The sequence below is a fragment of the Jaculus jaculus genome, chromosome 7, assembly GCF_020740685.1.
Source record: "Jaculus jaculus isolate mJacJac1 chromosome 7, mJacJac1.mat.Y.cur, whole genome shotgun sequence".
Lineage (NCBI taxonomy): Eukaryota > Metazoa > Chordata > Mammalia > Rodentia > Dipodidae > Jaculus > Jaculus jaculus.
Genome location: NC_059108.1, coordinates 4,549,167 through 4,668,154, shown reverse-complemented (window position 1 = coordinate 4,668,154; position 118,988 = coordinate 4,549,167). Strand labels below are relative to the sequence as shown.

The 118,988-nt window shown below is 49.0% G+C and overlaps 4 protein-coding genes and 1 long non-coding RNA gene across 9 annotated transcripts; 4 read left to right on the top strand and 1 right to left on the bottom strand.

The window, feature by feature from the left end:
* The first annotated feature begins 46,029 nt into the window (after positions 1-46,029).
* On the top strand, positions 46,030-51,427 carry Pdcd5 (programmed cell death 5). The gene is made up of 6 exons (XM_045153938.1): positions 46,030-46,133; positions 47,200-47,237; positions 49,066-49,127; positions 50,186-50,277; positions 50,860-50,931; positions 51,258-51,427. Exons 1-6 carry the CDS (start codon positions 46,068-46,070, stop codon positions 51,303-51,305), a joined length of 378 nt encoding a protein of 125 aa, XP_045009873.1. The 5' UTR covers positions 46,030-46,067; the 3' UTR covers positions 51,306-51,427.
* Positions 51,428-53,817: 2,390 nt separating this feature from the next.
* On the bottom strand, positions 53,818-108,828 carry Ankrd27 (ankyrin repeat domain 27). 5 transcript variants are annotated; one of them, XM_045153933.1, is made up of 29 exons: positions 108,725-108,828; positions 98,516-98,647; positions 90,420-90,530; positions 85,551-85,707; positions 84,630-84,784; positions 83,721-83,780; positions 83,582-83,635; positions 83,435-83,500; positions 83,266-83,342; positions 81,938-82,059; positions 79,766-79,844; positions 78,997-79,129; positions 74,244-74,336; positions 72,653-72,786; positions 72,209-72,291; positions 71,800-71,915; positions 70,331-70,423; positions 68,471-68,668; positions 66,000-66,059; positions 65,768-65,887; positions 63,818-63,862; positions 62,508-62,627; positions 61,409-61,606; positions 59,881-60,000; positions 58,234-58,395; positions 56,969-57,077; positions 56,435-56,513; positions 56,189-56,261; positions 53,818-55,001 (listed from the first exon to the last, which is right to left on the bottom strand). In XM_045153933.1, the coding sequence occupies exons 2-29, from the start codon at positions 98,615-98,617 to the stop codon at positions 54,783-54,785; spliced, it is 3,138 nt and encodes a 1,045-aa protein (XP_045009868.1). In that variant the 5' UTR covers positions 98,618-98,647; positions 108,725-108,828; the 3' UTR covers positions 53,818-54,782. The 5 variants fall into 5 exon arrangements, with proteins under 5 accessions (XP_045009868.1, XP_045009870.1, XP_045009869.1 ...); XM_045153935.1 differs by having other exon boundaries at positions 84,630-84,781; XM_045153934.1 differs by having other exon boundaries at positions 108,759-108,817.
* On the top strand, positions 106,456-108,876 carry LOC105944108 (translation initiation factor IF-2-like). The gene is made up of 2 exons (XM_012949063.2): positions 106,456-106,525; positions 108,311-108,876. The coding sequence occupies exons 1-2, from the start codon at positions 106,456-106,458 to the stop codon at positions 108,874-108,876; spliced, it is 636 nt and encodes a 211-aa protein (XP_012804517.2).
* A 1,152-nt stretch (positions 108,877-110,028) lies between these two features.
* On the top strand, positions 110,029-112,901 carry LOC101597793 (regulator of G protein signaling 9 binding protein). The gene has a single exon (XM_004659963.2). The coding sequence runs from the start codon at positions 110,029-110,031 to the stop codon at positions 110,746-110,748; it is 720 nt and encodes a 239-aa protein (XP_004660020.1). The 3' UTR covers positions 110,749-112,901.
* Positions 112,902-115,126: 2,225 nt separating this feature from the next.
* Positions 115,127-116,150, top strand: LOC123462223. The gene is made up of 2 exons (XR_006638164.1): positions 115,127-115,180; positions 115,723-116,150. It is a non-coding gene; the product is annotated as an uncharacterized LOC123462223 (long non-coding RNA).
* Positions 116,151-118,988: the final 2,838 nt, after the last annotated feature.

Genomic DNA, 118,988 nt, shown 5'->3' with positions numbered 1-118,988 from the left:
TTGCTTGCAAAGCCTGATGGGCCTGGGTTCAATTCTCCAGTGCCCATAGAAAGGTGCACAAAGTAGTGCATGCAATTTGGAGTTAGCAAAGCCCTGACATACTCATTCTCTCTCTCAAATAAATAAATTTTTTAAAAAGTCTGGGCTGGAGAGATGGCTTAGAGGTAAAGGCGTTTGCCTGCAAAGCCAAAGGACCCAGGTTTGATTTCCTGGGACCCATGTAAGCCAGATACACAAAGTGGCACATGCATCTGGAGTTTGTTTGCAGTGACTGAAGGACCTGGTGCACCCATTCTCTCTCTTTCTCTTTCTTTCTTTCTTTCTTTCTTTCTTTCTTTCTCTCTCTCTCTCTCTCTCTCTCTCTCTCTCTCTCTCTCTCTCTCTCTCAAATAAAAATACATAAAAATATTTTTTAAAAATCCAAGGGAGAATTTATTTTGGCTCATGGTTTCAGAGGTTTCATTCCACAGTAGAGAAGGTGTTTCAGGGCATAACAGTTCTCTCCCTGGAAGTGGGCAGGGATGGAGAGAGAGAGAGAGGCAGGCTTATGCTTGCAGGCATCTTCCATTTCCTTTTATTCCACCCAGGCTCCCAGCCTATTCTTCTGAGCAGGTCCATCCCCCTTAGGTCGCCCCCTCTGGAAGCTTTCTCACAGACACACTCAGAGGTGGGCTGCTCTAATCACCTAGCTGCATCAGTCCAGTTCAGCCAAGCATCAAGATGAACCATCACAGAAACAAGGGTTAAAGGAGTCTGGTGACAGTGCCCCATTAAGTGAAAAGAACCAGTGGAGGGCTGGAGGGAGGGCTTAGTGGTTAAGGCGCCTGCCTGCCAAGCCAACGGACCCAGGTTCGACTCCCTAGAACCCACATAAGCCAGATGCACAAGGTGGCGCATACGTCTGGAGTTTGTTTGCAGCGGCTAGAGGCCCTGGCACACCCATCTCTCTCTCTCTTTCTCAAATAAATAAATAAATAATAAATATTTTTTAAAACCCAGTGACTAGATGGGCATTCGTGCTGCACCCACAAAGATGGCTTTGACCACAAGCAAAAACACCAGGCACACATCACAGAGAACTAGAAGCACATGACATGCACAGTCACTGTGGGAAACAGTGTGGCCATTTCTCCAAAACAACTCAAAATATAACCACCATATGATCCAGCCATTTCATTTCAGGGTATATGCCCTGCAAATTATATTTATATATGCGCACGTTCATGCCAGCGTCCTTCACAGTGGCTGAAACGTGAAGTCGGCTCCCACGTCTGTGAGTGCACGAGCGGAGGGGCAAGTGTGGGACGGCCACGCTGCGGGGGAGCCATCGTTGCCAACTGGACTCGTCTTGGCATCACCCAGGAGACACACCTGTGGGCATGTCTGGGAGGGCATGCTAGAGGGTTCACTGAGAAGGGAAGACACATCCCACGGGCTGCGACCCTGGACTGAGTAAGATGAGAAAAAGGAGAGAGCCGAGGAGCAACATTCATCCGTCCCTGCTTCCCCGCTGCGGATGCGGTGTGAGCAGCTGCGGCCCTACGCTCCGGCTGCCGTGCCTCCGCCACCGCGGGGCCTGCGTGTCAGTGAAGGAACCCTCCCTTCCTTGAGCTGCTTTTCGTCACAGCAAGAAGAAAGGAATGTGACGCTCCAAGGGAATAGTATTCAACCTTCAAAAGGGAGGAGGCTGCTCTGCACCATGGCAAAGATTGTCTTGAAAGACACAAGGCAAGTGAACCAGGCTGGCCAGAGACACACAAATCCTGCCTGACTCCACCTCTATGAAGTACCTAGAATGGCCCAAATTGTGGAGATACGAAGTCCAATTCTGGCTTCCAGGGGCTGGAGAAGGGTGGAAGAAAGAGGGAGTTGGACGGTATATGGTTTCAGCTCTCTAAAGGATGATATGGAGATGGGTGGTCTGCATCACAATGTGAAAGTACCTAAATCACCATAGCTAAGAAGGGAGATTTGGGCGCTGCAGAGATGGCTTAGCAGTGAAAAGCCAAAGGACCCAGGTTCAATTCCCCAGGACCCATGTAAGCTAGATGCACAAGGAGGCACATGCATCTGGAGTTTGCAGTGGCTGGAGGCCCCAACATGCCTATTCTTTCTCTGTATCTGCCTCTTTCTCTCCCACTCTCAAATAAATAAAATTTTTAAAAATGCCAGGCATGGTGGTACACACTTATAATCCCAGCACTGGGGATATGGAGACAGGTTGACCCCTGGGGCTCACTGACCAGCTAGTCTAGCCTACTTGGTGAGCTCTGGGCCAATAAGAGCCTGTCTAGAAAAGAAAAAACTGAGCCGGGCGTGGTGGCGCACGCCTTTAATCCCAGAACTCGGGAGGCAGGGGTAGGAGGGTCACCGTGAGTTTGAGACCAGCCTGAGAGTCCATAGTGAATTTCAGGTCAGCCTGGGCTAGAGTGAGATGCTGCCTTGGAAAAAAAGAAGAAAAAGAAAAAGGAAAAGGAAGTCTCTACCAATGAATGACACCTGAAGTTTTCCTTTGGCTTCTGTACACGTGAGCACCCAAATGCGTGTACACCCAACACACACACACTGAAAATCTGGAACAGGGCTGGAGAGATGGCTTAGAGGTTAAGGCACTTGCCTAGAAAACCAAAGGACCCAGGTTCACTTCCCCAGGACCCATGTAAGCCAGATGCACAAGGTAGTGCATGCGTCTGGAGTTTATTTGCAGAGGCTGGATGCTATGGTGTGCCCATTATCTCTTCCCTGCCCCCACCCTCTCGCTTGCTCAAATAAATAAATAAAAATAAAATATTTTAAAAAGTCAATACATGTGTAGGGGTTGACATCCTGTAGAGTTTTCATTTGACAACAGTGGAATTCCACTGGAAATCAGTAACGGAAGGAGAGTTAGAAAATCCACAGGTGTCTGGAAATGAAGCTGCACGTTTTCAAGTGATCCACGGGCCAATGAAAACCAAGAGAAAAAGTATGAGTTACTTTTCTTGTTGCCATGGAAAATGCAACAGAGGACGGAAGGGCTTATTATGGTTTACAGTCTGAGGGGATCTAGCCCATATGATGGCTAAGCCACTGTGGCAGAAGTGTGAGGTGCCTGGTCACTTGGCTTCCACAATCAGGAAGCTGAGAAAAGTGAACACTGATCCTAAACCCACTTTCTCAGTTTTATTCAGTCTCAGATCCCAGCCCATGGGATGATGCCACCAAAAATTCCCTCTCAGACAAGCCCATGGAATTTGTCTCAGAGGTGATTCTAGATCCAATCAAGCTGGCAATGGGAAATTAACCATCACAGAAAACTGGAAACTATTTTGAGTTAAATAAAAACACTCAACATATGAAAATATGTGGGATATGGTTCAAAGCAATTCATAGTAGAATTTTTAAAGAGCTTTTTATTATTATTTATTTACTTGAGAGAGTGGGTGTGCCAGGGCCTCCAACCACTGCAAATGAACTCCAGATGTATGTGCCACCTTCTGTATATGGCTTTATGTGGGTCCTGGGGAATCAAGCCTGGGTCCTTAGGTGCAGGCAAGCACCTTAACCACTAAGCCATCTCTTCAGCCCAGAACTTTTAAATTATTTATTTATTTACTTGAGAGAGACAGATAGAAAGAGAGAGAAGAGAATGGGTATGCCAGGGCCTCCAGCCACTACAAACTCCAGATGCATGTGCTACCTTGTGCATCTGGTTTATGTGGGTCCTGGGGAATCAAACCTGGGTCCTTGGGCTTCCCAGGTAAGCGCTATAAACACTAAGCCATCATTCTAACCCCATAGTAGAAATTTGATACCTATTTTTTCTTATAGTTTTAGTTAGAAAACTAGTGAGCTTCATTATGACATTTTCACACACACGTCATTGCCTTTGACCACACCTGCTCGCTCTTCCCTCTTCCACCTCCCACATAGCTATGTGCTAATCTAAGAAACAGGAAAAGTTAATAACAACCTGAGCTTCTACACTAAGAAACGAAATAGAAATAACAGAAAGGTAATAGAAAATAAGCAAAGTGGAGCCAGCCAGGCATGGTGGCACACGCCTTTAATCCCAGCACTTGGGAGGCAGAGGTAGGAGGATCACTGTGAGTTCAAGGCCACCCTGAGACTACAGAGTGAATTTCAGGTCAGCCTGGGCTAGAATGAGACCCTACCTACCTTGAAAAAACAACAACAAAAGAGCAAAATGAACGAAGTCAATAATCTTGATAAAATTCTTATTGGGCTGACCACTAAACCAGAGATGACCCATGGCCCACAGCTGGGACAGAAGCCCATCTCACTACTGGTCCTGTGTTCACTAGGATAAAAATGAGAATGTCATGAACACTTGCTGTGCATGGTGGCACACACCTTTAATCCCAGCACTCTGGAGGCAGAGATAAGAGGATCTCTGTCAAGTTAAGGCCAGCCTGAGACTATATAGTGAGTTCCAGGTCAGCCTGATCTAGAGCAAGACCCTACCTTGAAAAACACAAGTGATACAAACTGACTTTAATAATATAAAAATCTGGGCTGGAGACATGGCTTAGCTAGGGTTGCAAGCAGGTGTCTCTGGCCCTGTGAACCTTGCAGCAGCAGTTCACACCGTATACAGCGTCTGAGACTTGGGAAGACATAGACTGCCAAGCCGTGCCCCTTGCAGAGCTTGATCCCACTAAGAAGTTTCTGATCAGGTTCCCCATTCAACTCGCTGCTGCTGATCTGCTTGTCACTCTTTTTTTCTTCATTTTATTTCTAGGCTAACTTACTTTTTATTTAATGCAAAGTACCATCCCAGTTAACTATTTCCAAACCAAGTCACATAGTACAAATGTAGTTACAAGGAAATGGGGAAAGGGGAAAAAAACACTGAACATACTTTTCACAAAAAAGTTTATGTTTAAAATGAAAAAATTTAGTCACAGAGGCACTCAAGTAGTAATTATGTTATACAGATATAGACTGCTGCACCCACAATGTGAATTCTTGACATTCCATCAAGATATTAACATATCCAGGCTGGAGAGATGGCTTAGCAATTAAGGCGCTTGCCTGCAAAGCCGAAGGACCCAGGTTTGATCCCCCAAGACCCACATAAACCAGATGCACAAGGTGGTGCATGCAATTGGAGTTTATTTACAGTGGCTAGAGGCCCTGGCGTGCCCATTCTCTCTCTCTCTCTCTCCTTCTCTTTCTATCTCTCTCAAGTTATAAATAAAAGATATCACCATATCCATCATGTTGCTCAGTTACTATTTTGTTGGTGAGGGGTGGGTTAGAACACTGGGATTCTGTCATCACCTTTGCCAAATTGAGGCACATAACAGCATAACTCAGTCACCATGTGCTACCTTGGAAATCAGTAACAGAACCATGACTTGGCCTCTGGAGTATATTCAGCCTACAGTTGTTTTCACCCTTTGATCAACAAAAGATCACTGGAAAATCAACTATGTAAATAAGTGTACCACACAAACGTGTTTTTGTTTGTAGCCCCTTACTGTGGTCTGACAACCACAGAAAGCAATGATTATACATATGTATATTTTATTTTTGATATTGTTGCAAATGGAGTTGTTTCTTAATTTAATTTTTAGAATGTTCCCTGCTAATGCACAGAAGTGCTAATGATTTTTATATTGATCTTGTCTCCTACAACCTTGATGGAATCTTACTCATTCTAATAGCTTTTTAAGGAGAATTCTGAGGATTTCATACATGGAAGATTATTCCGATTGCAAATGGAGATCATCTTACTTCTTCCTGTCCAGTTTGAGTGCCTTGTAATATTTTCTTTCCCAAATGTTCCTGTCTAGAACTACTAGTCAAACGTTAAGCAGAAGTGGGAGGGCAGCCATCTTTGTCTTTTCCCTGGTATTTAGTGGGCGTTGTTAGTCAGCCATCCACCATGATAGACACTTAGTGATATAATCAACCTATAAAAAATTACTTGGGCTCACAGTTGTAAAGGTTTTGGTCCATGATCATTAACCCCATTGCTTGTGGACCTCTGGTGAGGCATCACATCATGAGATGTGGGAATGCATGAGGAACTGCTCACTTTTGGGCCAAGATGCAATAGGAGGAGGAGGGGGAGTGGGAAAGGGGAAGAGAAGGACCACAACTAAAGTCCTGCCATTCCCTTCAAGGGCTCACCTCCTGTGCCCCGAACGCCTCCCACTAGATCCTCACAACTAGGAGGGTTAGCCACCTCCCAACAGTGGTAGAGCGCCTGCCTAGACTTCACCAGCGAGGGGCTGGGGTGTGGCTCTGGTAGAGCACTTGTCTAGAGTCCACAGTGAGGGGCTGGGAGCGTGGCTCAGAGGTAGAGCACTTGTCTAGAATCCACAGTGAGGGGCTGGGGGCGTGGCTCAGAGGTAGAGCACTTGTCTAGAGTCCACAGTGAGGGGCTGGGGGCGTGGCTCAGAGGTAGAGCACTTGTCTAGAGTCCACAGTGAGGGCCTGGGGGCGTGGCTCAGAGGTAGAGCACTTGTCTAGAACCCACAGTGAGGGGCTGGGGGCGTGGCTCAGTGGTAGAGCACTTGTCTAGATCCACAGTGAGGGGCTGGGGGCGTGGCTCAGAGGTAGAGCACTTGTCTAGAACCCACAGTGAGGGGCTGGGGGCGTGGCTCAGTGGTAGAGCACTTGTCTAGATCCACAGTGAGGGGCTGGGGGCGTGGCTCAGAGGTAGAGCACTTGTCTAGAACCCACAGTGAGGGGCTGGGGGCGTGGCTCAGAGGTAGGGCACTTGTCTAGAACCCACAGTGAGGGGCTGGGGGCATGGCTCAGAGGTAGAGCACTTGTCTAGAACCCACAGTGAGGGGCTGGGGGCGTGGCTCAGAGGTAGAGCACTTGTCTAGGATCCACAGTGAGGGGCTGGGGGCGTGGCTCAGAGGTAGAGCACTTGTCTAGAACCCACAGTGAGGGGCTGGGGGCGTGGCTCAGAGGTAGAGCACTTGTCTAGAATCCACAGTGAGGGGCTGGGGGCGTCGCTCAGAGGTAGAGCACTTGTCTAGAATCCACAGTGAGGGGCTGGGGGCGTGGCTCAGAGGTAGAGCACTTGTCTAGAATCCACAGTGAGGGGCTGGGGCCATGGCTCAGAGGTAGAGCACTTGTCTAGAAGCCACAGTGAGGGCCTAGGGGCGTGGCTCAGAGGTAGAGGACTTGTCTAGGGTCCACAGTGAGGGGCTGGGGGTGTGGCCCAGCACTTGCCTGTAGTGAACTGGGTTCCTTCCCCAGTCCTGGAAATTTACAAAAGAGCAGGGAAAACATCCCAACATTGAAGTCATGGCTAGCAAGGATGTGGAGCAATGGACAGCTTCATTCCTTGCTGGTGGAGGCACACAGGACAGAGTCTTACAAATCTAGATGCACTTTTAGCCTATAATTCACCAACCTGTTCCTTGGTATTCATTCAAATGATTTGAAAACTAATATGTGCACAGATCTTTATAGAACATTTACCCAGAAGTGTCCAACTTGGAAGCAACCAAGAAATCTTTCCATAAGAACAAATAAATATGCACCTAGACAATTAACTATTAGCACTAAAAATCTATCTCCCCAGCCATGAAAAGACATAGAAGAGAGGCTGAAGAGATGGTTTAGTGGTTAAGGCACTTGCCTGTGAAGCCTAAGGACCTAGGTTCAATGCCCCAGTACCCACATAAGCCAGATGCATCTGCTGGAAGACTTGGTGCACCCATTCTCTCCCTCTGACATTCTCTCTCCCTCTCTCAAATAGATAAATGAATATTTAATAAGCAGAAAAATTTTAAGCCTATTACTAAATGGAAGAAGGCCATGTGAATGTGTAACTGCTATGATTTGAACAGGGTTGGAATGTCTCCTAGGCTGCCAGTGTTAAAAATAATCCACACAGTACAGTATTAAGAAAGTGCAAACTTAATCCAATTGTGGTGTTTAGAGGTAGGCTTTTGAAGGGTGCACAGGATTAGATAGGGCCATGAGGATGGAGCCTTGTGACTGAACACTGGTGGGTTTGTAGAAAGGACTAGGGCACACACACACACACACACACACACACACACACACACGGTTCTTGCCTCTTGCCACTTGATGGTCTGTGCCACCTGGGTCTTCTGCCAACTATAAGACCATACCCTCTTTACATTCCTCAACCTTGGACTAGAACTGTGAGTCCAACTGTGTCTTCATTTTAGTATTTAGCCAGTCTGGGCAATGACACCTTCACATGGTCTTTCCCTCTACCACACTTTGGAAAGGCGAAGGGCAGGGCCAGTAAGACCAGTGGCTAACAAGGTGACAGGGGAGGGAAGGCTGAGGAGCTGCTTCATGGAGGGTTTTTTAGGGCTGTGGAAATATGTGAAGCTGACCTTGGTGGCATGCTCAGGTGAGCTGTGGCCCTGAGCAGTAAGAGGGCTCCGCGCAGGCTCATCAGCGGGAGACAACGCCCCCGGGTGTGAAGGATGTTGCTAACGGGGTAAGCAGCGCAAATGGGGAAGAAGGAAAGTGTCGGAACCTTCCTCTCAATTTTGCTGTGAATCTAAAGCTGTTAAGGGAAAAAGAAAGCAGCCCAAACCTACTACTCAGGAGGCTGAAGCCAGCCTATCATGATATTGAGGCCAGCCTGGGCTACATATTGTGAGTTCCAGACCACCCTGGCTTACATAGCAAGATATTGTCTCAAAAACATTTTTTAAATATTTAATTAACTTATTTATTTGTGAGAGAGAATGAGCACACCAGGACCTCCAGCCACTACAAGCAAACTCCAGATGCATGCTCCACCTTGTGCATCTGGTCTTATGTGGGTACTGAGGAATCGAACCTGGGTCCTTAGGTTTCACAGGCAAGCACCTTAACCACTAAGCCATCTCTCCAGCCCCCTCAAAACCTTTTTTGTTTTGTTTTTTGGATTTTCGACGTAGAGTCTTTGCTCTAGCCCAGGTTGACCTGGAATTCACTATGGAGTCTCAGGGTGGCCTCGAACTCACACGATCCTCCTACCTCTGCCTCCCGAGTGCTGTACCACCATGCCTGGCTCAAAAACATTTTTTAAGTAAATAAATGAAAATCAGCCAGTAATAGACTGACCTCAGAACTAACAAAGAAAATTAAATGTAGAGGATTCAACTAGTGCATAATAGCAACACTGTAAAAGCACAAAGAATTACTACTATCTATGACAAGGTTTAGGTTTCTCCACATAGAAAATCTTATAAGATGCTGCATGTTAGCAAGAGATTTCAATATCTTTTCATTTTTTCTATGATATTTAAGGGTAATATGTAAACTCAATGTATGCTAGCTTAAGAATTCTAAGCAGAAACCACTGGTACATCCCTTGTAAATCTGAGTTGCTTTTTATGATAGTCAAAACTCTGCTGGGCCTTCTCACATCAAGATAGTTGAAATAGACTTTCCTCTGACTGTATCGTACACTCTAGTAAGCCCAAATTATATAATGCCCGTCGTACACTAATATTTTCAAATATCCTCCCAGGCAGTGAGGCCTGGGATGTATTATCTGCACCTCGGTTTCCTGAACATAAAATAGACTAATTCAACAGTCTCACCCCAAGCAATTTTTGAAAGGATTAAATTAGTTAAATATTTGAAGCTCTTAGAACAGAACCAGGCACAGAGAAAGTACTTGGTGAATATTTATTGTGATTATCAACACAAGTTTGACACTTCCTCAAAGGAAGTTTGACTTATGCAATTATCCTTTTTGCCCTCTGGTGTATAAAACGTTTATTTCTGATGTTGCAAAAACATATATTAATATTTTTTCTACTCTATGCCTGTTTTAAAACACTTTGTTCCATCAGCCAAAAACCAAAACAAGCATAGGTGCTCCTGTAACGTTCCAGGTGTGGTTCCCAGCAGAGGGCATTTGCATGCGACTGTCTTCGCTCTCATTTTCACATAACTTTCAACTCCTCCCATTCAACTCTCCACTCTGTATTAGAAGATTCCAGGGGCTGGAGAGATGGCTCAGCGGTTAAGGCACTTGCCTGCAAAGCCTAACGACCTTGGTTGAACTCACCCACCCCCCCGAGCACCGTGCCCATATACAACCAGACACATGTATCTGGAGTTGCTTTGCAGTGGCTAGAGGCCCTGATGTGCCCATTCTGTCTGTCTCTCCTCTCTCTACCTCTCTGTACTTGCAAATAAATAAATAGAGGTGTTTTTAAAAAATGAACATCCTGGGCTGGAGAGATGGCTTAGCAGTTAATTGCTTGCCTGTGAAGCCTAAGGACCCCGGTTCGAGGCTCAATTCCCCAGGACCCACGTTAGCCAGATGCACAAGGGGGCGCACACGTCTGGAGTTCATTTGCAGTGGCTGGAGGCCCTGGCGCGCCCATTCTCTCTCCCTCTCCCTCTCTCTCTCTCTCTCTCTCTCTCCCTGCCTTTCTTGCTCTGTCGCTCTCCAATTTAAAAAAAAAAAAAATGAACATCCTGTACAAAGAGGTCAGATGGTGGCAGTGAGCATGTGCTTTAAAAAAAAAAAGTCAGGGGCTGGAGAGATGGCTTAGCGGTTAAGCGCTTGCCTGTGAAGCCTAAGGACCCCGGTTCGAGGCTCGGTTCCCCAGGTCCCACGTTAGCCAGATGCACAAGGGGGCGCACGCGTCTGGAGTTCGTTTGCAGAGGCTGGAGGCCCTGGCGCGCCCATTCTCTCTCTCCCTCTATCTGTCTTTCTCTCTATGTCTGTCGCTCTCAAATAAATAAATAAAAAATTTAAAAAAAAAAAGTCAGAAAAGGGGCTGGAGAGATGGCTTAACGGTTAAGGCACTTGCCTATGAAGCCTAAGGATCCAGGTTCGATTCTCAGATCCCACGTAAGCCAGATGTGCTTGATGGCACATGCATTTGGAGTTTGTTTGCAGTGACCAGAGGCCCTGGTGTGCCCGTTCTCTCCCTCTCTCTCTCTCTAATAAGTAAATAAAAATAAAATAAAATAAAAAGACAGAAAAGGAAGGTGGGGAATAAAGGAGAAGGGTCATAATGGGAGTGAGATGGGGATATGAGAGGGTAATTGGGAAGAATAAGATCAAAATACATTATGTACATGTATGAAAATGTCAAAAGTAAAAAAAATTAATCTAATCCCCAAATTCCAAATCACAGAAATTTTCTTCCATGTTTTCTTCTAGAAGTTTGTCCAACCCTATCTGTGGAAAAGACGGTCCTTTCTCAACTGAATTAGCCCTGGCAGCATGGTCAGGTAGGTGCTCAGGGTAGATGACAGTGTTCAGTGGTGATGCACTGGTGTACATGTGCCACCCCGCCAGCCCTGAAAAAGAGACGTACCTTACAGGCCAGGGAGATGGCTCAGTGGTTAAGGCTCGCTTGCAAGACCTACTGGCCTGGGTTCAATTCTCTAGCACTCCCATAAAGCCAGATGAAAAAAGAGACACAGGTATCTGGAGTTCGTTCACAGGAGCAAGAGACTCTGGCACGCCCATAAACACACACGCATGCATTCACACAAAAAGTAAATGAACCCAGGCATGGTGGTGCACACTTTTAATCCCAGCACTCAGGAGGCAAAGAGAGGAGGGTTGCTGTGAGTTTGAGGGCAACCCGAGATAACATAGTAAAATTCCAGGTCAGCCTGGGCTACTGGGAACCTCTACCTCAAAAAATCAAAACAAATAAATGAAAAGTTTAAAAATGCATTGGCTAAATTTGAGGGCTCAATTCCATGCTTCCTATACTGTTGAAGTGATATACATGTCAGTATGCTGTTGGTTATTCTTGGGCTTTGATATCTCAAAAAAAAAAAAGGTTAAGGATCAACTTTTAGACATCTACAAAACAGTTATTGGAATGTCTATTGGAATTGCATTCAATTAAGTTAGAAAAAATTAACATCTTTAAAATATCAGAGTCTTCCATTCCATGGACTTGGAATATCATCATTTATTTTGTCTTTGACTTCTTTTCACAATATTCAAGAGTTTTAAATTTCTGTTGCACTTTTCATACAGCCTTCCTACACATTGTGTTAGATTTACATCTAAATATTCCTTTTACCTTGATAATTATTATAAATGTTTTACATTTCAATTTTTCATCAGTTCTATTTAGGAAAACAACTTTAATATAGTAATGTTAAATATTACAACCTTGCAATACTTGCTTAATAGCTCCAGGAGTTTTTTTGTGTGTTGTTTTAGTGGTGTGTGTTTAGTGGTGTGTGTGTGTGTGTGTGTGTGTGTGCCTTGTTTCATTTTGTTTTTTTAAACTTACAGTTTTTTTTTTTAATTAGTTTTTGTCAGGGTTTTGTGGTTGTTATTGTTTCTTTGGTTTTTTGTTGTTGTTGTTTTGTTTTGTTTTTTTGTGTGTGTTTTTTCAAAGTAGGGTCTCACTCCAGCTCAGGCTGACCTGGAATCTCAGGATGGCCTCGAACTCAGCAATCCTCCAATCTCTGCCTCCTAAGGGCTGGGATTAAAGGTGTGCACCACCACACCTGGCTTATGTTTCTCTGTTTTTATTCTTTGGTGTTTTCTTTTTTATTTGTTTTTGGGTTTTGTTGTTGTTGTTTTTATCTATAGGCAAGGTCTAACTCAGGCGCAGGCTGACCCAGAATTCACTATGTGGTCACTATGTGGCCTTGAATCCCCTCCCAAATGCTGGGACTAAAGACGTGCACCACCACGCCTGACTTCTTGGTATTTTCTACATCCACAATCATACCACCTGCAAACAGGGATAGTCCCCATTGCGCCTTTCCTATGTGTGTATATTTTCCCCCTTACTGCGCTGGGTAGAACTTTCAGTGTGATGTTGAGCAGGAATTGTTCCTTGTTCCCATCCTTGGAGAAAAAGCTCCAGTCTCTCCCCATGGAGGGTTGTATTTGCCGCAGGTGCTGTGCAGATGTCTTTCATCAACATAAGGGAATTCCTTGCTATTTCTAGTTTGCTGAGAGTTCTTACAACCTGCTGCTAAGTTTATCAGAAGCTCTTTAATATGTCAATTGAGATGATCATGTGTTTTTCCTCTTCAGCTATTGATATGGGAGAGAACATTGGTTGACTTCCAAATGGTAAGTCAATCTGTTATGACTGGAATCAATCCCATGTGGCTGAGGTAATTAGTTCTTTTTAGTTGTGACTGGATTTGATTTGATAATAGTTTGTTGAGCATGAGAATGTTATTTATATTACTGATTTCACATTAATGTTTCTTATATGACTGTGATAGCACATTAATGTTTCTTACTTGGCTGTGATTTCACATTAATGTTACTTATGATATTACATTAATTATGAATTGCTTCCTCTTGTTGTATTTTTATTTTTGGATGAGATTGTGAAGAATGGCTTATTATTTCCCTAAATGTTTGATGGAATTTACCAGTAAATCTTTAGACCATTTGAGCCTAGAGCCAAATGATCTTTGTTAAGGTTACTAACAGTTGATTGAATTGCTTTACTTGTTTACAGGTGTGAGTTTTCGTAGTTTGTGTCTTTCAAGGAAGTGGTTTGCTCTGAGCCAGCAGACCTGAGGCGTGGCGTTCTCACATACTCTTTACTCTCCTTGCGTTGTCTGTGAGATCAGGATTGATGGCTAAAAGGTGTAAATCTCACTTTTGTTTGTTTTTTCAAGGTACTGTCTCACACTAGCCCAGGCTGCCCTGGAATTCACAATGTAGTGTCAGGGTGGCCTTGAACTCACGGGGATCCACCCACTTCTGCCTCCTGAGTGCTGGGATTAAAGGCGTGCGCCACCACGCCCAGCTAAATCTCACTTCTATACTGACAATTGGAGTCCTCTTCTTCTTCTTCTTTTCTAGTATAGCCTAGCTAGAAATCTTATCAATTTTATTGATCTTTCCAAATAATTTGCTTTGGGTTTCATTGATTTTCCCCTATTCCTTCCTATTTATTTTCTCTTTGGCAGTTTCTGCTCTGATTCTCACTTCTTTTCTTCTGTTTGCTTGGGGCTTACGGTGCTCCTCTGCCTTGTTTTGTAAGGTTGAAGCTTAGATTCTAGATTTTAGATACACGTTTTAGATACACGTCAAAGATAGGTAGAATAAATTTCTCTCTAAACAGTGTATCACAAATTTTGTGAAATTCTTGGTGTGAAAGACGACCAGCATTGTCCTTGGCTCTGTTGCACCTGCCATGACACCCAGCCATAAACATACACTGGTGCCCACTGCCCCTGGTGCTCACTGGGGCTGTCTGGACCTGAGGTATCTCCTGGCACCAATGTTCATACAAGCCCCAACACTGTGTGTATCTGCAGGGGGCCAGCTCATCTTCACGAGGTCACGGGTTACCTTACACGGTCCTGACCAGTAGGTGACCTTGGCCATCCTGTTAGGAAAGCAGCTAGAGTGGGTCCCACCACCACTGTGGTAGTTTGAGTGTGACGGTGTAAATGCTGGGCTCCAGAGACTCAAGTGTTTCATTAAAATTAAACTTGTAAGTTGGGTCTCCAGGCATCCAGTTGTCGCTGGGGGCAGATGCTGGAGTCCAGCCCTGCGGTGTAGAGAGAGCAGTGACAGCTCTGTGGCGCTGGCTGCTGGGTGGTGACCCTCTGCTTGGATCAATGAAAGGGAGCCACCTTCTTCCAGCACTGATGGAGCTGGATGTGTAAGCTGACATACGCCCATTGTGCGCAGCTCAGCAGCGTGGAGCTGACTACAACTCCATACAGCAGAGGGCACAGTGGGGACCACTCGCACCTCTGCTCCCCCTTGGATGAAGTGTTGCTCGGGCTTCAAAGCTTTCCATAGGTTCCAAAGCACAGCATTTGGCTTTCTGTCAACTTTTCCCTAGGATCTCCAGCTCACGTGCCACATTTGCTTTTCAGGGGACATGGAGGCCTTTACTTCTCCTCACCCCCTCTTTATTGCTTGGAGCCTTTTGTAAACCTGGTTTACATGCCACTCAAAGTCACCCAGATCTGCCTTGTAAAGGTCACAGCCCGCCACAGGGCTCCGCAAAGCCCTGAGAGCCATGCACGGGTCCCACTCCCTGCTGAAGGAGCATCGGTCTCAACTCTCCTGTGAACACAGTCACATTGCAAACCAAACAGACTGGCTGTGTGTGTGAGAGAGAGAGAGTGGGGGGGCTCAGCAGTTAAGGCATTTGCCTGTGAAAACTAAGGACCTATGTTTGACCCTTCAGATCCCACGTGAGCCAGACACACAAGGGTGCACATGTGCACAAGGGGTGCACGTGTCTGGAGTTCACGTGCAGTGACTAGAGGCCCTGGTGTGCCGATTCTCCCTCTCTCATAAATGAGTCCAGTCTGTTGGGCTTGCCTCAAGAAAATAACATAAAATAAAATCTTTCCAAGTCAAACAATTCAGAGATAGGGTGTTGCAGTCCAGTTCACATTGCTGGTAGAAATCACCCAACCAAGAGCAGCTTCTGGGAAAAAGAGATTTATTTTGGCTTACAGGCTCAAGGGGAAGCTCCATGATGGCAGGGTAAATGATGGCATGAGCAGAGGCTGGACATCACCCCCTGGCCAACATAAGGTGGACAATAGCAACAGGAGAGTGTGCCAAACACTGGCAAGGGGAAACTGGCTACAACACCCATAAGCCCGCCCCCAACAATACACTCCCTTCAGGAGGCATTAATTCCCAAATCTGCATCAGCTGGGGACCTAGCATTCAGAACACCTAAGTTTATGGGGGACACCTGAATCACACCACCACATAGGGTATCCCCATTGTCATCTTTTCCTTACTGGGAACCGTGGGCTTGGCCTGGAGACTGGGTTCTCTCACTTGCACCTCATTCTCTTCCTCCTCCACATCCACTTCCCCCACAGGTCTCATGGTTGTGGATCCCAGGAAGAACTCTATTACAGCTCCGATTTTCATTCTTTTCCTTATGCCCCCAGTCATAAGAAATGGCAATCCTGTACCTCAAACTCGTCCTTTTTTAAAAGAGTGACCCAGAAACTTCTGTGCTACGTCGACTGGCAAATGAGCAGTGGACAACGAAACAAGAGACCCTGCCTCCAACAAGGTGGAAAGCAAGCACCAAGTCCCAACACTCTCCTTGACCTCCACACGTGCACCACACGCCACACACCCCACTCCCTGCCCCTCCAAAGAAGACAAATGAGCCTGGTAAGGATTCCTGAAATTGATCTTGGTGTGGGGCACACGTGTGTAACTCCAGCCCACAGATTGCTGAGGTGGGAGGTCTGTGCGTCTCGGGCCAGCCTGGGCTATGTGTAGTCAGATCCTGTCTCAGGAAAAAAAAAAAAAAACTTCCTAAAATTACGGAGTTCTTTCCACACTAGGGAGACGGCTCAGTGGCTGAAATGTGCTTGCAAAACCTCCCATCCTGGGTTCGATTTCCCAGGACCCACATGAAAAGCCAGGTGCACAGAGTGTCACACACATCTGGAACTTGTTTGCAGCACCTAAAGGCCCTGGCCTACCCATTCTCTCTCCCTCTCTCTCACTTTCTCTCTCTCTCTCATTCTCTCTCTCAAATAAATAAAATGCTTTCTAGAAATTTAAATTTGGAGCTGGAGAGATGGTTTAGTGGTTAAGGTGCTTGCCTGCGACCCAGGTTCAATTCCCCAGGACCCACGTAAAGCCAGATGCAGGGACGCGTGCGTCTGGAGTTCACTTGCAGCAGCTGGATGCCCTGGTGTGCTCATTCATTTTCTCTCTCTCTCTCTCTCCCTCTCTCTGTGTCTATCTCTCTCTACTTGCAAGTAAATAAGAAAAAATATCTTTAAATTAAAAAAAAAATAAAAGCTCTTTCCTTTTGGCTGACATTGCCACATGGCCCATTAAATGGACAAGAAGATCTTGGTTGTGAGATGAGGGGGGGTCACAAAATTCTGTTGAGTTCTCAATTTATATATAAAATGGACATAAATTGGATTTATAGAGTTTTAGCTTAATAGCTAACATAAGATTCAAATCTTATTCTTAAGATTGAAAAAGATAAGTGAGTCAAGCTTGTGACGATTCTATCCCCAAATTCAATTTCTTCGTTACAACGAACAAAACAGAAAAGTTAAAGAACTTCTTTAATAAAAGCATTGAACTGCCACACATCTAATGAACTATTAGAGCCTAGATGAAGATGGAAAATTGCCTAATAAAAGTTGCAATTTGCATGGATTTGCCCCATAATTACAAAACTTATTAAGCTCCATTTTCCTGATACCATAATGGGGTTCACCTTTCATTTAATGCGATCTGTGATCACTGACTACCGCAGGCAGGCGTTAGGGGAGCCAAATCCATGATTACATTTTTGGTTCATATGTGAAAGACTGAAATATTCATTAGTTGATGTATATTCTATTTGTTAAAATTAAGCAGAATGAAAAATCTGGAAGAGGATTTTTCCTCAATCCTTTAACTACCTTTTCCAAAGCTTTTTTTTTTTTTCAAGGTAGGGTCTCACTCTGGCCCAGGCTGACCTGGAATTCACTATGGAGTCTCAGGGTGGCCTCGAACTCACGGCGATCCTCCTACCTCTGCCTCCCCGAGTGTTGGGATTAAAGGCGTGCGCCACCACGCCCAGCTTCCAAAGCTTTTGACTGTATGCAAGGTGAGTTCACACAGGTGCAAAGGGGAGGGCGACCTTCCCACCGAGTCTGCATCCATCTGGCCTTGTGCCACACAAGGGTCACAGTGTTTGTGACAGTCTTCCCTGATGAGTTCCAGGCTGAGCTGAGAAGGTAGCAAAGCTGCCCAAGGGCTGCGCGTGCTGGGTCTTGCTGGCAGCGCCTCCCGCCAGGCTTGGAGGGAGAATGAGCCGGGCAGGTGAAGGGCCGCCCTGCCTCTCTCGGTCCTCGCCCCTTTGCCTTGTGGCTCGGCTGCCCTGGGTCTCCCTTGGGTGGACAGAATGCAGGAAGCCCCGGGGCTCTCTCACTGGACATGTGGCATGTGTTGTTGCGAGGAAGGCTGGTCCAGACTCTAAGGTGCTGAGATTAGACGGCAGCAAAGGCCCACCCGACAGCCAGCACCAAGACCTTACGTGTATGAGGAGGTCATCATGGGCCCTGGAAGTTCAAGCTACCTGCAGTCAAAACTGAGGGGCGGGGATGGGGAGGTGGCTCAGTGGCTAAAGGCACTTGCTTGCAAAGCCTAATGGCCCAGGTTCAATTCCCCAGATACATACACAAAGTAGCACATGTGCCTCGAGTTTGTTTGCAATGGAAGAGGCCCTGGAATGCTCATTCTCTCTCTCTCTCTCTCTTATAAAAACTAAAAAAATAATATATTTTTAAAAATTTTTATTTAGTTAGAGCAACAGAGAGAAGGAGGGAGAGAGAGGGGGAAAGAATGGGTGTCCTGGGGCTTCCAGCCAATGCAAATGAACATGTGTCCCCTTGTGCATCTGGCGTCTGGGTCCTGGGGAATCGAGCCTCAAACCGTGGTCCTTAGGCTTCACAGGCAAGCACTTAACCACTAAGCCATCTCTCCAGCCTAAATAATATATTTTTTTAAACCAAGGGAAGCTAGGCATGGTGGCGCATACCTTTGATCCCAGCATTTGAGAGGCAAAGGCCAGAGGGTCTCTGTGAGTTTGAGGCCAGCCTGGAACTATAGCATGAATTCCCCATTAGCCTGGGCTACCGTGAGACCCTACCTCAAAAAAAAAAAAAAAAAAAATGGAGAGGAAATTTGAATAAACCCTTGAGATTCCCTTGCTTCCAGTTATTTGCTATTTTCCAACTTTAAAAATCACCAATTCTGGGGCTGAGGGGATGGCTTAGTGGTTGAGTCACTTGCCTGTGAAGCCTAAGGGCCCAGGTTCGAGTCCCTAGGATGCATGTAAACCAATGCACAAGATGGCACATGCATCTGAAGTTCATTTACAGTGGCTCGAGGCCTTAGTGTGCCTGTTCTCTCTGTCTCTTTCTCTCCTCTCTCCTTCCTTCCTCAAACAAATTAATTAATTAAATATTTTTAAAAGATATGTTTTAAAAATCACCAATTCTTGCAGGACATGGTAGCACACACCTTTAATCCCAGCACTCGGGAGGCAGAGGTAGAAGGATCACTGTGAGTTCGAGGCCACCCTGAGACTACATCGTGAATTCCAGGTCAGCCTGGACTAGAGTCAGACCCTACCTCAAAAAAAAAAAAAATCACCACTTCTGGAGAGCACACAGCCAAGCCGTACGTTGGTAACTTGACATTGGCTCTGCCACATACGACTCCCTGAAGCACAGGTTTTGATGACAGTGTCTGACGTGTTGCTTCTCAGGGTTTGTTGATCCCCTGGGCCTGTGCACCTGTCCTTCTGACGCCAGGAGATCAAAGCCCCCACTGACACTGCCACCTCCTGGACACGCTACCGCAGGGACTGTCTGCCCCGGCTCAGAGCCCAGAAGATCTCACCTCCAGTCACCTTTCCCAGGGCTCAGAGCCCTGCTTCGGCCCCTCACCCTGCCGGGACCGAGTGGACCCTGGCTTGGATGTCCACCTCCATGCTCTGGCCCCTGGCAAATATTTTACAAAATCTATTTCAGTGGACTGGCATGTTGGCATGGCTGGAAAATGGACATGGTTTGGTGAGTACTTCCAGGAAAGGTGACCAAAGGTGTTCCCACGTGACCCCAGAGATCTGCGGAGTGGTGAGAAATAATGTACCTGGTTTTTCTTTTTATTACTTTTAATTTTTGTTTTGTTTTGATTTTTTGAGATAGAGTCTCACTCTAGCCCAGGCTGACCTGGAATTCACTCTGTAGTCTCAGGGTGGCCTTGAACTCACGGCGATCCTCCTACCTCTGCCTCCCGAGTGCTGCAATTTCAGGCATGAGCCCTGTGTCTGGCTTTAGTTTTTTTTTTTTTTTTTTCAAGAGAACTACTGCTTGGATTAAAATTTCTATTTGGGGGCTAGAGAGGTGGCTTAGCAGTTAAAGTGCCTGTCTGCAAAGCCTTTGGACCCATGTTCAATTCACCACTCCCCATGTAAGCCAGATGCACAGAGTGGCACATGTGTCTGGAATGTGTTGCAATGTCTAGAGGCCCTGGTGTGCCTATTTTTCTCTCTCTCTCTCAAATAAATAAATACATCTTTAAAATTCTACTTTGGTTGTTTTCTCTTGTGGTTTTTTTACATTTATTTTCCCTTGGCTTTATTTGGTTAACCTCATAAACCTTATTGAAGCCTAAGTTCAGTTAGCTAGAGCATGATCATGTTAACATCTTGCTCTCCTACTTGGAGAGAGGCGTGGAGGCTTCTGCTATAAGCTTGTGGGGTCCCCTGTGTTCCCATAGCTAAAAAGAAGTCCGGTTTCTTCCTTGACATAAGAGTTATTTAAAAGCCTTTACTTCCAGGTTCTGATTTTTTAGATTTACCTCTTATACTTGATTTCTACTCTTACTGTGTTATTGTCATAAATATGTCTTGTGGCTGTGGAATTGAACATTTTCTCCTTGTGACGATTTCATAGCTTCAGCAATCAAGGTGACGGTGCGCATGCCGTAAGGTTCCTAAGTCAACTGATGGAGAACAGGGCTCTTGAGGTGGCTTAGCGGTTAAGGCGCTTGTCTGAAAAGCCAAAGGACGAGGTTCAGTTCCCCACGACCCACACAAAGCCAGATGCACAAGGTGGCACATCTGCCTGGAGTTCCTTTGCAGTGGCTAGAGACCCTGGGATGCATGTTCTCTCTGTGTATGTGCCTCTCTCTCTCTCTCTCTCTCTCCAGGAAATAAATATATTTTATACAGAAGGATGAAGAACAGTGTGTTAAAACATGTCACTATAATTTTCCTATAAGGGCATTTATTCTTGAAATTCTTGCAACTTGCTACCCCTGTGTTCATGTCATGAGCACACTGTGACTCAGCTCTCCTGGGCTGCTAACATCTTGGCCCAAATCCACATCAACATTAATAACACAACTCCAGTATGTTGTAAAGGAGGACCCTGTGGCTCTAGAGTGCAGACATCATTTCTTATTGTATATTAATGGGCACACCAGAGCCTCGGGCCACTGCAGCACACTCCAGACACATGTGCCACTTTGTGCATCTGGCTTTACGTGGGTACTGGGGAATCGAACCTGGGTTGTTAGGCATCGCAGACAAATGCCTTAACTGCTGAGCCATCTCTGCAGCCCCCACTCCAGTATTTTAAAACTTGAATCTCTCTGCTATTTCTTCTTCTGTTTATGAACATCTGCCAGGCACCAGCCACCGTGTTTGATGTCGAGAACAAAACAGTGAAAAGCGCCATTGTGGTCCCCACCTCACAGAACTTCAGACGGAGCACTTCCTTTTTTGTTTGCTTATTTATTTATTTTCAAGCAGGGAGAGACAGAGAGAAAGAACGGGCGCACCAGGGCCTCCCGCCACTACAAACAAACTCCAGAGGCATGCACCACTTTGTGCATCCAGCTTTCCGTGGGTCCTGGGGAATCAAACCCAGGTCGTTAGGCAAACGACTCCACTGCTGAGCCATCTCTGCAGCCCTCAAGTGGAGAACTTGATCAAGATTACCATCAATGTCACACGCATGCACGCTCCCCCACACGCGTGCATGGACAGGCCCGCGTACCTTGCACTCTTACTCCCACACTCCCACGCGTTCTCACGCTGGCTCATTTCAGAACACTTGTAGCACAATGAGTCGTGAGGAAGGGAACCTGGGAGGTGAAAGTCCGAGGCATTTTGAAGAGACAAACTCCGGGCTGGAGAGATGGCTCAGCAGTTAAGGCACTTGCCTGCGATGCCTAACCGCCCAGATTCAATTCCCCAGGACCCACATAAGCCAGATGTACAAAGTGGTGCGTGCACCTAGAGTTCTTTTGCAGCGGCTAGATATCCTGGTGCACCCATTCTCTCTGTAGGACTCCTAAAACAATTTTTTTTTTTAAGGCACAAAATGGCCTGGATATCCATGACTTCACAGTGCCAGACACTACCTACACAAGACCATCAAAATAGGAGGAAAAGATGATGCCCTCGAAATAAAACAGAGACTGATTGAGAGAGAGGGGGTATGTTGGAGAGTGGAGTTTCAAATGGGAAAGTAGGGGGAGAGAGGGAGTTACCATGGGTTATTGCTACAATTATGGAAGTTGTCAATAAAAATAAATAAATTTTTTTAAAAAGAAAAGAAAAAAAGACAAACACTGCCATAATTACCCTCTACAAAGATGATATGATAGTACAATTTTATTCTCCTACCAATAGAACAAGAGTGCTCCTCTCTCTCTCTCTCTCTCTCTCTCTCTCTCTCTCTCTCTCTCTCTCTCTCTCTCTCACACACACACACACACACACACACACACACACACACAATTTCCCCCTAAACCTACACCTACATTTAGGAGGTAGCGACAGTGGTATTTTTTCTAGTTTATGTGTTCCTTTGATTCATCTTCTAAGCACCTCTTACATCTACCTAGCGTATCAATTTTAGAAGTCCCTGGCAAATTCTGAATGTTTCTACTGCTACGTTTCAGTCTTGTTACTTACTTAACTTTATTGGTGATGTGATGTGCATTTGCTTTCTAAAATTACCATCTCTCTTCAGCTTTTCTTTTTTAAAAAAATATATTTTTTATTTTCTTACTTATTTGAGAGAGAGAAAAAAGGAGGGGGAGAGAGAGAGAGAGAGAGAGAGAGAGAGAGAGTGGGTACTCCAGGGCCTCCAGCCACTGCAAACGAACTCCAAATACATGTGCCCCCTTGTGCATCTGGCTTATGTGGGTCCTGGAGAATCAAACCGGGATCCTTGGGCTTTGCAGGCAAATGCCTTAACCACTAAACCAGCTCTACAGCCCTCAGCTTTTCTTCTATTACTTCTCTATTTCTTTTCTTTCTATCTCTCAGCTTATGAAATCTTGCTGCTGTATTTTCTTCTACTATCTGAACAATTCCTTTACTTTTGGGTTTTGGTCTTGTTTTGTTTGGTTTTGAGTAGGGTCTCACTCTAGCTAAGGCTGACCTAGAACTCACTCTGTAGCCCCAGCCTGGTCTTGAACTCACAGTGATCCTCTTGCCTCAGCATCCCTAGTGCTGGGACTAAAGACATGTGCTACCACACCTGGCTCTGCTTTTGGATTTTTAATCCATCCAGAACTTTGTGACTAATATGAAAGCAGAGGTGTAATTTCTCCGTGAGTGGATAGCTAGCTGTCCTGACAACGTTACTGACTAATCAATGAACAAATATGCCATAAGTAAAACGTCATTACCAGAGAAAAGGACAGAAGTGAGAGATGCTGGGAAGAGAAACAAACAAATGTGTGTTTCAGTGTACACGATATTGTTTCCAAATTTTAGGACCTAAAACTATCAGAAAAACAACAGTTTATAAGTTGCAGATGAATTTTTTTTTTTTTTTGAGACAGGGTCATGTCATATAGTCCAGGCTGACTTCAGACTTAGGATCCTGCCTCAGACTCCTTGGTGCTGGGATTACAGGCATGCACTTCCACACCATCTCCATGCGTTTTGATTTAGTATTGAATGTCCCTATGTTTTGGAGAAGGAACGTTGTTATAATCCTGATGTGATGACCACACCATTCTGTCACCTTTGTCTTGCTGCTTTCATCACTATGGAGCGAAGTGGTTGATCCACACAATAGGTGCGTTTTTATCTTTAAAGGACATCATGGGTCTTCAAGTCCATGTTTGCAACTGAGTTATGAAGTATTTTTTTAAATATTTTATTTATTTATTTGTAAGCAGAGAGAGACAGAGGAGGGAGGGAGGGAGAGAATGGGCACACACCAGGGCCTCCAGCCACTGCAAAGGAGCCCCAGACACATGTGCCACTTTGTGCGTCTGGCTTTACGTGGGCCCTGGGGAATTGCACCTGGGTCACTAGGCTTTGCAGGCAAGCTCCTTCCTTAACTGCTGAGCCGTCTCTCCAGTCCCTGAAGCAGTTTTAGCGCCATTGAATGACTGCTTGTTGTTTATACTGGCGGTCCCAGTTGTAGCCTCTCGACTGGGTTTTGTCACCACAGAAAAAAAGATTGCTCTTCTGACTTTAAGCAACTGGTGTCTGGTGAAGATATTGATCTTGTGTTACCATGACAACAACTGTCTTTAAAGTAAGCATTTGAGTTTTGTCAAAATAAAAGACGTGGCTTTGTCTTTAGCTGGTCACCATGGAAGTGCTCAAAGCATGCCAACTGTGCTGGTTTCCTTTGCCCCTGGGCATTTTTTTCTAAGATCTGAGAATTCTGCTCAATGCTGGGTGTCTACCCCCTGCATCTTGGCCTCCGAACAGAAGCCTGGTCACACCTGTGAAACAAGATCAATCTGGCCTAAAGAAAGCCCGATGCTGACAGCTTGTCTCTGCCAGAGACTCTGAGGGGGAGACAGGTAGTGAGAGGCTTTGTGAGGCAGTTGGGGTGACTGACCCCCTGAGAATAAAGGCAGGGCTGTCTGCTCTCCCAATCTGCACTTTCCAGAGATCAAAGGATGGTCTGATCTGACTCCTTATCTCTTGCCTAAAGGAGATCTGTTTTTCCACAAACAACCTGGGCTCCTGCTGGGAGTAAGGCCCCCTTTCCTAATCCCATCAGTGTGGTTGGTCAAGTTCAGCCCCCAGCACTTGATGGCAAGTCTAGCCTCTTCCTGAAACAGCCCCTAGCCCAGACCAATCCCAATCGGTTACCTCTCTGACCCCCCTGAGCTGTAAGGTAGGGCCCACCACCCTAAGGCCATAAATACGTTTTACTGGGGGAAGGCAGCCTCTCTGGGCTAGTGACCACTAGTGAGCCACCAAGTTCTGAAGTTTCCCACGCCTAGGCCTGGCTGGGCTGAGGAGCCCCACCCTCTCCCCAGCCCCTACCCTCCACAAGGGTTTTTTACCCGCTCCTGCCCTCCTGCAGGAGTTCTTTGTACTGTCTTTTCTTCCCTAATTCTCTTTTTATGAGTTCTCCAGGCCTACCATGCGGGCTCTCAGACCATGTGAGTATACTCATTTTCCTTCCCTTGCTTCTGTACTTCCTCAATAAATAGAGTACTTTAAGAATTACCCACCGGGTGTGGTGGCGCACGCCTTTAATCCCAGCCCTTGGGAGGCAGAGGTAGGAGGATCACCATGAGTTCAAGGCCACCCTGAGACTCCACAGTGAATTCCAGGTCAGCCTGGGCCCGAGTGAGACCCTACCTTGAAAAATAAAAAGAAAATTACCCTTCTACATCTTATTTTATTTAATTCTTTGGTTAAAAGTAGACACGACCCTAGGGTTTGGGGCTCGAGGATTTTCCTGAACTCCTAACACTCCAGTTCAGCTAACACGGGGTGAGGCAGTTAGACAGCAAGGCCCACAGGAGAGATACGGGTCTGAATTCCTGCCCACCATCTCCCACCCACCCTGCTGTCTGCAGAAGCTGCCTAGACCTTGGGCCACTCCGGTGACTGGGGTTTGGCCCCGCCCTTCCTGACGCTGCACCCAGGTGTCCTAACTTCATCCGGGTTCAGCCGTGGACCGACCCAGGATAAAAAAACCTGGCTGCTGGCCTGGAGAGATGGCTTAGCGGTTAAGCACTTGCCTGTGAAGCCTAAGGACCCCGGTTCGAGGCTCGGTTCCCCAGGTCCCATGTTAGCCAGATGCACAAGGGAGCGCACGCGTCTGGAGTTCGTTTGCAGAGGCTGGAAGCCCTGGCGCGCCCATTCTCTCTCTCTCCCTCTATCTGTCTTTCTCTCTGTGTCTGTCACTCTCAAATAAATAAATAAATAAATAAATAAAATTAAAAAAAAAAGAAAAGAAAAACCTGGCTGCTTACAAGATTTTGGTGAGCTTTTCTTTCCCCCTCTTTTCCAGCTCCTGGGCTCCGCCAGTAAGGTTCAGCTCTTCCCCCGCTGGCGGCTTGGGTGCCGCTGAAAGGCGGGAAAGGAGGGTGGGCTGTTGCCTCTCTTTCATATTCTTTTTCGCAGTTCTCTCTAGGCTTTTACATGGGCCCTTGGACCACGTGGATGTACCTACTTCCCACCTCTTAGTTCCTGGACTTTATGGAATAACGTGGAATAATTCACAAAAATTATCCTTCTTGGTCTTGTTTTATTTTAATTCTTTGGTAAAACAGACCTAAACTTGGGTTTGTATATGAACCCCCAAAAGAAAGTCTTGTCTCGGGCCACTGAGAAATCCTGCTGGAACTGAGCTGATAACCTCCTCCATGTAGACCAGCTGACAGAAAGCTGGAAGAAGCCATTCTGCATGCAGTTCAATGGGAGAAAGAGAAATCAACAGTGAAGATACTCAACAGTGGACACTGCAAGCCTTATAATTGGCCAGCCAGGCCAAATGAGCCAATGGGTGCAATAGTGGCATGTCTATCATGGTGGAATCCAACTGCCCTCTAATTGGACTGGAGGCCCGCTTCATGGGAGGGAATACATCCTTGATACTGAAAACCTAAAACAGGGGTAGTCATGAGCCCTAGGGGTGTAACGTCTGCTGATGTCTGGCTAAATGTATATACTATGTTTACCAAACTGCCCAGTAAGCACTTCTCTTGATGTTCATACCCTTACATTAATGCTACTCTCACTTTTGGTAGAGAATCTTCTCTTTTCAGATGGCAGTGACCTTGGGATGACTCAGAAGATATCATGGTGCTGGAAAGAAGTGATCGGAATGCTCAGTACTGTAATATCTCTATCACACCTTCCAAGGCTCAGGGTCTAATGCAGAAGAGGTAGCCAAAAGAATGTAAGAGCCAAAGGAAGGGTAGGACTCCTTACAACGTGCTCCTCCAGACACAAAATGGCCTGGATATCCATGACCTCACAGTGCCTGACACTACGTACACCAGACCATCATAAGAGGAGGAAAAGATCATGATATCAAAATAAAAGAGAGACTGATTGAGAAGGGGAGGGGATATGATGGAGAGTGGAGTTTCAAAGGGGAAAGTGGGGGGAGGGAGTATGTTACCATGGGATATTTCTTATAATCATGGAAGTTGTTAATAAAAATTTGATAAGCAAATAAATAAATAAAAAGAAAAAGAAAGGGCTGGAGAGATGGCTTAGCAATTAAACGCTTGCCTGTGAAGTCAAAGGACCCCGGTTCGAGGCTCGATTCCCCAGGACCCACGTTAGCCAGATGCACAAGGGGCACATGCGTCGAGAGTCCGTTTGCAGTGGCTGGATGCCCTGGTGCACCCATTCTCTCTCTCTCTCTCTCTCTCTCTCTCTCTCTCCCTCTTTCTCTCTCTGTCTGTTGCTCTCAAATAAATAAATAAAAATGAACAAAAAGAAAAAGAAAATCTTGTCTCAACTCCAGGCACCCATGGCACTTAAGGATGTAGATACAAAAAAAACAGGAAGGGAAGTTGATAAAAGGTGGTGACGAAATATGAATACGATGAAAATACCTTACATGCATGCAAGGAAATGTCATAATAAAGCCTCTTATTTGATCTGAGCATGGTGTTTCACACTTGTAATCCCTGCACTCAAGAGGCTGAGGTAGGAGTATAGCCACGAGTTCAAAGCCAGCCTGGGCTGCAGAGTGAGTTACAAGTCAACCTGAGCTAGAGTGAGACACTGTCTCAAACCTCACCCACAAACCCTTTTATTTTGGGCTCTTATTTATTTTATTTTTATTCTTTGTGCTTTTGAGGTAGGGTTTCACCCTAGCCCAGGCTGACATGGAATTCACAGTGATCCTCCAATCTCTGCCTCCCAAGTGCTGGGATTAAAGGCATGTGCCACCACGCCCAGCTTCATTTTGTACAATTTATATATGGTGATTTAAAAAACAAAGTATCCACCATGGCTGTGATAGTTTATATTAATTATCAACTGTGATAAGAATCATCGCTGAGGAACTGTGTAGATTAGATCAGCCTCTGTGCACATCTTGGAGTGATCTTCTTGATTAGGTTCATTAGGGTGGGAAGACCCTCCTTAACTGTGAGCTTGGCCACTCCATAGAGTGGGCTCCTGGACACACAAAAAGAAGAGGGGGCTGGGAAGATGGCTTAGTGGCTAAGGTGCTTGCCTACAGATCCAAAGGACCCAGATCAGGTTCCCTAGGACCCACATAAGCCAGATGTGCAAAGTGGCACATGCATCTGGAGTTCATTTGCAGTGGCTGGAGGACCTGGTGTGCCCACTCTCTCTCTCTCTGCCTCCTTCTCTCTCTCAAATAAATAAACTTTTAAAAAGGAGAGTGCGAGCAGAGTAGCAGCATTCGTTCATTCATTCATTCATTCATCTGCTTCCTACCGGCTTCAGTGACAATGCGGCCTGGTTTCCCACTCCTGCCGTGGTAGACTCTCCTCTCAAACGGTAAGCTGAAATAAACTCTTTCCTGCCCTAAGCTGCTTCTGGCTGGAGCTTTGTCCCAGCAACGAGAAAGTCATGGATCATGAAGTGTTGAAGGGTGGAGTGAGCCTCTACCATTGAATCTGGTGGTAATTCATGCCATCAGCTAGAGCTTGGGTTTTTTTCAAATGTTTTATTTATTTACTTATTTGAGAGAGAGAGAGAAAAAGAGGCAGAGAAACATAGAAGACCAACACAGGCTCGTGTCTTTCCTCAATCAGAGTTTATTGAATAACAATAACTTCACAGAGAACAGCAGTTCCAGGGGCCACAATTTGTCAGATGCTCCAGCTTTCCCGGACAGCCCTGGCCAAGGTGAACAGGTTCTTTTATTCCCGTCTTAACTGCTCATGTGAATGCTCAAGTCACACATCACACAGAAAAGACACCTCTCTTTGTGCCTGTATGTAGATTACAGAATAACTACAGAGGGTTAAAAGAGCAAAGCGTGTTGAAGAGGCCTGCTTGGCCAGACCTGAGAAACTGATGGAAATGCAAGAGCCTCGTGGACCAGAGCGCCTGCCGCAGGAAAGGATCTGCTGCCGCTGCCGGCGCCGGGCCGCAGTCAGGCTGCAGGGGCAGAGCGGAACTGCCAGAGCCCGGTAAAGAGAAGGAAGGCAAGCGGGCGTCCAGATGAACAGGGGCATGGGTGGGTGGATGGATGGACAGACAGATGGACGGATGGTGCAGGTGGGTAAACACGTGGTCGGATGAATGGACGGACAGATGGATGGTGCAGGTGGGTAAACGGGTGGATGGGTAGATGGCATTTGGGTGAGCCATGTCAAGAGAACTAGAGCCCTTGAAGCCATCCAGAGTTACGTGACGCCCACACCAGCTGCTCCAGTCAGTGATGGTAGAGCCATGGTCCAGGTGGAAGAGTCACACTCTGCCCTCCGTCTAATAAGTTCTTGGGTCTGGCTTTTCTGATATGATGTTAATAAGTCCATGTGCCCCTACAGTCCAAATTTAACCCAATAAATTCATCGGGTGGCACTCTTTCTGCTCCCAGGAGTGAGTCATCTGTTGGTCTTGGTCATGTGGCCGCTGCAGGCGCAGTCATCCTCCACCCTCAATGTGGAGCCAAAGTCTGCTCGTAAATGGAGTCCCTCTGGCAAGGTACAGGCTGGGGAGTCACTGCTCGTGCATGGAAGAACAGCGCATCACAGGCAGATCTCAGCCCATCATTGCCCATTGCCCTCAAAATTCGTTCTGCTCAACTTGTCCCATCAACGTGTCCCCACCAATCTCAGAGCACGCCCAGACTGAATTTGCACTTGTTTGGTTTTTTTTTTTTTTTTTTTGGCTCCACATTTAGAATACACCATTTTCAAGGAAGTGTTGGTTTCTTTTTGTGTTTTGAGACCACAGCTTGGGTGTTGGGTTTTCACTGATTCCGACCCCTTTAGTACTTTCTCTGGTAAAATAATGATAATAGGGCTGGGGAGATGGCTTTGCAGGTAAGGCACTTGCCTATGAAGCCTAAGGACCCAGGTTTGATTTCCCGGTACCTAAGTAAAGCCTGATGCACAAGGTGGCACATGCATCCGGAGTTTGCAGTGGCTAGAGGCCCTGATATGACCATTCTGTGTCTCTCTACATATATGTATGTATGTATGTATGTATGTATGTATATATGTATATATATATACATATATATACACATACATATATATGTATATATGTATATATCCTTCATAAATAAATAAAAATATTAAAATAATTAACAACAATAATAAATTTTAAAGACAGCTTTTCACTTGCCCATCTATGGTTTCTCTTCTCAACGGTCTTGGGGCATCACAGCTTTGAGACAATGTTGGAATCTTTGCATACTAGAAACCCGTTGACCTAGAGGGAAGCAGGGTGTCTTCCTTCTCCGTGCAGCACCTCAGGGAGAACCGGGCAGGACAGGGCTATTTCCAGGACTGTGTATGAAGAGAGGAACCACAAGCAGTAGCTTCCCAGGGAGATCTTCTCTGAGGGGCGGGGGAAGAGGAGGAATTTCATCTAATACAAGTAGCATTTGAATTTTAAAAGTCTCTGTATAATTGCTACTTGTGACTATAATAAACATTGATTTTATACACTGTAATTGTATGGCTTCAATGTGCAATCAGAGATGCAAAGCCGGATGCCTTTGATTTAATTTCCATAATTAATGCCTCTCAGTTCACTTATTTCAGTGGTTTCTGGGTAGAAACACCTTTTATCAATTAGTGATAAGATGCACATCAGAGTTGAAGATCTTCTCAGGGTCTGGACCACCCTGAAGAATTCATTTTACTCCCTAACTGAACTGGTCATTATCTTTACCATAGAGAGACAACCACGGAGAACCAGTTCTTGAATTCTTCTTTTTTTTAAAAAAAAAAAAAGTTATTTATTTATTTGTTGGCAGAGAGAGAAGAGACACAGAGAGAAAGAGAATGGGCACACCAGGGCCTCTAGCTGCTACAAATGAACTCCAGACACATGCGCTACCTTGTGCATCTGGCTTTGCATTTGTCCTGGAGAATTAAATTCCAGCTGTCAGGCTTCACAGGCAAGTGCCTTAACTGCTGAGCCATCTCCCCAACCCAGTTCTTGAATTCTTAAGTGCATAAAGATTTATATCACCCTAGGATGTTAAAGGATTGAATTTCCTACCATCTATCAACTATTTTATAAAGATTAAAAAACAATTAAAACCAATCTCTCTTAAATAAATAAGTAAAAATAAAAATATATTTTTTAAAAAACAATTGGAGCTGACCTTTAGTGTTTTAAATTTTTTTATTATTTATTTGAGAGCGACAAAGAGAGAAAGAGGCAGAGAGAGAGAGAGAGAAAGAAAGAGAGAATGGGCACGCCAGGGCCTCCAGCCACTGCAAACGAACTCCAGACGCGTGCGCCCCCTTGTGCATCTGGTTAACGTGGGCGCTGGGAAATCAAGCCTCGAACCGGGATCCTTTGGCTTCACAGGCAAGCGCTTAACCGCTAAGCCATCTCTCCAGCCCACCTTTAGTGTTTTAATGAAGGGTTCTTCACTCATGAACAGAAACTTGCGACAGTGCCTCATTCCCATGCATGGTGGTAACAGAGACCAGGAACCAGCTAATTTGTGTTCCAAGCAGTTGAATCAGTGTTACAGGTCACCAAGGTTGTCCAACAAACAGGCAGCTCCAGTCCAGGGACTGAAATGCTAAGAGAACCACCACTGACCAGGAGGGGGCTGCTGACCCATCAGGCTGGCTGACCACCTGCCTTTAGTCTTGTTCTCCCCATTTCCTGGTCCCTCAACTTCGATAGAGTTTTTGTGAGCTCTCTTTGAGCCTTCTCACTCTCACCTTACTTAACTCTCACCGTTCAGAGACCCCAGACATGTCCCTGTAGACCTATCTCATTTTATACTGCCCGAGGCGAAATTTCCATATGTCATCACTCCCCACCCCCGTCCGCAACCCATAAAAGCCACTGTAGTCTGAGTGTCACTGAATGTCAACAACTCCTTGTCCAGTCCCTGCCCACCCTCTATGGGGAGCATTTTCTATCTCTTTACAATAAGTCTTGCATGCATGTCCTTCTTGGCATGCCCTCCCTCTGTTCTCGTTTTCTGGTCTCTGTGATTGAGAGACAAAGAACTCAACAGCCACTGGCATGCGGAGTCTCAGTGACCGTTGAGTGTCTTGGATTCTAACACCTAAGCTAATCCTACCCAGAGCTAAGAAAGGCTCCATCACTCTCGAAGTGGATATAATACGGCAAGTCATGGTTGCCTGTCTTGTGAAACCCACACTTCATCTTGATCATCAACTTGATTGGATTAAGAATCCCTCCCCCCTCAGGAGATTAATAAAACACACTTCTCTGTGTGTTGGGGACATCTCCAGAGGCCATCAATCATGAGGGATGTGACCAAGTCAAATCAATTCCTTCATAGATTCATAACACAATGGCACACTGTGAGTTCAAGGTCACCCTGAGACTATACCGTGAATTCCAGGTAGCCTGGGCTACAGCAAGCTCCTAGTCCCCCCAAAAAGAATACTGTAGGATGATGGCATTATTTAGAGGTAGGGAAAAGTAGGAGTGGGGTCTAGGAGGAGGAAGCATGTCACTGGGACATGTCCTTGGAGCTGTTCAGTGCCATGGCCCCTTTCTGTTTCCCACTTCTCTGGCCCTGGTTGCTGTGATATTTCTACCGCTCTGTACTTCCTTCCACACCCTTCCCTCTCTGACGGACTGAACCCTCTGAAACTGATTGCCAAAAGAAATCTTTCCTCTTTGAGGTGATTTCTGCATATCAGGTATTTTGTCATAGCAAAGTAGAGAGTAACCAATACAATTCCCTACACTTTTCTGTTCCAGGTCAGCCTTTGCCACGCTGTGTTGCAAAGCATATGAGGTATTATCAACAGTCACAAAAGTCTCAAAGTAAAGGGACTGAAAAGAACATGGAAGACTTTGGGCTCACTGGGAAGCTGATAGGCAGCCCAAGCTGTTTACGTATAATTTAAATCATGGGATAGGGCTGGAGAGATGGCTTAGCAGTTAAGCGCTTGCCTGTGAAGCCTGAGGACCCTGGTTCGAGGCTTGATTCTCCAGGACCCACGTTAGGCAGATGCATGCATCTGGAGTTCGGTTTGCAGTGGCTGGAGGGCCTGGCATGCCCATTCTCTCTCTCTATTTGCCTCTTTCTCTCTCTCTCTGTTGCTCTCAAATAAGTAAAAATAAACAAAAAAAGTTTAAAAGCAATAAAGCATGGAATAATGATATCTATAAATCCAAAATTGTGTGGATTTAGTTATATGAAATAAATTCAAGGAGCATTATGTATGGTTGAGTAATACATTCTGTACACCTACATAAATAAACAACCTATTTTTTTCTGGTAAAAGTCTTGAAAAAACGTTCATGATTTGGAAAAATGTTCCTGATTTGGAAATGGCGCCAAAGAATTGAATGTTCCATCGAGTAAACCATCTAAGGTTTAAGCTCCAGCAGCTGGATTCCCCTTAGTCATTGATACTTTTTCTTGTCTTTGAATTAAAACTGACAGTGATACAAATGATTCTTTTCCACAGAAGTGCAAAGAAATTTTGGTGGTGGGATGCAATTGATGATTGCCCTGAACTATCATTTTTGCACTTCGGGCCGAGGTGGCTGTTAAAACACTGTGTAGGTCAAGACTTACGAAAACATTTCCAGGAAGGCTTGATGGAGGGAGGAAGACTCTTTCCCAGAGTGGCAGGCCCTTTTGGTCGTCGACTATAAGTAAGAAGCTCCAAGGGCTGGGGAAATGACTTAGTGGTTAAGGTGTTTGCCTGTGAAGCCTAAGGACCCCAGTTCAGTTCCCCAAGCCCCATGTAAGCCAGATGCACAAAGGGGAACATGTGTCTGGAACTTGTTTGGAATGGCTGGAAGTCCTAGTGCACCATTGCACCCATTCTTTCTCTCTACCTACCTCTCTCCTTCTCCCTCTATTCCTCAAAAATCTCCAAGAGAACATAGGGCCTCTTTCCTGGCTCTTTGCTACTTGCTGGCACATTCACCTCCCGGGTCGCTGCTTTCCATCATGGGCATTAGAACCCAGCTTCACGACCTGCCAACTGGGACTGAAGGCCAGCAGCTCTCCAGAAACCACCCCACGTCTTCCGAGCCAGATTGGACCGAGCAGATAGATTCTGGGTTCTCCCGCTCCCGTGCACTGAGATCTTTGGTGCCCCCTGCTGGCAGGGGTGAAGATTGCTGAAGGAGAGCTGAATGCACTTCCTCTGCTGGGGTCCTAGGCCCAAATGGCAGGCTGCCCGTGCCCAACAGGTGTAGGGAAGAGGAGTTCTAAGTGGAATCCAGCTGCTGGACTTTAGGAACCCTGTCCCAGTTGGGTCCGAGTCAAGATGGAAGCTCCCGTGTGCCATTCAGAGTGAAGGGAATGGGGTTTCTGAATGGACTCAGCTGCTAGAACGTTCGCCCACACAATAGTCTCAGTTAAGACAGCAGATTCTGTGTGCTACCCTGGGGAAGGGGGCAGAGTTTCTGCAGGGACAAGGCTGCTGAAACATGCATGCCATCCCAGTTGAGGTGGCATGTTCTGTCAGAAAACAATTTTATTTTTTTTTTGAGGTAGGGTCTCGCTCTAGCCCAGGCTGACGTGGAATTCACTATGGAGTCTCAGGGTGGCCTTGAACTCACGGTGATCCTCCTACCTCTGCCTCCCGAGTGCTGGGATGAAAGACGTGCGCCACCATGCCGGGCTCAGAAAACAAAATTTTAAGAATAGCATCTAACTAGCATCGAAGAGGTTCTATAGATGGAAATCAAATCAAAAAAACATGTAAGAATATAGTTAATTGAATATGTGTCAGGCATCAGACCAAAAACTACTGGAAAAAAAATACTTCACTGACAAAAACTGAAGAGTTAAGTAAATGGAGAAACACACCAGGTTAATGGTCTGGAAGACTCAACTTTTGTTACACTGTCCACTTTGCCCAAATTGATCTGGGTGGTCAATGCAAATTGAAGCACAAGCATTTCTGTAGGTACCTATTGCTGATTCTAAAATGTATTGGAAATTTAAAGGATTTTTAGAATTCTCAAAATAATGCTGAAAAGATCAAAGTCGGAAGACTAGCAAACCTGATTTCAAGATGGACTGTAAGTACAGTGTTGGCATCATGATAGATCGTGTACAGAGATGGAGATCCATCGACGCGAACCTTAAAGTTAAGGGGCTGGAGAGATGGCGCAGCTGTTAAGGCGCATGTCTGCAAAGCGTAAGAATCTGACTTAAAGTCCCCAGGACCCACATAAAGCCAGATGCACAAGGTGGCACATGCATCTGGAATTTGTTTGTAGTGGCTGGAGGCCTTGGCATTCCCATTTTCTCTATATATACCTGTCTCTTTCTCTCTCACTGTCTCTCAAATGAGCAAATAAAATGTTTTTAAAAAGTTAAATAAACAGCTAAAATAACAAATGTCCCAATCTTCCCATGCATTTCGCTGGTATTACTATGCCCCATGCTCTTCACGGAGGCTACTGTGTCTGTGTGGGAGGAGCTCTACGCCACATGCACAGCTCTTCTCATTTAATGGCATTCTCTCTTCTCTCTCTCTTTTTAAATATTTTATTAGCCGGGTGCGGTGGCGCATGCCTTTAATCCCAGCACTCGTGAGGCAGAGGTAGGAGGATCATGTGAGTTCAAGGCCACTCTGAGACTACAGAGTGAATTCCAGATCAGCCTGAGCTAGAGTGAGACCCTACCTCAAAAAAACAAACAAAACAAATCTATTTATTTATTTATTTACTTGAAAGAGGGAGATATACAAAAATAGTCAGGTAGAGAGAGAGAGAGAGAGAATGGGCACTCCAGGGCCTCCAGCTGCTGCTAACAAACTCCAGGTGCGTGGTTTGATTCAGGTGTCTCCCATAAACTTAGGTGTTCGGAATGCTAGGTTCTCAGCTGATGGAGATTTGGGAATTAGCGCCACCTGGAGGCGGTGTGTTGTTGGGAGCAGGCTTATGGGTGATATAGCCAGTGTCTCCTTGCCAGTGCTTGGCACACTCTCCTGTTGCCATGGTCCACCTTATGTTGGCCAGGGGGTGATGTCCACCCTTTGCTCATGCTGTCGTTTTCCCTGCCATCATGGAGCTTCCCCCTCAAACCTGTAAGCCAAAATAAACCTCTTTTCCCACAAGTTTTTCTTGGTTGGGTGATTTCTACCAGCAATGCAAACCTGACAGCAACACCATTTAAGCCAGATGCACAAGGTGGCACATGCATCTGGAGTTTGTTTGCAGTGATTGGAGGCCCTGGTGTGCCCATTCTCTTTCTCTCTCTCTCTGTCTGTCAAATAAATAAATAAAATAAATAATTAAAAATGTTAAGTAAATAAATAAAATATTTTAAAAACCATGTATTTTGTCATTACTTATAAATTACATAACATAATGTTTGCTATCAGTTAAAGTTACAATATGTTAATGTTAAGTGATTAGTATGCCAAATAAATAAAGGTTAAATATATAAGGCTTTTCCCCCATGGAACTGTTGATAACTATTCCCTATTTTTACTGACCACAAGGGGACATTTTAGATGATGGAAATGATCTGTGTACTTGATTCATTTTGGGGGGGGGACAGAATCTCCCTATGTAGCTCAGACTGGCCTCAAACTTGACATCTTCCAGCCTCAACTGAGGTAGGCCAGGTGCTGGGATGTATTTCACAGGCACATACCACCATATCAGACTTTAAATGGTACATACTTTGATTTGGATGTGTTGTGGTATATACATTTGTTAAAACTTGTAGAACCATCTATTCAAATACATGAAAACATTTTAAGAAATGGTTTTACAAGAAAAAATATGTAATGAGATATTGTATATACATTTTTCCTCAATGCATTTGATTTTTTTTTCTTTCTTCAAGGTAGGTTTCTCACTCTAGGCCAGGCTGACCTGGAACTCACTCTGTAGTTCCAGGCTGGCCTCCAGCTCACAGCGATCTGCCTGCCTCTGCCTCCAAGGGCTGGGACTAAAGGCATACACCACTGCCCAGTTATGTTTGAATCTTTTTTTTTTTTTTTTTAGTTTTGGCCAAATTTATGGAAACATTTAGGGTGTGAGTAGAGAAATTATTTAGAGGTGTGTTACATCTTGCCATCACCTAGAATGTATAACTTAAAATTTATATGTTTTATAACTAGGCCTTTGGCTGTAAAATGAAAGGAAAGTCATTTAGCACATTTGTTAAAGATCAATAAGGAACATATTTTGGACATTATAAAGATCAAGTCACTGAATTAAACAGCAGCAATCCCAAAGCACTGGAGGTAGAGTTATGTGTGCACAGCTGGTCCGTGATTACAGCGGCCGGGGGGAGGGGACAGGCGCGCCTGGGCGCAGGGGCCAGGGCTGCAGGACGCGGGTTCGAGCACAGCCCAGAGGCAGAACGCGGAGCAGTCCAGCAGGCTGAGAGGCAGCTCATCTCTTCTCTGGTCTTCTGCCACATACACTGTGTCTTAGGAGGCTCCTGAGGTCCACCCTGCCGGCTATCTCCTTGTGGGTACTCGTGGTATGGGCACCCGTGAGGAGGTGGGTAGGGACACCCCCATCGGCCCCTCTGGTTGTAGTGGATAAGGTGATATGGGGCCGTTGGGCCCAGACCTGGATATGGTGGAGGGTTCTCGGGGCTCATCGGGGACATGCAAAGTGCATCTCTCCCGTTCACGAGCCCACTGTCCTGATCCAGGGTAGACCAGAGGAGGCAGGACCAGACTCCACCTAAAAACCTACGGCAAGCTATTGAGGAGCAGCAGTGTGCCTCTAAATTTGATTTTTTTTACCAAGAAAATATGATATAATAATTAGATCATGAGGGTGCTGATCTGACAAAGGGGGTACTCTATTGATAAATGCACTGCTGGAAGGCTGTGGAACTCGAGCCAGGAGGGCCAGGTCAGAGGAAGTAGACACGGGTAGCATGTCCTTGGGGACTCTGTCTTGCCCTAGTTCTTTTTTAAAAAAAAATATTTTACTTTTATTTATTTATTTGAGAGAGAGAGAAAATGAGGCAGATAGAAAGAGAGATAAAAAGAATGGGCATGTCAGGGCCTCCAGACATATGTACCAGCTTATGCATCTGGCTTGTGTTAGTGGCGGGAACACACCATAGCCATGTGCTGGGGAACATCCTTCCCTACTCAATTGCTCACTCAGTGGTGCCACACTAAAGCCTGGCATTAGGCATGGTAGGAGTTTACATATTTGCATGGACAGCATGGAACCCAACAAAGCAGGGCTTCCTTGGCAAACAGAACTGTTGCTGGGCATTGGCACAGCCCTGGAGTGGCCGGGGTGGACTGGCCAGCAGTGGAGTGAAGCCGGAGAACAGTGGGAGTCCCCCTGCTATGTCTGCGTCTAAAGCGTCCCTCACAGGCGCTTGTGTGTGAATACTTGCTCCCGCCGGTACTCTGCTCTGGGAGGTGGTGTAATCCTCAGGCCCAGCCGGCAGGAGGGAGCCATTCAGGGTGGTGCCCGAAGGCTTTAGCCCAACCCTGCTCTGGTTCTGCTCTTTGCTTCCTGGTTAGCATTGATGCGAACAGCTGCTGCCCCTTGCTCCTACTGCCGTGGGCTGGGACACTGCACCTGGCACGCTCTGCTGTGCCAGGCTGCCACCCTAGGAACTGTGAAGCAGACAGGAAGAAGAGACTGGGTCTCAGAATCCCCTCCAAGGTCATGCCCCCGACCCCAGTGACCCAAGTGCCTGCCAGAAGGGCCCCTGTTCTGAAGGCCCTTAGTGTCTCCTAATATTACCACCTGGGACCACGCCTGTAACACGTGGACATTTGGGGGAGATTATCCATATTCCTAACAGAAAAGAGGTAGCAAAGGGGCATTAGCCAGGGCTAAATTATCAAAGAACATTCCCAGAGGGGTGAATTAAAACAAAGCATAATGACTCCTGCAGGAAACTGCCACAGTGAAGCCCTCTGCTTGTAGGCTAACTTTTAAAAAAATCACAATTAGAGCCCAGAAAGATGAGATGGTTCAGCAGTTAAGGCACCTGCCTGCAAAGCTTAAGGACATGAATTTGATTTCCCAGTACTCACGTAAAACCAGGTGCACAAGGTAGCACATTCGTCTGAGTTTGTTTGCAGTTGGTAGAGGCCCTGGCATGCCCATTCTCTCTCATCCTTTTTCTACCTCACTCATTCACACTGTCTCAAATAATACAAATAAAATGCTTTTAGTGCCAATTAGGCCTGGAGTGGTGGCACACGCCTTTAATCCCAGCACTCAGGAGGCTGAGATAGGAGGATCATCACGAGTTTGAGGCCACCCTGAGAATACAGAGTGAATTCCAGGTCAGCCTGGGCTAGAGTGAGACCCTACCTTGAAAAACAAAACAAAATTAAAAACCCAATTAGAATGACAGAAATGAAATGAGTAGATGCAATGGAATAAAACTTCCCCACCCCAGGAAAACAAGCAGGTTCTAGGAGTACCCCAACAAAACCCCAGACCTCACACTCCTGGAGGAGGCAGACTGAGAAGTGAAAATGTACACGTCGCCAGCAAGTGGACAATGGGCAGTCCTTCTGCCGTTCAGATGAGGCTGGGGCTGACCGAGGGTCTTCACTTCTTCTCTTTCCCCTCCCACCTCTGTCCCCCACCCACAGAAGGACCATCCGCAGAAATATGCAAGTGAGTCCTCGACAACTCCCACGGCCGCCACAACGATGTCCCGCTGAGCACATGACTTCAGGAAGTTGATTTTCTCATAGTTCTGAAATTAAGGTTTCAGCAGACTTGGTTTCCTCTGGGTTCTCTCTCGCTGCCTTGGAGATAGCTGCCTGAGCACAAGAACTTCATGGTCCTCTCGCTATTGCAGTTTCAGAGCTAGAGCACCAATGCGCTGGAGTCCCAACAGCCCAGGCTCAGCCACTCTCTCAGCGCACGAATGAGAGAGGTGAGCCGCCGTGAAAAGCAGAGAAAGACTGAATCGCGGCGACACACTGGGCAGTGCCCATGCCCATCTCTGAAGCACCAGCATGAACTTGACATCTAAATAGCGAGAACTGAGGATGGAGCGGGAGCGGTGGCGCACGCCTTTAATCCCAGCACTCGGGAGGCAGAGGTAGGAGGATCACCGTGAGTTCAAGGCCACCCTGAGACTACATAGTGAATTCCAGGTCAGCCTGAGCTTGGGTGAGACCCTACCTTGGGAAAACAAAAACAAAAAACTGAGGATGAAAAGGACAAGAGGTGTATATAATTAAGTAAGCCTGTCAGGGTGTGGGCTGAAAAACCCACCACAGTGCTGAGAAGTATTCCAACCTAGGCGAGACATCTCTATCACACCCTCCAAGGCTCAGGGACCATGTGGAAAATGAGGTGGAAAAGACGTCAGAGCCAGAGGACGGCGACGGGTGCTTACAATACTGCCTTCCAGACAGAAAGTGGCCATGCATGATATTCATGATGCCACCAACACATGGTTTAAGTGGAAAACAATGACGACATGGAAATACAAGAGAAAATGGTTGGAAAGAAGGCAGGATTCAGTGGAAGGAGCATTTGGGAGGGAGAAAAGAGAGGTGGCAAGAGGGAATACAGCAACCATGGTATACCGTCGATATGTCAATAGTTGTTAATAAATAAGTTGTTATAACAACTGTTTTTTTTTTTTTAAAGATATATGTGCTAGAGAGATGGATTAACAGCTAAAGTGCTTGCCTGCAAAGCTTGAGAAGCCTGAGGATCCAGGGTCAGTTCCTCAGGACTCATGTAAGCATAATAGCTAGTGACAGGGCTGGAGAGATGGCTCAGCTGTTAAGGCGCTTGTCTGCAAAACCTAAGGACCCATGTTCAGTTCCCTAGTACCCACATAAATAAAGCCAGATATACTGAGTGGCTCCTGCATCCAGAGTTCGTTTGTAATGGCAGGAAGCTCTGGGGCACCCATACTCTCTCTGTGTCTGCACCCCCTCTCTCAAATAAGTAAACATTTTTTTTAAAGTTTCAAAAAACTAACTAGTGACCTTGAGGTACCTTTGAGGACTGTGTGCACTCAAGTGAAGAGTCCATGCTTTTTACCAAAACCCTTTTCTGAAATGTCTTGTATCCCTCTGCGTGACCAGTTCCAGTTTCTTCTGAGAAAGACAGCACACGAGGTTAGGCCCCACCTCATTTCACTTTACTATGGTTCCCCTTCCAAAGAGCTACCTCCAAAGATGGCCACAGCCGGACTAAAGACTCCAGCCTGTGGACTTTAGCGGGGAAGGGCCACACACAGTTCAGCCCATCAGAGCCACGCATATCTGAGGGGGCTCAGGAAGCAGAAGTGGGACCCTGGGAGGCAGATGGCAGCAGCCGGAGCCGAGACCCAGAAGCCGAGGAAGCCTGCGCGGGTGCGAGCAGACGCGCGTGTCATCTTGGTGCCGCCGGCGCCTCGCGCTTAGTCTGGCACGGAGCACGCGTGAAATTTATTTTTTCTTTTTCGTTTATTTATCTTTGATTTTAGACTCTTTGAGACAGGGCCTCACTGTGTAGCTCAGGCTGTCCATGAGCTCTCGATGCTCTTATCCTCACCTCCTGAGTGCTGGATTTATAGGTGTGCAGCACCACATCCCGCTGGCAATAAAGTATTTTCTAACCAAGACACGCTTTTCTAGACACAACGCTATTGCACACTTAGTACACTATTTTATAGTATAGGCATAACTTTACAAATATTTACTTACAGAAAGAGAGAGGAAGAGAGAATGTGCACACCAGGGCCTCTTGCCATTGCAAATGAACTCTAGAAACCTGTGCCACTTTGCGCATCTGGCTTCTCATGGATACCGGGGAAGAGAACGTGGGCCTGCAGGCTTTGGAAGCAAGCACCTTTAACCACTGGGCCATCTCCCCAGCCCTGAACATAGTTCTACATGCACTGAGAAACAAAGCTTCTTATGGCTGGTTTTATTGCAATATTTGCTGTATTACAGAGGGTGAACTTGCAGTATGTCCAAGGGCAGCCTGTAGAATTGATGAAACATTTGTCAATTAGTACCTTCCCTTTTTATCATTATTTACTTGCCCATAATATTCGATGTGGGGTAGGAGAGGTGCATCTCTGTATGTTTGACATTTTATATAATAGAAGCCTCAAAAACAAAGGGAGGTCATCCCAGCACTCGGGAGGCAGACATGGGAGGATCGCTGTGAGTTTGAGCCCACCCTGAGACTACACAGTGGATTCCAGGTCAGCCTGAGCTAGAGTGAGACCCTACCTTGAAAAATCAAAATAGATAAATAAATAAAATAAAGGGAGGTGCTAAGAACGGTTCTCTGCCTGGGACCTTTCTAGCCATGCTACGCCAGGCCAGGCAATCTGGCATTCATTCCCTCGCCCCCTTGCATGGGGGTCTTTTAGTTGCACGTTCCCTCGCCCCCTTGCATGGGGGTCGTTTAGTTGCAAGGATGCTGGGGTCCCAGCAAGTGCCAAGAAAGCTTCCTCACGGTTGCTTCTGCAGCCAAGGACACTGTAGCCAGTTCCTGACAATTCACACCTGTTGTGTTTAAATACTTCCTGTTGGATGGGCCCCTTTCCCACCAGGCCTCGATGGCAGCTGGCATGGAATTCACTTCTAAGGACCTCAGGTTTGTTTTTTTTTTTCCCCTTTCCTAAGAATATTTTAGCAAGTGGCCAATTGCTTTGGGAGAATATGAAGAAGAGAGGTATTTCAGTAAAAGGCAAAAAAAAAAAAAATTTTTTTTTTCTCTCTTCTCAGGAAGAACACAGTGTGGTTCCACCTCAGTAATGAACCTAAGTCCTTATTCAGACACCGTGATGAGCTTAAACAGTGAGTATGAAAGGATGGTGAATAAATTGCTATTATGGGCTGGAGAGATGGCTTAGTGGTTAAGCACATGCCTATGAAGCCTAAGGACCCTGGTTCGAGGCTCGGTTCCCCAGGACCCACGTTAGCCAGATGCACAAGGGGGCACATGCGTCTGGAGTTCGTTTGCAGTGGCTGGAGGCCCTGGCGTGCCCATTCTCTCTCTCTCTCTCTGCCTCTTCCTCTCTCTCTGTCTGTTGCTGTCAAATAAAAAAAAAATAGACATTTTAAAAAAAACAAAAATTGCTATTATGAGGATGGCCTAACGTTGGTACCTGCTTGTAATCTGAGCACTCAGGAAGCTGGACGATCATGAGTTTTGTTGTTGTTGCTTGTTTGTTTGTTTTCGAGGTAGGGTCTTGCTCAAGCCCAAGCTGACCTTGAATTCACTGAATAGTCTCAGGGTCAGGGAGATCCTCCCACCTCTGCCTCTCAAGTACTGGAATTAAAGGCGTGCGCCACCGCGCCCGGCTAGGAGCATGAGTTTGAAGCCAGTGTGGAGCTATGTATCAAGACCCTGACTCATGCAAGCCTAACCAAGTAACCAAAAACACGTCATTCTGTATACTGAGTGCGCCTGCATGTAACACAGCTTGCAGAGAAGCACCAATATCCATCATTTAGTGAGAGGCAAAGGCGATGGACAGCTCTGGACAGTCAGACATAAATCCCCAATGTATTTTGTGTCACCTTTTCTTATTTCCATTGCTTTTCCAGATGTATGTGTGCATGTAGTTTTAAATTTTTTTAACTTTATTTATTTGAGAGTGAAAGAGAGAGGAAAAGAGGCAGAGAGAATGGGCACGCCAGGGCCTTTAGCTGCTGCAAACGAACTCCAGACACGTAGGCCTCCTTATGCATTTGGTTTACGTGGATCCTGGAGAGCCGAACCAGGATCCTTTGGCTTTGCAGGCAAACATCTTAACTGTTAAGCCATCTCTCCAGCCCACGTTTTTGGATTTTTGAGACAGGGTCTCATTACCTAGCCCAGGCTGGCTTTGAACTCATGATCTTCCTGCCACAGTCACTTGGGATGATAGTTATGGATCATCCTGGTCAACTAAAGTTTGTTTGTTTGTTTTTTAAGGCTAAGACTTTAAAATTCTTATTTATTTTATTTATTGAGAGAGAGGGAGGGAGCAGGTAGATAGAATGGACACACCAGGGCCTTCAGCTGCTGTAAACAAACTCAAGACGCATATGCCTCCTTGTGCATCTGGCTTACATGGGTCCTGGGGAATTGAACTGGGGTCCTTTGGCTTTGCAGGCAAATGCCTTAGCCACTAAGCCATCGCTCCAGTCCTGTTTTGTTTTGTTGAATGGGCCAAACTCTCCTCCTGCTTTGTGCCGCTTGTCATTGTTGGCGGATTCCATGGTACCCTTTCCTTGGCGTAACTGATCAGCTGCAGGAAGGCTCATAGCTAGTAAACTGATGGAAAACAACTGACAAAGATGTAACCTCCAAGTGTGTCAGGTGACAGCACCCAGGGCAACACGCGGAAGGAACAGCACCAAAGGCTGAGCTCACCCGCTAAGCTGGCTGTGGCATTCTTGGAGCAAATCTGGGCATATGGCGCCATAATGGAGCATGAATTTACATCACCAGAGATATATGAGAGAGATTAGAATTTCATCTGTAAGCACATACTGCATGGCAAAAAAAAAAAGAAAAAAAAACAATTAGGATTCTGCTTTGTAGTACAATGAGAAATTAGATCCTTTTTGGTGGAGTGTGGGCTCCCTCTGCTGCTGGAATGTGACACCAGGCCCTCTGGTGCCAGAGACGGTGGCCTTGTCCTGGGAAGAAGTGATGGATGGGGCTGAAGATGGCAGAGGAAAAACTTTTTTAAAAAACAATTTTTTTTATTTATTTATTTGAGAGCGACAGACACAGAGAGAAAGACAGTCAGAGGGAGAGAGAGAGAATGGGTGCGCCAGGGCTTCCAGCCTCTGCAAATGAACTCCAGACGCGTGTGCCCCCTTGTGCATCTGGCTAATGTGGGACCTGGGGAACCGAGCCTCGAACCGGGGTCCTTAGGCTTCACAGGCAAGCGCTTGACCGCTAGGCAATCTCTCCAGCGCTCCCTCTTTTCTTCCCTCTCTCCCTCCATGCATCCCTTTTCTTCTTTCCTTTCCACTCTCCCTTCCTTTCTATGAACTTCCAGCGGCTGCCTGACATGGTACCAAAGAGATTGTGTCCCCCAGAAAGGCCTCTTACCTTCCCACCCCTCACACACACACAGACAAGCAATGCTTCCCAATATATATGGCAGGGCCCACTCCCAGACTCCTCCTGCCTGGACAGTGGCCTCTTCTCAGGCAACAGCAGGACATTTCCAGGCGGCCATCTTGACAGCAGAAACATTTGAAAGTGGCGACTCTGACATGGCTAAAGTGAGCCGGCTTCTGCTGCAAGGGGGCATGTCACTAGGGTGGTGTGAGCTCCAGCCCAAAGGCAGGCAGAGGGCTCTCAGCTGTGGCCGGCCCAGCTTGCTGCCAGTTCCTCCACGCTGGCTGCTTTTTGGTGTTGCTGGCTGGCAGTGTCTGCTCTCTCTGCTTGGACTTATGAAGGTGAGCAAGCTTCTTCCACCACTGATATAGCTCCCCTTGGATCTGTGAGCTTGAAATGAATCCCTTCCTCCCATAAAGCTGTGTTTGGTTGGATGTTCATCCCAGCAACGTGAGTTCCCACTATTTATTCTTACCACATGTTCCCGCCATGATGAAGCTTCCACTTAAGACTGCAAGCCTAGGGCTGGAGGGATGGCTTGACGGTGAAGGTGCTTGCCTGTGAACGTCTAAGGACCCAGGTTCAATTCCCCTGTACCTCCATAAGCCAAATGCACAAGGTGGTACATGTGTATAGAATTTGTTTGCAGTGGCTAGATTCCCTGGCATGACCATTCTCTCTCTCTCTCTCTCTCTCTCTCTTTCTCTCTCTCTGGGTCTAATAAATAAATAAAAATAAAATCTTTTAAAAAAAGAGCTGGTAAATGTATATACTATGCAGAGGGAAAGGTAGACAGAAAAAAAGACAGAATGGACACATCAGAGCCTCCAGCCACTGCAAACAAACTACGGATGCATGGGCCGCTTCGTGCATCTGGCTTTACGCAGATCCTGGGGAGTCGAACCCGGGTCTTCAGGCTTTGCGATGCAAGAGCCTTTAACCGCTGAGCCCTCTCTCCCAGCCCCTAGGTGGCTATTTGATAACAGGGTCCAGGCCTGGCCCAGCCGGCGCCCGAACACCCAGAGGCAGGCAGCCCGCGCTTCGGCGGGCGGAGGAGGTGGGGGTTCTCTGCGGAGAGCGGCCCTCGATCGCAGGATCGGCGCTCTCCGCGGCGCCCTGGCCGGGGCGGGCGGGCTCGGCGTTCGGCTGGCGCGGGCTGGCGCGGCGCGCGCGTGCGCGGTGGCGGTCGCCGCGGGGCCGGCGGGCGGAGCGCAGGGCGGCGCCATGGCGGACGAGGAGCTGGAGGCGCTGCGGAAGCAGAGGCTGGCCGAGCTGCAGGCGAAGCACGGGGTGAGCGGGCGGCCCGGCCCGCGCGGGGCCCTGTGGGCGGGGAGCCTCCCCGGGTCGCCCTCGGCCCTCGGGGCCTCGAGCTCGGAGCTGGTCCAGCGGGGCCGGGATGTCCGCGTCCCGGGGATGCTCGGCCGCCCGCGCGGTGCCCGAGGCCCGCGCCGGACCGGCCGCCCGGTTTCCTAGAAGCCCCTCCCCGCTCTCAAAAGTAGGGGGGACAGCCGGGCGTGGTGCCGCACCCACGCCTTGAATCCCGGCACTCGGGAGGCAGAGGTGGGAGCATCGCCGTGAGTTCGAGGCCAGCCTGAGACTGCAGAGTGAATTCCAGGTCAGCCTGGGCTAGAGCGAGACCCTACCTCGAAAAGACAAAAAAAAAAAAACAAAAAAAACACAAAACAAAACCAGTAATGTTCATGTATTGACAAAAGAAGCTGTGCCGGGCGTGGTGGCGCACGCCTTGAATCCCAGCAGTCGGGAGGCAGAGGTGGGAGCATCGCCGTGAGTTCGAGGCCACCCTGAGACGACAGAGTGAATTCCAGGCCAGCCTAGGATAGAGAAACCCTACCCTACCTCGAAAAAACAAAAAAGAAGGAAAAGAAAAAGGAGTAGGATTTCGTAACCAGCCTAGCGGCTCAACTGTCCAGGGAAGGAAGGTTCGAGTTCGCAGACAGCGGTCTATTCGATTGTGACTTTTTAGAAGCCCCGTTCACGCTTAGCCCGAGACTGAGGTGCATTGAGGGGTGGGGTGCCCGCCATCCCCAGCTTTGATAGATTTACCAGAAACGTAGTCGCTGAAACATGTCGCGTTGCCTTTTGTGAGACCCTGCTGTCATTTATTAGGCGAGCTGGCCCTGCCACACCGGGAGCCTATGATGTCAGAAAGGAAAATAGGTCCTGTTACATTTTTCTCATTTGTTTATTTGGACGTAAGCTCTCCCTCCGTAGCCTAGGCTGGCCTGTAACTCAGGATCTTTCTGCCTCAGCCTCCGAGTACTAAGTAGGGTTATGCGCTCCACCCGTGGTTCTTGCAAAGCTTCCAGAAAGTAAACTTTTTTTTTTTTTTCTCCAGGATCCTGGCGATGCTGCCCACCAAGAGGCTAAGCAAAGGTAGGAGCAGGAACTCCAGCCATTTCTGTAGTAGTTTTAATAGATATGTGAATCTGAAAGGCCATCCGGGAATAGTGATATCTTTCCCATTAAGTCTGCATCAGGATATCTTCCTTTTAAATTTAATTGGATAAATGTGTGTGGAGCCCTATGTAAATACCCTGGGTTGACGTCACTGGCTGGTGCTTTACTAAGCATGGTAGTAGAACGGCTTCAAAGGGAGGCTGAGGCTCACCTGGGTGCAACACCTCACAGGCAGCATGAACTTACGCTGTTCTGTTAAGTTACCCTACCACGTGGCACAGCACCCACAGACGGGCAGATATTCAGTGGCAGTTCACTGGGTGCATGTGATGCCCTACCATAGTACTGTTTTTAAAAATTGTGGTAAGAGGGCTGGAGGAATGGCTTAGCAATTAAGGCATTTGCCTGCAAAGCCAAAGAACCCAGGTTCGATTCCCCAGGACCTACGTTAGCCAGATGGACAAGGGAGCGCATGTGTCTGGAGTTCGTTTGCAGTGGTTGAAAGCCCTGGTGTGCCCATTCTCTCTCACTCTGGCCCTCTTTCTGTCAAATACATAAAATATTTTAAAATTGTGGTAAGAAATATAAAACTGTCACACCATGTTTGAGTGTAGAATTCATTAGTATTTGTTCCATCCACATTGCTGTGAAACTCCTCTTAAAAGGTTTCTCTTGGATGTGTGGCTTGGGTGTGGCAGCTCATGCCCATAACGTCAGCACCTGGGAGGCTGAGGTAGGAGGATGACAGGTTCAAAGCTTGCCTGGGCAACTTAGCAAGACCCTGCCTCCAAATGAAACACCTTTAAAAGGGAGGCTGGGGAATGTAATGCAGGGGTCGAGAGATGGCCTACCATACAAGAAGCCCTGCGTTTAATCTCCATCACTGTAAGAACAGACAGGCTAAACTGCAGTGCATCTTACAGCCCAGGACATTGTAGGTTCAGGAGAAGAAAATGATTGTAGTTCGTAGTTCATGGCAGAGCTAAACTGTCCAGAAGCTATGAGGAAATCACCTGTGGAAGTGAGTTTTTTAAGTCCAGCTCCACAAGCCACAGATACTGGGCACACCCAGCCCCAGCGCTCCTTTTGACTCAGCTGGAATGTCTCTGCTGTGGTCTGCTCTCTGTGTTAGCTTCCTTGAAGGGCTTCATTAGAAATAAGAAAGGAAGAAAATTCTTTTGAAAAAGGTCAGGAGCCAACTGTGGTGGCATGCACTTGTAATCTTGCTCAGGGAGCTGAGGGAGGAAAGATTTGAGAGCTTGAGGCTAGCCCTCGGCTACGTAGTGAGTTCCAGGCCAGCCTGGGAACTATGCTTGTCTCCACAAAAGCTAAAAGGTTTGAAACCAGTGTCTCATGCACTAGTTTGGTAGGTAGGAAGAAAGCAGAGATACAGTTAGAGTTAAGTTTCATTCCTGCAATCACCCCCCCCCAAAAAAAAGGACCCTGGTTTTCCTGGGCCTCAATCACTTTTAGCTCTTTCATGGCCTCCGTAGGCCCCAGCCTCACCACTAGGGAAAGCACACAGGTAGGTCACTTGGTCTAGTGGCTCATGTTCGGCTGCACACTTGCAGCATGAGCCATGGTAGGTACTTAAGTTGCTGTGAAACATAAGGAAATGTGGTTTTCTGCCATGCTGGTAGGTGTACACCTGTGTAATACAGAGCTGGCTCCTGAAGGCAGAGGCCCCTAGCATTGCAGCCTGTGTACCACCATTAAGGCGTCCCTTAACAAATGGAATACAGTTTGTTCAGTAGGTATGCTGACAGCTTAGTTCTAATTTTGCCTGACCTGTGTTTTGTTGTAGGGAAGCAGAAATGAGAAACACTGTGTTAGCCCAAGTTCTGGATCAGTCAGCCCGGGCCAGGTGTAAGCACTTTCTGTTTCCTTATTCCCATAACATTGGCTTGAGCTAGTTAGATGGATGGAGATTTTATATACATATATAAATGTATATATAAGTATAAATATATATAAATATATATATATATAAATTATATATATATAAACAGACATTTCATTTACAGATAGCAATGGCTGTACACACATATATGTACATATATGTGTATATGGTGTATATATATATGGCTGTACATATATGTGTATACTATCTGTAAATGAAATGTCTGTTTAAAGATACTCAAAATATACATTATCTAAGAATTGTAAAGTTCATAAGCATAGAAAACCAGTTTTAAGTCATGATTGCAGCCATGTGTGGTAAGATATGCCTTTAACCCCAGCACTCAGGAGGCAGAAGTGGGAGGATCACTATGAATTCAAGGCCAGCCTGAGGCCACATAGTGAAATCCAGGTCAACTTGTTAGAGACCTTACCTCAAAAAAGAAAAAAAAAAAAACACACATGATTGCAGCTCAGCTACCGTGTGCTGTGGAGACGCCCGTGGAGTGCATGTTCAGCAGACACGGGTGGCTCTGCTCCCGGCAGCCAGTCAGTCACAGGGTGCTGCTGGCTGTTGAGAGGGGTGATGGGGAGCCAGAGATTGAAAGCACTCAAGGTACTGTCATGTTCAGATTTTCTTAGTAAAGTGAGAGGGAAAACCATGTGAAAGGGAAGGAAGGAGAGAGTCGTCAGAATAGCCGAGTGTCTTCCGCGTTTGGGAAGACCAGTCTTGAGCAGCACGGGTCGCAGCGGGAATCACAGTCGCTTTCCAGCAGCCGTCTAGGAAGGCGGGAGGCTAGGGCCAGGCCTTCGCTCTGCCACCACCACTGCTGCTGAAGGACTGACTGACAGGCCAGCAGGCTTTGGTTTTCTCATTTTTAAGAGAGGCAACATCCCTGTCTGCTGTCCCTTTCACCCATTGACAGACACCTGCATTGTGATGTCCTTTGGAAATGTTAGTGCATGGTTTGAAGGTCTGATTGGTGCATTTAGTCTTGATGCCTTTTTCATTTTTTTTTTTTCAGTAAGTAACTTAGCACTTGTAAAGCCTGAAAAAACTAAAGCAGTAGAAAACTACCTTATCCAGATGGCAAGATATGGACAGCTCAATGGGAAGGTAACTCTGCTTTAAGGGAACTTTGTATATGTTCTAAAATCTTGGCTTTCCTAACTGTTTTCATACCTGAATATAAATTTCTTGTTGACTCTGAAAAACATTTTAAAGGTGAGAGCAATCACCCGTGTTGCCAACCCTGACTGATGCTTGCCCATCCTAAGACGCGTGTGTGGGCTGGAGAGATGTCCCAGCTGTTAGGAGCACTTCCTATGCAAGCCTGAGAGCCCCGAGCTCCATCCCCAGGAGCCACATAACATGGCTGTGGCCATGCGTGTCTGGAGCCCCGTCCTGTAGGGGAGAAGTGGAGCTTGTGACGGCGGTGGTGGTAGTTAAGCTGCCCGTGGACAGGCGGTGCACCTGTACCTGTGGCCCTCACACGGTGGCCACTGCCGGCCTGTGGTGATGAGGACATTCACAGGCTCCGAGCCGCGACCTTCCTGAGCAAGCCGCCTCCACTCCTGACTGCTTCTGCCGTCCCCTAGAAACCAGGACAGGGCCGTCTGCTCCGGGCGCTCTTTAAAACAAGACTCCGACTGTCTGCTTGGGGCGCTCTTTAACACTTTGTTTTTCTTGCTATTCTAGGTGTCAGAACAAGGCTTAATAGAAATACTTGAAAAAGTAAGCCAACAAACAGAAAAGAAAACAACAGTTAAAGTAAGTGTCTTGGGGCGTGTGTGGCCACAGACAAGGCTGGTGCTCAGAGTTCAGTTCTGAATTTGTCTCTAAGCACTCGTCCTGACCCCTAGACCATAACTCTTGTTCTTGTAACACACGGGCAGCCAGAAAGGCTGGCACGCTGTGTGGAGAAGGTTGTAATTGTTGAGGCTCTCACCACTGCGGTCCCACCCCTCCCCACCCCCTGGTTGTATTAGACACTAAGAGCCTTGCTTGCCGTGGTAGCAGTGTTACTTAGGAAATCCTGAGTTATGTTTTATTAAACACATTCTGACAGTCATTTAACCCTTCCCCCCCCCCCCCAGTTCAATAGAAGAAAGGTAATGGACTCGGATGAAGATGACGATTACTGAATAAAAGATGTTCAGGGACTTGATGGAGTCGTTCTGGGCAGTTACATACAATCCGTTACGTATTTACTTTGTTTACTGTCTATATATGCCTTTTGGAAAATAAACTTGTTATGCAAACTCAAGCAGTCTGGGCGTGTTAGTATCATGAATAAGTGAGCAGAGATATGCATTTTAATTATTTTCCCTTCCTACCAGAAGTGTTTAAATGTGGTTGCAGCTGTGACATTAGTATGAGGTGGGGACATGTCCTTAGGAGAAGTGGACTGTGCCAGTGAGTCAGAAAGAAGAAAACCACAGCTGTGGCAGCAAGCGACGTCATGGGCAGCAGAATCTGCTTTAATGCCTGACCTGTCTTGTGTTCCTAAGATGTAAGTTCTAAAAGCAGGTGAGTTCTCCTGCAGGTAGTACTTGTAATATTAGAAAATTACAGCTTTGATCTCTTTTATAATCTACCTTTCAAAGGCACTGAAGTTAGGTTACCTAACAAATGCCATTCCTATCCAAAACAGCCAGTGATGCTTCCAGCAAAGTAGCACATGCTGGTGGAGAAACAGCGTGCGTGCCTGTAAGATTCCTTCTCTTGAAGGTCCCACGTGAGACAGTTAAGCAGGCACATACCGTGCTGTGTTCTGGGCAACTCAGTGACGAAGGTCGGGCTGAAGGCAGACCCACACTCCCTTGTGCTTCCAGTAGGTTATGAAAATGTTCACTCATAAGTGTAAATCATAAACTTATTTAAGTGTCTTAATTCTAACATGTAATAGTAATAGTAGGAACTCGGCAGGAAAGCAGTGGGAAGTGAGCTGTGTGGCGCTGCTGGAGCCAGGCAGCAGAGCAGGTACTGACAGTCTTAGCTTCGGTCAGCACCTGCTCGTCCATGGGTTCGCTGTCTGAGATTGTACTGGGGCTAGAATGGCTGACATTTCTGCATAAAGAAATGGACCAGTAGGACTGTCCGTTCTTAAGGGTAGAAGTGTCATGGTCCAAATTTGTTAAAACAAAATCCTAATTACAGGAGCTGGAGAGGTGGCTCAGTGGTTCAGGTTCTTGCCTACAAAGCTAACAACCCGGGTTTGGTTCCCCAGCCCCCATGAAAAGCCATTATGTATGAAGTGGCACTGGATGCACGAAGTGACGTTTGCGTCTGGAGTTTGTTTGCGGTGGCTGGAGGCCTTGGTGTGCCCATCTGTCTCATGTCTGCTTGTAAATAAATTAATATATTTTTAAAAAAACCTAATTACAGGTAAATTTCGTGTTAGGGCTCATACAAAAGTGCTAGAAAGACCTGAGTTGGTTGTCACCATGCTTAGTTTCAGGCTTTCTCTTCCAGAAGCCTCACTGTCCCCATGACAGCTACTGCTTAAGCGTGTTAAGACTGCCACACTCCTGACTTTCAAAGACCCCCCCCACATACCAGAGGGAAAACAGGGTCTGTAGACAAGGACAAAGGTCCCAAAGTCACCACCCAAGGGTGGAGTGCACTCTGGCCTAGGGAAAGTGGAGTGGCCATCCCAAGTCTTCTTATTGTAAGTCAGTGAGCTGACGACTGGAACTCAAAACGTTACAGAAAACAGAAGTTGGGCCATCACCAATTTCTAAACTGCCACCTTAAGCTTGTCTTTCCTTCCAGTACAGAATGAGCTGAAGCATTTGGAAATCATCAAAGTAGATGGCTCTCTCAGGTGCAGAGTCAGCAACAAATGCATTATGAGGGGTTGAGGCGGCTCAGCAGTAAAGGCTTGTGAAGCATGCTGGCCCAGGTTCTGTCCCCAGCACCACGGTGAAAACCCAAGTGGCAAGTGCAATTTAATCCCCAGGAGGGCCTCTGACAGTGAGGGGTGGAGCCAGAGGACAGTCTTGACAGCCCTTTGCAGCAGCAAGAGACTGTCCCACAGAAGGTGGAGCAGACACCTTGAAGTTGTCTTTCACCTCCACACATGCTGGGGCCCGCGTGCACAGCATACAATTAATAGTTAAAAATTGCATCTTGAGAATGTGTACTGATAAACTGATCATTTGAATGCTAGAGAACCACAGCAACTTAATAAAGTGGTTTTGCTTAAAAATGGAACAGGAAAAATAGAAGGAATGGTGACCATCAGCTCGTTTTCTGTGTACCAGGAAGTTCCTGTGCTCTCAGCTACTCAGGAGGCGGAGCAGTAAGGCTGAAAGTTCAAGGCCTGCCTAAAGCTGCAGAGTAAATTCAAGACCAACCTGGGCAACTTAGCCAGCCTCCGTCACAAAAACCTCTAACAACAGGGCTGAGGGGCTGCTCAGAGTACACGTCTAGCACGCAGAAGGTCCTAAGTTCAGTGCCGCACAAAGATCCATACAGGCAGGCAGACATATCTTTGTGTGCCCCTGGTCAGGTAGGAGGGAATGCCCGCTGCACGGTAGCTGATTGCCCTTCTCACAAAACCTGCTGTGTCCATCCATTAGGGCTGTGCTCCCCTACCTAAGGCACAGAGAACTGTCACATCAAAGCATCAGAAAATCTTACCCTAACACGCTCAAAAATCATAAAGTTTACTGTTTCTTTTCCATCATTTGGCACATATCCAAGGCACATTGGAAAATTAGAAATCATAAATTACTTTGGTAGAAAAATAATCAGCCCCTCCTTCCTATACATACGCAAGTATAACCCAGAATGTGCACAAAACCATTTCCCTATTACAAAGTTATTTAAAAATGTACTCGGAACAAACCCATGTTTGCAGCTCTAGACCCATAACATAAAAAAATAACAGAATCTATAGAAATTTATAAAAAGGAAGAAATGGCAAATTCTAACTCAAAGTAATGGACCTGGTTTGTGCTGTAAGTTTTGAATTTGAATGAAAAGACTTAAGATGTGCCAGTCTCTCGGACAACCACCCACCAGCTGTGACAAGTGAAAGACGCTCTTAACGGAAAAAGGCATGCCCACCACTGCAGGCGCACGCGTGCCAGGGACGTGCGGTGTGGAACAAGGCTGACGCAGCCTCTTCACTGACAGGAACATCACAACGCATTTAGGCATCTTCTGGTTCAAGCGTTGCATTGCAGAGTCATGTTCTGGGTTCCGCTTCTTCATTCCGAAGGCCCATTCTGCCTCCACAGTACCATGAGAGCCACTCAGCTGCTGCTCTGACTTCTCCGGGCAGGATGCTCCACTTAGGGCCTGCTAACTTGCACATGCCCAGAGGGATAGCACCTTTCAGTAGAGGGAAGTCAGGTTCTGACCATGAAACCTCCCTGTCACCTCAGAAACTGAACATTTGGAAGATAACATCCCAGATTAAGGAGCTGAATATTTCCGGTACTCTCAGGGGCTGTTAGCTTTGCAGAGGAAGAGATGATGTAGGTTTTGTGTAGCAGTCATTCACTCGGCCACTGAAAAGCTTTGGGGAACTTTCTGCTGCAGACAGCCCGTGCCGCTTAGTGGAAAGCAAATTGGTTCTAATACACTCAGGCTCGGCTTATCTTCCTGCGGACTCACTTCTCTGCATCCTGTGGAGACTGGGAAACGTGAGCGTCTTTGGGTGTGGCATGGTGGCTGGCTGGCTGCGGACCCTGGGCTATGGCTGCATCACCCACCGTGTGCCTGCAGAGTGTCCGCCTGGGCCCAGGGGCAGCCTGCCTCAGCGCAGGCCCCTCGTTTCCTTCCTCGGTGCCCTGACATCTGCTCTGGCCGGGCAGGTTCTGCTCCACTGGCTGAAGGAAAAGGGACAATTCAGTTTGGGTCGTCACTGCATATATTTTACTTTTATTTATTTGACAAAGAGGCAGAGGGAGAGAACGGGTGCACCACAGCATATAGCCACTGCAAACGAACTCCAGAAGCATGCACACCCTTGTGCACCTGGCTTTATGTGGGTCCTAGGGAATCAAGCCTATGTCCTTTAGCTTTACAGGCAAGCACATTAACCGCTAAGCCATCTCTCCAGTCCTGCACTGCATTTTTAACCACTGTTATGACAATGGCGGTTGCTCATGAGGATGTCAAATAGTGGGCTCAGAAGTCTAATGCCCCTGTGGTGATGATGATGGACATGGATAGGTACACTCCACGTGCTACAGACACGTAAGTGCTTTGCAGGTTTTCCCAGCTCGTCTTTAGAACTTGGCAGGATACACACCACTGCCATCCCCATGCACCCAGCTGAGAAACAGTAATGGCAGTCACGTCACACAGTGAGGGCCAAGTGAGATTTCAAGCTTGTGGGCTTCCCACACTGGAGGAAGCATGGCGCAAAGCTACAGGAATCAATGTGTCATGTCAGCTGAGCATGGTGGCTCACACCTGTAATCTCCTAGCACCTGGGAGGCTGAGGCAGGAAGATTGCTGTGGGTCTGAAGCCAGCCATAGAATGAGACCATCCTTCAAAAAAATATGCATATTGCTAAAGCTTGTCATGCTAATAAGAACTACAGATTCCCTGAAATGGCTTAGACGTTGTACATGTCTCATGTCACATCCGCTACTCTCCTCAGCAATCTGGGAAGGCGTGTTTCTGAGAAGAGTCACTCACAGTAGTAGACTGTAAACTGGGCTTCCGTTTATGGTTCAGAGACTCGGTAGAGCAAGAGGCGGCGGCCACATGTGGAACTGTCTAACGTGGACGTGGCTGGGCTGTGGCTTCCCCACCTCTTTGTTCTTACTGCGGAGAGCGCCAAGGCACTGCATCTACCACACACCCTGGCCTGCAGCTTCCTGCGCATGCACAGCTCCCACATTCCTTGTACTTGGCCTGTCTCACTGAAGAGCTGAAGTTTTACCTGGTGCTAATTCTTTCAGTGAAGGGGGTAAGGACATGAGGTGACTTTCACGGAGAAATGTGTTTATTATGGACTATTTTTGAAAAGCCCAGACTTTAAAAATTGTAAGCCAGTGTACTCACCTCATGCAAAGAACCTTCAGTGAGGTTAGGCACACTTCTGTCTCTTGCCATAATCTCCCCTGAAGTCCTTTCCCTGAAACCCCAAAATAAGCATTAATCCAAGTGTTTGGGTTAGTGGTGCGAAGTACTCTGGTTGGCCACAAGGTGGCAGCACTGCGTGGCACTCGGGCAGATTGGCCAAGGCCCGCTTCCACCATAAGCGATCAGGGCTGGCCATACAAAAATCCACTTGAACTTGATACTCACCCACACTGTTCCCCTGAGTGAACAAGGTAAAACTGTCTCGTAAAAGGCTCCTCTGGTAAGTTGTACAGTTTTGAGTTCCCTGCAGATAAAAAAATAAAATACCTGAAAACTTAAAAATATTGTTCAGAAATTGCTTTTGGGCCTCAGAGGATCCCTGGGGCTTGCTGGCTTGTCTAACTGAGGTGGTGAGCTCTCCAGGTTCATCAAGGAACCCTGTCTGGAAACAAGGTGGACAGCGACTGAGGAGGACACCCCCCACGGACCTTACTCACAGTATGCATGCAGGCGAGGAGAAGAGGAGTTCTCAGAAGTCGGGACGTGACACACGCCCCTGTGGCCCCGTACGCTCCTCACTCATGACAGTAAACACACTTTTATTTACAGTGAAATGAAGGCTTGGGGTGTGGTTCAGCAGTACAGCACCAACCTACCATGCATGAAGTCCTGGGTCCATGCCCAGTACCACAGACTACACACCCACAGCTTCCCACGAATTTCCAAGTCAGCCCACTGGAGCATGCTAGGGGTGCTTACGTTTTTTCCAGATCTCAGCAGTTACGTGCTCCTTGTGGTCCGTGTCAGCGTCACTCAGCGGGGCTGTATGGCTCGGCCACACACGAAGCAACTCCATGATTTTTGAATTCTGCAAGAAAGGGGAAAGGTCGCCGTAAGCGGTCAGTATTCTCCCGAGAGAGGGGAGAGGTTGCTGTAAGCGGTCAGTACTTTCCCGAGGGAGGGGAGAGGTCGCCATAAGCAGTCAGCATTTTCCCAAGGGAGGGGAAAAGTCACTAAGTGGTCAGTATTTTCCCGGGAGTATTACTTGGGTCTCTATCTCAGGGTGAGGACTGGCTTGACTGCACACAAAGAGATGACCACAAGGGAAACTTCTAGGCCACAAAGCCTGCTGTGTGCCCAAACTGAAGAGAAAGACAAACACCTATGAGGCCACAGTGAGGAATAAACCGCATGCGAGTGGGTGATGGTTACACAAGAGAGGGTTTGGAAATCCCAAGCAGAAAACGTGCACAGTGGCCAGAAGTAATAAACTCCAGTCCTCACTCTAAAGACACAGACCAGGGCTGCAGAGATGGCTTAGTGGTTAAGGCATTTGCCTGTAAAGCCTAAGGTCCAATTCCCCAGGGCCCACATAAGCCAGATGCACAAGATGGCCCATGCATCTGGAGTTCATTTGCAGTGGCCAGAGACCCTGGTGTGTCCATTCTATTTGCCTCTCTCTCAAATGTTTTTAATTTTTTTTTAAGTTTGGCTACATTCCACCTTACTATAAAACCCAGCTCTAAAAACTAACATAAGCCTATAGTTAAGTTGGACTTATAGTGGACTTCCACGTCTCAGCAGCAGACTAGCCACTCGGAGTAGGAAACCACAGACTGAGAAGGCAGGAACCGATCTCCACAACAGATGCCCGCCGCTGGAGAGAAGGCTCCGCTGAGGATGAACATTCTGTTGGAGCGGGAGGAGTTGAAGTCCACAAGGAAACAAGTCTTCATCTCGTTATGGGGCTGGCAAATCCAGCGTTGGACATGCCGAGCCGCTTCCCCGAAGAGCACGTGACTGCATCTGTGCGTACCAGGCCCTTGAAATTACCCAGGAATTCCCAGCACCTGAGCATGCCACCCCAGCTACGTGACCACGGCAAGTTCCCAACCGTGCTGGCACATGTTTGAACACACACAGCCCGGCACAGAGAAGCAAGGGTCAGGCTATCACCACTTTAGCTCTGGTTTGGACGCAAGGACCACTGCAGAGTGCACGGGTGAGGGCGGCCCATCACCTACGTGCTGGGCGAAGTTGGCAGGGGAGCACAGCCTCTTGTTCAGGACATGTGCAGATGCCCCGTGCAGCAGCAGCAGCTCCACCACCAAGGCATGCTTCTCTATGACGGCCAGGTGCAGGGCGGTGTTGCCCTTGTTGTTGGAAGCATTGATGGAGGCCCCACGCTAGGGAGAGAACAGTGAAAGAATGCTGAGAAGTGTTAATGCAGAGCCCAGGTGGTGGGTGGGTGTGCATATGGGTTTCACTAGAAAATTCTTTTTTTTTTTTTTTCCCATGGTAGGGTTGGGATCTAGCCCAGACTGACCTGGAATTTACTATGTAATCTCAGGCAAACCTCCAATTCAAAGCAATACTCCCCACTCTGCCTCCCAAATGCTGGGATTAAAGGCATGCACCACCACACCTAGCTCCCTATAAAATTCTTGTTTCGAGACCTCACTGTGTAGCCCAGGCTGGTCTGGAACTCACTATGACTAGCTCAAACTCGGACTCCTGAGTGCTAGGGTTACAAGTGTGTGATTCATAGAAAAATATTTTGACTTCCCCATGTGTCAAAGGAATTTTCTAGGAGCCACACCGAGAAAAGAATTTATGAATAAAGATGTTCATTGTAACATTTATCAGCAAAGCAGGGAATAAGCACATGTCACTTAAAGGTGCAGACCAGGAAGTTAAAAGAAATTAAAACTCTGAGCCAGGCATGGTGGCACACGCCTTTAATCCCAGCACTCCTAAGGTAGAGGTAGGAGGATCACCGTAAATTCAAGGCCAACCTGAGACTACATAGTGAAGTCCAGGTCAGCCTGGACTTCAGTGAGACTGTACCTTGAAAAACCAAAATAAATAAATACATAATGAAATTAAACTTTGGTATATATATACTAAACCATTAAAACCAAGTTTTTGTTGTTTTTGCTTTTTGAGACAAGGTTGGTTAGTTGCCTCAGCTTCTCAAGTACTGGGTCTACACCACGCTGGGCAGAAATTCTTAGGCAACAATTTTCTATATTGAATAGAAAAGAAATACTGATCTAAAACCCACATACTTCTTCTTTCTCCCTTTTTCTTTTTCCTTTTTTTTTTTGAGGTAGTGTCCTACCTAACCTGGAATTCACTATGCAGTCTCAGGGTGGCCTTGAAGTCATTGCAGATCCTCCTACCTCTGCCTCCCGAATGCTGGGATTAAAGACGTGCACCACCACACCTGGCTAGCACGTTTTGTTTTTTGAGGGAGGGTCCCCCTTTGTAGCCCGGGCTGGCCTGGGAGTCATAAGCCTCCTGAGTGTTGGGATTACAGGAATGTTCCACCACAGCCGACCTGGCTTCTGCACACACCTCAAGTCCACAAAGACAGCTTGTGTTGAGCAGCACGGTTACAGACAAGGTGGGTTTTCTTCAAATCTGTTATACACCATGCCCGACCTTTCGCAAGCGGGGCGGGGCAGTGACAGGACACTCTCACATCACTACCGACTCCCCATGCCAACTGAGGAAGGCCCAAGCCTGCAGCTCAAGCAGCCCGAACTCCTGGACCCTGCACCCCTGACGGTGAGACCCTGCCCTTCCCATCGCAGAAGTACCTGCGGTATCAGGTGGGCCAGCAGCTCTGGGACAGGAGGAAAGGCTGGTGTGCGGGGACGAGCCCATACCTGTAGCAACAGCGCAGCGACTTCGTGATGTCCACCAGAACAGGCGTAAATGAGGGGTGTGTTCCCACTCACGTCCTTTTTATTGGGTTTTGCATTCAAATCTAATAGACATTTCACCACCTAGTCCAAAGGAGGAATAAAAAACAAACACCTTAATTGAAACAAGACAAGAAATGCTCTAAGGTGAAACTGACTTCTCTCTACACCTGCCGAGCAGGCTCCTCAGATACATGGCGACCCTTGGGAGGAAGATGACTGAGGGGAGGGGCCACACTGCCCAGGTGTGTGTCTGGGCTGCTGATGTGCTAGGCTCTGGTGTTTTCCTCTCATCTTCACAACTACCCTGCGGCAGTTTCGCAGTTACTACTTGTGGTGGTTTGGATGTCAATGGCTCCATAACCTTAGGTGTTTGTGACTAAGCCTCCAACTCAGTCCCCGGCTACTGGGGTCTTGGGGCAATAGAGCCTTGCTGGAGGAGGTGCTGCTGGGGACGGGGTTGCGCTGATGAGTCCGGCCCTGCTGGCTGTCGGCAGCTGCCTCAGGCCGTTCTCTGTGCTGCGGATGTGGGATGATGTGAGCCATGATGAAGCTTCCCCTCAAAACTGTGAGCCTGGAATGAATCCTTGCCTCCCATCAGCTGTTTCTGGTCAAGTGTTTTGTCCCAGCAACGAGACTCTAGCTGCTACAGCACTCCAGCTCTGCAGCATAGGAAGCCGATTCTGGAAGCACTCTGCTAGGCGCTTATGAGATGCAGAGTGCAAACATGGTCCTGCCTTTCAAAACTCAGGAGCATGGCCAGGCGTGGTGGTGCACACCTTTCATCCCAGCACTCAGGAGGTGGAGGTAGGAAAACTGAGCTCAAAGCCAGCCTGGCACTGAGTGAGTTGCAGATCAGCCTGGGCTAGAGTGAGACCCTATCTTGAAGAAAAAGAAAAAAAAACAACAACTTATGATCAAGGAAAATGAAACTATTTTCCCAAAGAAAAACAGAACTTTAAAAAACAGGATGTTAGTAAAATGAAATGAAATTTACAGAAAAGTGGGTTCACCTGGAAAACATATTAAGTGAGGTAACCCAGGCTCAGAGAGAGACATGGCGCATGTTTTCATATGTGGATTCTAGCCTTTAGTTTTCACGTGTGTTTTTAGGTGAAAGTTAGTGTAAGTCACAAACCTAGAAAACAGAACATGCGAGTGGGCAAAAGTGGTCTTAAGGGGACAAAGAGAGATAGAAAGAGAAGTTCCAAAATCCTCTCTTGGGCCCTGACTATAGGGCCATGACATTCTTTATAAAGCACCAAGTGTTTGGCCCAGCCCCGGGGGCAGCGCCATGACCAGCATGCACCTCCTGCTGGGATTCCAATCAGGGACAGCTCTGCCCCGCCCGCCTGCCGACCACATGGCAGTGGGGTGCTTCTCCCCCAGGGGTCGTCAGAGCTCAGCGGTCTTGCCTCGGGGTGGAGAGGACGGACACGAGGTTCTGGCTCAAATTGAGCCTTTCCTACACGGCTCAGGACACAGCCCATACCTGAAAGTGGCCCTTCTGGCTCGCCAAGTGGAGTGGGGCAGCTTGGCTTGTGTCTCTGGCACCCACCCTGGCACCATGCTTCACCAGGAGGAGGACAAGGTCTGCCCGGCCGTGCAGGGCAGCCACATGCAGTGGGGAGAGGCCGTCCTGGTTGGTCACATTCACACTAAGGCCGCTGGCAGGAATCCGTGGCAGCTTCTAGTCAACACAGAGGGTGGAAACAGGTGCCATCAGCACGCACAGAATCAGGCCAGGGGAGTGGAAGCCTTGGTCCCCAAGGCGCCTGTTGAAACTTTGGGATCACAACAGGATCCAGACCCAACACTTCCCCCACACACCCCACCCCCAGGCTAAGAGAATTCCTACTCCTTCAGAAAGGTGCCAACTTCTGATTTAATAACGCCAGCCCCTATTATCATGCCCTCATGCCCGGGCACTCAATGGAGGCAATCAGGCCTGCTCAATAACCAACCAGTGCTCAGAGGTGTCTGAAATCTACGGCTAAGCAAAGAGATCTCCCTTTTGTTTTGCGTGTGTAACAGCGTGAGTGTGTGGTGTACGCACGCGTGTGTGCCCGTGTGGCACCCTACATGCTCATCGGTGGTTGGTGGCTGGAGCGGGAAGCTGGGTGTCTCGATCCAGTGCCCGCCTGCCCATTCTTATTTGAGCCCAGATCTCTTAAGGAGCCTGGAACTTGCTGTTTACCCCAAAACCCTACCCCAACCCCCTGCAAGCTGTAGCCGTCCTCAGGTCTCCATTGCCCTGCAGACCTGGGGTTACAGACACGCGTGGCTAAACCCAGCTGTCGATGTGGGTCCAGGGACTGAACCCCAGCAGTCGCTCAGGCCCTCACACTTGCCCAGGGGTCCGCCCTGCAGCTCTGTCTGCCTCTGTTGCCGCGGGCTCGCTCTCCTGCTATCCAGCGCGCAGGCAGCCCAGGCCACCCTCAGCTAACCCATCCCCCGCCCCTCGGGGACCGCCTGGGCACAGCCGCAGAGGTGCCACGGGGCTGAGGTGAGAAGCGAATAATGTTCCCATGGGAAGACAGAAGGCAGCTGCCCAGCCCCAGCCCGCCCTGCCACCCATGGGCACAGCAGACCTGAGCAGGAGCACACTTGGGGCACTGGCACAAGGGGTGACACAGGTCAAGATCCGCTGCAATGCCAGCGCTGTCCGCTTCGTCCAGGTCCTCCTCTGTCCACTCCAGAAGGTAACGCACCTGGTGGAGAACAGTGAGGAGAAGCCTGAGGCCTCCACGTGCTGCGCGCGCGCGCACACACACACACACACACACACACACTCTCACTCCCTCTCTCTTCCCAGGCTAGAGTCAGCACTTCATTCCAGAGCCATCCTCGTCACTGACAAATGGCTTCTGCTCCCCAACAAAGATTCTAGGGTTCCCCTGTGCATGGGACACCTTGGAACCCCAACTGCAGACCTCAAGCCTGCTGCCTAAGGGTGCCAAGTGCTGAGCCCCACGTAACTTAGCTTTACTTCCTCACCTCATCACAAGCCTGGTGTGTCTGCATCCTTTCCTTCTCCTGTCCCCTCTTCCTCCTCCTCCCCCAAGCCTGGTCTGCATCCTCCTCCTTCTCCTGTCCCCTCTTCCTCCTCCTCCCCCAAGCCTGGTCTGCATCCTCCTCCTTCTCCTGTCCCCTCTTCCTCCTCCCCCAAGCCTGGTCTGCATCCTCCTCCTCCTCCTGACCCCTCTTCCTCCTCCCCCAAGCCCGGTCTGCATCCTTCCCCCTTCTCCTGTGCTCTCTTTCTTCTCCCCAACTCTGGTCTGAATTCTTAGCACTCCTGGAACAGGAATGTGGCAGAGACCACATCCACTAGGTGCCTCTTACTAAGGCGGCCCAACGCTGCCACGGCTAAGCACATGCTGGGCACGGCACACTACCATCTCAGAAAGCACTAAGGAGAGAGGCCACAGCTAGAGGCTGGCCAGAGATGAGCAAACCCAAAGGACGCTGCTTTAAACTGAGAGTGGGCTTTAGAGAAAGTTCTTTGTTGGGATTCAGTCTCGAATGTTCCCCACAGGCTCATGTTTTGAAAGCTCTGTCCCGGGCTGCTGTGCTGTTCTGAAGCCTTCCACAGCCTTTCAGAGGTGGACCTGGCCGACACAAGCAGGTCACTAGAGGCAGGCCGTCAGGTTTGCCCTGGCCCCTGGCTCCCACCTTCTCTCGGCTTCCAGGTGCAGTCTCTATGCGCTGCCCTGCCTGGTGTCACCCACCCACCCACCACCACCACCACCCACCACCACCGCCGCCGCCGCCACCACGGCTCCTTCCCCAGCACTTCACACTGAAGTCGGAACTGAGGCAGAATAGCCCTCTCTGCAGTTACTGCTTCCAGGCGTCTTGCCACAGTGGTAAGAGAAATAAACACACTTTTCTAGAAACTTACCATTTCTAGATCTCCATCGGCAACTGCTCTTAAAAGTTTTTCTACCTTAATGACAGGAAAGAAACAATGTTAAAGGAATTTTAATGATAAAGACAGACACAATATAAACATTCTGACAGTAGAGCAGCCTTCATTTGTTGAAACTTCAAGTATGGGGTGTCCTGACGGGTCGATACCTTTTAAGCACACCCCAAAAACTGTTCACCCAGGATGCTCTTCTGGGGAGCACAGAACCCGCTTATGGAATGGAAAACATAACTGCCCATCACACGGGAAGGTGAGATGATGGTAACGTGGACACAGGAGCACTTGCGTTGTTTTCGCCACATTTACTTACGGTACTGAAGACTGAGCCCAGGGCTCCCTGGTGCCAAGCAAGTACTCGCCTCCCGAGCTCTGGCCCCGGCCCTCTACATCTTGGAGACAGGGTCTCAGTTGTCCAGGCTGGCCTTGAACCCGCCCCCACCCCCTCCCAGCTGGCCATGCTCAGGGCTCTAAGGCGCTGGACCGTCTCCTGCTGTAGAAATTGAGACTTCAAATGTCTCATTTCCCCAGAAAGAGTCCAGCAGGGTCTCCAGCCAGCCTGGCCACGACAGGCTCCGCGCGCTGCAGAATCGCCTCGGCCCCAGCTTTTCCTTCCTTCACTGCAAAGGCCTCACAGGCCCTGTCCCCGAGCCGCTCTCCCGCGGCACACGCCCTCTTCTTCCTCTTCCTCTTCCTCTTCCTTTTGTTCGGTCCTCTCCCGCTCAGTTCACAACTTCCCGCTACCCTCCCTCCCTCCCTCGGTTCCTGTCCTCTGCCCTGGGCTTTTATAGTTTCCTTCTACCTACCCCTTTCCTCTTGGTTGTGAGTCCAGTCCCCTTCCATCCTCTTCCCTCCTGCTCTGAACCATGCCTCTCTCTCGGTGGCATTAAATGAAACCTCGAGCCCAAGGAAACCATCTCAGAGTCTTCTATGGCAAACCTGATACTCGCTCCTGGCCCGGCTGAACTCACGTTGGAAGAAGGCAGCCGCCCTGACTCAGTTCTGTATACACTGAGCTCTCACAATGCACCAGCTGAGAGGCCAAGGGGGCGGAGAGCTTCCCAAGCACACCCGCAGGTCTCTGACAGACAGCGCATGCTGTATCTTGGCTTTCCTTGTGCGTCTGCATGGAGACACAGCTCGCTGGATTCCCCACTCAGGGGCTAGGGAACAGTCACATACTGGTGCACTTTTCCGATAAAAAATGAGACACTGCTCTTGGGCTGGCACTGGACAAGTGTTAAGACAACAGGAAAAGATGGGCTATAATCAGCTTTTAGGAGTGCAAACTAGGACTTGCAGGTAGTTTTACTTGACTTTTCTTGGAATATAATCTCCTTTCTTTCTTCCTTCTGTTCTTTCTTTTCTTTTTCAAAGTAGGGTCTCACTGTAGCCCAGGCTGACCTAGAATTCACGATGTCGTCTCAGGATGGCCTTAAACTCATGGCGATCCTCCTACCCCTGCCTCCTGAGTGCTGGGATTAAAGGTATGTGCCACCACGCCCGGCCCTATCTGTGTTTCTTGCTCATGTTTCTTACTCTAGGGTTTCTCTGTCTCTATGCACCTCACTCTCTTTCCTTCGTGTGTGTGTGTGTGTGTGTGTGTGTGTGTGTGTGTGTGTAGACAGATGATAGATATAGGTATGGATGTGTACACACACACACACACACACACACACACACACACACGCGATATCTATAGCTATGTCTACTCCTCCATGCAGCCTGCTGTGGAAAGAAGATGCTGGATGTTCCAGAAGAGGTGAACAGCAGGAGACAGCCGGGCCCATCTCGACGGCCCTGACCGTGGCCTTGGCAGACACCAGCTGCCTCAGTTACCGGAGGGCAGGCTGGCAGGCAGTGGGGTCAGCGCACAGCTCTCCCGCTGGCCACCACAGCACTAGGTCCTCCCTCCTGAAGGCTCACCTCCCGGTAGTCCTTCTTCATCTCCTCTTGTCTGGAGCTTGTGGACACGGAGGAAAAGCCAGAGGCTGAGGAGCCCTGACTGATGGAGTCCTTGGAGCGTGGAGGGGACTGTGCAGGAAGCTGCAGGAAAGCGACCCAGGCGAGAGGAGAGACAGGCACACAGACACGTGAGGCGCAGTGGACAGACACTTGATCTCCAGAGTCACCAACCAGCAAAGCCCCGCAGACATACCTCCACAGGCTTCAGCATCCTTTCCAAGGACAGGTGGTGAGCTTCCATTACAGACAGAATCTGGGGGGGATAAACATCGAATAAGATGGGCTGAAACAAGCTATCAGTGTCCCTGGCCCCTTTGCCTGCCTGTGCCCATGGGCAGGAGCCTCTGGTCCTGCAGCAACACCATCACCAACCCAAAGACGAAGGCTGGGCGTGACAGTGCACGTCTGTAAGTCCAGACTGAAGCAGGAGGACTGCTGCAGGCTCAAGGCTAGCTTGAATTAAGACAGTGAGACCTGAGCTGGAGAGATGGCTTAGCGGTTAAGCGCTGGCCTGTGAAGCATAAGGACCCCAGTTCGAGGCTCAATTCCCCAGGACCCACGTTAGCCACAAGGGGGCGCACGCGCCTGGAGTTCGTCTGCAGTGGCTGGAAGCCCTGGTGTACCCATTCTCTCTCTCTCTGCCTCTTCCTCTCTCTGTCTGTTGTGCTCAGATAAATAAATAAAATAAACGGAAAAAAAAAAAAAAAGACAGTGAGACCTTGTCTCAAAAAAAGCCAAGAAGAGCTGGATGTGGTGACGCACACCTCTAACCCCAGCACTCGGGAGACAGAGGTAGGAGGATCGCAGTGAGTTCAAGGACGTCCTGAGACTACGGAGTGAAAGCCAGGTCAGCCTGGGCTAGAGTGAGACCCTACCTTGAAAAACAAACAAACAAAAGAGGAGCAAAGAAAACAAAAAATAAAAATTGAGAGGTGGAGGAACATAGCTCAGCAGGAGAGGACTTGCCTGAGGCCCTTGGTTGGCTCCTCAGCATAACAGAAGAGTAAAGAAAGAACTCTTGTGGCCACACTGGCAGGAGTAAGGATGTGCTGAAGAGACCCTCGGGCCCCTCCAGTTTGCTATCAGACCAGGGGAACTGAAATCTCCCCAGGAATCTCATGCTGGGCAAAGTGAAAGGCATGCTGCCAGGCAGAGGAAGAGCTTGTAACTTGGAAAGAAATGTCACAGTTCAGTAAACCTGTCAGACCACCGTGCAGGAAAGACTGGAGAAGAGATAATGTGGGACCACACCTGGACCAGGTCTGCTCAGCAACGCATACCTCGTGCCTTCTATTTAAACTGAGACCTGTTGGAACCCCTGAAGACTGATTTGGAGGAAAAAGAGAGTTACTGGACCTTGTTATATATGTATTCCTCTTCACATTGCGACCACAATGAATAACCTACCTTCTCTGTCTGCATTTCAGTGTTGTCTTTTTTTATTATATTTTATTTATCTATTTGACAGAGGGAGATAGACAGATAGAAAGGGCATGCCAGGACTTCTAACAAACTCCAGACACATGCACCACTTTGTGCATTTGGCTTATGTGGGTACTGGGGAATCAAACCTGGGTCCTTAGGCTCCTCAAGCAAGTGCTTTAACCACTAAGCCATCTCTCCAGCCCATTACTTATCTTTTGAATCTTGACTATTGAGGACAGGTGGCAAAGCCCAGCTAACTGTTGGCTAGCAGGGTCCAGGCTCTGAGACCTAATAAATCAAGTAACAATTTCAGCCAAATATCTAATCTCACTGTCACAAATTCTATTTTCCACAAAACCTAGAACGTAGTTTGCTAAGCTCTCTGAGATGCTGGAACAAAGACCATTATTCTTCTGGTTTCTGGAAACCTGTTCCTTACTTCCCATCCGAGACTTAAGCTGAATGGCTTTTAACAATCTTCTGCCTAGGCATGGTGGTGCAGGCTACAATCGCAGCCCTGTAGAGGCAAAGGTAAGAGGAGCATGGCTTTCGGGACAGCCTGGGTCACACAGCAAGTTCCAGGCTAGACAAGGCTGCACAGCGAGACGCTGTCTCAAAAAGTAAAAACTGGCTCAGTAAGAATCAAGTTTTCTAGAAGCAGAAGTTGAAGTAACAGAAAATAGACCTTGGGTGCATATTGTTCCATCCCTCACTTTCTCTTTTCTTTTCTCTTTAATTTGTATTTATTTGTTTGCATGCATGTGTGCACACACGCACGTGGTGTGTGTGACATGCATATACCAGGGTCTCTTGCCTCTGTGAACAAGTATCAGACACTTGCACCACTTTTTTGCATCTGGCTTATGTTTGTGGCTGGGGAACTGAACCCTGGCCAGCAGACTTTGCAAGCAAGTGACTTTAACTGCAGAGCCACCTTTTCAGCCCTCTCTCTGCCTGTCTTGTCCAGGGCTACGGCCCCCTCTCCACCTGGTCCATTCACTGTGATCCATAGCACTTGGGCTGGGACCAGCTGTGTGCGGGACGCAGCTCCAAGAACAACACTGAGAAACTGCTAACAAAAGTGAAAATCGCACACACAAGTGAGGCCCACCACCACCCATGTCCCCGTGTAGCAGGGAAGGTGTAGGCCAAGACCTCTCAAGCGCTAACACACAGCAAGGCCGGCGTGTGGGTACCGGCTGCTTTTCAGTAGCTCTGCTCAGACACAGAGAAAGCTACCTTTGAGTTCAATGCACACTGCAGCGGCGTTTCTTTCCGTCTGTTCTGGATCTCTGTGGGGGCTCCGTTCTGCAGCAAAGTCTCTATGATGCCCTGGTAACCCCAACGTGCAGCGAGGTGAAGGGCTGTGTCTCCTTTCTCGTTACCAACATCCAGTCTGCATGACTGTGCATCATAGTAAACCAGCGCCTTCACACACTGCAAGACAGCAGAACACCACCGTTCCCCAGCACGCCAAGCCACAGGCAACATCCGTGCCTGCTTAACCACGGGCCATATCCCGGTATAACCAAGGCTCCCCCTACCACGTAATAGGACAAGAATGGGCAGTTACAATTCATAGGTTCCACATCTACTAATCAAGACACCACAGTTTTTCAAAAGAATCCAACTGGCTCAGCAGCAGAAACATGTCTGGTGGTACAGTGGTAGAGCATTGTCTAGAACCCACAGTGAGGGGCTGGGGGCGTGGCTCAGAGGTAGAGCACTTGTCTAGAAGCCACAATGAGGGGCTGGGGGCGTGGCTCAGAGGTAGAGCACTTGTCTAGAATCCACAGTGAGGGGCTGGGGCCATGGCTCAGAGGTAGAGCACTTGTCTAGAAGCCACAGTGAGGGGCTGGGGCCATGGCTCAGAGGTAGAGCACTTGTCTAGAAGCCACAATGAGGGGCTGGGGGCGTGGCTCAGAGGTACAGCACTTGTCTAGAGTCCACAGTGAGGGGCCGGGGGTGAGGCTCAGAGGTAGAGCACTTATCTAGAATCCACAGTGAGGGGCTGGGGCCGTGGCTCAGAGGTAGAGCACTTGTCTAGAATCCACAGTGAGGGGCTGGGGGCGTGGTTCAGAGGTAGAGCACTTGTCTAGATTCCACAGTGAGGAGCTGGGGGCGTGGCTCAGAGGTAGAGCACTTGTCTAGAATCCACAGTGAAGGGCTGGGGGCGTGGCTCAGAGGTAGAGCACTTGTCTAGATTCCACAGTGAGGAGCTGGGGGTGTGGCTCAAAGGTAGAGCACTTGTCTAGAATCCACAGTGAGGGGCTGGGGCGTGGTTCAGTGGTAGAGCACTTGTCTAGATTCCACAGTGAGGAGCTGGGGGTGTGGCTCAAAGGTAGAGCACTTGTCTAGAATCCACAGTGAGGGGCTGGGGGTGTGGCTCAGAGGTAGAGCACTTGTCTAGAATCCACAGTGAGGGCTGGGGGCGTGGCTCAGAGGTAGAGCACTTGTCTAGAATTCACCAGTGAAGGTGCTAGGGGCGGGGCTCAGTGGTAGAGTACTTTTCTGGAAAACTAAAAGCAATAAGAAATGAGGCTGAGTGTCATGCCTCACACCTGTAATCCTAAAGCACACTAAAGAGGCTGAGACAGGACTGTGAAGTCAAGGCTATTTTGGGCTATACGGCACAATCCTATCTCAAGAAAACAGAAGTAGAGGGAATGATCTCATTTTTGTACGCCAACCACGCAGCTCTCTAGGTATCCAAATCTATTTGTATAAGTGTGAAGAGAGAGGGTGTGTTACAAACCATGACACACAGTAAAATAGCAAGAAAAAATAGAAAACTCAAATCTCTACATGTTACTATCAAACAGAAGTTTTGAATACACGAAGTTAAGAGGCAAATAGCAGCATGAATGAGCGCCGACGACTTAACTTCAAGAAATGGTTATGCGCAATTAGGTTTTAGGTTTCAGTGACTCCACGCAGCACCTGTAATATTATCTTAAATGTTTTTAATTTTAAAAAATTACACATTTTATGTTCCAATAATTACAAACACAAAACACAGTGCTGAATAAGAGAAGTTCTCATTTGTCCACGGGTGAGAAACAGAGAAGAGCTGCTCTGGGGAGAGCAGGCGCCACTTACGTCTTCATGCCCGTAGGTACAGGCCAGGTGGAGCGGGGTGTTGCCGTTGTTGTCCTGTGCCTCGGGGCTGGCTTTGTGGTGCAGCAGCAGCAGCTGACAGTGGAGAGACAGGGAGACAGCCACTGAGCCCCAGCACAGGATGGGGTCACAACCAAACCAGGTCCACACCATATCTAAAATCCACTTAGACTGGCTAAACACACCTACTCCACAAACCCAACAGCCCAACTGCTCCAAAATATTCTCTCCCCCCACACCCCGAGGTTAAGGTGTCACTCTAGCCAAAGCTGACCTGGAATCCTTTAGGTCCAGGTTGGCCTCGAACTCACAGGTATCCTCCTACATCTGCCTCCCACATGCTGGGATTCGTTGCCATGCCTGGCTCAAAATCTTTGTTTTTTGCAGTGCTGGGGATGGAACCTGGCTCCTTAGCCATGCTAGGAAGACGCCCTCCCACTGAGCTGTGCCCCAGCTCCTAAAATCTGAAACTTCTTGAGCTCTGACACAACCCACGTGGGAAATTCCACACCTGACCACATGTGACAGTGGCGTGTGACATGTGCTGATGCGGTGAGGAGGCGGCACAGGTACAAGATTATGTAAAGTCACCTCCGGGCTCTGTGTAAAGTACGTAGCAAGCAAAATGGAGGTGGGAGGGGCGCACACCTGGAGCCCTAGCGCCTGGGAGGCCAGCGCAGCAGGATGCCACTTGTGTGAGGTCAGCCTGGGCTCAGAGCGAGGCCCTGTCTCACATGCACCTCAAAAATAGAAAGGGGGGCCGGGCGTGGTGGTGTGGTGGTGCACGCCTTTAATCCCAGCCCTTGGGAGGCAGAGGTAGATCACTGTGAGTTCGAGGCCACCCTGGGACTACATAGTGAATTCCAGGTCAGCTTGGGCTAGAGTGAGACCCTACCTCGAAAACAAAAAAAAAAAAAGGGGGGGGGGGAGGAACAGGGAGAAAAGAAAAGGAAAGAAAAGAAAAACTGAATGAATTTTGTGTTCAAGATATTTCATAATGTGCCAATATTCCAAAATCCAATATAATCTGAAATCCAAGACAATTCCAAGCCCTTAGAAGGGACACTCAGCCTGTGTCCTGGTAACATCAGGCTGCTGCTCTTGACGTAAGAGGGCAGAGGAATGTGTGTGGACGCTTGAAGACGGCCTAGCGCTGCCCCACACAGTCCAGCCCAGCTGGTGAGCTCGGGGCCAGCGGGACTACCTGCTGCTCGGCACCTGAGGAATAACCCTCGAGGTGGGCCCTCGGGCCTCCCCCCCGACGGTCTGGAAGCTTCTCAACCCGAGGGCTCTGTCCCCCAGGTGTCTCAGCTTCCTGGTTCCCAATGACTGGCAGCCACAGAGCCCACAGGGACGAGAGGGGCACGGCACGGGGAGACCTGCCCGGCCTGGCACTGCCACCCACCACGGCCACCTCGCGGCAGAGCTCACCACGGCCCCCCGCCTCTCACCGTCGCGCTCTGGTAGCCTCTCTGGCACGCCAGGTGCAGTGGAGTGGACCCGTGGTAGTCCGTGGCATTCACCCCAGCACCCTTGGACACGAGGAGGTCGATGAGGGACGCCTGCCCTGCACAACACAAGGACTTCTCGGTAAAGACAGACAGCCCGGCCTAACTGAGGAGCTCCTGGCCAGTGAGCCCTCAGGAAAGGTGGACAGCACCTCAAGTAGACACCCACGGTTGTGCCCTCCACACACATGCTCCCAAACGCACGAGCACACACACACACACACACACACACACACACAGAAGAACTGGCAGACGTTGGCCAGTCTCTGCTTCCTATCCAGAGGGATATGGCCCTCTCCACCACCCGTTTGCCTCACTCACCCATGGGAGACAGCAGCCTAAGACCACCTACCACAGAGAGCAGCCACGTGGAGGGGCGTGTGACCCCTGTCATCTCTGGAGAAAGGAGTGACAACTGACGGGTCATTCAGCCTCCTGCAACAGAAGGAAGACTCGAACACTGCACCGGGGAACAGGGCACGGAGCCTCTCGCTGCACAAAGCAGGGTCCTGGGACCAGAAGAGAAGCTCAGGATGCCACCGCCTCCCACTCCCCTTCAGGGCGAGGAACGAATGCCCAGGGCTACAGTGTCCTTCCCCACCTCAACACCCAGAAGCAGACGTTTTACACCCTCTGTGCCACCTGACATGCCACTGAGACAGACAACACTGGCTGCCCACGACACAGGAGGCCCCTGAGAGGCACTGGGAGCAAAGCCTCACTCAGTCCCGCGGCAAGTCCCATCATGCCCCACATCTCCTCACGCTGGCACCGCAGCCTGAGCGCCCGCTCTCACCCAGACACCAGCTTCTCGCAGTCCTCGCAGAAGCACAGAGGGTGACACATCTTTTGGATGGCATCTTTGTTCTGGTCTTGGTCTTCTTGGCCCAGAAGTCTTTCTACTTCTTTTTGGTTACCAGACATGATGTGCTACAGAACAGTATCCCAAATGCTGTCAACTTGAAGGCGTCACTTGCTTTTTAAGTAGTGGCTGTTCGGTTTTGTTTTTCCATGGTGGGGGGTTGAACTTGGGGCCTCACACACCCTAAACAAATGCTCTGCCAAGGAGCTACATCCTGGCTCCTAGACCTTTTTGTATTTGTTTTTCCAAGGTAGGGTCTCACTCTAGCCCAGGCTGACCTAGAACTCACTATGTAGTCTCAGGGTGGCTTCAAACTCACAGCGAACCTCCTACCTCTGCCTCCTGAGTGCTGGGGTTAAAGGCGTGCTCCACCACTCCTGGCCCTTTTTGTATTTTCAGATACGAGCTCACTAAGTTGCCCAGGTATGTAATTCTCCTGCCTCAGATGACCAAGTGGCGGAGATTACAGGCCTAGGCCACCATGACTGGGGCTGAGAAACTTCATAAAGCAATGATCGGTGTGCTTATAGCTAACATGGCTTGCTTGCTCTCTGAAATTTCTTTAAGATTCTTTGGGCAGACGAAGACACTGAATGGAGACAGAGACGAAACAAGACCGGGTAGGGCTACGTGGCCACATACACATCATACTAAAACTTCTGTAGATGTAGACATTTTCCATAAATGAAAAAATGAAACGGGGCTGGAGAGATGGCTTAGTGGTTAAGGCACTTGCTTGAAGCCTAAGGACCCAGGTTCAATTCCCCAGGACCCACATAAACCAGAGGCACAAGGTGGCGCATGCGTTTGGAGTTGGTTTTCAGTGGCTAGAGGCCCTGAAATGTGCCCATTCTCTGCCCCCTCCCTTCTCTCTCAAATAAATAAATAAATAAATAATTTTTAAAAATAAAAATAAAATAAAGCAACGTGAAAAAAAAATTCCAAAGCAGTAAGAAAGGGGCATACGATCCATCTCAGAACCTCACTGCGGATTTTGACATTAAAAGAAAAATACACTAAAAAACCCACAGTCCTGCCTAGTGCGGTGGCGGATTAAGGAGATGAGGCAGGAGAATCATGACTTGAAGGCCAGCCTAGGCCACCTAGCCAGACCTTGTCTCAAAGCGCCAAGGGCTGGAAGCATGACTCAGCAGTGGTGTACCTGCCCAGAGGCAGAGCGCGCGCCTCAGCGCCAACCTGCGGGTCACCAAGTGCAACTAGGCCTGGGGTATGAGAGCCGCTTGGCCCTGTGACTCACAGATGTGCTCCCAGGAAGGGACCTGCCAACGTTCCAGGAGCCTACAAGCATCAGTGGGCTTCCCCAAACAGGCCCACCCTCACGCACCCCACCAGCCCTGCGGGTACAGGGAGCATCTGAGCAGAGAGCATTCCTACCACCCCTCCAGAGAGACAGAAAATCAACCCCAGTGTTAATGCAGGGCAAGCTGAGGGATTTCATACAGACACTGAAGGAGCAACGCTAAGACAGTGTGTCTCTGCCTCCAAAGACGAGCTGGTATCTTACCTGAAACAGGCAGTCAATGGGTGTTGAAGTCATCTGGGACAGCAAGCTCATCCTCTGCTTAAGGACCAGTCTGTCACCAAATCCCTCAGACTCCTGTTGGAAACACCACACCACCTTGGTCAGCACACATCGCAGGCCCTCTGTGCAGATCTCGGCAAGGAAGGCCCACGCGCAATCCCTGACGCTGGACACAGGACAGGATCCACAGGGGCTCTTCCCCACTCCTGATCTACTCGCTGACACCAATCGTCTCCCCAGGCAGGGAGCAGAGCTTGGGAATGGAGGTTCTGAAGAGCGAGGTCTGGGACAGCAGGACGACATTGCCGTGGAATGTGCCACCTCCGCACGTGGAATGTGCCATGCACACGCCATCATCGTCCAAACTAACATCGGGCTCCTCCCCAGCGCCTCTCAGTCCCTGTCCCAATGCCTGCCTGGCCCTCCCCCTCCTCTCCACCCACCACGGTCATCAGGGCTGAAGACAGGACAACCATGGGACATGCTGGTCTCTACTTCCTAAGCGCCCTGCCTCGTGACCACACTCAAAGAATCGGACAAGCAGCTCACTGGCAGAAAATCCAGGAAAACACTGGTGAATTCTGAGAGAGAATCCCCTCACCTCCAACCAGAAGGACATAATAATCTAGAAAGTGTGCTTACTTTATTACCCCATTTATTTACATATCATTACCACATTACTGGCATGACGGTTGAAATCCTGTGGACACATGTAGCATTTGAGACAATAAGCATCAAAAGGCAGTATTTTGTTTCATTTGGTATTTACTTATGGGGCTGGAGATAGAAGGCATGACCTTATGCATGCTAGGCAGGGACTCTGACATCAAACCATGCCCCCAGCCCCTCACTGTGGATTCTAGACAAGTGCTCTACTTCTGAGCCACGAACCCACCCCTCACTGTGGATTCTAGACAAGTGCTCTACCCCTGAGCCACGCCCCCAGCCCCTCACTGTGGATTCTAGACAAGTGCTCTACCTCTGATCCACGCCCCCAGCCCCTCACTGTGGATTCTAGACAAGTGCTCTACCCCTGAGCCACGCCCCCAGCCCCTCACTGTGGATTCTAGACAAGTGCTCTACCTCTGAGCCACACCCCCAGCCCCTCACTGTGGATTCTAGACAAGTGCTCTACCCCTGAGCCACGCCCCCAGCCCCTCACTGTGGATTCTAGACAAGTGCTCTACCCCTGAGCCACGCCCCCAGCCCCTCACTGTGGATTCTAGACAAGTGCTCTACCTCTGAGCCACGACCCCCAGCCCCTCACTGTGGACTCTAGACAAGTGCTCTACCTCTGAGCCACGCCCCAGCCCCTCACTGTGGATTCTAGACAAGTGCTCTACCTCTGAGCCACACCCCCAGCCCCTCACTGTGGACTCTAGACAAGTGCTCTACCTCTGAGCCACGCCCCCAGCCCCTCACTGTGGATTCTAGACAAGTGCTCTACCTCTGAGCCACGCCCCAGCCCCTCACTGTGGACTCTAGACAAGTGCTCTACCTCTGAGCCACGCCCCCAGCCCCTCACTGTGGATTCTAGACAAGTGCTCTACCTCTGATCCACGCCCCCAGCCCCTCACTGTGGATTCTAGACAAGTGCTCTACCCCTGAGCCACGCCCCCAGCCCCTCACTGTGGATTCTAGACAAGTGCTCTACCTCTGAGCCACGCCCCCAGCCCCTCACTGTGGACTCTAGACAAGTGCTCTACCTCTGAGCCACGCCCCCAGCCCCTCACTGTGGACTCTAGACAAGTGCTCTACCTCTGAGCCACGCCCCAGCCCCTCACTGTGGATTCTAGACAAGTGCTCTACCTCTGAGCCACGCCCCCAGCCCCTCACTGTGGATTCTAGACAAGTGCTCTACCTCTGAGCCACGCCCCCATCCCCTCACTGTGGATTCTAGACAAGTGCTCTACCTCTGAGCCACGCCCCAGCCCCTCACTGTGGACTCTAGACAAGTGCTCTACCACTGAGCCACACCCCCAGCCCCTCACTGTGGATTCTAGACAAGTGCTCTACCTCTGAGCCACGTCCCCAGCCCCTCACTGTGGACTCTAGACAAGTGCTCTACCACTGAGCCACACCCCCAGCCCCTCACTGTGGATTCTAGACAAGTGCTCTAATGTTCAGCCAAACCCCCAGCCCTGTGCACTCTTCACAAAATCATCTCTAGGGCAATGCTTCTAAGCTCACAGGCACCTGCAATTGGTCCAATGACCATTTAACTTTCTGAATGAGAGTCTACGTGGGAGGTAAAGGAAAAATTGCGTCGAGGCAGGCGATGCTCAAAGAACTCAGCTCTCTGCAGCACAGTGGGATGCAGCTCCTTCTCTACAACCCTCCACATGCTGGCTCAGCTGAAGATGGAAACAACAGTTCCTCGGGGAAGGGACCATCCTGGGGTCTTTCTTCACACAGCATCCCTCACACCCACACTCCTGAGGAGAGTTAATGTGACCCCATGAATGCCGCCAGCTCCTCAGAACCAGCCATTTCTGCCCTCAGCTGTTAAGAGCTATATAAAGCGCCATCAATCTGCTTTATGCAGTGACTTATAGCTGAGCAGCTTACGGGCAGAGAAACATCAAAGGCACCGCTGAGCAGGTCCATCTGGGGCTCTCTGAGCGGCTCTGCTATCTGGAGGGCGGGGATAAAAGGCACTGCTGCTGGTACTGACCCTTCTGGGAAGCACGAGTGCTCAGGAGAGGCAGTACAACGGTAGAGACCTACCTGGGGAATGGGTAAATACCGCTTATTATAAATCAGTTCACAGCCATGTGCGGTGGCACGGCCTGTCACCCCAGCACAAGAGAGGCTGAGACAGGAAGATTAGGAGTGACCCACCTCAAAAATAAACAAATAAATAAATAAAACAAAGGTAGGAGGGTGCGGCTCAGCAGCAGAGCACTCGTCTAGAAAGGCCATTTCAGAATGGAGAGCTGCCCACTGGGGTGCCAACTCTAACAAGGGCAGACAGAAGCCAGCTCTACACTGAGCACTGTGACTGCATCAGGATATGGGCTGAGAAGCAAGATCACAAACTCTGGCTCAGAATTCAATTGCAAATACATAAGGGAAGAGACATATATACCAAAAATGTTAACCAAAGTCATCCGCCGTGTGGTGGTTTGAATGTAAGGTCCCGTAGACATAGATTCGGGCACTATTTATTCATTTTATTAAGATTGACCTTGTAACTTGAGTCTCCAACAGCCTGTTGGTGGGCATGTCGCTGCGGGCGGATCTTACGTCCAGCCCTGCCAGGCGGGTGCAAGGCAGGCTCGGGCGATCCTGTTCACCCGGGCTGGCGCTGTCGCGTGTGGGTGCTCCCTCAGCCCCCACCCCCCACTGTGAGGCCTGCGAGTGAGCCAGCTTCTCCTGCCGCGACGGACCTTCTCCACTCTGCAGGCCTGAGATAAACCCTTTCCTCCCACAGGCTGCTTCCAGCCAGGGGCTCTGTCCAGCAGTGAGGACCCCAGAACCAGGAACCAAGGCCCCAGCACTTGAGAAGTGGAGGCAAGGGGACGACAAATTGAAGGCTAGGCTGGGCTATAGAGTGAGTTCAACGCCAGCCTGAACAGACTGAGCCTAATGCAAATACAGAAAGTAAAGAAAGCGACCTCTGTGAGGCTTCCGTTGTCCTCACAGCATTTAGCAAGCGTTAGTACAATTTACAAACAAATACTAGTCTTTGAATAAGGGGAAAAGAAGCCTCCTTTCTCTGGGGGAAATTCCAATTGCAGAAGGTGCATGTGGATAGAAAAAAGACTAGGAAGTCCGTCAGCACGCTGATAATGAACTCACTCAGTGGGAAACGCTTTCACACAAGCACATCCGTCCGCACAGGCCGCTGCTTGTTTCCACCTGATGAACCTCAGCAGAGAATCGGAACCATGTAACTTTCGATTCTCAGAACTCTGATTTGTAATAAGAAATTGATGCCGGGCGTAGTGGCGCACGCCTTTAATCCCAGCACTCGGGAGGCAGAGGTAGGAGGATTGCCATGAGTTCAAGGCCACCCTGAGATGACAGAGTTAATTCCAGGTCAGCCTGGACCAGAGTGAGACCCTACCTCGAAAAACCAAAAAAAAAAAAAAAAAAAAGAAATTGATTATTTTGTTTAGTTTTTCTCAGAAAGGGTCTAACTCAGAGCCCGGCTGACCTTGAACTCACAGCGATCATGGAGCCTCAAGGCACCCGCGTGCTGGGGACTTTTGGCTTACACTGCCACCACCCACGATTTCCTGACTTTAGCTTGGAGATTTCTGACTGATATCAAGTTTTGCTGGTCAGTGTCTACTACAACAGGCTCACAACTCACCTAGAAATACCACCACTTCCTCTGGTCAAAGCTCACCGACCAGCCAACGAAACAGCAATAAGGCCACTGATTCTTCAAGTGATTAATAATGACTAATAATCATGTCTTGCCCATCACCCTCAAGAAACCTAGGTTCATCACGCCTGGCTTCCTTCCCCATGCCTGTGCTTTGGGGACTGGCGGGGGTTAATGAAGCAAGGTATTAAACAACATGAATCTCAACAGTAACCCTCCAACGTCTATAAGCAATTAGAGGTGACCGTTCAGTTTCCTGGGTGGTTTTCAAGCTCCATAGCCCTCAAGCAGCTGAGGCCCCATTCTAGGAAAACCACAGACTTCCTCCCCACAGCCAAGCCCAGCACCGAACAGAGGTGCCACAGCACCCACAAAGGAAGGGGGACAGCAGGGAGCTCTTACAGACGGCTTCACGGAGAGACTTCCTTGTCGGACATACTCCACCGCAGCCTCAAACGAAGTCAGGCAGTATCCCAACTCATCTTTTGCAGAGCTGCTGAAGCGGAAGTTTTTGATATAGCTCAAATTTGCCATCCTGACAAAAAGAAGAAAAAGAAGTGTTACCGCCAGATTCCTAATTAACACTTCTGCAAAAAGCAATGCTTTTGCTTTAACAAAGACCATTAGTAAGTCCGTTTGCTGGGTCAGGGGAGGGGGGCTAAGACCGCTGCCCCTCAAGCCCTCTGCAGAGTATGTGAAGTGAGGTCAAACTACTTGTTACTTCCCCGAAACAGGCTAGTTTTCAGAAAGTCATTACTGTACAATGAACTACAGATTCCTGTGGGAAGGAAGAGCCGGAACCAGCTTCCTGCTCAGCAACAGACAAGTCACAGGCTCCACAATGAGAGAAGCTCTCTAGGCCTCAGCTTCCCCATCTTTACATGGAAGGGGAGCCATCCCTGCAGGACGGGGGAGGCACAGCACCTGGCTCCTAAGATGTGCGCAGTTAAAGGCAGCTTCTTCTGGAGTTACACCTGGCTGCTACATTAGGAAAGTATTTTAGTTTAAGTGTGGTGTAACACACCCGTAATCCCAGAACTCAGAGGCTGAAATAAAAAGGCTGAGTGTTCGAGGCCAGCCTGGACTACATAGTGAGACTCTGCTCTCAAAACAAAACAAAACAAAACAACCATCTAAATCCCCAAATGATATTTTCACAACACACTGTTACCAGTTAGGGATCTCTGTCTTCACCAGCAAATACAGCAGGACTGAGAGAAGATCATCAGCACACATCGTCTCCAAGTTCACTGCAAGGCGAAGGATATGTTCAAAGCCATTGTAAGGCGCAAACGGGGGTGGGGGGGAGGCGTGTAAGCTCCCCACCACCACCAACAAACAAAACCACACTCCAGTAACGTTTTACATCGGGGAGAAAATGAACTGCCCACTTTCCCTTATAGTCCTGACCAGACACTAGAGTCAAGGTGACAAAAGACAGGCACCGCTGGCTGGTGAAGTGGCACACACCTGTGATCTCTTGGGAGCCTGAGGCAAGAGGAACATGAGTTTGAGACCAGCCTGGGTGAAACAGAGCCCACAGACTACATACACGATACCTACATGCTACATATGCTATGTGTACATGTGAAACACACACACACCAAAAAAGCATCATGTTTATAGCATGTGCAAAGGAAGGTGACGAGAAGTCAACCTGTCCTCCACAGTCTCCTGGATGGGTCACAAAGCCCAGGGAGGCAGTGACAGTGGCATCAAAGGAAACGTGCCCAGAGCTGCCACCACCAGCCCCTCTCTGTCTGAGGACCCTTCCTTTAACACCTGAAGCTTCACTGAACTTTTTTTTTTAACATTCTGAAATTTTAAGTAATTCATTCACATGTTTTAAAAATTCAAACAGGAGCCAGGTGTGGTGGTGCATGCATTTAATCCCAGCATTTAGGAGGCAGAGATAGGAGGATCATCACGAGTTCGAGGCCACCCTGAGATGACATAGTGAATTCCAGGTCAGCCTGAGCTAGAGTGAGACCCTACATCGGAAAAAAAAAAAAAAAAAAAAAACTTTCAAGCAGTACCAGGAACAGGGGCTGCAGTTCAGTGACGGTGCGCTCTCCTCACGGAGGTGGAGGCCTGAGTCCCATCCCAGCTCAGCAGTAAGTAAAATACAAGCAGCCCAGGGAGGTGGCGCACAGATACCATCCCAGCTAGGGGCGGGCCAAGCCAGCCCGGGCCACAGAGCGTGGCCCTCTGAGTAAGGAAGCAAAGTTCAAGCAGTGGAGAGGAGCACGTGGTGAATGGCCCTGCCCACTGGGCCACTCGGCCTCCCTCCCGAGAGCCTCCACTGCTGCTCCCTAGAGACGGGCGGCGGACCTGGCCACCACGCAGGTGGGTGTACAGCTGCCCCCAGCCCTGTCCCTGCTGCTGTTGAAAGTGCAGCACATGTGTGCGCCAGGTGTGGTGGCACACACCTTGAATCCAAGCACTTGGGAGAGTGAGGTGGGCGGACCATCATGAGTTAGAGGCTGGCCTGGGATGCAGAGTTAGGTTCCAGGTCAGACTGGGCTACAGTGAGACCTTGACTCTAAATACATACATACACGCATACCTACATACCAGAAAGCATGCCATATACACAGCTGCTTATCTCACCGAATGAGACCATCATTGCACCAGTCACCCCCTCATTGCTGGGTAAAACCAGAGTGGTGCATGGGAGAGCAGGATTTACTTCAGCTGACAGTTGCACGGAAAAGCTTCCTCTCATAGGCAAAAGCAGCATGGCCAGAAACAGTCCGCGTGACCCAGGCTCTAGGCGAGGGGGAGCAGGGCTATACCATCCCAAGGCCAGCCCTACAAGACACGCCTCATCTAACAGGGCTCCACCCCCCAACAGCCATGAGCTGGAGACTGAGCATGAGTCCTGATCACAGACACATGAGGACACGGCGGACACGTCACATTCAAACTCCACAGTCACTTTGCAGACCACTCCCTAGACACATAGGCCTGCTTACTCCTGACTCATCGTTGCTTAAGATTCCTTTGTCTTTGACGGGGACGGAACTGAGGGGCTCTAGCAAGCTAGGAAAGGTCTCTCCTTGCTGAACCACACCCTCAGTGCCAGTTTTACTTTCTACACTTGGAATTTTCAAATACCAAATTAGTGGGGACAGCCTAACACAGAGACGAGTCCCCACATGCACACTAATGGACTTGCTGGGTTTGGGGCCACTGCTTCCATCACTGTTTTCTGGCCCTAACTGCCTCGCACAGCTCATGGCACTCTCCATGGAACCTCAGCCCCTTTGAGGGGCCCCTCCTCGGCAGGCCTCTGCGCCTGTGTGTGGGTCCCCACCCTTGCCGCCGCACCCCGAGCACGGACCTTTCTGGCTGGGAGGCTGCGTGAGGAGCTGCACCGCCTTCCGCAGGCACAGCAGCTTCTGCTGCGGGGACGTGCACCGGTTCAGCCGCGCCAGCTCCCTCTTCGCCCGGGGGATGTTGAAGCTGCAAAACAGCCTGGGCAGTGACAGCCGGAGGCCACAGGGGCTGCGCCCCGCTTTCTTGTCTCGACAACAGACCTATACATTTCTTAGCGCCTCAAGGAATGACCAACAAAAACAGAGAATGAGAAGGGCCTTGACTTGGGTCAGTGGCCAAACAGAAGGGCTCCGCAGGACGTTTAGAAAGCACTGAGAGAAAAATCTGGATCCCGGCCTGTGGGGGATGGGTCTGTGACCCCAGCACCGGGGAGGCTAAGGCAGGGGCGTGGGAGTTCCCGAGATGCCCCTTAAATTATATTGTGAACTGATCATGTTAGGAATCGAGTGAGAGGCACGTCTCTCAGCGGATCTGCGAGCGTGTTTCCAGGAAGGACTGGCGAAGGAAGGGGCCCTTCTCCCGGAGCGGGCGGCGGGCTGTGCTCAGAGCGCCTCCGGGGAACGCAGGGCCTTTCGTTGGCCGCGCTGCGTGCCGGTATCCGTATCCGCCGGGTTCTACACGCCCGCGGGTGCCTCGTCCCGGCTGCTGCAATTCTCTGTGGACACTGGAACCCAGTTTCGGGCCTTCCAAAGTGTACTGAGGACCAGCAGCTCTCCAGGAATCCTCCAGGCCCTCAGTGTCAGCGAGGCATCTTGCCTTGTGGACTGAGCAGCTACCAAGCTCTCAGACACTCCAGCTTGCAGACAGCTATTGCTGGACTGCCCAACCCATATCCCATCAGCTTATTCATTGTATTGGCTGTGTTCCTCCAGAGAACCATCACTAATATACTTGGCTACAGACTGAGATCTTGACTCAATAAATTAACAGTATGAAAACTTAAAATTACAATTAAAATCCTTAGCCCCAGAGGGCAATAGCCCAAGAGGGGGAAGGAGCTTAAATGTCAATGTTCCAGATACTTCCACACCCTAATGAGACTTAACTAAAAAGCAGATGCCTCTGTGGCAGGCGGGTGAGGGAATCCAGCTATACAAAGCTCCGTTCCCTTGGGCTCCCGCCCGGTGGGCACGCTGGCCCACAGGGACAGGACAGCAACAAAGCAGATATAGGTCAACGTCAGCCGTCTGTCTTCAGTTGCAAGCGAGTGCACAGCCTCGACTGTAACCCCAGCCAGCCAGTAACCACCACTGCCACTTCGAGACCTGCTTCAGGGAGAGGAGAGCGCCCAGCCTCCGGGCTGCTCGTCACTGTGGCTGTGCAAACGCTTACCTGAACTCAGGTTTCACGCCAATGTCTTTCTGCTGAAGGTCTTGAAGGCTTCTTGTGATTTTGTTAAAGGTGGCATCCTAGCAATAGATTTTAAGGAAGCTTCAAATACCTTGAAAGCACAGGGAGACAAGGCTTCTTCCATGCTGGAGGAACAAGACTGTGCTCCTACCTCGCTTGCCTCCATGGTCCCCACATATTTAAAGATCAGGTCGTAAATATCGTGATGGACATACATCTGTGAAACCAAAGGACCCAGGCTCAGGGTGTGCGAGGGCGTGGGGTGCCTCTGAGCCACAGCACTCCTCTGTCCCCTCACCTCTACAGCTTGCTTCATCAGGTTCATCTGGGCCTCCTGCTTGGCAAGCACCTTCTAGAATGCAAGAAAAACGCAGTTACAGAGCTGCAGTGAAAGGCGGCTGTCTGCAGCTCTTTCTTCTGGAAGTGCCTCGGCTTACCAAATGAGAGTCTCTGAGAAGCTGCTGGAGACATCTGGTGTAGAGGGCATTCACTGAGTCCTGTGTGACAGAGCAGAGAGAGGCCTCTCTTACCACCAGAGCCAGAGGGAGCAAACGTCCCACAAAAGCTACTTCCTGGGGGGAAAGCTTTAAGGGGCAATGCAAGCTATATCAAATAACTTAATTTTTGGAGGGGTGTATAAGTGTTAAAAGTAAGAACAGGGGATGAAGAGATGGCTCAGTGGTTAAAGGCACTTGCTTGCAAAACCTGCTGGCCTGGGTTTGATTCCAGGTACTTACATTAAAGCCAGATGCACAAAGTGGTACATGCGTCTGGAGTTCATCTGCAGTGACAAGAGACCCTACCATCTCTCTCTCAGATGATTATATATATATATATATATATATATATATATATATATATATATATATGGAATAAAGCCACCCTGATGTTAACATAGGTGGCCACATTAAGTTGAGGGGAGGATTCCTGCTGTTTGTTAACACTCACTTTGAGATTGCTCCAAGACTTCTAAATTTTCATGATGATGTATACTACATTTTCTGAAACATTTTAAAAATATTTTTTATTTGAGAGAGAGAGGGAGGGAGGGAAAAAGAACAGGTGCTCCTGGGCCTCTGCCATTGCAAAGGAACTCCAGACACATGTGGCACTTTGTGCATTTGGCTTTACATGAGGACTAGGGAATCAAGCCCGGGCCAGCAGGCTTTGCAAGCAAGTACCTTTAACCACTGAACCATATCCCCAGCCTGACAGCAGAAACATTTTAACAAAACTTCCAGCCACAAAAATAGCATCCAGTAAAGCTCTGGGGCACGCTGGGGATGACCAGGGACTGAGGACTGGCCTGAGACAGGCCAGTCAGGCAGGGAGGGCACATGACTGACTATGTGGTGGCGGAGGCTCTTCCTTTCGCATTCTCGAAACGTTCGATGGAAAGAGGCGATGTTCCTGTCAAATCTCTCAGAGTGCCTTCCCAAAAATTCTCTCACATCTTCAATGGTTTTCAGAGAAAAGGGATCTGAGGATGCAGAAGGCTCTTCTGAAAAAAAGAGGCGAGGGTCAGGCTGGCTGAGTTCCCAACAGGAAAAGTGCTATCTATCTCTGTCCTATCCCCACAAGCCTGGAGCACCATCTTCCGAGGGAGGACGGCTGGGGACAGGACAAAAGGAGGCAAGGGCCTTTCCTGATGTCACGATACTGCTCAGAGCAGCCCAGTCAGAGCGCGGGCTGGGGTCCAGAGAGCCACTCAAGGCTTCTTCCAGGAACCACACCACAGTAACCATGACTCTGGCATGACCCGTGCAGCTCAGGCAAAGAAGCCCTGATTCCTGAAGCTTAGAACTTCAGCACACATTTGGAACACCGACTGTGCAGTTTAAATGAGATTTCACACATGCCCAGCAGTGCGGCAGGACGGGTAATGACCCTGTGAGAAGATCAAAACCTCAGGATGAGGCCCGGAGACAAAGCCAGGATACAGCTTTGCACAACTTAACGGACAACAGACATTCTTATCTCAAGTTCACAGAAGCAGTGAGGCCTATGCAGTTGGCATCCCTAGAACTATACAATAATGTCCAACACAGGTCACCATACACGGCCATCCCAATCCATACCTCCTTGGAAAGAGATGACTGTAAGTGCCAAGAGAATTGCTGTAAAGTTATGAAGGTTCTAGTGGGCACATCACCACCTTATTATTGTTGTTGTTATTTTACAATGTTCAACCTTTCAATAGCTATGCCAGGAAGAAGGTTAGCATGCACACTTCTCCAAGTCAAGAAAAGGGGTTTCTTCGAGAATACCTGAGCTCTCTCTCTTTTCCAAAGGGTGCGCGATACACAGGACGCTGAAACTTTCTTCTCTTTCATTGTAGAAAGTCTCCTCAAAGAGAATGGGCACTGAGAGAAGACAGGCAAGGCCAGGTCCTAGCTTAATCCTGTTTCCTTGTATAACGACGTCCTGGAACGAGAAAGCCATGAGTGGACCAGCCACGGTGGCAGCCACTGTGTCCCTCCCAGCCTTCCCGCAGACACACAGACCACTCCACCGCACTGTGCGCTTGCTGTGCGTGTCAGCTGGTAAGGGCCAGGGCAGCTGCGGTGAGCAGATCTGCGGCAGGGTGACAGCCTCAGGCCCCGTGAGCCCCAGGGCCCCTGCCTGCCTGAGCACGCCCAACCCTTCTCTCTGAGCCCCAGTACACATAAGGCCCAGGGCCCAAACCACAGCCTAACCCCAAAGAAGGGTACAGTGGCCTGCTTCTCTGGCCCATGCACTGGTTAAGGAATGGAGCAGCCAGCTGCAAATATTTAGTTCACCTCTCTCAGACCCTACCTGCTTCCATTAAAAGAAAAAAAAAAAAAGGTATGGTTCATGTCTGGAATCCCAACACTCAGAAAACTGAGGCAGCAGGAGTGTGAGATCCCGTTCCTACCTCCAACCCCCCAAAATTATAAATTAATTAATTAAAAACCACATACTCCAAACTACCTTCAAGAATGAGTCAAGGGCTAGAGGGATGGCTTAGCAGTTAAGGTATCTGCTCGCAAAGCCAAAGGACCCAGGTTCAGTTCCTCAGGATCCACATTAGCCAGATGCACAAGGGGGTGCATGTGTCTGAAGTTTGTCTGCAGTGGCTGGAGACCCTGGCATGCCCATTCTCTCTCTCTCCCCCCTTCTTTGTCAAATAAATATAATCTTAAAAAAAAAAAAAGAATGAGTCAAACAAGGCTAGAGAGATGGCTTAGTGGTTAAGGTACTTGCCTGTGAAGCCTAAGGACCCAGGTTCAATTCCCCAGTAACCACATAAGCCAGATACACAAGGTGGAGAACACATCTTATGGTGGTTTGATTCAGGTGTCCCCCATAAACTTAGGTATTTGGAATGCTAGGTTCCCAGCCGATGGCAATTGGAAATTAAAGCCTTCTGGAGGCAGTGTATTGTTGGGGTTAGGCTTATGGATGTTATTATAGCCAGTGTCCCCTTGCCAGTGTTTGGCACACTCTCCTGTTGTCCACCTTATGTGGGCCGGGGGTGATGCCCACCTCTGCCCAAGTCATTGTTTTCCCTGCCATCTTGGAGCTTCCCCTCAAGTCTATAAGCCAAAATAAACCTCCCCCCCCACACACACAAGCTGCTCTTGGCCAGGTGATTTCTGTCAGCAATGCGAACCTGACTGCAACACATCTGGAGTTTGCTTGCTGTGGCTGGAGGCCCTGGTGCACCCATTTCTCTCTCTTTCTCCCTCTCAAATAAATAAGTAAATAAAAGTAAAGCATTAAAAAAAATGAGTCAAAGCAACATTATGTGCCTCCTAACACAATACGGGAGAAAGACAACACAGCGCTGACCACAGCATTCTTACTCCAAATACCAGACCGCGATCTGATCGTACGGAAACCTCACACAAACCCACAATGAGAAAGAAAGCTAGAGAGAGAGAGATGGCAAAAGAAATCGAAACAGAAATGCCATGAAGTCAATGAAAAGTTGAGAAACTGTTCCAAATCAATGGAAACCAGGCCTGTGATCCCAGCATTCAAGAGGCTGAGGCAGGAGGATAAGGATCATATGTTACAAGGCTAGCCAAGGTTAGAGGATGAGATCTTGCCCCAGAAGAGAAGGAAATTTAAAAGATCAACAACTGAATAAATTGTCACCACCCAAGTGTATTTATCGGTTGGTTGGTTGGTTTTTTGAGGTAGGGCTTTCTCTAATCCAGGCTGACCTGGAATTCACTCTGCATTCTCAGGGTGGCCTCGAACTCACAGCGATCCTCCTACCTGTGCCTCCATAGTGCTGGGATTGAAGGCACCACCACGCCTGGCCCAAGTGTATTTTAACTTACATAGTGTGCATAAGGATGGGTGTTCAGATAGACTGGAGAACAGTCTATCAACACTATGGTCTCTAGGAGGAAAATCCTGCAGACTCTGGCTAGCTGTCGTCATAGTGACCGAAAGTGCTATGCAGATTGCTGGGGGAGGAAAGGCAACGGTTTTACTCAGCAGTGGATCCTGCAAGCTACACAACCGGAATTTGACTGCAATGGCTGAGGCCCTGGCACACCAATTCTCTCTCTCCCTCTGTCTGTCTGTCTGTCTGTCTGTCTGTCTCTCTCTCTCTCTAAAAATGAAACAAAAAAGTGCTGAGAATAAGTGATGAGTACTTGACGTTAAATGAGATGTCATGTGGTGGTCTGAGTCAGGTGTTCCCCATAAATTTACCTATTCTGAATGCTAGGTTCCCAGCTGACAGCAATTGGAAATTAAAGCCTCCTGGAGGAAGTGTATTGTTAGAGGTGGGCTTAGGGGTGTTATAGCCAGTTTCCCTTTGCCAGTGTTTGGCACACTCTCCTGTTCCCGTTGTCCAACTTATGTTGGCCAGGGGGTTGATGTCCACCCTCTGCTCATGCCATCGTTTTCCCCTGCCATCATGGAGCTTCCCCCTTGAGTCTATAAGTCAAAATAAATCTTTTTCCCACACAAAAAAAACCAAACTATGGTCTCTTGAGCCACGTGTGGTGGTGCACGCCTTTAATCCCAGCACTCAGGAGGCAAAGGTAGGAGGAATATCATGAGTTCAAGGCCATCCTGAGTCTACAAAGTAAATTCCAGGTCAGCCTGCACTAGAGCAAGACCCTGCCTCGAAAAGGAAAAAACACAACTATGGTCTGTAAGTGTGGTCAGTACACTGTGGTTGTGTCAGACCACAGCTGTGCTGAGGACACACACAGCAAAGCATCATGGGGGAAAGGCTCAGGAAGACATCAACACAAAGGGCACACAGAGAAAATGCACTTTAAAAATTATACAACGTTAATGGGGGGCTGGAGAGATAGCTCAGCGGTTAAAGGCACTTGCTTGCAAACCCTGACAGCATTCAGTTCAATTCCCCAGTACCCATGTAAAGCCAGATGCACAAAGTGGCGCATGCGTCTGGAGTGCATATGCAGTACCAAGATGCCCTGGTGCACCCATTTTGACTCAATCTCCCCACCCCCCACCTTTCTGCTTGCAAATAAATATTTTTTTAAAAAAAATTAAAATTTTAATAGAATTGGAGAGATGGCTTATCAGTTAAGTGTGCTTTTTGTGTAAGATGAGGGGGGCCTGAGAGAGACCAGTGGAGTTCAAATCTCCAGATCCGCCTCAACTGCTGGAAGTGGCCACGCGTGCCTGTAAAGGCAGCACAAAGGGCCGCAGAGGCCAGGGATGGCCAGGCTTGTGAAAAGCAGCAGTCTCTGGTAGCAGAAAGAGATTCCGACTCAAACAAGAACGGGCAGAAGAGCAATGAGCGAAACACCAGACATCTTGCTCCAGCCATGGCAGGCCAGCCCACGGGGCGCTGGGAGGGCACATTCACGTGCCCACATCACACCACGCACACCACAGACACATGCATCACATTAAAAAATTGTTTTTTAAAAATGTTAATAGAAAATTTTAAAAAAATGTTAAGAGTTGGGCAGTTTGGCAAAAGAATGTTTAAGGGTTCTTTTTACTTTATCAGCTTTCTATGGGTTTGAAATTATATCAGTCTGCGACCAATATGCCCAATCGCCTCTGAAATTACTTTGAAACAAGGTTTCCTTTGGCTTTTGTTTTGTTGCTGGGGGGCTGGGCTGTTTAGCCCAGGCTAGCTTCAAATTCAGATTCCTTTTGCTTCAGCCTTGTAAGTGCCGAGGTCACAGACATGTACCACTGTGGCTGGCAAGGCGGCTTTTAAATTCCAGTGCTCGGAAGGGTGAAGCACAAGGGTCTCAAGGCTAACCTGGACAAAGCTACAAGACCATGTCTCCAAAACAGCACAACAAAAACAGGGAAGTTTTCTGGCCGGGCGTGGTGGCGCACGTCTTTAATCCCAGCCCTCGGGAGGCAGAGGTAGGAGGATCGCCATGAGTTCAAGGCCACCCTGAGACTCCATAGTGAATTCCAGGTTAGCCTGGGCTAGAGTGAGACTCTACCTCGAAAACCAAAAAAAAAAAAAAAAAAAAAAAAAACAGGGAAGTTTTAAAAGAAATCAAATATTGACCCATGACGTCTAATATAAAGCCAGAAAACCAAGGAGCTTTCAAAACCGTCACTAAGAAGAGGCACAGCTGGGATGCCCCAAACCTACAGGCAGACTCCCCTTGGCTGACAGAGGGAGGAAGGGGCACCAGAGCACCCCACCCTCCACAGAACCACCTAGGTTCCATAACGACCATGGCTGCCCTGGAGCGATGGCTCAGTGCTGAAGGCGACTGCCTGCGATCCTAAGGACTCACGTGTGATCCTCCACGTCCCACATAAGCCAGACGCACAGTGACACGGGTGCACAAGGGGTGCGTGCATCCGGGGTGCGAGTGCAGGGGCTGGGGGCCCTGGCGTGCCAAGTCTCTCTCTCTCTCTTTCACTCTCTTACTCTCTCAGCCTAGCATTTTTTTTAAGGCAGTCTGTTGGACTTGTGTCAAAAAAAACACAAAAACAAAAAACGTAATGGCCAAGGCTTTCTGTCACCAAAGCTCCCCCACAAAGGCAGGAGAACCCCAACCCTTCCCACCAGCTGCCAAGCACATGTCAAAGCCATGTGACATGGATATGAAAGGTTGAGAAACGGGGTTATCTTGCCTCCTCCTGCGCTTGCCCTCCCCTCCCCCCCCACAGGAGTAAGTCACCCAAATAACAAGTACCTTTCCATCTAGAGTCTGAAAATGTCCTTCTGCGGGTATCAAAATGTAGGACTCGAACTGACAAGTGGCCTGAACACCGCTCGACAGGCTTCCTTTGCAGGGCACTAAGACCTGGAACAAGAGGAGGAGTGTCAGCGCTGGACAGAACAGCGCGCATGGCCCTGCGGCACAGAGCCAAAGACCTCAGCTGGAACCTCGTGGTGGGGTCAGGCAGGAGGAGCCGTCCGCTTGCAAAACAGCCACAGTGAAGACAAAGGGAGCGGGTGCTCAGCCTTGCGTGCACAGGGCTGGGGGCGCGGGGTTCAGCCCTCAGCACTACAAATCCTAGTCTGCAGGTTGGGACTTTACCAGGAAATGGAGATGCGCACGATGCAGAGCTAAGGCGCACAGTGGCCACAGCCCAGCCTCAGCGCCCATGAACGGCTGCCTAACCTCGCCTTCTCTAAAGGTGAGGGGAGAGGCTAGCTGGGGGAGGTCATCCCAGGCCTGGGTAGCTAAGGGTGCCAGGCGCTGCACTAGAGGTCACTGATAAAAGCCTGGGTGGGACTTGGGTACAAGCTCCATTTCACAGAAAGAAAACTGAGGCTAGGGAGAGTTAAGTGACTTGCCCAGGGTCCCCTTGGCAGCCAGCGGCAGAGCCATACCCACGTGGAGCTCTGCTGACCACTAGCCCATCCTACTTGCCCTCTGGAGGTGGACACTGGAGGCACTGCAAGGCACCTGCAAGTCTCCCCTGCAGGCCCCTCAGAGGGACCCTGGGTCCTCACAGCCAAGGGAGCACTTGCTCGGGGAGCCGGCGGTCTTGCCCTCTCCGTACAAAACCCAGACTAAAGGCGGGGGGGGGGGTGCACACCTGTACGCCCCACGCTCAGGCAGGAGGACTCAGAGTTCAAGAACAGCCTGGACCATATTAGAGCCTGTCTTACAGCACAAACAGTAACAGAAGGCTGAGCAGGCAAGACTCTAGGCTACACTACCAGCTCAGAGAGAAGACCGTGTTAAGACACCAGCACAGGCCACAGCCGGCGGTGCGGCAGCAAACACCACATGATTCCCGGCCTGCTCTGTTCTACCAATGAATTTGAGACAAGAAAAGGAGGGGAAGCAGTAATTTTTAGAAACTTTAGGATGATAGTAGGTCTCGTGAGTCCACACATATGTCAAGATTGGCCAAATCTTTCACAGTAAGTGTGTAGTGTACTGAACTTCATCTTAATGTGAGCAATTGTTGGGGAGGGGGGGTTGGGAAGCAAAACCTTTAAATAATCAAATGAAATAGAATGTGTAGCTCTCTTGGGCTGCAGAGATGGCTTAAGTCAAATGGCTTACGAGGATTAGGACGCCTGCCTGTGAAACCTAAGAACCCAGGTTCGATTCCCCAATACCCATGTAAGCCAGATGCACAAAGTGGCACACGTACCTGCCGTGTGTCAGTTTGTTTGCAGTGGCTGGAGACCCTGGTGCACCCATCCTCTCTCTCTCTCAAATAAATAAGGTACTTTTTTGACAAAAGAATGTGTAGTTCTCCTTTGGACCCTGATTTGAACAAACCAACTGTAAAACAAAGCTGAGGTGGGGATGGCACCTATGAGCAAAGCACATGACATTTATGATAATGCCAAAACAAACCCATTATTTTGTAGATTAACTAAAACAATCAAATTTAGAAATGTCATAATACAATAATTTTTTCCAAAAGAACCCTAGGAGACAGTTTGGGAATTTTGGAGTAAATAAAGCATTTTTTTTTAATATTGAGGAATTAACAAGCAATTGCTTTAACTATGATAACGGCTTCATGGTTATATTTTTAAAAGAAGCCTTACCATTCAAAAATGCACTGCTGAACACAGGGCATAAATGAACTCATACGTCTGCCTTATGTAACTTTCTGGGATCTGGTTCAAGGTAATGCACGGTTCCGAGGTCCTGATGCCAGGAAAGGGCAGGCGGGGCTCAGTATATCTTTGTCCTTCTCTGTCTCTAATGTTAGAAATTAAGCATAATAGTCTGAAATTGTAGTTTAAACATTAAAAGACAAGGAGGCCCTGGAGTGTATGCTTTGAAATGAGAAACGAGTCCTGGGCTCCGTGACCTCAGTATTATGTAAAGCACGTCTCGCACGAAGAAGCCTGGAGACGAGAGGGAGTGTCCCAGCAAGGGGACACGAGAAAACAGTCCTGGAGGCACTTCATGCCCAACTCAGAGGGGCCTGGAGGTGGTGCCTCCCCTGCGCTTCAGGCACTGCTGAGGAAGGGCCGCGCTGGAGACCTTCACTGAGCCTCTGCCGACCCGCAACCGCTGAGCAGCTCGGAGAACTCCGCCCCGCTTCCAAGACGCTCCGTCCACTTGTTGACACGGACCTTCTCCACCACCCCGGGTCCATCACCTGCTACACTGACTTCACATCACCAAGCTCGTTACCCCAAGGATAGATGACCATGCCGTATTTGTTGGGGGTCCTGCCCCAGTTTTCTTTCAGACATGAAAAGAAGCTCAAATCCCTCCCACAGCATTCAACCACTGAATGACATCCCCAGTCTTGGTATGTCTGAGGCAGGGTCTTGCTATGTAGCCCAGGCTGTCCTGGAACACTGGATCCTCCTGTTCAGCCTCCCACAAGCTGGTATTACAGGTGGGTGCTGTCATGCCCAGGTGCCCAAACCATTTCACTGCAAGCTAACCACAGACTGGGCTCTCTGGCTCATTTTTGCATGTGCAACATGTGGGGGCACACCCATGCATGCTTGTGCACGCACGTTTGCAAAAGCCGGAGAACCTCAGCGTGACTTTCAGTTCACTGTCCGCCTCTTTTTGAAACTGCATCTCTCGCTGGCCTGGACCTCACTGAATAGGCTACATCGGCTAGCCAGTGAGATCCGAGGGTCTTGTGTCTCTGCCTCCCCAGTGTTGAGGTACAGGCATGCACCACCACGTCCAGCACTTGCAGGGTCCCCGGGGTGGAACTCAGGTCCTTATGCTCATGAGGGGGCCTTTTTCAGCTGGAGTAACTCCACCGCACGGCTGTTTTGTACCCCAGACTGTAGCGAGACCAGTGACCCCTCCCATGGCTGGACAGCATTTGCAGGGCCAAGAGAACTCTACTAAGGGCGAGGCGGAGCACGGGCAAGCATGTGACGTCCCTGGGTCTGTGGTGTCTGACCTTGTAGCCACCTGAACTGCTTCGACACCCAGAATCAGGTTTGTGGCAATCCTACTCAGAGCCATGTGAAACAGGACCTTGGGAAGTGGGCAGCTGGTGACTTAAGAAAATGGTCGGGCGTGGTGATGCACGCCTTTAATCCCAGCACTCAGGAGGCAGAGGTAGGAGGACCACAGTGAGTTCTAGGCCACCTTGAGACTGCATAGTGAATTCCAGGTCAGCCTGACCCTACCACGGAAACCACCCCCCACAAAAAAAAAGAAACAGAAACTGCAGCAACTCTTGTGGCGCACTGCCCCATAAGCAGCCCCTCATCAACCATTTTACTCAAGCTGAACTTGGACGAGCATTCTTTGGGCTGTTGGTGCCATCCCAGCTTGAGGACACGTGTTAATTTTATATCTCCCTGACAAAAACACCACAAAACAGCAGCTCATGGACCAGAGCCCCAGGGTGACAGACTTGAGCAAGCCGCATGCAGGAAGCCCCCGGTGCATTGTTAGCCTGGGGAGTAAGAACCGTGTGAGTGTCACACCCTGGTGCTTGGGACAAGGAATGTCCACAGAGCAATCAGAGCCGGCAGGAAGGGGATTCAACCCCCGTGAAAGGAAGACCTGGGAGGGGCCAGAGCTAGAGCAGTGGCTGCTCAGGTGGGACAGCTGTCAGGCTGTACCCTAAGCTGCCACACAATGCCACCACCACCATAGATGACAGATCAGGGTACCCTACTGTCTGCCTGTAGGGAGAGATAGTTAATCTTAAAAACACACTTTTTTGTTTCAAGGAGTGGGGGGCTGGGAAAGTGACTCAGTGATTAATGGTGCTTGAGTGAAAAGCCAGCTGGCCAAGGTTCAATTCCCCAGCCACCCACATAAAGCAGAAGGGCATTTGCTCGCAGGGGTAAGAGACCCTAGCAGGCCCGTACACACACATGCAGAAGCCTGGCTGAGCATGTCACTAAGGGCCGGGCTGTCAGGATTACGCCTGCCTCTGGTTCCAGTCCTCAGTCTCTGCTTGCTGGGCCACCGTGATGTGAGGAAGGAGTCCCTGTCAAACACTCCAGCCGCCATTAACAATGGCATGCCTTCTCTCACATGGCAGAGTGGAACTGTGACCTGAGACAAATTCTTCCTCCCTTAAGTTGCTTCAGCCAAATCTTTTGTCACAGCGACAAGAGAACTAATCCAGAGAAGAGTCTAGGCAGTGCTCGGCCCTGTGAGCAAGCTCCACGGAAGACACCCTGCGCTGACCCGCTAAGGCCCTGCCGCTCCCTCAAAGTGACGGGAGATGGGCGCCCACCTACGCCTGCCTGGACCATGTACTTAAGATCCTGTCTTTAAAGAGAAGGGAAAAGTAAAAGAAAGGGAAGGAGGAAAAGAAAAGAGGAAGAAGAAAGAAGGAAAAAATCCCGCTTCTGTTGAAGTGAAACCCAATAGGATTCCACTCCTTGTAGCTGAAAAAGCACCTATTGGGTGACAAAGACTACTAAGTGCTGGCGGCAACACCACAGTGGACAAGACAGATGGCTCCCACAGGCCTACCATGAAGTCCCAGCACGCCATAGTGTGACTGTTTTTTAGAGTAAGATAAAATTATATGTGATGACGCACTCTTATCTACATGGCTATTTAAAAAATAACAGAAGAGAAAGATGAGAGTGAAGGAACTCCTACCCAAATCAGGTCAGGGCCTCCCTCTTAAATGACTTCCCGGCGCCAGGCTCTGTCACTTGCCACCACGGTAGTTAGTAAGTATTTATCCAGGTTGTACATCTGCCACACTAGAAATTAAGTGCCATGAGGATAAAGTAATGAGCTCCCATGACTTCCTGAGCCCCCAGCAGCAAACACAGTGCCTGGTATGCAACAGCGTTTAATAACTACTGTGAAATGAATGTATGGGTGTCTGTGGTGAGCTTCTTGAGATGGTAATTTTCCTTTTTTATTTTTTTTTAATTTTAACAATATTTATTTATTTGAGAGAGAGAATGGGCACGCCAGAGCCTCTAGCCACTGCAAACACACTCCAGACACATGCGCCTGCTTCTGCATCTGGCTTACGTGGGTCCTGGGAAATCGAACCTGGTTCTTAGGCTTGGCAGGCATGCGCTAACTTAACCACTAAGCCATTTTCCCAGCCCAGTTTGCCCTTTGCTTGCCCATGTGTGTTTAATGTGCGTGTGTGCGTGTTCAGCTGTGGGTGGATACATATATGCGCACGTATGTGGAGGCCAGCACTGCAGGTCAAGTGTCTTCCTCTATCACTCTCCGCCTTACTCTCTGAGACAGGGTCTCTCTGAACCTAAGGCTTGCACACTCAGCTAGACTAGCCAGCCAGTGAGCCCCTGGGGAGCCCTGTCTGCCTTCCCAGAGACAGGGTTACAGGCACGCACCTCCATGAATCTTTACATGAGTTCCAGGGATCCCAACTCAAGCCCCATGTTTCCTGTTCTTTAGAAACACTCTATTTCTCTTGCACGGTAGGTCTCAGTCAGCCCAGGCTGACATGGAGCTCACGCTGTCGTCCCAGGTGGGCTCACGCTCGCAGGGGTCCTCCTGCCTCTTTCTTCCGAGTGCTTGCTGTGTGCCACCACGCCTGGGGGCGACATTCTGTTTTTTTAATTTTTGTTTTGTTTTGTTTTCGAGGTAGGGTCCAGGCTGACCTGGAATTCACTATGTCATCTCAGGGTGGCTTCGAACTTATGGTGATCCTCCTACCTCTGCCTTCTTAGTTCTGGGATTAAAGGTGTGTGCCACCATACCCAGCTAGAATTTTTAATTATCTTAGTTTCATTTCATCAGAGAGAGTTTCACTATAAAGGACATCCTGGCCTCTGACTCATGATACTCCTGCCTCAGCCTATCAAGTTCTGGGATTCATAGGCTTGTGCCACCATACTTAGCCTCGTGTGTGTGTGTGTGTGTGTGTGTGTGTGTGTGTGTGTGTTAATAATGAACTCTGTGACATTTAGAATACAAAGTAAAAAGAGCTTTGATGAAACATGAACTACAAAACCCAAGATGAGGTGCAGAAAACCAGGCTTCTGAGGCAGAAGTCAGGTGAGGTGAAAGCTTGTTTTATTTTCCCAGAAAGGCAACCAAGAGGTGAGGCCCGCCAACACTAACCAGACTTCTCCTTTGTTCCAATTCCTCAGGGGCCTGACCTGAGTCATGTCAAACCACAGGATGAAAGAAGTAGTGGAAACACAAGCGTGAGATGAGACAGGAACCACACAAAAAGAAATAAAATTTCTCAAGCAGAGTCAAAAATACAAACATGCCCAACAAAGCTGTACTCCCAAACACAGCTTGAAAGATGATGAGATGGCTCAATAGTACAGCACTTGCCTAGAATCCCCCAGTGAGGGGCTGGGGACGTGGCTCAGTGGTAGAGCCCTTGTCTAGAATCCACATTGAGGGGCTGGGGGCGTGGCTCAGAGGTAGAGCACTTGTCTAGAATCCACAGTGAGGGGCTGGGGGCGTGGCTCAGAGGTAGAGCACTTGTCTAGAATCCACAGTGAGGGGCTGGGGGCATAACTCAGTGGTAGAGCACTTGTCTAGAATCCATAGTGAGGGGTTGGGGGCGTGACTCAGTGGTAAAGCCCTTGTCTAGAATCCACAGTGAGGGGCTGGGGGCGTGGCTCAGGGGTAGAGCACTTGTCTAGAATCCACAGTGAGGGGCTGGGGGCGTGGCTCAGAGGTAGAGCACTTGTCTAGAATCCACAGTGAGGGGCTGGGGGCGTGGCTCAGAGGTAGAGCACTTGTCTAGAATCCACAGTGAGGGCTGGGGGTGTGGCTCAGAGGAAGAGCACTTGTCTAGCATGTGCAAAGCACTGGGTTCTACCTTTAGCCCACATGTGTTTGCATATACACACCAAGATACCTACCAATGTCACTATTACAGCTTGAATACAAAACATCCCTAGCTGATGGCCCTATTTTAGGAGGCTCTGAGAACCTCAAAAGGTCGGACCTAGTTGAAGTAAGTAGGTCACTGGTGGGCGTGCTTCTCTGAAGGTCACAACTGATCCAGGGTCTCCCCCCTACTCCCTGCTTCCTGTCCACCTTGAGCTCAAGATCCTCCTCCAGCACACACTCTGGCCACCATGACACTCCACCTTACCATGGGCCCACCAAGAACAGAGCCACACTGTGGACTAAACCCTCTGAAACTGTTAAAATAAACTCTCCCTACCTTAGGGTATTCCTATCAGGTACTTTACATAGAGTCAAGAAAAGAAACTACACAGTTCCCAACCTGAGGTCTGGGAAGACCCATACCAACCACAGGGGAGCACTCCCTCCAGGAAGACCCCACTGACCACAGGGGAGCACTCCCTCCAGGAAGACCCCACTGAATACGGGAGGGCATGCCCTCCAGGAAGCAAGATCTGGGCACTCTTGATTCTACCACATGCTTCCTCCCTTGCCCACTACCTGGCTCCCCCACACGCTTTTGAAGCTGTGGCTTGAGTCAGCAGTTTCTGCCCCTTGGGAAATGTCTTTCCAAGCGGTGTAGTATGCTCCTTGCACCCACTGAACAACTGAGGCCTCCTGTGGCCCCCCGTAAAGAACATATCTGCCCTCTGGTAGTGATCATAGTCAACAAGAAGATGAGAGGGAGGTAAGTACCAAGGGAATGAGGTGCCATCTGGGGTCCTCTGTAAGAGAGCCCAGTTCATCACTAACGGGAACAGAGTTTGGGGAAAAGACCACATGCCAGGCAACAGTCCCAGGAGGCTTCCCCCAGGGAGGCTGAGGGGTGGGGGGCTCACTGCTCATGCACACACCAGGCATGACGTAACACCTCAGGCACGGCACAGGGGCTTGTTAATACTGAACAAGCTTATAAATGACACCCTCCACACATCTCTGTCTGCCACATTTCTGCGACCACCCACACCCGAGGGACCCGCCAGGATCAGCGCACTTACAATGCCATGGATCTGGGCCACCTTGCTGCACAAGTCGGGGCGCCACTTCTGCAGAGCCAGGTAGAAAGGGTTCTTCAAGAGGTCTTCATCATACAGAGCCATGTGGGCTTCACAGAGGCCAGAGGGAGCGTCCTGGGACAGGGGAGGAACAAGCAGTGAATGGGTGGGCGCACACCCACGCACCTGGCCATTTCTAAGACGCACCCTTGACACCTGTTCCTCTGCTCCCCGCACCTGCCACTCTTCTCGGAAGTACCATTCCCAGGTGATCTGCCTACTGGTGAAGCGTGTAGATTATGATCAAAAGGTCTTGTTAAATTCCAGCTTTGCCCAAGTATAAATGACTATATTCTAGACATTCATCCTTCTGAAATTATCACATCCTAAGAATTGTTTTTTCTCGGACACAGGACGTCACTGTTTCCCAGGCTCCAATTCCTGGGCTCAAATAATCCTTGTGCCTCCATCTCTGGATTAAGAGGGACTACAGATGTTCATCACCACTCCAGGTGTTCATGTGCTTCTTTTTAAAGTTTATTTATATATTTGCAAGCAGAGAGAGAGAGAAGACAGACAGAATAGGTATACTAGAGCCTCCAGATACTACAAAAACAAAAAAACTCCAGATGCACGAGGCTTTACATGGGTACTGGGGAACTGAACCCAGGTCACTACGCTTTGCAGGCAAGCGCCTTAACAACTGAGCCATCTCTCCAGCCCTAATGTGCTTTTGTTAAAAAAAATTATTTATTTTATTTTGAGAGAGAGAGAAAGGAAAAGAGGAAGAGAGAGAGAGGATGTACATGCTAGGACCTCTAGCCATTGCAAATAAACTGCAGATGAAGGTGCCACCTTGTGCACCTGGCATATATGGCTACTGGGGAATTGAACCTGGGTCCTTAGGCTTCACAGGTGAGTATCTTAACTGCTAAGCTTTCTGTGGTAGTTTGAATAGATAACCCCCAATATATTCAGTTTTTTGTTTGTAGTTTGCATCTGCAGCCACCTGGCTGGAGGCAGTGTCACTGGGTGGATCTTAAGGTGTGGTGGTGGGTTTCAGGTTTCAATCTAAAGATATGCTAAGTGTGCCTAGCTGGAGTTCCTGAAGTGTGCTGTGGCTTTTGATCTTTAGGCTTGTGCTTCTCTCTCTGCTTGGTCCTGTGAAGGCAGGCCAGCTTCTTCTGCCATTATGGAACTTCCCCTGGATCTGTAAGCTTCAATAAATCCCTTCCTCCATAACTGTGGTTGGTCTGGAAGTTCATCTCAGCGAACATGAAGCTGTCTGCTACACTATCTCTCCATCCCCCATGTGCTGTTTAATGAAATATTTTAACCACATAGAAAAGTACTGAATAGGAATGCAAACCTACCACCCAGAATGATCCAGTATTGTGCGCATGTGCATGTGTGTGTGTAGGCATGTGCATGCCAAGACACATATGTGGCCATCAGAGGAAAACTTCAGTAGTCAGCTCTTGTTTTCAACCTTGTCTGAGGCAGGGTCTCTTAGTGTTCTCCACTGCAATGGTCAGAGTGGCCAGACCACAAGCTTCCAGGGGGATTCTCCCATCTCCACCTCCCACCTTGCCATAGGCATGCTGAGATTGCAGACATCCGCTACAGTGTGCAGCTTTGTGTGCAGCTTTGTGTGGGTTCTGGGGATCCAAGCTCAGGTACACATGCTTGTGTAATAAGCACTTTATCCACTGAGCCATCTCCCCTACTGAAAGAATTACCAGTCTCAACACCGCCATATATGCCTCTCTGCTAAGAAATAAACTCTAGGAGCTGGGCGTGGTGGTGCACACCTTTAATCCCAGCACTTGGGAGGCAGAGGTAGGAGGATTGCTGTGAGTTCAAGGCTAGCCTGAGACCTCATAGTGGATTCCAGGTCAACCTGGGCTACAGGGAAACCCTACCTTGAAAAAAAAAGAAATAAACTCTGGACTGGAGAGATGGTTCAGTGGTTAAAGGCTCTTGCTTGCAAAGCCTGACAAACCTGGGTTTGATTCCCCAGTACCCACATAAAGCCAGGTGAACAAAGTGGTGCATGCATCTAGAGTTTGTTTGCAGTGGCGGGAGGCCTTGACGTGTCCGTTCTCATTCTTTCTCCCCCTCCCTCCTCTCTCTCTCTCACACACACACACAAACACACACAAATAAGTAAATAATTTAAAAAGACGTGTGAACAGGGTTAATGTCTAACTCACCTTAGGAAACAAACTGTTCTCAGGACCTGACTGTTAAGCCACCATACACTGCTTACTAAGGTGAATAGGCAGTAAGAACATTCCAGAGCTAACCCTCCCTCTGTCCCTGGCCTACACCCCTGAGCACACACATCAGTGTGGTTTTACCAAATGACCAGACAGGGGAAATCGAGCGAAAGGGCATAGAGAAGCAGATCAGATTTCTAACTGGCCAGTCCTCCTCTCTGGCCTCTAGCTCAGTCTACACAGTGCAGGATCTAACGCCTGTCTGCAGGACCGTTACAAGAGGCACTGCCATCACTGCTGCTTCCTGTGACAGATACCTCTGTGCGAATCTGAAAAGGTACCCCATCTTCCAGGCGCAGGCCTGTGCCAGGGCACCAAAGTTTAGTGGGGAGCTCACCAGCTGTGTACCCCAGCCAGTTTACCACCCTCCTGTCCAGGTGCCTCTGAGCAACGGACAACCCACACACTTACACAGGCTGTGTTGTTAGGCTTTGGCATTTTCCTTTAGACACCTTTTTTTTTTTTTAATTTTTATTTATTTATTTATTTTAGAGCAACAGACACAGAGAGAAAGACAGATAGAGGGAGAGAGAGAGAATGGGCACGCCAGGGCTTCCAGCCTCTGCAAACGAACTCCAGATGCGTGTGCCCCCTTGTGCATCTGGCTAACATGGGACCTGGGGAACCGAGCCTCGAACTGGGGTCCTTAGGCTTCACAGGCAAGCGCTTCACTGCTAAGCCATCTCTCCAGCCCTTTAGACACCTTTTAAAAATAAAAAATACGGGGCTGCAGAGATGGCTTAGTGGTTAAGTGCTTGCCTGCAAAGCTAAAGACCCAGGTTTGATTCTTCAGGTCCAACGTAAGCCAGATGCACAAGGGGGTGCATCTGGAGTTCATCTGCAGTGGCTGGAGGCCCTGGCATGCCCATTCTCTATCTATCTGCCTCTTTCTCTGTCTGTTGCTCTCAAATAAATAAATAAAAATAAAACAAAAAATAAAAAACACACCAGGCATGGTGGTGCACGCCTTTAATCCCAGCACTCGGGAGGCAGAGGTAGGAGGATCAGCGTGAGTTCAAGACCACCCTGAGACTATTCCAGGTCAGCCTGGGCTGCAGTGAAACCCTACCACAAGACCCCCTCCCCACAAAAAAAAAAAAACCGTAAGCTGGGGCTGGAGAGATGGCTTAGAGGTTGAGATGTTTGCCTGCAAAGCCAAAGGACCCCGGCTCCATTCCCCAGGACCCATATAAGCCAGATGCACAAAGTGGCACACACATCCGGAGTTCATCTGCAGTGGCTAGAGGCCCTGGTGCACCCATTCTATCTGCCTCTTTCTTTCTTTATTTCTTTCTCTCTCTCTCTATCTCTCTCTCTCAAATAAATAAACAAATAAAATGGCTTTTTGTTTTTTTAATATAAGCTGGAGAAAGATGGCTCAATGGGCAAGAGAACTTCCCGCACAAGCCTGAGGGCCTGAGGCTGCCTGAGTTTGACCGGCCAGCACCCGTGTAAACAGCAGGGCGTGAGAACACAAGCAAAGCCCAGCAGGGAATGGAGTCCTGAGAGTCAGCAGGCCTCGCGAGGCTGGGGGAGGGCACAGCAAGCCCGAGTCAGGGGGAAACTCTATCTCAAGAAAATGGGCAGATGAGCAATGGAGGGGGCGCCTAATGTTCTCCTCTGGCCTCTGCACACACGCACACAAGGCCCTATCTGCACATCCATGTGCATACACCACACACACACACACACGATGAGTAAACACTTGCTGTCATTTAAAACTTCATTGAGAATCTAGAGAGAGAGCTTGGAGGTTAAAAGCTCTGGTGTGCAAACCCGGATGGCCTGGTTTTGATTCCCCAGGACCCACATAAAACCAGGTGGCCTGTGCATCTGGAGATCATTTACAGGGAAGGAGGTCCTGGGCACCCATTCTCTGTCTCCCCATTCTGTCTCAAGAAAAGAAATATTATTTTTTAAAAAGGAAAATAATAAGACCTCACTGAACTTGAGCCTGAGGCCTTCTCTCCATTAACTAGAAAATATTAGGGCTGGAGAGATGGCTCAAAGGTTAAGACACTTGCCTGCAAAGCCTGATGACCCAGGTTCAATTCCCAGGTACCCTCGTAAAGCCAAACGCAAAAAGTGGCGCATGTATCTCAAGTTCATTGGTAGCAGCTAAAGGGCCCTGACACAGCCATTCTCTTCCTCCCTCCTCCCTCCCTCTGCTTGAAAATAAATAAATATATTTTTAAAAAAAGAGAAAATGAGCAACTATTAATGCACATCATGAAGTTTATCCTTGGTACCATGCTATCCTCCAAACAACTGCATGAAGGAAATACGAAGAAAAAATGGAATCATTTTCTCACTATGCAAGGATGTGGATAAAGACACAGGTTCACCTGGCTAACTCAAGGTCAGAATTTATTTTAAGACAAGTCTCTTTAACCACTACACTCCCTGTGTAAAATAAATGCACCTAGAAAAGGGTTATTTTATGAGCCACAGCTGGACAAGACCAATCTATATTTCCCTAGATGAAAAGTCTGAGGCTGGAGAGATGACTTGGCAGTTAAGGTGCTTGTCTACAAAGCCAAAGAACCCAGGTTCGATTCCCCAGTACCCATGGTAAGCCAGATGCACAAAGTGGTAAATGTGTCTGGAGTTCATTTTCAGTGGCTAGAGACCCTGGTGCTCCCATTCTCTCCCTCTCTGTCTCTTTGTCTCTCTCTCTCTCTCAAATAAATATTTTTTTTTTTTAAAGCCTGCATTACAGCCACACAGGCCCCACACCAGATTCCTTTTGTCTAGTAAGAGTTGTCTTGACTATAGACCCCTCTGGGGTCTGACCTAAGGAGACCCCTGAACTCCATGTAAATTTAAGAAAAAGGACCTAGCATAAAACTGGCTGCAAATAATCCCTTCATGGGCTCCAGGGAGCACTCTGCAACAATTCAGGGGCTGAATTCAATTATTGCTGGAGACTACATAATCCTTTCAATTCACCTACAGATCTAGACAATGCAATTCTGCAGGGACAGAGTCACAAGAAAGTACCATTCTTCTTGGTCCCTGGCACCGTTGGTTCTATGTGGTGGAGCGTGACAGGAAAAGATGTGTCAGATCAGAACTACTTGAGAAACAGGACGTGCAATCTGGCAAGATTAAGCTGGGGAAGGACACGCCAGACTGGCGGAACACCAAAACTGTCACTCCCAAGACACAGGCGACAAGGGGCGGGTTTCCACAGAGGGACCAACAACCCAGCGGAGGTAAGGAGCAGAAAGAGAAGGGAGCAGCAGAGAGGGCCTGGGATGGCATGTCTAGAGGGCATAAGACCTGGGCTAAGGGTTCAGGAGGCAGGGCGTGCTCTGTTGGTGGGCACAGAAAACCTGAGTAAACTACCTTCTTATGTATGATGTGTGGTGTGCATGCATACATGTGTTCATATATGTGAGCACACGTGTGGCATGCATGCATGCATGTTTATGCCCGTGCATGTGGAGGCCAGAGATGGACATCAGGTTGCTCTCTTATCTTTTTCTGTTGCTGTTCTGTTTGCTGACGCACGGCCTCACTCTAACCCATGCTGACCTGGAACTCACACTGGACGGCCCTGCACTTAAGTGATCCTCCTGCCTCAGCCTCCAGACTGCTAGGATTAAAGGCGTGAGCCACCCTCCACACCCAATACTCTCTCTAGTTTGTTTTTTTGAGACAAGGTCTCAAAACTGAACCTAGAACCCACCAATTCTGCTAGACTAGCCAGCCAACCAGCACTAAAGAGCCCACCTCTGCCTCCACGAAATTAGGGTTATAGGTATGCACCAAGACCCAGCTTTTCTATGGGCATTGGGAATTTATACTTTAAAAAAAATTTTTTTTATTCATTTATTTGAGAATGACAGACAGAGAGAGAAAGAGGCAGACAGAGAGAGAATGGGCGCACCAGGGCCTCCAGCCACTGCAAACAAACTCCAGACGCGTGCGCCCCCTTGTGCGTCCTAACATGGGTCTTGGGGAATTGAGCCTCGAACTGGGGTCCTTAGGCTTCACAGGCAAGCACTTCACGGCTAAGCCATCTCTCCAGCCGGTAATGGGAATTTAAACACAGGTCCTCACTCTCACATGGCCAGTAGTTCATCAAATGAACCATCTCCTTAGCCCCTGAGTGACTTTTGTTTTCAACTACACGAGAAGATGAATCCAAGGAAGTCATTCGAACCCATACAGACGGGGAGGAGGGATCAGTGGTTGAGTGTCTGCCCCTTATACTTGTGTCCAGGGGTTCACCCCAGTACGGGGTGGAGGAAGGGTGCGCTAAAAATCCAAGCACAGTGGGTCAGAGATGGTAGAACAGCAAGGGATGGCAAGGGAAGGGCTCTAAGTGCCACACCTAGAAACTCAGGTCGCAGAGATGGCGTGTGTAAGCGCACGAGGGTCTCAGCCAGCACCGTGGCTGCACAGAGGGAGCCATTACTGCCCAAAAGTTCCAACGACAGAACATCCCATCCCGAAGTTCTGCCCAACACTGCCCTCGGCTTTTCTATCCTAGAGCCAACAATATGTCATACTTCTGCTTAACACCAGGACCGAATTCCTACATGTATAAATATTTAGAAATAAACTCTATAGCCTGACAATTTTACTTAATAGAATTTGTCTTCAAAAGTGGATATAGCTCAGTGACAGAATACTTGCCTAGTATACACAAAGCCCTGGATTTCATCCTCAACACAACAAAAAATGAATATATTTTTTAATTTTAGAGTAACTGCAAGGAAAATTGGCTTATCCTTATAAAACTAGAACATGAGATGGGGAGGGGATATGATGGAGAATGGAATTTCAAAGGGGAAAGTGGGGGGGGGAGGGTATTACCATGGAATATTTGTTTATAATCATGGAAAATGTTAATAAAAATTGAGAAAAAAAAACCTAGAATATGAATTATCTTTTAAAAAATCTCCTGCCAGGTATGGTGGGGCATGCCAACCCTACCAGAGGCTAAGAGAATTACTTTGAGTTCAAGGTCAGCCTGGGCTAGAGTGAGACTCTACTTCAAAAAACAAAAACAGGGCTGGAGAGATGGCTTAGCGGTTAAGTGCTTGCCTGTGAAGCCTAAGGACCCCGGTTCGAGGCTCGGTTCCCCAGGTCCCACGTTAGCCAGATGCACAAGGGGGCGCACGCGTCTGGAGTTCGTTTGCAGAGGCTGGAAGCCCTGGCGCGCCCATTCTCTCTCTCCCTCTTATCTGTCTTTCTCTCTGTGTCTGTCACTCTCAAATAAATAAATAAAATTATTAAAAAAAAATAAAAAACAAAAACAAAAACAAAAAACTAAAAAAATTTATTATTAAAAAAAAACTTTAAGAAAAATCCCATCCCAGGGGCTGGTGCAGTGTTTGCCTAGTATGTACAAAGCTTAGAGTTCAATGCCTAGGACCACATACACCAGGTATGGTGGCTCCTACTTACAAGCCTGGAGAGGTACAAGCAGGTGAAGACCAGGAGTTCAAAGTCATCCTTGGCTACTTAGCAAGCTCCAGGTCAGCCTAAGCTACAGAGACCCTGTCTCAAAAATAAAATAAATAAAATAAAATAATAAAATAAAAATAAAAACCTGAAAATGCCATCCCATTAACCAGAGATGACAAGTACTCCTGAAGGAGAGCCACCTGAGGCTGCTCTGGACAGACAAGTCATGAGCGACATCCCACTGCCATGGGCATTTCAGGGGACAGTGTGGACACTGCAGCGTGGTTGGTGGCCTTCACCAGTCCTGCCAGCCCAAGTAAGTCCAGGAAGCAGGGAACTATCTGGTGGCAGCGTGCAGCGCGGCTCAGCAGAATCCTGCACAGGGGCGTCCATCCTTCCCAGAGTTGCCATCACTCCCTGCCAAAATGTCACCACTGCAGTTGCTTCCCCCCTTCTTAGGTCCAAGCAAAGACCTTAACCAGGCACATACTCTCCAGGCATCTGCGATATAAAAGGGAAAAAAGAGAAAGGAAAACTTATCTAGTCATCTATTTTTAATATCAGTGGAAGCAATCTGGTGAGGTAATGTGTGCTCCACAGTCACTGTGCCCTTCGGGCCCGCAACCTTTATAGATCCTGGCCACATCGTTCCTAAAAACTTCTGACTCAAGCACTGGGCCCTGCCTCTGGCTCCCTGGAGGGGTGTTACCAGGAAGTGTGAGCTCCCAGGGGGCTGGATCCACAGCCCCCGTCTGGGTGGGTCAAGTAGCTCAGGGAGAGAAGCCATGCTGGTGAAAAGTCATGGGTCCAAAATAAACAGAGGGCTCAGAGATGGCCAAACACAGTGACAGCTGGAATACGCAATGTTAGAGAGAGAGAAAACATCCCGAGCCTGGACGAGGGAGCAGTTAAGTTTGGAGGGGCATACCCACCCACTGGAATGTCACCCCATCACCCTGCTCCTGGAAGCTGTGAGTGGAACCACCAGGGCACCCAGCTGCCTCCCTGCCAGGGTTTCAGCAGGACAGGGGCTCCAAGGGCTACTTCTCAGTGTTTCCCAGCTGTAAAATCAACCTTAGGACAAACTGGTCCCAGATTCCTCTGGGCTGAGATATTTCTGGGTCTGGTAGCTAATGATCCTGAAGTCACATTCCTCGGCACTTCCATGAAAAAATGAAGTTTCTGGACACCAAGCCCAATGTCACCAGCTAATTAAATGAGGCCAGTGCCCAACAGAACACAAACTCACTCAACTGCACACAATCAGTAACAAAGACCCCGAGGCCGTCTGGGATGAGGGCAACACAGGCCAACCGACACACAGGTGCCCAGTCATGACCTTGACCCCGGGCCCTACACAGACCCGCTCCTGCTCTCCCAGGGCTGCTGTCCGGGGGATTCTTTCACGGGAGAAGTCCTGGCTGGGAGAACTCACCAAAGATCTAAGCTAGGGAATGGAAGTTTACTCAACTTCAAGACCCTGGCTGCTCGCTTGCCAGAGGCTGGTTGGGAGAACCACCAGCCCTGTTTTCACCCCCATCTCCGCCTGGAGGACCAAGGGGGTCTCTCAAACACTGGGGTTTGTGGGGTTCTGCAGTCTTCACCTCTGCTCATGTTCGGTGCTGAGGGCGTCTCACGTCTGGCCTCTGCCTACTTGGCAGTGTCTTCATTCTCCACGACCCCACCCATTTGGTCTTGGAAACTTATTCTCCATCAAGGTCCAGTGGGTGGCCACTACCCACTCCCTGGAGCAGGGCCAAGCCCTACGGTGTCCACGCTCTGGTTAAAGGATACTCGCTGGGAGACATCAGCAAGTGCTGGGGTTCAGCCTTCCAGCTCTCTCGGTCACCAAGCCTCATGCTGGGGGAGGACAGTCTCAAAATGCTAATATCCACTGGGGCACTCTAGGGTCGGTGGGGAGACTGCTCCTCTCCACGGAACCCCTAAGCTTAGAAATCCCACCTCCTGTGGACCCTACACATCCCCCCTAGTGTTGCCGCCCCGCGTCCCCCAATCCTCAGTAATGATGTGTCACTTGCATCCAACCACCTAGCACGGTGCCAAGAGAGTGCGTGTCCACCGTCCCCTTCTGCACCTCAAGGGGCTGCACCTAGCGCGCGCAGCGGCAGGGCGGTCCATTGTCAACAGACCCCCAGAGAGCAGAAGGTCTCCTGGGGCACAAGTTCTCCCGACGCAATCTTCTCTCTGGCCAAGGGACCCGGGAGCCACCTAAAGCAGGAGAGCGAGCGGGCAGGGATGCCACCCACCAGACCTGGGCTCGCAGCCTCCTCCCCAAGCGTCCCCCAATCGCGCGCGCACGAGACGGTGACGGCTTCGCCCTCGATCCCCAAGTTCAAGTCCGAGCTCCCGGGTACCCCCCCACCAGCCGCTCCCGGCCCTGGGGGCGCCGAGTCCACCGAGGGAGCCCCTCCCCCCTCGCCCCGCCCGGCCTCGGGGACGCCGTCGTCCGGGGAGGAGGGATGCGCGCGGGGCACGACCACGCGTGGACACTTACTCCACAGGCTACATAGTTTCGCTCCCGGCCCCACCTGTGGGCTGCAGCGGCACCTTCCGGGCCCTCAGCCGGGACCTCAGCGCCCACCACCCCTGCGCCGCGGCTCCACGCCTCAGCCCACCCCTCTACCCCGCCCCCGGGCCTCCGGATGACCCAATGAAAAGCCGGCCTCACTCGGAGTGACGTGGACGCGGAGCAATCACTGAGTCCGGCCCAGCCAGGGGTGGGGCTCGGGCGACTCAGCGCTTCCTACACAAACGAGCTCCACCCACAGTCACCCAGTGCGCATGCTTTGAAAAAGGGGGGTGACAGGGTGTCGCCCGAGACCGATCTGACTCGGGGTGTGAGGTCCAAGCTGGGTCTCGGAAAAGGGGGTTCTGGCGGGGCGTGGTGGCGCACGTCTTGAATCCCAGCCTTTCAGGAGGCAGAGGTAGCAGGAGCGCCGTGAGTTCGAGGCCAGCCTGGGACTACAGAGTGCGTTCCATGTCAGCCTGGGCTAGAGCGAGACCCTACCTCGAAAATAACCTAATAATAATAATAAAAAAACGAAAGGGGGCTCGACAGCCAGAAAGAGAGAGAGAACCCTAAACAACAAAGTCGTCTGGCCTTGGGATTCTCCCTGCCTGCTTCGTTGGACAGAGGTGCCGGGTCTTGGGGATCACACCTAGTGTCTCGATGGTTCGTGGGCTCAGCAGGAGTTAAACCCTCTGCCTCAGTTTCCTCGCCTGCGTAGCCAGGAGCAGTTGGATGTGCAGGGCTGTAAGCTAGCGCAGGGGAGGAGAGAAGGGAATCCCGCACGTGACCTCCGCGCGCGCGGGGCCCCGCCCACCCTCGGTCCCCGGGGGGCGGGAGCACCCTTCCAGGGACGGCTGGCTGGAGGCGGGCCCTAGGAATCAACCCAGCTGCCCTTGGCAGTGACTGAGGCGCAGAGCGCTCGGCTTGGCGATCTGGGGGTCCGTCCGGGCGTGGGGCGTGGGGGGCGCACGAGGATGGGGTTTGTAGCCGGTCCCTCGCGGGGAGCCACGGCGGCGGCGGTGCGAAGACCCAGCGTGTGACTTTGGAGAGCGTGTCCGGGAAGCATGGACCGGCGGATGGGAGGTAGCTAACGGGGAGGCGGCGGGGGGGACTCCGAGCTCTCCCGAGGCGCACGTCGTAGGTCCCCGACGAGCTGTGACTTAGGCGGCGACCAGGAGCGAGTGGTTGGGCCATGAGGGGCGTGTGGCCCGAGGCCGGCCGGGCGGTAGCCGGAGGCGCGGTGCGGTGGCGCTGAGCGCGCGCGGGGCCGGGAGCGCACGGCGGCGGCGATGGCCCGGGAGGAGTGCAAGGCGCTGCTGGACGCGCTCAACAAGACCACGGCGTGCTACCACGTCCTGGTGCTCACGGTGGGCGGCTCGGCCGACTCGCAGGACCTGCGCGAGGAGCTGCAGAAGACGCGGCAGAAGGCGCGGGAGCTGGCCGTGGTGGCCGGAGCCCGGCTGACCGTCGCGCTGCGTGACCGGAGCCTGGCGGCCGAGGAGCGCGCGGAGTTCGAGCGGCTCTGGGTGGCCTTCTCCGGATGCCTGGACCTGCTGGAGGCCGACATGCAGCGCGCCCTGGCCCTGGGCGCCGCGTTCCCGCTGCACGCGCCGCGCCGGCCTCTCGTGCGCACGGGCGTGACGGGCGGCTCCTCGGGCGTGGCAGCCCGCGCCCTGAGCGCCCGCAGCCTGCGCCACGAGGCCGACGGAGACTTCGACGTGGCCGATCTGCCGGCGTTGGAGCGCGAGATCCTGCAGGTGGGCGAGATGATCGACGACATGGAAATGAAGGTCAACGTGCCCCGCTGGACAGTGCAGGCCCGGCAGGAGGCCGGCGCAGAACTCATCCTGTCCAGTGCCAGCGCGGGGGCCTTCTCCTCGGTCGGTGCGGTGTCCGTCGAGGAGCGCGCGGGGCTCTGCGACCCCAGCAAGGCCCTGGCAGCCACCGTTTTCAGCGCCGTACTGCTGGCGGCTGTGGCCCTAGCTTTATGCGTGGCAAAGCTGAGCTGACCCAATACCCAGTGGGCACCCGCTGGAACTGCTCCTTCCCGGGGGCAGGGATCAGGGTTTGGTCTGGTAACCCAGCCCCAGTGTGTGCATGAAGTACACGCGCTTTTCAAAGTACGAGCTCTGCAAGGCAGGGCTTGTTTTCTCTCTTGCCCAAGCAGGAGTTAACTTTCCCCCGGGCGATTCAGGGCATTACCTGGAAGGTCTGCTTGCTGGGGCTTTGTCCCCTATTAATAGAAACCGCTCCGCAGTGACCCCGTACGGCTCTGAGCTAAAAACACGTGTGACCAGCCTACCCTGCCGATGTCTTCCACTCTGCATGGGGCAGTCTGGAAGAGGGGCGCGATAGCAGGAAGCATGGGGAATGGGGCTGCTTGGCTCTGCGTGAATGGTGGTTTTGTTTCTAGACAAAAAGCAAACTGCAATACAATGTAAGTGATTGGTTTGTTGTGGGTTTTTTTTATTACCTTAATCCTTTGGGGCCTGAGCTTGGGAGACCGTGCAGGTAGAAGTGCGCGCTGTTTCTGTGGCACGCCTCTGCACTTGTTTATTCCATCTGTCACAAAAAGCAATAGGTAGGAGACCCAAGAAGGTCGCTCCAACCAGGTGTGGTGGCATTGGGCCCACCGCATGCACTTGCCTCCAGAGATAAAGCTCTGTTTCTCCATCCCTTGGGTGAGGGAAAGACAGGAGGCGCTGTGGGTCGGACCGAATGAGAACCGCGCAGGCGGGCACTTTCTCCTTCACAGGGGCTTATTTTGTTCCAGAACTAGACCAGTGTTTGATCCTCCTTTGAGGGCGGGCTGGGGAATCCTCTTTGGAGAGCTTAATCCTATCTATCCCCCGGAATTTGCTTACTAGCCAATAGGAGCCCTAGCTTTGTGGGGAACCATACAGCTCTCTGACCCCCACAGAGCTGGAGAGGGCAATTTGGCATTACTGGCCCACAGAGGTTGTGAGTCAATCCGCTCTGAGACTGAGTACAAAAGTGTCAGCTTTAACTTTGAATTTAAGACGCTTTTTAAAAAAGTCATTATTTGCCGAGCATGGTGGTGCACGTGTTTAATCCTAGCACTCGGGAGGCAGAGGTAGGTGGATCGACATGAGTTCGAGGCCACCCTGAGACTACACAGTTTATTCCAGGTCAGCCTGGGCTAGGGTGAGACCCTACCTAGAAAAAAAAACAAAACAAAACAAAACAAAAAATCATTATTTGAAAGGAACATTACCACAGGTATCAAAGGTGTTTTTTTTTTTTAATATAAAGGACATTGAGGCACAAATCCATTCATGCCAATGAGTCAAACTTGGAGATCTTTTTACATGCACCTTTAAGGTTGAATACTAAGTATTCATCTGCATCTCTTTTTAAAATCTGTGTTCTTGGATATAGATTGAATTTTGAGACTGTAGCACAAGCTACCAGAATCTTTGGTACAGGAGGCCTAGAGGAGTAAGCCATCCCAGATCCTTTTGATCCCCTCCTGGTGCTGCTGACCCTCTCTCCTGGCCTCCACACAGGGTTCTGTCACATGAGAGAAGCAAATGCGTTTCACTTTCTAAAGGTAATTCAGAATAAAGCCAAAAAGACTTTGTTTGGCTGGCACCTGGCTGATGTCTATTGTAAGGAGGAGGACCAGCTGTAGGGACCTGGCAAGTCCTTCACAAGGTCAGCTTGGAAGGCTAAGGGGCAGGAAGAGGATAGGGGCAGGGTTGGTTGTTATCTGGGCGCCCAGTCCTAGGGACCATCCCATCCCCCGCTCTACCCAGGTCCACTCGGCGCAGATCTGTTGGCCTCACATGTGGAAACAGAATCGGTTTGTGCAAGTCTGTGGCTGGGCTTTCAAAAGACCCACAGGTCTTAAGCCCATTGAACCCTTTATAATAATTACTGCTGAGAGGAACTCTTGGCTCCCCACCTGTCCCCATCCAGGTGACTGAACCACAGCTGACGTTTAAACTCCTCCCATACACAAGACAGCCTGGACTCCCTGGCACCTTCTCCACAGACTCCGTTCTCAGGCAAGAGGAGTCGATGGCACTCTAAAAACCAAGTGTTAAGGACATTCTGCCCTTTCTAAGAATGTGATCCTTTGTTCTTACCTTGATTTCTAGTTTATAAAAAAAAAAAAAAACCTCAGCAGGACACATTTAAAGATACAAGCCATCGCACATTGGGTTACCCATTAAGAGTAAATGGGAAAGACTTCTGTTGTCACGCTTTCCACCCATGTGGTCATTCTGGGTATATAAAGGCTGTTCTGTCCGATGGAAGCACTCTCTGCTGGCTGGAGTTAATGGCAGACGTTGTAACGTTGTCTAACGGAACCTCTGCCACAGGACACAAGCACGCCCACTCTCTGCCCTGTGCAGCTGGCTGCCCTGTCACCACCGTCTCTGCTCCTTCCTATCTGTCATTCACAAGCTAGCCTTCTGGCAGAAGAAGCCTGATTCAGTTTGTGGTGGCGCACACCTTTAATCCCGGCACTCAGGAGGAAGAGGTAGGAGGGTCACTGTGAGTCCGAGGCCACCCTGAGACTATGTAGTGAATTCCAGGTCAGCCTGGGCTAGAGCAAGACCCTACCTCAAAAGCCTCCCCCCACCCGCAAATAATAATGATTTAGGCATTTGATACGGAAGTCATCAAGTTCCTATACACATGTGGTATGAAAAAAAATTTTTTTAGTGCACTATCTAAACTGGGTATGGTGGTACACACCTACAATCCCTGCTACTAAAGGTGGAGGCAGGAAGATCACAAATTTAAAACCAGCTTGGGTTACAGAGTTCCCAAGCCAGCCTGGACAACTTAATCTCAAAATAAATAATAAAAAGGGGGGCTAGTGATACAGCTCAATAGTAGAGCATTTTGCCTAGCATGTGTGAGACCTTCAGTTCCATCACCAGTATCAAAAAGACGTACTTACCGATAGTAAAAAGACGAGAACGTAGAATGTCAGGGTACCTGTCAAGGGAATTTCCTTTTTAGAGTGTATTCTGAGCTAGTAGTAAATAAGTAATGACCATATTTGTAGGGGAAAATGCCAGGTGGATTTTTATGGGTTCTAAAATGTTGTGCTTTTAAATGCCTCAGGGGAAAACATTTTTGGTAAATAAACTTAGAGTATAAGGTTCGTGATTTACCTAAGGTTTACAGGAAGCTGCATGAAAGATGTGTGACATTGAATGCCAGATGCATGATGCTGAGTGACTAAAAAGTAGTTTTGATTAAAGAGAGTTTTGGTTTGCATGAGGACCGTGGTAACGCTGTGGGTTTTGCTTTTTTTCCTCTAATGTGCACCTTGGTCTGTTTTTAGCTACCCAGTTCCTTGAATGTTCATGGTGAATGTATTGTGCAGGTGTGAGCTCCACAGTGCGAGCCTATGAGAAATCCAGCGTTGTAGAACTCTCCTCAGCGTTCCTTTGCAGCGGACCTCTCTCTAGAGCGCCACCATCCGGCATGCGCAGGGAACTGCCTCTCTCCAAGTACCTCAACTCAAGTGACCTCCCTGTGCCTCACAATCCTTATTGCTGAAATGTGGGTTTTGACTAAATAGACTGGTGATACCTTGTAGCTTAAAATGTTAAACAGCATGCAGTTAAGCAAGAAAGAGTTAAAAGGTTATTTAGTTGATTTTGTTCTATTCTGGAATGCAATCTGACCGTTTAGTAATGTCAAAAATGAGTTTCCAAGCTGGAAGTGGTGGCGCACGCCTTTAATCCCAGCATTTGGGAGGCAGAGGGAGGAGGATTACTGTGAGTTCGAGGCCACCCGGAGGCTTCATAATGAATTCAAGGTCAGCCTGAGCTAGAGTGAGACCCTACCTCGAAAAACCAAAAAAAAAAAAAAAAAAAAAAAAAGTTTCCAAAAAATTAAACATCTAAATAATTCATTCTAAAAATCAAAAAAACAACTGAACTTAGTATGTGTTTTGTGTGTGTGCGCACGCGCCAATCAGAATTGATGGCCAGACTTTAGAAAGCAAGTGTGAGGTTTGGCATGTAAGTATGGTAGTGGGCTTGGCCCTGGGTTCAAACCCAACTGCAAGAGATACAAAGGTCAGGGTATGTGCATGCTGTTTATTTGTACTGTTTATATGAGAGAGGACTTTGAATTCAGACTCAAGTCTGGATCTGTAAAAGCCTCCAGTATTTATATGTTTAGTCTGTTTTGCCCAACAATCAGACACAGCTCCTGTCATTTGTCACGGAAGCCAGAAGAAAGATATTCAATCCGGGCCTGGCGGGCATGGTGGCACACACCTTTAACCCCAGCACTCACTTGGGAGGGCAGAAGTAAGAGGATCACTGTGAGTTCAAGGCCACCCTGAGACTACACAGTGAATTCCAGGTCGACCTGAGCTAGAGTGAGACCCTACCTCAGAAAACCAAAACAACAGCAACAGAAAAAACAAATAAATAAAAAACAGCAGGGGTAGTTTTGTATGTCATGTTGGATCTGTTGACAGATTCTAACCACAGTGTTTATGAGTAAGTAAAAAATAGAAAGAAATATACAGTGTTTATAAGCTAGTGGGGAAAAAGATGCTTTCAATGATTCAGCTACCAACGTGCAATTTTAAAACAATATTCTCAATTTTCTTCATGCATATTTGAATGAAAGTGTCATTCTGAGATATACTGACTCTTCACAGATTTAATTGCATAAGGAGATGTTCAGAAATGTTCTCAGGTTACAACTGTTCAACAAGAAGATTATCCTCAGCTTTTAAGGCAGGGAGAAATCTGGGAAGAATGAGTCTCCCTAAGAAAGGCACATGCTTTGAACTGCAGTGTTCTGGGAGACAGAGGAAGGAGGGTGGCAGTGAGTTCGAGGTTAGCCTGAGCTAGAGTGAGGCCCTACCTCGGGGGAAAAAAAACGAAAAGAAAGATTATTGGCTGCCGTCACATAGATCAAAGCCGTATTTCAAATACTGTTTCCTCTGGTTCTCAGGATCGACAGACATACAGATACAGTGGCCCTGTGTTTGTGAGGATGAGATGGATTTCTGGGGAAAACATTCCTCTCACTTACTTATTTCTCATCTAATGCTGTGAAGGGTTCTTGATGCTTTAATTGCTGTACTACAAAATAGAGAGCATCCTAATCTTTGATGTTTGAGAGTTTTAAAACCTTAATGTTTATATGACCTGTGTAAATATGCTAAATGAGCGTCTTGTTGTTAAATGACCTTACAGAGTCCCTTTAATGTGCTGGTGCTGGAAAGCAGCGTTGGGTATTTCCTGTTTGCACATGTATGTATTCAGCATGTGGAAAATAGCTACCGTGAAACATACAGAAGTGAAAGTGTTTGTTAAGATGGTGAGGTTATGGATGCTATTTTTTCAATGTTTTTATTGAATGTTATATTGTTTTTACAATAAAATTTTAAATGCCCTTATTATCTGAAAAAATTATTGTGTTGTTAAAATGAAAGTTTTCACCATTTGGGTCTCAAGTATAATGAGAAATAACTTCACAATTTTCCCTTTGTACCCTGGCCAAATTAAAGTAAAATACTTTGCTAGGGATTGAACCAAAACCTGATAACTTTTATAAGCCCAAAGAAGAGAGTTGTGGGAACCCCAGTTTAGAATATACAGTCAGGGGCTGGAGAGATGACTTAGTGGTGAAGCGCTTTCCTGTGAAGCCTAACGACCCCAGTTCGAGGCTTTATTCCCCAGGACCCACATAAGGCCCTGGAGCGCCCATTCTCCCTCTCTCTCACACTCTCTCTCTCTGTCTTTCACTCTCAAATAAATAAATAAAAATAAACAAAAATCACACACACACACACACACATATATATATTATAAATACATACATACACACACACATACATCATCCAGTCAGCCAGAAGAACAGGCCACACTTGTGACTGGTGCCTGAAAGCGGGCCAGGGTCTTGTCTACTGAGGTCTTAGCCTGTGGGATCTGACACCGTCCCCAGGAGGAAAACGTCACAACCCAATCACAGGACACCCAGTTAGTGCCTGCTAGAGAATTTCTGAGTGTTCAGCAAGTGTTCTACGGAGCGACACTCTGAGATCAAAACCCTTCAGATTTTTACCCAGGAGAAGCTGGTCACGGCGGCACATTCCTGTACTTCCAGCTCTTGGTTGGGAGGAAGCAAGAGGACTAGAACTGGACGCAGCACCTTCCAGAACTTCAGCACACAGAACTCAGCTGCTGCTCTGATGTGATGACAGCTTCTTGGAATCACCTTGCAGAACCAGAGCTGAGATAACAATCACCCACCCCACCTTGCCCAGTTCTTTGTCTACTTAAATCTAAAGCTCGTGTCAACACCCCGGTATGAACCTGGGGTTACTGGCCTCTATTCCTCTTCCCCGTGTGTGCCCTGATTCAACCTCATGTCTCTGCTTTTTACCATTACTCTCTTCCATCACCGTACTGGGAAGGGTGGGCAAGCCTGGTCTTTTGGAACTGCCAAACCTTTTATCTTAAACCTCCAAGTATACTGACAATCCTTTTATGTTGTCAGTATTTTTTAATATATTTTATTTATTTATTTATTTGAGAGAGAGGAAGAGGCAGAGAGAAACAGAGAGAGAGAGAGAGAGAGAGAGAGAGAGAGAGAGAGAGAGAATGGGCGCACCAGGGCCTCCAGCCACCACAAATGAACTCCAAATGCATGTGCCCCCTTGTGCTTACATGGGTCCTGGATAGTCGAACTGGGATCCTTTGGCTTTTCAGGTAAATGTCAAAATTTAAGCTGAAAACAGGCCCTTTGCTTCCCTAAGCTGCTTCTGGTTGGGTTATTTTGTTCCAGCAATGAAAAAGTCATTGATATACATTCACACACACACACACACACACACACACACACACACGCACACAGGCACAGCATGGGCTGGGGAGACGGCTCAGCCGTTAAAGGCGTTTGCTTGCAAAGCCTACCATTATGGGCTCAATTCCCCAGTACCCACATACTGCCTGATGTGAAGAGGCACATGTGTCTGGAGTTCCTGTGCAGGGGCAAGAGACCCTGCCATGCCTATTCTCTCTCTCTCTTTCAAATACATAAATAAAAACATTAAAAAAAAACCCATACAACAAAACAAAACAAAACTCTGTAATAAGACATATGATAAACTTCTGAATTATTGAACCCATGGAGGTGCTGGCATGGGTGGAACTTGTGTGATCACAGAGGGAATGATATGTCACCTCATCCCTGCTCCTGTGCAGTTCCTCATCTAACTGCTTACTGTATCCTTTATAATAAACTGATGGTTTTTTTTGTTTGTTTTTTTTTGTTTTTTTTTTTTTTAATTTTTTGTTTATTTATTTGAGAGAGACAGAGAGAGAGAGAATGGGCACACCAGGGCCTCCAGCCACTGCAAACAAACTCCAGATGCGTGCGCCCCCTTGTGCATCTGGCTAACATGGGTCCTTGGGAATCGAGTCTCGAACTGGGGTCCTTAGGCTTCACAGGCAAGTGCTTAACTGCTAAGCCATCTCTCCAGCCCTGGGAATTAATTTTTTTTTTAATTTTTTTTTTAAATTTATTTGAGAGCGACAGACACAGAGAGAAAGACAGATAGAGGGAGAGAGAGAGAATGGGCGCGCCAGGGCTTCCAGCCTCTGCAAACGAACTCCAGACGCGTGCGCCTCCTTGTGCATCTGGCTAACGTGGGACCTGGGGAACCGAGCCTCGAACCGGGGTCCTTAGGCTTCACAGGCAAGTGCTTAACCGCTAAGCCATCTCTCCAGCCCAAACTGATGTTTAAGTAAGGTTTTCCTCCTTAGTCCTGGCAGCACATTCCTTTTTTTTTTTTTTTAAGGTAGGGTCTCACTCCAGTCCAGGCGGACCTGGAATTCACTGTGTAACCTCAAGGTGGCCTCGAACTCACGGTGATCCTCTTACCTCTGGCTCCTAAATGCTGGGATTAAAGCGTCAGTTTTGACAGGAAGTGCCCATCATGGCGGGGATAGCACCACAGGGGCAGAAAACCTGCCCCGCATTGTCACATGGGGGCGGGGAGACTGCACGTGTAGCTGGGCAATAAGGTCTCAGGGTCTCGCCCCTAGTGACACATACCACACTACTTCCTCTAACATACCCCGCCTCCTAAAGGTTCCACAATCTTTCCACCGCCACCAACTGGGGGTTTAGTATTCAGACACATGAGTTCACGAGGGCATTTGATGTTCAAACCACTACATGGTGAGGTGAGGTGGCTTAACATGGAGCCCAGACTAGCCTTGAACTCACTATG

What these genes read in the sequence shown, in the direction of transcription:
- Pdcd5 (XM_045153938.1), top strand. Translation starts at nt 46,068, where the DNA reads ATGGCGGACGAGGAGCTGGAGGCGCTGCGGAAGCAGAGGCTGGCCGAG. An exon ending in CACCAAGAGGCTAAGCAAAG is followed by an intron (nt 47,238 to 49,065) that starts GTAGGAGCAGGA and finishes GTTTTGTTGTAG; the next exon opens with GGAAGCAGAAATGAGAAACA. An exon ending in AAAAGAAAACAACAGTTAAA is followed by an intron (nt 50,932 to 51,257) that starts GTAAGTGTCTTG and finishes CCCCCCCCCCAG; the next exon opens with TTCAATAGAAGAAAGGTAAT.
- Ankrd27 (XM_045153933.1), bottom strand. Translation starts at nt 98,617, where the DNA reads ATGGCTCTGTATGATGAAGACCTCTTGAAGAACCCTTTCTACCTGGCT. An exon ending in GCAGCCTCCCAGCCAGAAAG is followed by an intron (nt 79,845 to 81,937) that starts GTCCGTGCTCGG and finishes TTCGCCTTGCAG; the next exon opens with TGAACTTGGAGACGATGTGT. An exon ending in GTCTCTCCGTGAAGCCGTCT is followed by an intron (nt 74,337 to 78,996) that starts GTAAGAGCTCCC and finishes TGTTTCCAACAG; the next exon opens with GAGTCTGAGGGATTTGGTGA.
- LOC101597793 (XM_004659963.2), top strand. Translation starts at nt 110,029, where the DNA reads ATGGCCCGGGAGGAGTGCAAGGCGCTGCTGGACGCGCTCAACAAGACC.
- LOC105944108 (XM_012949063.2), top strand. Translation starts at nt 106,456, where the DNA reads ATGGGCATTTCAGGGGACAGTGTGGACACTGCAGCGTGGTTGGTGGCC. An exon ending in CACCAGTCCTGCCAGCCCAA is followed by an intron (nt 106,526 to 108,310) that starts GTAAGTCCAGGA and finishes CTGCACCTCAAG; the next exon opens with GGGCTGCACCTAGCGCGCGC.